The sequence below is a fragment of the Salvia miltiorrhiza genome, chromosome 8 (assembly GCF_028751815.1).
Source record: "Salvia miltiorrhiza cultivar Shanhuang (shh) chromosome 8, IMPLAD_Smil_shh, whole genome shotgun sequence".
NCBI lineage: Eukaryota > Viridiplantae > Streptophyta > Magnoliopsida > Lamiales > Lamiaceae > Salvia > Salvia miltiorrhiza.
In genome coordinates, this window is record NC_080394.1 from 46,563,610 (window position 1) to 46,707,788 (window position 144,179).

Consider the following 144,179-nt stretch of genomic DNA (forward strand, 5'->3'; position numbering starts at 1 on the left):
AATGAAACTGGGAAATTACCAGCTGATAGCAACGGCTGCTCCATTTTTGGTGATTTGAGAAATTCAATTGATGATGAAGGGGATTGAGCGCATTAACAATTTGAAGGTTTTAGCTTAATCAAGAAGGTATAGAAGCCAGAGTTTTTACGCGGCCTGGTCAGCGCTTGGCAGTTTTTGGCTGCTTGGTAACATTCATCGTCATACTTTGAGTTTAAGGTAAATTTTAATTTTAATACTATTAAATTTTACAGCAGTTGATAATTAATATTCCCTCCAATGATTCTATTTCTTTTGGGCAGGAGCCTATTATGATATATGTGTAGGGTGAGGATCCTCTACTGTGCACAGCATCGTGCTGTGCCCCAAAATTAATAAAACATACATTCTTCAATATTCATTAAATATCAAAACAGCCCTTCTAAGTTTAATAGACACTAGAATTCCCCATACAAGTTTTAACAAACATACCAGAAATTTTTCTATAATTATAAAATCACATAATCAACAGATATGGCTCAACATGCTTCCGTAACACTTCAAAATAAATCTAGACATAAATCAACATTATACCTTTTGTCGATTGGTCTTCTTCAGGAGTCAGTTCTCGTCGCATTTTACGGACCGTCCGCCCTCCAGGCTTCGTCCAACCACGCACTCGCAAGAGATGGTTGCAACCTTCCTCCTTCACTAAGTGCCAACGTTGAATACTTTGTTGATGAATGAAAGAAATATTTTTACTAAATCGGAAAATTGGGCAAAAACAAAGCGTTTATAGAGGAATTATAAAATATTTAATTTATTTCATAATATCTCCCTAAGGGAGGAGACAAACTTGTTTAGCTACTCATTGGTAGCTGATACTGTATACATAAAATAAAAGAAACTAAAACTAGAATTGAAAAAACTTTAAAAATGAAATTTTAAAAATTACAAATATAAATTCTAGAGAGAGTGTGTGTTGTGTGAAAGTGTTGAGAATTTTCGATGTCTCTTCCTCTCCAGAGCTTGGGGTTTTATAGAGGTCGGCTGCCCTCTATCATTGCTTGGTAGTTGGCCTTGGATTCCTTCTTCGTGGCCAGCTAACTTGGATGGTGACAGCCACTTTCTTTTGTCGGCCATGATTGCCGACACTAGTTAGTGCCTTCACATGGAGCTGAACCTTCCTTTTATCGTGGACCAGCTCTTCTTGATAGTGAAAGCCATATTCTTTTGTCGACCATTATTGCCGACACCCTTTAGTGCTTTCACATTTATTCGTGGTCCCTCACTTAATTATTCGGCTGATAATGCTGTGGAGGGGCCTGCAATTTTTCAACCATCCTTTGTCTTCTTTTGATGAGTGGAGCTCCTGTAAACTTACCCACTTCTGCCAGTGGGTAGTTGGCCTGTATCATTTTCCACCCACTTTCGTCGTTTCTCTTTTAGTGGGTAGTCCTCCTGTTTTGAGTCACATGACTCCCTTTTCCTTGTCGGGCATCTTACTTTTTTGGTGCCCGAGGTGCTCTTCCACGTGGAGTCCTTTGCTCCTCATACTCGTCGGACCGGAATTTTTTTTGTTAGGCTTGGGTAGGAAGCCTTTTCTGAACTCCGGTTCCTTCTGTGTAGGACATTCTGCACAGATCAGTCCAATGGCCCAGATGAGCCATATTGCAAAACTTGCGACGAGTCTCTTTGCTCCCCGCCATCTTGTTGCGCCAGAGTGTCTGCCTTTTTTCTTCAAAGGCTTTCTCGGCAAAACTTGTGGTTGTTCCTGTCATGGTATTCAACAAGAACGATCCAAGTCCTAAATTATGAGAGAACTTGAACTTGTACTTTACTTTGTCCATCTCCGTGAGACAGACCCAAAATCCCCATGCACGCCTTATGGAGATTTGGTCCTCCGAAAAGGTGGTAACGATGGAGACTTGGTGATCTGGTGCCTTAATTCGGTTTAAGGCCTCCGTATCGGGTCTCCGAAGCTTAATGAAATGAAAAGCTTCGTGATTCCCCTTTCCTGCTGGTTCTGGTGCCGCACTGAGAAAATACAGTTCCAGAACATCTCCCATGTTGAGGGATGGGTTGTTTGACCAAGCATCATAAACAGTCTCTTGGATCCATCTTGGTAGACCCTTGATCTCGCTGAATGCTGGCGATATGGTATAAACTGAGGCTAGTGCCCCGAATTCATACCACTCCTTGACCTCCTGAGGATTGGCTCCGATGGTCATCCAAACACGAGGATATTTTCCTCCAATATCAACCCGGCTGTATCCCGGATTGACACCCTTCCTTGTATTGAGTTTCTCCCATCTGGACTGGTACATCTGCCAAACAGGAGATATTTCAAAAATATTAGTATCAATCTCAGATTTGCCTGTCAGTGGCCTAAGATTGATCTCTTCCTCTTTTACCCCAGAGGTGGAGGGTTGACATGTTGGTTCGAGCGGTGAGGCCTTAGCAACATCTTTTTCTTGAGGATCCGGTTTTGACACCTTAGCCTCAGAACTTGTGCTAGGGGTACTTGAATCCCCTGCTATCGATAATTCGTCCGGTACGGTAATGCCTGCTTCGATCAAGGGAGCCCTGATCCCGCGCAGGAGCGGCTTGTGGATTGCCTCATGAAGATTTATCATCTTCTTAAGACATTCTTGTATTCAGTCAGATATTTTGGCTTCATCGGCCGACTGCATCCTTCCCGCTTGTTTGGCATGGAGTACACACTCTTGCCATTCTTGTTGCAGCATTTCCATGTTCTCTTGGAGCTGCCTCTGGTTTATGATGATGGCGTCAACCTCAGTTGGCTCCATCCCTTGTTAAGAAATCTGCAAGAATATTATCATCAGATTTCAAAACGACAATATTAAAATCATAATATTGGCATTCAGCTTGCCATCTAAGCAATCTAGCATTTTCAGGTTTAGATTCGATTTTCTTGGTTAAGAAAGCCTTAACATTAGTGTTATCGACTTTCAAAATGAATTTTTTAGCAAGTAGAAATAACGGCCATTTTTTGAACGCCTTTCTAACTGCGTAGAATTCTTTCTCGTTGATGTGCCATCGCACAGCGTCACTGTCAGAGAAGAGACCGCTACAGTATCTGCATGGTTCCTCTCCATAAGGAGTAATTTTTGTGAGTACAGCTGCCCACCAAGAATCACTCGCGTCGGTGTATAGGACTAACTCGTCCTCGTCTTGTGGTATAGAAAGCTTTGAATCTCCCGCAAGTTGACGTTGTCGGAAGAGTTTGGCTCAATCTTTTGGTAGCTTGGATAAGCTACTCCTGCTTTGTCCTTCTGCTCCATCAAATGTGTTGTTGATGGAGGTTGGCTCTGGTTTGTTCATTTGCCGATTTGGCCTCGGCAATTTCCAGTAGGGCATCAAGATATCCTTGTATGTATGTGATGATTTCACGAACAGTATCCTCGTCTTCGGTGATGTGAACCACTAAGGTTCGACAATACACTCGTAATTCGCTTAGTAAGCGACTGTTTTCTCTCTCCAAATGTTGGAGAGAAATCCTGTATACAAGACATCTCGGACATTCGTCCGGATCCATAAATTTCAATGGAGTCTCCTCCCACATTGGTTAATCATAAAATAAATTAAATATAATATAATTCCTCAATAAAAACCCGCTTTGATACCATTTTTGGCGAGGCGGGCAGATCTACAAATTATAGAAAATTTTCTGTTTTCTTTTGAAAAATAGGTGGGTTTCTATTGTGAATAAAACAAATTAAGGGGTCGCAGAATAAATATTGGTGGACACAACAAGGAGTAATGTGCAAAAGAAGCACAGCAAGGGATCCCTTTCCTATATGTGTAAGTGTTAATTGGTAAATATGGGTGAGCATTGAATTCAATTCGAATAGATCTGGACAGAGAGATCAAGTAAGTATTGGAAAATATTATTAGGGCAGGTTTGTTTGCCATAAAACAATATTAATTGAGAATATAATTCTTAAGAAAATGATTGATGATGAGGCGCAGTCTGTTGGTAAGACGTTTCTCCTCCAATCAATATAGGTCGGGGGTTCAAGTCACCCTAAGAGCTAGAGACAATTTTTTTAAAAAATTCATAAGAAAATGATCATGTGAAAATGAAACTTAATAGATTCTTTTTCTTGTGTTTGTAAATACCAAAAATAATTATTAGGGTTTCGAATTTGTATCATTAAATATACATAATAATCAAAGAATTAAATTATACTAATTTAATATGTATAAAATTTTTCTCTAATCAATTTTTTTAGTAACAAAATGTACATTATTAATGTTAACTAGTACGCCCTCCCGTGCGATGCACGGATAATGACATATACTTTCTCCGTTCACAAAAAATAATCATAAATTGAGAAATACGTATTTTAATGAAAATGGTTTAGTTTATTGTGAGTGGATAAATGGTCTCATTTAAAATATGGTGTTAATAATGATAATTAATTATATTGTGAGTGGAGAAAATAGCTCATTATGTGATATAAAATTTTCAAACGTGGAAATAAACTAATTTTTGTGGAAGTCCCAAAATAGTAAAAATGGACTATTTTTTGTGGACCGGGAGAATATTTTTAATTTTAATTTTTCAAGTATGTAAGAATATTATAATATCATCACTTGTGAATTAGATTAAGACTGGGACACGGAGATACACGGTAAATTATGGGACAATGGATTCCATCAGTAAAACGGAAAAATCACAAATATGTTTTTTTTTTAAATCCATTTCCTAAATTACTATTAGTCCATACCTTTTCTTGCACTTGCTGTTTCCTAAATAAATTTCACAGCAGGCAGTTTTATGCAAATATTAATGAAGCACATTCATTTCTCAAAATCCAAACGTAAATATATTTACATGAGAATGTAAAAATCCTAACATCTAGTATTTGTTTTTGAGAAGGGAGAAGAGCTCATATATTGATCAATACAACCAGTGAGTCCAGCTAACAAACTCTGAACTTAATCTCGCATGCTGGGCGAGTCTATGTGCTGCCACATTTGCCTCTCCATACACATGGTTGATGCTCAGTAAAATATTTTGTCTTGCCATTTGTAAAATGTCTCTAAGATCATCGGGTAGACACCGCGCTTTCTCTTCCTCATCCTCTCATCCACCATGGTTCTGGCCGCAAGCACCGAGCAGGTGAACATCTCAACCGGTGCAAGCTCGTGCTCCACACACAGCAGAATGCCCTGCATGATCATCATGATCTCCGCCATCATAGCACTCGATACTGGGTTCATCTTCTTCGCCGCTGCCACAATCACTTTTCCTTCATGGTTGCGACCGATAATTCCCACCCCATGCTCGCCTTATCCGGATCAAACATTGCATCAACATCAACGCGAATAGAAACATGAGTATGAATTATAAAACCACCCATTTGGATGCGTTTCACCATTGTTTTTGAAACTATTATATAAAAGAGATTTCAAAATAGAATAGGAACCTTTTCAATGTTAATCACTCTTCGACAATATGGTCGTAGCCTACCACTATGATCATTTATGATAATTTTAATTTTAGAAAAATATCCACTAAATCATATATTTATGGTGTAGATTAAAGAATTTAAAATTATCCCGTAGCATGACTTACAATGAAAACACAAACTAAAAACCTATCATTTACTGAAACATATACACACATCTATACATGTAAACTTTTTATAAATAACAAATACCTTAGAGGATGGAATCCTCATGGTATAGCACTACACCTTAATATTATTCAACTAAGATAGGAAAAAGAAGAGAAAAATTATAAGAGGATGCAGATTGCACCAGGCAGATAACTGTTGTAGATGTCGTTGTTGCTGCTTGCACTGAAACAAATATAAAAGCTGCAAGTCATAGTTTAAATTTCATGAATAAGGTGAAAAATAAAAATTGCAAAATATTAGAAAAAGAAAAATAGATTGAGATACACCTTATCAACAACTGTCTGGCTACCTAGATATGTGTCTTTCTTCCCAACTTCTATTACTTTCTCCATATTAAGGATACCAGTAGAGCCATTAGCTCCTTCTCCAACCTGCAAAACACATTGAAACCGATGCCCATGACAAACTATATATCACTCATCTCGATTTTGATAAAGTTTTCTACAAAAGCACAACAATCCTGAAATTCCCTTAAAAAATTTCCAAAACTGAAAAAATATTCACGCACCGACATTGACATATATAAAGAATCAAGAGTGAACCTTTGGTAACAAAATTGGTATCGACATGATTCGGAGAAGAGTTTAGTTTACTTTGACTCAGTACCTAGCAGATCGATCCTATTACCTTCTTGTGATGTGGAAGTTCAGAGTCATCTTTGGGCCGTGCCCCTCAATCACCTGACAAGAAGACTTCTTCCCCGTCTTCGTGCGGAATCCATTGCGGTAACGATTTCTGAAAGCGAATGCGGTGAAATTCTTTGCTAAATCCAGAACGTTGCTGTAGTAATTGTGAGAGAACGTGTGGGAGATGAAGATGGAGAAAGAGAACGTGTGGGAGAGGGAGAATTTGGGTAAAAACTGAATCGTTGTTGAATCCACGTTTCTGTAATTTATTTTTTTCATATGTGCTTGAAAACTTTGGGGAAAACTGAATTGCTGCTCAATCACGTTTTTTTAAATGCACCTAAAATTTTGGAAAAGAAACTGTCAAAATTTTGCCGGGAATTTTTTACCGTTAGAACTGGTGTTTTATATAATATATAGATTATATGCTTCATAATTCTAAAATAAAATCATTTATATAATAATAATAATAATAATAATAATAATAATAATAATAATAATAATAATAATAATGTACAACATAAAGTATAATTTATAGTTTTAAAAAATTAAATTAAGATTTTCCTAAAGTAAATTATTAATTAAGTAATAATAATAATAATAATAATAATAATAATAATAATAATAATAATAATAATAATAATAATAATAATAATAATAATAATAATAATACACAACATAAATTATTATTCATATCTAAGAATTAAATTAAGATTTGCTTAAAAAAAGTTGTACGTTAATAATAACAATAATAATTCACAATGCAAAATAGAAGAATCATAAGAATGAGGAAAAAGAATACCTAAGAAAAGTTAGGGAATAACAACATGGAAAGTTGCACTATTTTCCTTGTTTTCAGAATTCTTTTTACTTTTTTCCTGTTTGACAAAAATTTAACCAAACACATGAATTTAATATTTTGGAACGAGATTACTTTCTCATAGTAGAATCCATGTCAAACAAATGGCCCCTAATGGCAGCCACAAAGATTGAGCAATTCTCTTGGATGATGCAGTTTGGGCGTATCGCACGGCTTACAAAACTTCTTTAGGAATGTCTCCATATCAATTGGTGTTTGAGAAGTCATGTCATTTACATGTTGAGGTTGCCCACAATTTTTTTTGGGCTATTAAGAAGCTAAATTTGAATTTTCAATTAACGGGGAGAAAGAGAGGATCCTACATTTGAATGCATTGGATCAATTTCGGGTACAAGCTTTTGAAAATTCAAGCATCTATAAGGAAATGACGAAACGATTTCGTGATATGATGATCCTCAAGAGAGAGTTCCAAGTGAGGGATGGAGTTCTTTTGTTCAATTCACATCTTCGTTTGTTTCCGAGAAAATTGAAGTCAAAGTGGTCGAGTCCATTCTCCATATCTCAAGTTTTCCCTAATGGTACTATTGAGTTGTCCAAGGCAGGTGGTGAGCCGTTTAGAGTGTATCACTCACTGCTTGGATCACATCCAAAAGGTGGAAGTCATTGTTCTCCGAGATGCATGATTCATGAAGCGTCGAGTTGTCGACGTTAATAGCGCTTGTTGGGAGGTAGCCTAACGTCATGAGTTTTTCTTGCACCTTTTTTTCTTTCTAATTTCGTTTTTCTCTTACCTTTGCTTGGTGTTGCTTGGTTCTCTTTTATTTTACAGTTTTATAAAATAATAAAAATAAATAAATAATATCGCATGTGCACGCGACACCCGAGATGCCCCAAGCGAGGAGAAACACGGCATCGGATCAGCAACACTCGGTCGGGCGCGTCTCTGGCCCGCTTGAGTCACACAGGCGGGATAGGCGCCCGCGTGTTTAAACCGCGTCATCAGTCCAAGAGATTCTGCCATATCGCGCATTTGTACCGCGCGACCCAAATTTTGCCTAGCCCACTTATTGACCCGCGTGTTGAACCACGTTTGACCCGGTTTTTGCCCTTATTTTTCCCCTCCCACACATTTTTTTCTCACTCTACACACATTATTTCACTTATTTTACACACACATATATGCACACAATTCTCTCAAATCTCTCAACTTTCTTCCTCCCCATCAGCCCAAGGTATGTCATTCTTGCTCTAATTCCTCATGTTTTTTAATTCTTGGCATGATTTACTAGCTTTTGATCGATTGTTTTGGCCTATTTCATTTCCTATCTTATGTTTTCAAAATTAGGGCTCACATTGAAATTTTTGATTTTTTTTTATTGAATCTTCTTGAACGATTGCTTCTAGCTTGGACTACTCATGTTTAAGATCAATTATTACTATATTGTTAGCCTTAATTTTCGATTATTTTGCTTCTGGTGTTGATTTTGGGATTATTTGCTATTGTTTGGGGGATATTATCACATCTTTGCCTAGCTACTCTTCTCTATGTTGTTTATGCTCAAGTTTATACTTGCTTGCTTACAATTGATTTATGCTTGAGCTATATTTTGTCTTGGCACTAGATTGTGAACAAGTGTAATTTTTTTGGCGGCAAAATTTTGCCTTGAGAGATTATTCATCGAGTCATTTTGGTGCTTGCAGCTTATATTCACCATGTCGCCCAAGAAGGCACCTACTAGTAAAGGCAAGGGCAAGGCCAAAGCCACATGCTTAACTTCTCGAGGCTTACAAGTCATGATTCTCGATTCCAACTTTGCTTAGAAACCTTTTGGTGTAAATCTCCCAAATGACAAAGCATTGACATTGGTCAACCTCCCTCTCTGACCCACCAAATGTATCTGTGTCGAGACTATGCATGAATTGGGCATCGTCGAGGACGTATGGACGGTGGTTGAGCGAGTCGGTGTTCGGCAATTGGAGTTTCTCTCGACGCTTGACATCACCTACTCCAATGGTTGCCCCACCGCTATCTCCTTCCAGCTACTCAATCATTAGTACTAGATCACCACGGACAACCTGATATGAACTTCGCCGGTAACCTCTTGAACTTCACCGGAATGAACAAATAACTATGCGCGGAAGACTTGAAATGATAAATAAAGTAAAGATAAAGGGTGGAAGTTTGTCCCAAAACCCCTGAGTCTAATCTACGCCGTTTCTAGAGAGCGGATCCCTAACCCCAACGTATGATCGATGCAGCAACTCGGAGACGCTGAATGGAAAACAAACGGAAGCATGGAATGGTGTCCCAAAACCCCTGACCTAAATCTACGAAGTTTCCTAGAGAACGGATCTCTAGACCCCAACGATATGATTGGTACAGCAACTCGGAGACGTTGAATGACACACGACGAGGGATGATGAACTCGCCGATACGCCGATAAGTTGAATTTGCTTGGGCAAAATTCAGGAAGAACTCGAAGTTCTCAAGAGAGAATAATCTCACAAATTTGATTGATATATGATAAAAGTTGTTCTTTCGTTCCATACAGCCGCCATATATATAGGCAAAATAAAACCCTAATTTAAATAAGGAATAACGTAAAAACAAGGAAACAAAATAAACTTGATCAGCAAGCTAAAATAACCCTAGCGAGAAATCCAGCTCTGTACGCTCTGTTCTGCACGTCCGCTCTGCTTTGTTCTGGAAGTTTGCTCTGTCGGAACGATTCCTCTGCTCTGGCAAAGCCGAGGTTCCTCTGTCGGGACAATTCCTCTGGCGGGAGGATTCCTCTGCTCGGGACGATTCCTCTGGCGGAACGATTCCTCTGGCGGGAGGATTCCTCTGCTCGGGATGATTCCTCTGGCGGGACGATTCCTCTGCTCGGGAAAGTTTGCTCTGGAAAGTCTCGGCTTCTCTGCGCTGGCACTCGACTTCGCTGCGCTGGCCTTCGACTCCGCTGCACTGGCCATCTACTTCGCTGCGCTGGCCTTCGACTCTGCTGCGCTGGCCTTCGACTCCGCTGTGCTGGCCTTTTGATTTCTCTGGCGGGTGCATGACTTCGCTGCTTTGGCGTCCTTGGCTCTGGTCTGGCGCGGGATTCAGCTCTGTTCTGGCGCGAGCTTGGCTCTGTTCGGGCTGCATCATTCCCCTCTTCTTGAAGAGGATTTGACCTCAAATCCAATTCGTGAATGCCAATACCTGGATCAAAAACAAAATCTTCATTGGCTGCTAGAAACAATTGATGGACCCTAGCTTTTCTCTCTTGTCCATCATTCATCTTGCCGGGATCAAAAACCAAATGCTTTGGCTCTAACTCTGAGTTTGCTTGAAACGTGAACATGACGAATTTGTTGTTGAAAATACTGCCAGGCTTCACTTTTCTTCCTAACAGCCATGTAGCATGCATCGGCGCTTCATCACAAAAGAATTCACTTGTATACGTGATCAGCAAAACCTTTGCTGCCAAAGGAATTGGAACATATTCCTCAAGCACTTTCTCACGTGAATCCTGCAATTTCAGCAACGTAAGATTGGGCTCCTCTTCTTCAACAGCAACAACCTCTCGATCGATGTCCACCACAACTGCCTTTGCTTCGTCGGTCTCCTCCAATTGTGGCCTATCGGGATCGGTGTCCTCATCTTGGAGAGCAACAACCTCTCTATCAATCTCCACTTCAACCTTCATCTATGTTTGCTCGACCGACTGCTCCGTAGAATGCACCTTATCCGCCTCCTTGATAAACACTCATTTTGCATTATTTTTAGGAGTGTAAGTGTTCAAAGTGCTAGAATTATGCATGGTTGTGATATCATTTGGTTTAAGTTTCATATTCTTTTGTGATATTACTTTTGGGTATGGTTTTGGTTATTTTGCTTTAGGTTTGAGTGTTTTGAAAGCTACATATGGATGTTGAAGATCCAAATATCAAGTTACAAGTGTTCCGGATGCGAAAATCGACGAAACGAGCTTGAAGAGCTCGAGAAAAGGAAGGAACGGAGCTGTCGGTGATCAACCGGCGACCCAGCCGGCGACCGCCGGCTGATGAAGGAATTTAAGGCAGCATCCGGCGACCCAGCCGGCGCCCGCCGCTCAGCCCGTCGAGAAATCGGCGTGGCTGGCGATCGAGCGGCGCCCGCCGCGTGAAGAGCAATTTTTGTGAAGAAACCGGCGATCGCCGCCTGCCCGCTGTGCGACCGCCGCAAGTCCGGGTTTTTGAGTTTTCATGCGTTTTACAAAGTCTTTTCGAGCTCAAACTCTGTAGTTTTACCCTGGTACTATATATAGGTCTTCCTTGCACCTATTCAGGGTTCACCAGATTTTATTTTTTTCAGTTTTCTAGCTTTCAGAATTTCATTGCTTTCTAGTTTTCAAGGCTTGGATCAAGACTGAAGATTCAAGTCGCTACAATCATTTTTCATTCGGTTTTTTTTATACAATTTAGTTTTTTTTTAATTGCATTCTATTTAATTATGTTTATGTTTTATTTTAGCATGTCTGGCTAGTTTCCTTTAGCTGATTCTAGGGTTTGTAAATAGTTGATTGAATTTATGTGATTTATTGGTTAATACCTTTATGCATTCCAGTTTATGATTCATAATTCCTGGTGCTTAATTTCTTGTGAATTATCTGATCAATAGTTTGCATGTTTAGCTATTCGGTTTGAGACCCAGCGGAGATAACTGTTTAGCGGATTCAGGAATGTATGATATGATTTTAACCTTGAGACCTAGCGGAGATAGGTGGATCATAGGGAGCTATTCTTAGGAGCTTTTGGGAGTTAGTAGATTTTCTTGAGACCTAACGGAGATAGATAATTTACCAATCTACGATCGTTGCTGCTCTAGCGAGAGTAATTGATTAATTAAGTGATCTCTCATCATAACTGGATTAAACTGGTACATAGGATTAATAGATTTATTATGTGGATTTAGTTAATGAATTTACTACCCTAGGATCAGTTGTCTTTTAATATTTGAATTTTCCTACGTGTTTTTAATTATTGTTATTTGCGTTTTAGTTTAAGTTAATTAAACCTTCCAGCTTTCGTTTACCTGCATACTGTGAGGGTCTATTTAGGAGATAGATAAAGTAATTTCGTTTTACAGTCTCTATGGATACGATACTCTGCTTGCTATTTCTGTGCTACGATTACACCGTATTAGTTGCGGTATTTTTGTTGCTAATAAAATAGTGATCAACTTTTTGGCGCCGTTGCCGGAGACTGTTAAGAATTCGCTTTAATATTTTTGATAGGACTTTATAGTACTGTAGGTTTTATTTGTTTTTATTTTTCTTTTCTAACTTTTAAAAGTTGTGTTTCTGTAGGTTGCATATGAACACACGATCTCACGGAAATCCTCTCTTTGAGTTTGACCCTGAAATCAATAAGACCTTGCGCAATCTAAAAAAGCAGAACGATCAAGTTGAGACAGAAACGATGGCTACTCCAGAGCAAATCCAAATTCGAGCTCTGCAAGAGCAGTTGAAGAAGCTGCTTGATGCACAGGAGACGAGAGAGGCTCAGAAACAACCAGCCATCAATGAAGCGTTCATACCACAGTATGTGTACCAGGAGCCCCCACGAGTGAACGTTAACAACTTTGAGCTGAAAACGGGTTTGATCACGATGGTCCAACAGAGCCAATATGGTGGACAAGCGATTGAAGACCCTAATGCGCACCTAGCGCATTTCCTGGAGCTGTGTAGCACGGTGAAGATGAATGGTGTCCCTGATGACATTATCCGTCTTCGTCTTTTTCCCTTCTCACTGCGGGATAAGGCGAAGTCGTGGTATCATACGCTGCAGCTGGGAGAGAATATCGTGTGGGGGGATTTGGCTCATGCATTCCTACGCAAGTTTCATCCGCCTGGCCTTACGTTGAAGTTGAAGATGGACATCGTGCAGTTTCAACAGTACGATGGAGAAAAGCTAGCGGAGACTTGGGAGCGGTATCAGGAGAAGCTCAGAAAGTGCCCAAGCCATGGATTTGATGAAGGCACGCTCGTGACCATGTTCTACAATACCTGCGGGGAGCGTACAAGGATGCACATGGATACAGCTGCAGGTGGCTCTCTATTGCAGAAAAGCAGTTCTGAAGCATGGAGCATTATTGATAGCATGGCTTCTACAAGCTACCAATGGCCATCTGAGCGAGTACAATTGAAGAAGGTTGCAGCTGCGTCAAGTTCTAATCTTATGGCAGCAATGGTTACTCAACAGGCAGCGATGGCTACACAGCTGGTAGAGCTGACTACAAAAATTGGTGAGTTGAATGTTGGACGTCATGAGCAAGCTGTGATAGACCCGTCAAGCATGGAAGATGTCAATTATGTGAATGGCAGAAATTATGGGAATTACCAGCGAGGACAGCCAGGAATGTATGGCAGAGGTCAACAATTTCAGTAGGGTCAGCAGCAGTTTCAGCCAGGAGCACGACCACATCCTAACCTTTCTTACGGTAATCCAAACAATGCTTTGCAGCCTCCACCTGGATTTTCTGTGTCTAGCGGAGGAGTTATAAATGAGCCGAAGAAGGTATCAATGGAGGATATGATGCAGCAGATGTTAATGAAGATGACTGGAATGGAGACAACTGTTAGTTCAAGGATGACTAATTTGGAGTCTTAAGTGGGTCAAATTGGAAATAATTTTTCAGCACTGTCCAAGCAAGTGCAGATGTTGGAGACTCAAGTTGGTCAGATGGCCAACCAAGCAGCTGCGCAGAACAAGCTAGGCCAATTTCCTAGCAACACTCAGTTCAATCCGAAGAGCCAATATCAACAACCTCAGCAAAATCAGCAATGTCATTCCATCCGGGTGGTTGATAATTCAGTTGAGGATGAAGAGCAGCGGAATCATCCAAAGCAGCGGGATCATCCAGAGCTGCAGAATGACAAGGGAAAAGGCAAAGTAGTGGAGGACGACGATGATGATTTGGAAGAGCTTGCAACGAAACAGACGCCTCCCCCTAAGAAGGATTCGAGCTCTTCTGCTGTTAAGGAGCCTGTTCCTACCCCTTCGTTCCCTAGACCAGAGTACAAGCCTGTAGCTCCGTTTCCAAGGCGTCTGCTAAAGCCGAAGTTGGATGAGAAGATGGGCAAGTTTATGGAGATATTTTCAAAGTTACAAATCAATATTCCATTACTTGATGCGCTGAGAGATATGCCGGGGTATGCTAAGTTCCTCAAGGATGTAGTTTCCAACAAGAAAAAGTTGGGGAAATATGAGATGATCAATTTATCAGAGGAGTGCAGTGCGGTACTACAGAAAAAGCTGCCGTTGAAGCAGAAAGATCCCGGTAGCTTTACCATCGCTTGTGTGATTGGAGGACAGAATTTCTCCCGTGCTCTTTGTGATTTAGGGGCTAGCATCAATTTGATGCCCCTATCTATTTTCAAACGATTGGAGATTGGAGAGATCAGGCCTGCATCGATTGCTTTGCAGATGGCAGATCGTTCCCTTACTTATCCAAAGGGAATTGTGGAGGATGTTCTTGTGCAGGTGGAGCAGTTTATTTTTCCTGCGGATTTTGTGGTCTTGGACATGCCGGAGGACAAAAATACTCTATTGATCTTGGGGCGACCGTTTCTAGCTACGGGCCGTGCATTGATAGACGTGCAAGAGGGAGATCTGACTTTCTGCGTCAACGATGAAAAGATGACATTGAGAGCCTATGGGGAAACTGTGATTTTCAAGAAACCTCCACCAAAGGAAGTTCCCCAGAATGAAGTGATTAATTTGGCTGACAGTTTCTAGCAATTTCGGAGGATGAAGAGGTTGAGAAGAATGAGCTCCCTAAGTATGAAGCCAAGAAAAAAACTCCAAAACCAAAAGAAGTTCTGACTTTTGAGAAGTGTTTGTTTTTGGAGCATGATGGGGGGTCTTTGAAAACCCATACCCCCAAGAAGAAGAAAGTGAAATTCCGGATTTTTCGGAACAAGAATGAGAAGGGGGCAATGCTTGTGGAGGATGTTCGAGCCAAGAGAAGTGTTTTGGTGGAGAGAGCACCCAAGAGTAGAAAAGCTTTCCAATGGTTAGGGTGTTGTTTCCGACCTCCATGAGTTTTTGAGGTATCGTCGAGCTCTAGACGTTAAATTAAGCACTTGTTGGGAGGTAACCCAACCATTTTCTTTGTTTTGTTTTCCTTTCGTTTAGTTTCTTTTTGTTTCTTTGTTTTCTTTGTTTTCTTTGTTTTGGGGTTTTTAGTGCAGCGTTGAGCTTGGAAGATGCGGGAACTCGCGCTTGGTTCATACCACCACCATGGAGCATGTTTTTTCTGTGAGTAGTGACACACATATCATCATCCCTCCAAACTTATTTTCGAACTTATGTTCTGTAATAAGTTTGGGGGAGGGGGGTGAGAGTAGATATGTGTATCACTTTTATCTTTTTGTTAGCTTTATTGTTTTATCCTACTTGGTTGGTGGTGTGTGAATGCTTTTGAGTTGGTTATTACTCCATTAGATTTTTGGTGAGGGGCTTATGATGATTTCTTTGATAAAATTTTGTAGAATTCAAGATTCTTTGACAAGTTGAGCATAATTTGAACTAATTTGCATAATTTAGGGTGATTTTGACCTTGATTTTGGGACGTTGAATAAACCTGTGAGATTTTGAGCTATAACTGTTTATAATGCACAGTTTATTCTTTGTTGTGAGTTTTGTCATTGCATGTGGTGATCTTTTAGAACTTGCCATGGTTTCTGTGTCTAGGTTGCTGTTGTGCCCAGGATTAGGAGATGATTTTAGGCCATCTTTTGTTAGCCACATTTTTTCCCAAACACTGTCCTTAACGAAAAATTATTCTTTGTTATCCACTTTGAGCCTATTTAGCTTTTATTCTTTAGCTGGATGATAGGGGGTGATGTAGTATATGAGGATCTTTATGTGGTGAATATATTATAGTGGGTTGTGAAAAAGAAGGGATGATTTTGTGTTACTATTTACTCTTATGAGCTCTAGAAAAGTTATGTTATAAAAAAAAAAGAAAGAAAGAAAAAAAAAAGAGGGAAAAAAAGAGTGAAGTCGAGAGTTTATTGAGATATTTGTTTGAAAGTTGACTTTGTGTGTTGGAAAGAAGTTAAGAGCATAAAAGAGTGTTTAGTTCTGTTTTGTGATGATTAAATCCCTTGAGTTCTTTTGATTATGGTGACATAGTTGGGTGGAAGATGGAATTTATTCCATGCTTGATTTCTGAAGCTATAAGGTTGGTGTTCTTGATCTATTTGAGTCACTTAGCCTATATTTCCCTACCTTAACCAATGTCCCTACATTATAACCCAAAAATAAAGACCTATTTGATCTTAGTCTTGGCACACTTTTAGCGATGGAGATTGTAGACGATTGGCAAGCCTATGGTAAGTGATCTGCATTGCATTGAATTCGATGAGAGTATACACGTCCCATCATACACATACATAGTGAGATTCAATTGTTTGAAATTCAAGGGTGATTTTGCTTTAAGTTGTGTTTAATTGGTGAACTTTGTGTTTACTTGTTGGAGATTTGAGATTTCTAACTTTCTACGTTTTTCTGAGGCCTCTGTGATCCAAATTTCTGCCCATTCGTGTTTATTGAGTTTATTATTTCCATTATTCGAGGACGAACAATGATGTAAGCTTGGGGGAGTTGATAAACACTCATTTTGCATTATTTTTAGGAGTGTAAGTGTTCAAAGTGCTAGAATTATGCTTGGTTGTGATATCATTTGGTTTAAGTTTCATATTCTTTTGTGATATTACTTTTGGGTATGGTTTTGGTTATTTTGCTTTAGGTTTGAATATTTTGAAAGCTACATATGGATGTTGAAGATCCAAATATCAAGTTACAAGTGTTCCGGATGCGAAAATCGACGAAACGAGCTTGAAGAGCTCGAAAAAAGGAAGGAACGGAGCTGCCGGCGATCAACCGGCGACCCAGCCGGTGACTGCCGGCTGATGAAGGAATTTAAGGCAGCATCCGGCGACCCAGCCGGCGCCCGCCGCTCAGCCCGCCGAGAAATCGGCGTGGCTGGCGATCGAGCGGCGTTCAGAATTTCATTGCTTTCTAGTTTTCAAGGCTTGGATCAAGACTGAAGATTCAAGTCGCTACAATCGTTTTTCATTCTGTTTTTTTATACAATTTAGTTTTTTTTAATTGCATTCTATTTAATTATGTTTATGTTTTATTTTAGCATGTCTGGCTAGTTTCCTTTAGCTGATTCTAGGGTTTGTAAAATAGTTGATTGAATTTATGTGATTTATTGGTTAATACCTTTATGCCTTCCAGTTTATGATTCATAATTCCTGGTGCTTAATTTCTTGTGAATTATCTGATCAATAGTTTGCATGTTTAGCTATTCGGTTTGAGACCTAGCGGAGATAACTGTTTAGCGGATTCAGGAATGTATGATATGATTTTAACCTTGAGACCTAGCAGAGATAGGTGGATCATAGGGAGCTATTCTTAGGAGCTTTTGGGAGTTAGTAGATTTTCTTGAGACCTAACGGAGATAGATAATTTACCAATCTACGATCGTTGCTACTCTAGCGAGAGTAATTGATTAATTAAGTGATCTCTCATCATAACTGGATTAAACTGGTACATAGGATTAATAGATTTATTATGTGGATTTAGTTAATGAATTTACTACCCTAGGATCAGTTGTCTTTTAATATTTGAATTTTCCTACGTGTTTTTAATTATTGTTATTTGCATTTTAGTTTAAGTTAATTAAACCTTCCTGCTTTCGTTTACCTGCATACTGTGAGGGTCTGTTTAGGAGATAGATAAAGTAATTTAGTTTTACAGTCTCTGTGGATACGATACTCTGCTTGCTATTTCTGTGCTACGATTACACCGTGTTAGTTGCGGTATTTTTGTTGCTAATAAAATAGTGATCACTCCTTGTGTCGTTGCTGCAGTTGCACGTGATCCTCATAAATTTGTTGAGGACTAAGGGAAACAATTGCCAACTTCTTTTGCTGATACGCGAAGGAGTACTTATTGGTGACTTCATCATGAATAGCTCGTCTATCGACCTGCCACGGTCTACCCAACAAAATGTGGGTCGCCTGCATGGGAATAACATCGCACAAAACCTCATCTTCATACTTCCCAATGCGAAAAGGCACTTTCACTTGCGTGGTAACCTCGACGACGCCGGTCTCATTCAGCCATTGCAAACGATACGGCTTGAGGTGTTGTACCTCGGTCAGCCCCGATTTCTCCACCATATATCTACTCGCCACATTCGTGCAACTTTCTCCATCAATGATCACACTGCACAACTTGTCGTGGACAAGAACTCTCGTGTGAAAGAAATTTGCCCACTGCTCACTCTCATGGGATCTGAACCCTTGACACGAACGACACGTCTTATCTCTATTGCATCCATCAAAAATTGTCGGATGGCCGTGATTTGCTGAACTGACACTCATACTCTCTCAAGAATGTAAAGACCCAAACAAAAAAGACAAAACACTGGATAATTTTGACCCGTACGAAACCTGGAAAACTGATACCAAATGATATGATAAAAAGATATGATAACGAGATCTGTAGATCTCTGATACCAAATGATATGATAATTATGAGATCTGTAGATCTCTAGACTTGAAACGAGAAATAAAGTAAAGATAAAGGGTGGAAGTTTGTCCCAAAACCCCTGAATCTAATCTACGCCGTTTCTAGAGAGCGGATCCCTAACCCCAATATGAACTTCGCCGGTAACCTCTTGAACTTCACCGGAATGAACAAATAACTATGCGCGGAAGACTTGAAATGATAAATAAAGTAAAGATAAAGGGTGGAAGTTTGTCCCAAAACCCCTGAATCTAATCTACGCCGTTTCTAGAGAGCGGATCCCTAACCCCAACGTATGATCGATGCAGCAACTCGGAGACGCTGAATGGAAAACAAACGGAAGCATGGAGTGGTGTCCCAAAACCCCTGACCTAAATCTACGAAGTTTCCTAGAGAACGGATCTCTAGACCCCAACGATATGATCGGTACAGCAACTCGGAGACGTTGAATGACACACGACGAGGGATGATGAACTCGCCGATACGCCGATAAGTTGAATTTGCTTGGGCAAAATTCAGGAAGAACTCGAAGTTCTCAAGAGAGAATAATCTCACAAATTTGATTGATATATGATAAAAGTTGTTCTTTCGTTCCATACAGCCGCCATATATATAGGCAAAATAAAACCCTAATTTAAATAAGGAATAACGTAAAAACAAGGAAACTTAAAAACAAGGAAACAAAAGAAACTTGATCAGCAAGCTAAAATAACCCTAGCGAGAAATCCAGCTCTATACGCTCTGTTCTGCACGTCCGCTCTGCTTTGTTCTGGAAGTTTGCTCTGTCGGAACGATTCCTCTGCTCTGGCAAAGCCGAGGTTCCTCTGTCGGGACGATTTCTCTGCCGGGAGGATTCCTCTGCTCGGGACGATTCCTCTGGCGGAACTAGAGCTGGCAAAATCGACCCGGCCCGACGGGCCGACCCGGCCCACCCGTGTTTAGGGCTGGGCTGGGCTGTACAAAATATAGGCCCAAAAAAACCCGGGCCTAAAAAGCCCACCCAGTAAGCCCGTCGGGCCGACCGGGCTTTGGGGCTAAAAAGCTCGGGGTTTTCGGGCCAAAAAGCCCGCCCACCTCTTTTTTTTTTTTTTTATATTTTAGTTATAGTTTAATAACTTTAATTTATTACTTCTTTTTCAATTTTCCTTAATTCTATTTCGGTATTTCCTTAATTTATTACTTCTTTAATGGTTAGTCCTGAATTTAGGTGTTGTAATTCTTTAATTGAGTATTATTTGAATATTTTGTTGTTTGGACTTGGAGTTTTATTTTTTAGTTTTGATTTATTTGTCGGACTATTTGAATTGAAAATCTATACATGTTGAATTGTCGATTGTAGTAGACTAGTAGGATTTTATATTACTATTTTGTCTATAATTATTATTTGAATTTATTTTAATTTATTTAATTTTTTGTAAAAAAAATAGGATTTAGTGAAAAAAAATAATTGGGCGGGTTTGGCCCGACCGCCCGGTCGAGGCTGGGCTGGGCCTGAAAAATGAAAGCCCGATCAATTTCGGGCCAGCCCGGCCCGGCCCTGAAAATCTCGAAAGCCCGCTGGGTCAGGCCCGGCCCGGCCCGGCCCGCCCGATTTGCCAGCTCTAGGCGGAACGATTCCTCTGGCGGGAGGATTCCTCTGCTCGGGACGATTCCTCTGGCGGGACGATTCCTCTGCTCGGGAAAGTCTGCTCTGGAAAGTCTCGGCTTCTCTGCGCTGGCACTCGACTTCGCTGCGCTGGCCTTCGACTCCGCTGCGCTGGCCTTCTACTTCGCTGCGCTGGCCTTCGACTCCGCTGCGCTGGCCTTCGACTCCGCTGTGCTGGCCTTTTGATTTCTCTGGCGGGTGCATGACTTCGCTGCTCTGGCGTCCTTGGCTCTGGTCTGGCGCGGGATTCAACTCTGTTCTGGCGCGAGCTTGGCTCTGTTCGGGCTGCATCACAACCTCAATAATCTTTTGGGGTGTCTGAATGATGGATTTTATGGGGCCCTACGATTCCGACCCCAAGTTATATGTTCTGCAATGGCCAAAATGGAGCTTGAAGATGTGAAGCAATTTACCAATGGTTGTTCCAAGGCCAAGGTGAGGAATCCAATCTTCTGATACTTGCAATATGTCATGGCCTATAATTATCTTGCCCAGGACAATGTGGGCAACCTCAGGGCCGATGAGCTGCTGCACCTAAAGTGCATGATGACGGGTGACCATTTTGATCTGGGCTGCTATTTAATTAATTCTATGGCCAGACATGCACCCTGCTCGCCTCCATCTACATTAGAGGCCATCACCCATGTCGTCGAGCACTTAGGGATCACGATCAATGAATGGGCGATTTATGATGAGATCATGGTAGACGCCAAGGTACTTAAAGCTGCTGAACATTTAGTAGGCAGTGGTTGATGATGGTATTGGGTTTGCAAGCCCAAAGATTACTTTCTGCTACCTAACACGCCCCTCATTACTGTCCAGAACCTTCAGGATGAGCTTAACTTGTTGATGGACACTCCACAGCACCGAGCCCTGATAGTCCAAGATCCTCGAGCTGCTGTCCACCATCAAGAAGAGCTTGCCGAGGAAGAAACGACATATGAAGGTGGGGTGATATCCCTTATGGCAATTCTGATGGAGTCGTTTCTTCTGTTGCTCCCCGTCACTGCGCCGCTCCTATGCCACCACAAGGCTTCGATTTTCAGCCCATGGAGCAACGCCTATACGGGTGATCACTATATTTACTAGCAATAAAACCGCAACTCACATAGCGCAATTGTAGTAACAAATAGTAAGCCAAGTATCGTCTCCACAGGGACTGAAAACCGAAACAACCCTATCTATTCCCTAAACAAACTACTACAGTAGACACGCAAGCATAATATGATGAAGATTTAATTAAAACTAAATTCAAAAAGCAACAAATAAAATTCAAGTATAAAAATCAAATTATAAAAACAACTGATCCTAGGGTAGTAATTTCATTAACTAAATCCGCATAATAAATCTATTAATCCTATTAACCAATTTAATCCAGTTATGATGAGAGATCACTTAATTAATCAATTACTTCGCTAAAGCAGCAACGATCGTAGATTAATAAAATCTCTATCTCCGCTAGGTCTCAAGAAAATCTACAAACTCCCAAAAGCACATAAGAATAGCTCTCTATGATCCAGCTATCTCCGCTAGGTCTCAAGGTTAAGATCATATCATACATTCTTGAATCCATCTCCGCTAGGTCTCAAACCGAATAGTTACACATGCAAACTATCGATCAGATAATTCACACGAATTTAAGCACCAGAATAAACTGGAAGGTAAATAGGTATTAACAAATAAATCACATGAATCTAATTAACTATTTACAAACCCTACAATCAGAAAAAAAAACTTAGCCAGACATATTAAAATAAAACATAAATATAATTAAAAAGAACGCAATTGTAAAAACTGAATTGTATAAACCGGAAACAAAACGATTGCAATGACTTGAATCTTCAATCTTGTACGAATCCAATCCAAGCACTAAAAACTGGAAAGCAATAAAAATCTAAAGCTATGAAACTGAAAAACTAAAGTTGGGAACCCTAGATAGGTCAAAAGAAGACCTATATATAGTACCAGGGTAAAACACAGAGTTTAAAACCGAAAATAACTCTAAAAAATGGAAAAACGTAAAATATTAAAAAAATGCGGAAGAAACGGCGGCGGCGGTCGCCGAATTTCTTCATAAAACACACTAAATTCGGCGGTCACCGAATTTCCACCTTCATGCCTAAAAACCTTTCAGGGCTATCGGCGGCCAACTCGGCGACCGCTGTTGGGAACTTTATGAAATATTCTAATCCTAGTTTGATGATACCAAAATCCTTAGGTTCTCCTTGTAATAGAATAGAACTATTCGAACTCAAGTGTTAGAGTTCTTTTTCTAGTTTAGATGCTATTCTGAAGACTGAAGACCGGAGGACTGAAGACTGAAGATGCCGACTGATGTAACAAATTAAGGCAGAGTCAAATACTGATATTTGACTGATCAGTCCTAGAATCAGTTACGACTGATCACTTAATGCAGGCCACGTGGATTCAGCGAACTGATACTAAAGTCAAGTATCAGTTAACATTCTTCCTCAGACTGAACCTCCAAAGCTTAAAGGAAGCCACGCACTCCCAGAGTACAGCCGCATTAAATGCATATATTTCAATGATCGTCCTTTCTCTGCAGAGTCTTCCTTTTTGGTGATTACCTTTTTCAGAGACGTCGTATCTCCTTTACCAAGTAGCCGTTCTCACCAAATAAGGAACCTTCGAAGATTGAAGCCTCAACAAAGTTCAAATCTATCTCCAACGGATGAATTCTTGAAGACCTTCTCCGCTAACGGATCTATTAAAGACCTCTCCTATAAATAGAGCTCGAAGATCACTTCAATCTTCACCGATTCAAATACATAAGCTAAAACGCTGCCGAATTCGTTACTCAGCAATTCAAAGCCATCCAAAGTGATGCATGCCATGGAGGCCCAAGTTACGTTTCATATGTGGGCTGATTTAATCGAGTGTTTTATTTATTTTATTATTTTCGTGGGTTATATTAGGGTGGCTGAAATTGGGCCTTAGATGAGTCAGTTTTGAGTTTTATACTTTGTTTTGACTAAGGATTTGTTTCCTTATTAGATTAGGGTTTGTTTTAAATTGTTTCATTGTTAAACTAAGTTTAGTTTTTGCCTATATATATAGCTGATATGTAGCCCACGAAAATTGAACATTATTTTTATAAAAAACTGTGAGTTTTTATTCTCTCTTGAGAGTTTTCGAATTCCTCTTGAATATTCCAAGAGAATTCATCTATCGGCGTAACGATGAGTCAACCAACCCTTGTCGGGTGTCATTCATCGTCCCTGAGTTGCTGCATCAACGTCACGTTGGGGTTTAGGTAATTTAATTCGCCTAAATCATTCCGTGGGTTAGATTCAGAGGTTTTGAGATTCCATAATATATCGTTCGTTATCAAGTCTTCCCGCTAGCGGGTTTGTTCGATCGATCTGTCAACATGGATCGTATCATTTGGCACCAGAGCCGCGTTTTGTATCTAGGTTTAGATTTTTTTTAGGGTTTCTGTGCATTCGTATTTCTGTTCCATTGGGAATTGAGCGGGATACAATCCAGAAGATTAGAGCTGGAGTCAGATTTTCGAAGAACGACCATACCTTCCTCTATAGAGCTCGGATTAAGGCGAAACAGGTGGCCACAGAAAGCCCTCTCGAAGTCGAAGAAGTCGTATTTCAAAGAAAAATACGATTGGAGGACGTTTAAGGCTTCACACGAAGGGTTGAAATTGGCTGACCTGTTCAGCTACAAATTGATGAATTCTTAGGAATTCTTCAGGAATATGACTGGAGCCGATTTGACTACATATATGGTGGAAGAGATGCGGAGAATTGTAAAGAATGAGTTTAAGTCTTTCCATGAGAGGTTATATCGAAGGGGTCTTATGAAAGAAGAAAAATCTTGCGAGGAAGATTTCAAGAATGCTCATCGACAATTTTATGGCACCACCAACAACAGCAATCAGCGCCAGAATCAGGGCAATTGGAGGCGGTCTCAACCAGTTTCTAGTGGTTCCTCATCAAAAGGGAATCAATAGAAAAAGAAGGCGCTGCCAAGTGATGACAAGAAGCGGTTCTTTAGGTCCCGACCCGAGGGTTCAAATTCAGCAAATCCAGCAGTTTCCAATGGTCGAAATCGAGATAAGAAGTGCTTCAAGTGTCAAGGATTCGGGCATATTATGAGTGAGTGTCTGAATAGGAGACTTATGATCATGAGAGATGACGGCGAAGTTGTGACTGATGGTGAGGAGACCGATCCGGATATGCCAGTTTTGGAGAATGTCGACTATGAAGGGGAGGTAGAGGAGATTTTGCGACATATGGGAAAGCTTTTTGTAGCTACGAAAGTTCTGAGTACCCAAACTCAATCCGATGAGAGCGAGCAGCGGGAGAATCTCTTTCACACGAGATGTCTTATTCAAGACGAGGTGTGCAGCATTATCATTGATGGGGGAAGTTGGACGAATGTGGCTAGTAGAGCCATGGTTGAGGAATTGGGGTTGATCGGAAGAGAAGTGAAGCATGGCGATATTTTCAACAAGAACTTCTTCATGTTCAAGGTTTAAGAGACGTCAGAGTTAGAGTCGAATAAGAAGAATGATGGACAAAGGGAGCAAAGCTATGGTCCAACAGTCGTTTCTTGCAAGAAACGAAGATCTGATTTTTGATCCTGACATTTGAATTGACGACTTGGATTTGAGGACAAATCCCTTTCAAGAGGAGGGGAATGATGCATGCCATGGAGGCCCAAGTTACGTTGCATATGTGGGCTGATTTAATCGAGTGTTTTATTTATTTTTATTTTATTATTTTCGTGGGTTATATTAGGGTGGCTGAAATTGGGCCTTAGATGAGTCAGTTTTGAGTTTTATACTTTGTTTTGACTACGGATTTGTTTCCTTATTAGATTAGGGTTAGTTTTAAATTGTTTCCTTGTTAAACTAGGTTTAGTTTTTGCCTATATATATGGCTGATATGTAGCCCACGAAAATTGAACATTATTTTTATCAAAAACTGTGAGTTTTTATTCTCTCTTGAAAGTTTTCGAATTCCTCTTGAATATTCCAAGAGAATTCATCTATCGGCGTAACAACGAGTCAACCAACCCTCGTCGGGTGTCATTCATCGTCCTTGAGTTGCTGCGTCAACGTCACGTTGGGGTTTAGGGAATTCAATTCGCCTAAATCATTCCGTGGGTTAGATTAAGAGGTTTTGGGATTCCATAATCTATTGTTCGTTATCAAGTCTTCCGCTAGTGTGTTCATTTGAACGGTCCGACAAGGATCGTATCACAAAGTTTAAATCGAAGAAGAGAATCTCAAAGCTAAAAATCAGTCTCTACTGATTATACACATTCTCTTAGAACTTAGGCAACTATTGTATATCCAAAGCCTAGGTATAACTGATTATAGAGAGCCTGCTCTTTGTAATCTAGTTGGCAAGTTTTCGAACCTCCTTTCAACTGACTGAATCGAGAGTTTGAGCCGAGAGGAGTTCAGACCAGTGTTCTGACTCTGTGAGATCTTAGTCTTTGCAGAAATGCATAGTTTTGTCTCAGTGAAGCTAAGAGTGAGAAATCCAACCCAGTGTGTTGGTACCAAAGATTGGATCTTTGGCTGTTTAGGTTTGTTGTGCACCCGTAAGCACTAGCCCAGTGAAGTTTGTCAGTGTGATCAACTGACAGTGGATATAGGAATTGGATTCTGAACCACATAAAAATCCATTTGTTGTTTATCGCTTTCAGTATTTACTTTCTTATCTGTGCACAAGCCTTTCGTTAACTGAAACTTATTAACTGCAAAGTGAAATATAAATCTTGACAACGTGATTAATCACTAAGGCCATGTTTGTAGCTTAATTGGGATAAGCTAAGATAGATAAAACTTAAGACATGTATCCTAGATAAAGTGAGATTGATATCGTATTCAAGTGTTTGGTAGATCATATAAAAACTATAGATAGGGTATCAAATATGTTTGGTACCCAAGTTTATAATCAAGATTAAACAACAAATTTACTAAAATAACCTTTCAATAGTTTAAATTTAGGAAAAAGAAAAATAAATTTAAAAAATTGATCATCCATCCACGAGTCACACCAACTATTTTATTTTTCTTTAACCCCTTTCACCACCCCCCACCCACCGCTCACTCCTGTTCTTGAACCCCCAGCTCACCGCCACCCCATTATCCACCGCCTACTCCATTTTAATCTTCCTAAATCTCCCCTAATTTTGTTCATTCAGCGCCTACCCCACCATCTATTCTCTGCATAAAGTATTACACCATCCAATTGCAACTTCCAATCTTTTTTTTTTGTTGAGAACATCGCGCTTCTTCCAATTTGCAGAACACAACCCAATGGGGAAGCAAGTTTATGTGGAAACAAGGAATGCAAATACGAATCCAAAAAAAGAAGAAGAACAAGGATGTAGTTATTCAATCTCTGGAGTTCCATTATTGGTTCTTACCGTATTTGAATTCTGTGGAGAGATGATTCTTCGTCTGGTTTGAAAGGAGAGTCAGCAGAAATCTCAGATTCGTAAATGAAGAGGGGCAATTTCTATGTGGATGAATTTTTTAATGTCAAAAATCGATGGCAAATTCGGGAGATGAATTTCATTTTTCAAAGCTAGAAAACGTATCCGAAGGGGGGTGGGAGTTGTGTATTACACATTGAACAGTGATTTTAGGCCGGGCTTAGACATTTTTCCGGGCCATGTGTAATGCGTGCACAGAATACCAAACACACATGTAATGCTGTATACCTTTGCTAATACAGCTTAATCCAGGCCATCAAACGAGCCCTAAGGCTATTTCTAAAGAAAAAGTTTTTCGTTGCCAGTGTTATTAGTCTAACTGAGAAATCTTCGGATATTCAGTAAGACTCATAACACACCTCTGTTTTACAAACCCGACTGAAGCCTAACGTGTATCAGTTAAAGTCTTTGACTTAACTGATAACTCTTTACTGAAGAGATATTCAGTATCAGTCGACAACCTAAGGTTTGCTAAACTCTTTTAACTGAAAAGGTTGTGTTGGTTTGTTTTCCTTCGGTTTCGATTAAAATAGCCTATAGGTGTATTCCCCCCATACACCTATTCGAGACCTTCTGGGACCCAACAACCACCGAGTTGGTCCCCGAATTTCTTCTTCAAATACCCCAAATTCGGCGGTCAACGGCTTTGACCGCCGATTTCTTCTTCTTCTCGATTTTAGATCAATTTCTTCATCTCTTCTTGATTTTCGGGCTCGATTCTCTCACATATCTTCCCTTAGACACATTTCTTATTCAACATGCTCCAAGAAACACTCATTCCTGCATCTAATTAGCCAAAACTATACCCAAACGTGAAATCACAAAATAATAAGAAATAAACTCCAAAGAATTACACAATAGGTACAAGTTTCACATAAAACACAAGATATAAGCCATAAAAAACTATGCAAAATGAGTGTTTATCAACTCCCCCAAACTTAAGATGTTGTTCGTCCTCGTACAACGAAAAGAACAAAACAATAAACACGAATGGGCAAGAAGATTGGACCATCGATGCTTCAGAAAAATAAAACAAAAAGAATCCCCTCAAATACTCCACATATGAACACAATAATCACCAATAAATACAACCAATGGCAAAAATCAACCTTGATATTCCAACAATTGACTCTCAAGAAGAAGTGTTTTACTCAACTTTCAATAAATCTGAATAGGACGTGTACCTCTCATCGAAATTCAATGCATATGTAGATCACTTACCATAGGTTTGCCAATCGTCTAAGATCTCTATCGCTAACAATATGCCAGGACTAAGATCAAATAGGTCTTTTTCTTTGGGTTATAATATAGGAACAATGGTTAAAGTAGGGAAATTTAGGCTAAGTGACTTAAGAAAATTAAGAACACCAACCTTATGACTTCACCAATCAAGCATGGAATAAATTCCATCTTCCACCTAACTATGTCTCCATAAACAACACAAACCAAGGGATATAATCATCATAGATCAAAACTTGACACTCTTTCATGCTCTTTACTTTTATACTATAAAAAAATGTTGATTTTCTATGAAAAATTCAACAAACACTTGACTTTCACACTTCATTATTTCTCTCTTCTTTTTATTATTTTTTTTTATAGAGCTTATAAGAATGACTAGTACTCATTTTCTTCATCCCTTATTTTCAATCAACCTATTACAAATCACAACACAAGGATCCCCATATACTACATCACCCCCTATCATTCGGTTAACAAATAAAAGTTTATTAAGCTCAAAGTGGATAGCAAGGGATAAGTTCTTTTCAAGGATAGTGTTTGTGATATAATGCAGCTAACAAAGGATGGCCTAAAATCATCTTAAAGTCCTGAACACAACAGCAATCTCAACCAAGAACCATGGCAAGTTCTAGAAGTTTACTACACGCATGACAACACTCAAAACAAAGAACAAAGTGCAAAAATAATAGGCAGTTAAGGCTCAAATCCTCACAAGTTTGTTCAACGTCAAAAGGCAAGGCAAAAATTACTCATTGGTCATACAAATCAGCTCAAACCATATTCAAAATAGCAAGCACAATCGGGAAACACCCTTTTTCACAGAAATCATCACAAGCATCTCACCAATTATCTAACGAATTAATAAACATCAATCTTGTAAAGCAATATGAACTATGTCTGAGAATAATATCAATTTAAGTACAGGCCCGAATCTCTAGACTACGAATACATAATAAAAGCAGCAAAAAAAATCAATCAAACTAGGCAAAAATGAGAAAAAAATGAATGCAAACCATAATTAATCTCGATCCCCCTCCCCCAAACTTATTAAAAGGCGAATGCTCGAAAATAAGTTTGGAGGGAACAATAGATAAAGGTTATGGTGAGTATACTTACAGTGCAACTCAAGATGGCGGTCCTCCTTGTCGTCTCTGGAACTCCTGGAACTGCCGTAGGAGCTCATCCTACATCACCATCTGCCTAGCGTGCTCCTGCTGCTGTCTCTCCATCTCTGCTCGCTGCCATGCCTCAAAAGTTGCTTGCCTGCCGAACTCCTCTGTTGCATACATCTCAAAAGCGGCATAATGAGCAAACTGCTCACGCTGATAAGCATCCATAGCTTGCTGCTGCAGGCGAACCGCTATGACATCTATACACATAACAGTGAGTTGTGCCTCCTGTTGCTCGGCATAGGACTGCAACTGCTGCATCCTCTCGGTGAGCTCAATGACATCATATTGAGCTCCATGTCCTCTTTGTGCTCCTGTTGCTGCTGCCTCGGCCTCCTCTTGCTCTTGCTCCTCTTCCTCATTATTCACATGACGAGGATCCTGTTCGGCGGCCTGCTCACCTACTACAGCTTTCGCATGGGCGCGTGTGTTCATCAGCTAATTTTATGTCTCAAAACGCCCCTGCACACAGGTGAGGGTCGAGTTTGGCAAATGGAAGTAGTCGTTGTCGCTTTGCACCAACTTGAATGGTGGTTGGGCCCTCGAGAAAAATCTCATACGAACCATACGGTGACCATTTAGCAACATGTCACCCTCTAACGGCTTCCATGTAGAAACCGCAGGACATATACGTTGTACGAAGGGTGTAAGCAGTCCTCTAATCGTGATAACTCCTGACTGGGACTTCGACGCTCTGAACAACTGCTTGAGAAGGATTTGGGTTAAGTCCATAGGTGTGCGTGTCAACATCCCCCAAATAATAAACAGCTCGTGATGCGCACATGGTTGTTTTCCTTCCTAGGAAGTACTGTATGGGCAATAATGCGATGTGTCATCCTTGAGACTAGATTTTGAATGTCTGCTGCACTAGATGTCCCTGACACGAATGGACCAGCGTTAGGCAAATCTATCTCCCTCCAGAACGCTGCGGCATTGAACTCTGCTCCAATCGAATACATGGTGTGACCTCCATCTCTGCAGTTAAATGCTGTAGTGATTTCCATCACAGGGACATCGGTCTCCCAAATATTGTTGAGCTGGAAAGATATCCTTCTGGGATTGGCTTGAGTAAACACCGATTAATCCAACGTGCTTAAGGTCTCTAAGGTCAATCTTTCATAGGTGGGCCATCCACCATTGAAGATATAAACCCAACCGATGTGGTAGAATAACGACCACACATCATCATAAATTTCCATCTGTCGGAGAAGGTCGTGATCGGCATATCGGGTGATCTCTATTCCCTTCCTTGCAATCTTTTAAAATCTTGAGCGATCATCGTCTGAAATTAGTGACACCCCATGAAACTGGGGTCCACTCGAGTAAACTCCGCCGGCTGTCGGGAGCTTGAGGTGGCAGTAGCTCGATGTTTCTTAGGTGCCATAGTACCTGTGATTAATTTCTAGTTAGACTACATTCACTACATCACAAGTTTAAAAAAATTCACTCATGCATCACCCATCAACCTCCAATCACATTCTCAACTCACATCACCTAAAAAAAGTCCCCCTTCATCATGCTTAATCCTCAAAAGGAACAAAATATCATGAATTCTATCAATACCAACAATTAAAATCACAAGTAAACATCAACTAAGTACCAAGCAAAAGTATAGCAAGGATAGAACCCATTGAGACTCATCAATTCTAAACAAGCATGTCTTGCCAATTTACATAATTCTATCACCACAAAAATAACCATAGCAATAAGCACAAGCACCAACACTAAGATAGGTAATGCAATCTCCTCAAACAAATAAGCTCAATTCATGGTTCTAGCAAAAACCCTAGCTCTTCTAATTTAACAAAAATCAACCAATAAAACTCATAAACGTAGTAATAGCATAGGAATAAAGCTAGATTAAGAGTTAGAGACATATACCTTGAAGATTTAGAGGCAAAATTCAAAAATTAGAGAGAAATCCTTCAAAAACTCCAATTTCTTGAATCTCCCAAAAAAGTGGATGAAAACCCGAAATAATCAGATGGAATGGAAGCTAAAGATGTGGGTATGAAGTGTATGGAAGGAATTTAGAATATTCGAAGCCGTTTGAGAGTAATTGGAAGATGAAAAACAAATATAAATTCGCCACTTTAGGTGCCTAGTGTGTGTTCTTGGTGAAGTGTGTGAAAAAGGGGTGAAAAACGCTATTAAAAGCCTACCTGGACCAACTCGGCGACCGCGCCGAGTTGGTCGCCGAATTTCAGCGTTTTCACCATCAAATTCGACGGGCGCCGAATTCCGAGCTCCAAGAGTAAAATCCGTCTAGGGTTTTCGGCGGCCAACTCGGCGATCGCTGAGTTGGGCGCCGTTTTTCTCCGCCAAATCGCCAAATTCAATGATTTACTGGGTCAAGTCGCCGAATTTCAATTTTACCCCTATTTTTTTAAGGAAAACAGAAAAAACGTTAACGAGCAAAGGAAACACAAAAAAATGAAAACAAAAACGAACATAAAGAAATAAAATAGTAAAAATTGGGTTACCTCCCAAGAAGTGCTTAATTTAACGTCTAAAGCTCGACGATACCTCAATCTCATGGGTCGTTGAATTTCACAACTTCAAGACCACGATCAACATCCGACTTGAAGTAATGCTTGAGACGATGACCATTGACAGTGAAAGTAGTGCCATCAACAACAAACAACTCATACTTTCCATTCCAATTGCTCTTATGCACCACATACGGCCCCGTCCACCTTTGTTGGGAACCTTGTGGAATATCCTAATCCTGGTTTTGATGATACCAAAATTCATAGGTCGTAATTGTAATAGACTAGAACTGTTTTGAACTCAAGTGTTAGAGTTCGTTTCTAGTTTAGCTTGCTGTTCCGAAGACTGAAGAACGAAGGACTGAAGACTAAAGACTGAAGTTACCAACTGAAGTATCAGTTGAAGAATCAGTTTGGAACTGATTACTTAATGCGTGCCACGTGGACTCAGCGGACTGATACTAAAGTCAAGTATCAGTTAAACATTCTTCCTCGGACTGATCTTCCAACATTCAAAGGAAGCCACGTACTCACAAAAGTACAGCCGCATTAAATGCAGAGATCTCAGGATCTTATCTCTGCAGAGGTCATTCCTATTTGGTAGCTACTTTATCAGAGACGTCACATCTCCTGTCCCTTAAGAGAGCCGCTTCCACCAGACAAGGAACCTCGAAGATTGAAGCCTCAGCCCAAATTCAAATTGCTCTCCAACGGAACAAATATTGAGGACGTTCTACGCCAACGGATCTATTCAAGAGTTCTCCAACAAATAGCGCTCGAGGATCACTTCAATCTTCACCGATTCAACGACATAAGCTGAAGCTCTGCCAAAATCGCTACTCAGCCTAAAGCTTAACCACCCCAAAGTTTGAATCGAAGAAGAGAATTCCAAAGCCAAAATCAGTCACTGCTGATTACACACATTCTCTTAGTCCTTAGGCAAACCTCTGTTTACCTAGAAGCCAAGGTCAAACTTGCTCCAAAGAACTTGTTCTTTGCAGTATAGTTGGCACCCAGTTCAAACCTCCTTTCAGACAGAAAGATTTGAGTGTTTGAGTGATTCGGAGTTCAGGAAGGTACTCTGACTCTGAGAGTCTTAGCGCGGGTTGTGTTAAGCAAGAGAAATCCGACACGAGTGAAGTGTGGGTACTGAAGAAGGGTTTTCTTCAGTGGTACAGGTTGTGTGCACCCGGCAAGCACACGGTTTGGTTTGCAGTGCACCTGTTAAGCACTTGCGGAGTGGATTGTTGGTCTGATCAACCGACCTGTGGATATAGGAAAGGGTTTTTCCGAACCACGTAAAAGTCTCTGTGTTGTTTACAGCTTTCAGTTTTACTTTCCTGCTTGTGTTGTTTCATTTGATAAACTGAATACTGATTAACTGCAAAGAGAAACCTAAGACCAACAACGTGCTCAACCGAGGCTATTGCGAAACTAAGTTTAATTTTCGCTGCGTATGATATCAGTCTGACTGATCTATCTTCTGATAGTCAGGAAGAGTGTTATCATCTCTGTTTTAGCAAACTCGACTGAAGCCCTTATGTGCATCAGTTAAGTTCTAGTAACTTAACTGATAACTCCTTACTGGAGAGCTTTCAGTATCAGTCGTCAACCCTGTTTGGTCAAAACTGTTCTCAGTTAACAGGAGTCACCGTTTGCGTGTAAAGTTTCGTTTAGATCTCTATCTTGAGATCCCTCACTTTGAGGAAAAAGAAAAATAGCCCATAGGTGTATCCCCCCCATACACCTATTCGAGACCCTCAGGACCTAACAATTGGTATCAGAGCAGGTTGTTCGCAAGAACACTCTGTATCTGATTAGGTTCTAATTGAACTTGATCCTTTTTCTCAAATGTCTCGAAAAAGTTTTCTCTTTCTTTTTGTGCTTGCTGTTTGTTCTATCTGTTGTTATCTGTTCTCTCTTTTTTCATGGAGACTGACCACAGTAGATTATCTTCTCTACCTATGTTTAGTATTGAAAAATACGACATATGAAAGTTTCGTCTTGAAAGCTTCCTCACCGCCCAACATTGCCGAATGTGGGAAGTCATCACCAACGGACCAATCACCATCACCGAAACCATCAAAAGGGTCCTGTTGACCCACATCAGGATCCTTACGATGAGGTCCAACCTAAGCAAAAGGCAGACTTCTCCACAGAAGAAAGGAAGCAAGATGAGCTAGACAACCTCACCAAAAGCATCATCTCCGGCACCGTTCCTGACAAGCATGTCATAAAGATCATCAAGTGCGGAACTGCAAAAGAGATGTGGGACATTCTTGAAAGAATGTGCGTAGGATCCGAGGAAATCAAGGAGAATAAGCTATCCATAGCTTGCCAGAAGTTCGACTCCTTCCTCATGCTCAAGAATGAATCTGTCGAAGAGATGGAACTCAGATTCAATCAAATCCTGAATGAAGTTCAATCCATCTCTAAAGACAAGTACACTCAATGAGAAATCAACTTGAAGATTCTTCGAGCACTGCCACGAAGAGAATGGCAGATCTACTCAGTCGCTCATCAGCATAAGCCTGGATTCAGTCAGCTCCCGACAAACAAGCTTTTCTCTGATCTCATGGCAAATGAGTTCGACCTTCAGAGAAATCTTGGAATCAAGAAGGCTGGAGGATCAGACGAAGATGGTCCATCAACCTCAAGAGGAGCAGCACTGAAAGCTTCAGCAAGAGAAGGCAAGAAGCAAATCAAGGAACCAGCGGAACTCAACCCTGAGGACTTCTTCAGTCAATATGCTTTGTTGACTGAAAGATTCAACAAAATGGAGTCCAAGTTCCGGAAGTACAGAAGGTTCCACAAGCAGCATTACAAAGGAAAGGAAAGGAAAGAGAAAGCAACTCAAGACATTCCACTGATCGAAGTGGAGAAAGGAAGTCAGCCGCTTACGACATCAAAGACATGGAATGCTTTGGATGTAGAAAGAAAGGGCACTTTCGAAATGAATGCCCTGAACTGACTCAATCTGAGCGCAAAGAGCTGAAAGCTAAGAAAGATCGCAGCTTCTCAAAGAAGAAAGCGATGGTTGCTGACGATGCTGATTCTTCCAAAGACACATCAGAATCATCCGACTTCGATAGCACCAGCTCAGACGATGAGAGTCAAGCCCTGATGGCTAATGGATCTGAAAGCGTGGCTGACAACAGCTACGACAATGGAATGAATGGCTCAGAGGTAATCTCTCATTCAAAAACTCCTTATACTGATAACTTCCTGATGTTTTCAGGAGACCACTCAGAATCTGGAGAAAGCTCATCCGATGAAATTGACGAGTTTAATCAGCTCATGACTGATCACTGTCAGTTGAGAAAAATGTTCGAAGATCTCCTCAAGCAGAATCAGAAAATGGAAAAGAAGATCAATGATGAACGAGCTAGGAATCAGACAATCATCTACTTTCCAGATGAAACTTGTCTTGATCAGCTAATCATGGAGAACAGTCGACTGGAAGAAAAGCTCAGAATCTCCAACTCGGAATGTGATAGAGCATCTCATGAGATCAAGAGGCTCAATCACAAGCTGGAAGAAACAGTCAAGGACTGCATGATGAAGTCACCCATGATGAGCAACTTTCCATCAAAAGGTCTTGTTGAAAGCATTGGAGGAAAGGTTGCAGCTGACAAAGGAAAGAATGTCATGATCAGTTCAAAAGACGATGCTTCTGAAGTCACAACATCAGAAGAATCAAGAGATCATGATATGGATGAAGTTCGCAAACGCAAACTGATGGCAAGATCAAATGTTCCACCTCCACGGAGCTACAGACGAGCAAAGGAGGCCCCCAACCAGATCAATCTTCTGAGAAGACTGGAAAACATATTTCAGTCAAAGATCAGGGAAGGAACATCAGGAATCAAGAAGAATCTTCCTCACCGGCCCAGGGGGAAGAACGGCCACATTAGTCAGAAATTGAAATTAGTTCAGTTTCAGAAAGAACAACATCCATGGAGACAAAACAATGATGAGTCCAGACGAGCCAAGCGACATCCACGACGACAAGAAACTGGACATCAATCGACTTATGTTCCACGACATCAGTCAAGTCTCCATCAGTCAGGAATGACTCGAGTATCTTAAGGGAGATACTTCACTGAGCAAAGAAGACCTCAACCACTCATCAGACAGAACTCCTACAAGAGTGAGGCCTTTAAAAGAAAATCTCAGCAGAAGAATGCTCGTGTGCCAACTGAAGCGCCAACAACTTCAGTCAGACGATCAGCAAAGCGCAAGAGATGAACCAAACCAATTCTGAAGCAGATATGGGTTCCAAAGGGAACTCGAGCTAACATCGAAGGACCCAAATCTTGATTGGGTACCTGAAGTAACTCTTCCTTGCAGGTCAAAATCAGGAAACACAAAAATAAGGAAGAAGTTAAAGCTTCAATCAGAACATGGTATCTGGATAGCGGCTGCTCGAAGCACATAACAGGCTACAAAGAATATCATCTCAGTATGTTGAGAAAGCTGGATCCAAAGTTGCATTCGGAGATAACTCAATCGGAGAAACAAAAGGCTATGGTGTGCTCAACATGGGTAAGCCAGTATCAGTAATGTTAGCTTTGTTTCTGGTCTTAAATATAATCTGTTTTTTGTGAGTCAATTTTGTGACAGCGGTTTCACAGTGAAGATCAAGAAGGATGAATTCACTGTTAGAAACAATCAAAAGAAGGTGGTTCTGAAAGGTTTCAGACAAGGGAGTCTCTATGTCGTTTCATGGGAAGACAGCCCACTAGAAACATGCCTAATCTGCCAAAGCAGCTCGGAGCTCAACTGGCTGTGGCACAGGAGACTCAACCATCTCAACTTCAAGACGATCAACAAGCTTGCTAAACATCAACTGGTAGAAGGTCTACCTTCTATTGTGTTCCAGAAGAAGCTAGAATGTGAAGCATGTCAAAGAGGAAAGCAGACGCGAATGTCATTCAAGTCAAAGTCAGGACACTCCTCTGGAAGAATTCTTCAACTACTTCACATGAATCTCTCCAAGAAGCTACAACGGTAGGAAGTACACCTTAGTAGTTGTGGATGATTATTCACGATATACTTGGGTTATCTTTCTTTTCAAGAAGAAAGAGACACTGGAAGAACTGCCAAAGCTGCTGAGAAGACTGAGCGTGGAAAAGGAAGTCAACATCATCAGCATCAGATCAGATCATGGGACTGAGTTCCTCAATACTGTCATTCGTGAGTATTGTGATGAACAAGGAATCAGTCATCAAACTTCTGCAAGCAAGAACTCCCCAACAGAATGGAGTTGCAGAAAGAAGAAACAAGTCTTTGAAGGAAGCAGCAAGGACGATGCTAGCCGAATCAAAACTCCCCTTGAAGTTTTGGGCCGAAGCAGTCAACAACGCATGCTACACGCAGAATCGCTCCTTCCTCACTCAAAGACATGGAAAAACTCCATACGAGTTATGGAAGAACATGAAGCCTTGAATTGCATATTTTCATGCTTTCAGTTCTAGGTGTTTTATTCACAACAATGAAAAGAAGATGTTAAAAAAAATTGATAGCAAGGCTGATTCAGGAGTCTTTCTTGGATACTCTGGAACAGAACGTTCGAGCAAAGCCTATCGAGTGTTTAATTCTCAAACTCTTTGTGTTGAAGAAACACCTCATGTGGTCTTTGATGAGTCTACAGATGATTTCAGGGAACATGAAACTGAAAGGTGTGTCCAGAACACTGAAGGTTCCAAAGCTGAAATCCACAACACTGAGCCCTCTACTGTTTTGGTGTGGGGACCAGGAAAAGATGAAGATACTGAGAAGCTTCAGTATCAAAATATCAGCCAAAGGTCTGAAGTTCAGACTGGAGCCAATGCAAATGGCATCAGTCAAGGGGGAACTCCAGTTGCTGAAGTTCGAGTTGAACGTGCCGAAGCAAGCTCCAGCTCAACTCTCTCCTGCCCCAGAAGGTGCTCCACACTTCAGAACCATTCTGACTGAAGAAGCCCCACCATCTCCAGAAGAGATCAAGAAGTATCAAATATGGTTTGAACTCCACTCAAAGGAGAACATCATTGGAGAACCATCAAATGGCGTCAAGACTCGAAGATCAATGTGCAACCTCGTCTTTGACATCAATCAGAACTGCATCAACGAAGATAAGATTTTCAGCTATTTCTTATCATCTATAGAGCCCAAAGATGTTGAAGAAGCTTTGAAGTCCACTCAATGGGTCATCGCAATGCAAGAAGAACTCAATGAATTGAACCGGAATTCAGTTTGGGAGCTTGTGGATCGACCAGACGATGCAAAGGTGATTGGTTTGAAATGGATTTTCAAAAACAAGAAAGACGAAGAAGGAAACGTTGTGAGAAACAAAGCAAGGCTTGTAGCAAAAGGATACAGTCAAGAAGAAAGAATCGACTACGATGAAACGTTCGCTCCAGTTGCCAGAATTAGAAGCAGTCAGACTCTTCTTAGCCTTCGCAGCTCACAAAGGTTTCAAGGTACACCAAATGGATGTCAAGTGTGCATTTCTCAATGGAGTGCTCACCGATGAAGTCTACGTGGAACAACCTCCAGGCTTTGAGGTTGCTGGACCAGAAAAGGTGTACAAGCTGAAGAAAGCGCTCTATGGCTTGAAGCAAGCTCCAAGAGCGTGGTATGATACTCTCTCAGAGTATCTTGTTGAACAAGGTTTCAAGAAAGGATCTGTGGACAGAACTTTGTTCACTCTCAAAGAAGGAGAAGATCTCTTGCTTGTTCAAATTTATGTCGATGACATAATTTTCGAATCCAAATCCGAACGCATGTGCAAAAAGTTTGCTGACATCATGACCAACAAGTTCCAAATGTCCATGATGGGAGGAATGAATTTCTTTCTCGGATTGCAAGTCAAGCAGACCAGCGGAGGAATACTGATCAGTCAGTCCAAGTATGCCAAGGAACTGATAGCCAAGTTTGGTATTCAGCACATGAAATCAGTCAAGATCCCAATGAACACAAACTGGAAAGTTGATCCAAGTTCAGAAGGAAAATCTGTCTCTTCGACGAAGTACAGAGAAATCATTGGATCATTGTTGTATTTGACTGCGAGCAGACCAGACATCGCATTTGCAGTCGGGGTATGTGCAAGATATCAGTCAGATCCAAAGGAAGCTCATTTGGATGCAGCAAAGCGGATTCTACGATATCTCAAAGGCACACCCAACTTAGGATTGTGGTACCCAGCAGACGACGACTTTAAGCTCACTGGATATTCAGACTCAGATTTTGCTGGATGCAAAATTGATCGCAAATCAACCTCCGGAACATGTCAATTCCTAGGCAACAAGCTCATCTCTTGGTTTTCAAAGAAGCAGACTTCAGTCGCCACCTCCACAACTGAAGCTGAATATGTTGCTGCCGGAAGCTGCTGCTCACAACTCCTGTGGTTAGTCCAACAATTGAAGGACTATGAGATAGACGAAAAGGAAGTCCCAATCTATTGCGACAGCTCCAGTGCTATTGCAATCTCCCAGAATCCAGTTCATCACACCAGAGTCAAGCATATTGCTATTCGACATCACTTCATCCGTGATCACGACGAAAAGAAGAATATCTCTGTGGAATGGATTCCAACTACTGTTCAGAGAGCGGACTTGCTGACCAAAGCTCTTCCAGAGGAAAGGTTCAACGATCTGTGTGGAAGGATCAGCCTCATCAACCCTGAAGAGTGATGCTGTATTTGAAGACTTTCTCAAACAGTCACGCTGACTGGTGGTCAACCAACTGCTGCTCTACAACCGCTGACGTGGAAAGTAATGAAGTCAAGCGCTTATCTGAAGAGAAGCCATCCTGATGATTCAACCAGGATCAAGTGGTATCGACTGACTACAATGATCAGTCGATCAGTAAGTATTTTTAAAGCTTACTATTTAAAAATCAGTTATTTCAGTTAAGAGTTTTGAGTTTTTATTCAAAATCTTTCTCTAACTGATCAGTTTCTTTTAAAACCTTTAACTGATTGTTGGAAATTGGAATATTCGAGAAGGACAAGTATTTTAAAAGGGAAAATCTGTTTTGATTGAACTTGTCAAAATCTTCTCTAAAAATCTTTCCAACCTGTTGCCTCTGTGATAAAATTTCTTGAGAACCTCATTGACATGACATAATGCAATGATACCTCTCACCTTTTTGAAACTTCAGTCCCCTGCAGTGACGGCGAACGTGAATTTTTTTCTTCAAAAACACTTTAGGCACAGTTTTCGAAAAACGTTTCATCTTCTTACTTGGTACAAATTTTATCTATTTATACCATGCTGTCTTCACTTTTTTTCTGCATCAACTAACAACTCTCCACAGCCTTCACTATGAGAAAAACTTTCAATCTTTCCAAAGTTGCAGAGAAGATTTCGTTCCGACTAAAGGAGAAATCTATGACTGCAAATTCATGGAGTGGGAGAATGGCGCTCACATACTTGGTCTTCACCGGACCCTTCCACTGGATCTCAACGTCTCTCCGACGTCAAAGTTTGCTCTACCCTCACTTGTATCCAGCGAAGCGAGTGTCTTCCATCCTCATGCCTGGCGCCAAGAAGCTTCACAGTTTCTGGAGGAGATCTTCCTTCACATATATTGCACTCTTCCCTGGCTTGCAACAAACAACGAGACTTCTCTCGTTGTTGGCCGGCATCTTCAGCTGCACCAGGTCTATTCTTCAAAGACCCGGTGCTGGCGAATCGACGGTGTTAGTCTTCTCAGCTGCCACCGATTCGATTCTTCCTTCTCACACCCCCTCTTCACTGAAGGAATATTAAATTGAATTAATACTCGATTGCCCAATGATCGTTTCTTGGATTATTATTAATTCATCATACAACGATTAATTCCTAACATGCTCCTATGAATTTAACAGCTGCACACAGGTGTTAGGAAAACTTACTTGAGAATCGGATGCACAGATGGTTGATGATGGCGTCGAATGATTCAGACTCCAGCTCTGATCTTCTCGACTGTATCCCGCTCAATTCCCAACGTTGGATGGACAACGAGCTATGAGAACTCCCAAGACAGAATGGCACCTCACGTTTTTCTGCGCCTCCCTCTGCTCTCAAACCCTAATTTTTATCAGTGTATTTTCCTGAGAGCTGACAGCTGTATTTAAAATACAGAAAAGAGGGAGGAGGCGCCACATAAGTGAGAGGGCCGAAAATTACTGTCTTCTAGGGCTTGGAGACATTGGGCCAGCCCAGGGACCAGATACAAGGAATAAAGATGGGCCTCAAATAAATTAATTCATCCATGGTCAGCCCAGACCATAATTAATTTATAAATATCAGTTCATTCCACTAGAGAACCGATACTGACTTACCCCTTTATTGCCGGTGATGAGTCGGGGCTTGTATTTAGACTTATTAAATCTCCGTATTTAAAATATCCGACATCCATTAATTAATTAGAGCTCTGACAGCTTAAATTAATTAATCTCTTAATAATTCCTTAAGCAGTACCACTCAATCATTATTATTACGCCTGAACTTAATCAACCTGCAGGGTTTAGCGTAATAAACCTTATTGAGCTCCTTAAGGGGATGTCATTATCCTATACCGGATACGTGTACTAATACAGATAATCAAATATCATATATTAACCGCTATCACCCAAGATACAGAGTACTCGAGTTAGTATTTAACTCTCGCTCATAGTAAGTCAAAGTGATATACGAATTAACATATATATCTGAATACTTATTAGTATTAAGATTTATGAGTCACCGAGATCTTGATTCTTCACTTAAGTCAGATAGAAGAATACATCTCAACTGTTGGTCCTATCAATACGTAATGACGTACCAGTATAGACAAGTAGCCAAGACAAACTACTTCCATCTATACTGCAGCCTAAACCAATAACTTGTCCTAGAGTTATTTCGGCTGTGATCATATTATATCTCTTAAGGTTATTCCAATTATACGGTCTTCTGTGATCTACAACACACCATATAATCTACTTATACAGAGATAAAGAACATACATATGCAATCATGAACACAATCAGATAGGAGATAAGAATAGTGAATAACAGGAATCATTGTATACAAGCATAAAGTTCTTGCTTTCAGTATACAAATCCAACAATCTCCCACTTATACTAAAGCAAAACTTTTAGTATACAATGTGTCTAAATACTAGCTATTACAAGAACTTCACTTCATCTCTCCCACTTATACTGAAAGTTTTTCTCTAAGTGGGTGGCATCAACCGCAATCCCATCCCTCGAGCATGCTTCTCATAGGTCTTTTGCGGTAAGCTTTTCGTGAAAGGATCAGCTAGGTTCTCCGAAGTATCAATCTTTTCTACTAGCACATCTCCTCTGTTTACGATTTCTCGTATGATGTGGTACTTTCTCTCTATGTGTTTTGACGCCTTGTGGCTCCTGGGTTCCTTAGAATTTGCCACTGCACCCGAGTTATCACAATAAATTATGATACTCTTAGGCAAATTAGGGACCACTCCTAGATCCAAGAGGTAGTTCCGGAACCATACAGCCTCCTTAGCAGCTTCCGAAGCAGCTACATACTCGGCTTCCATGGTGGAGTCTGCAATGCACTTCTGCTTTGCACTCCGCCACGATACGGCTCCACCTCCCAAGGTAAACACATAACCAGAGGTAGATCTCTTCTCATCCCGGTCAGCCTGGAAATCCGAATCGGTGTAACCCAAAGGAAATAGACTGTCTGACTGGTAAACTAGCCTATAATCTCGAGTCCTCTTCAGGTACTTGAGAATATGCTTTACCGCAGTCCAGTGTCCTGGTCCAGGGTTCGACTGATATCTTGCAACCATGCCAACGACATAGCAAATATCAGGTCTCGTGCAGAGCATCGCATACATGAGGCTACCTACGGCGGAAGCATAGGGTATCTTCCTCATCTCCTCAACCTCACTAGGCGTCTTAGGACACATGTCCTTAGACAGAGGAATGCCATGTCTAAAAGGTAGCAAGCCTTTCTTGGCATTTTGCATGCTAAAACGAGCAATCACAGCATCAATGTAAGACGCTTGAGATAAGCTCAACATCCTTTTCTGGAGATCACGAACGACCTTGATCCCCAGGATGTACGCTGCATCTCCTAAGTCTTTCATTTGAAACTGTTCGGATAACCACTTCTTTATGTCCGATAATAGCTCAACATTGTTGCCAATGAGGAGGATATCATCTACATAAAGTGCAAGGAAAACCACGTCACCATTGGCATCTAAACGGTACACGCAACTTTCGTTCTCACAACGAGTAAATCCATAGGATTTAATGACCTCGTCAAAACGTTTGTTCCATGACCTCGAAGCTTGCTTAAGTCCATAAATGGACTTCTTAAGCTTCCACACAAGATGCTCTTCGCCCTTCTTCACAAACCCTTCAGGTTGCTGCATATAGATGTCCCTTCCTTCTTCAAGGAAGCCGTTTAAGAAAGCGGTCTTGACATCCATTTGCCAAATCTCAAGGTTCATGTGGGCTGCTATGGCAAGGAGTATTCGGATAGACTTAAGCATGGCAACCGGCGAAAAGGTCTCATCATAATCTATACCCTGTTCCTGGGTATAACCTTTCGCCACCAGTCTAGCTTTAAAAGCTGCGACTTCGCCATCCGAATCTCTCTTTCTCTTGTATACCCACCTACTACCTATGGCTAAAAAGCCATCTGGTAGTTCGGTCTTCTCGTATACATCCATAGCACCCATGGATTCTATCTCAGAAACCATGGCCTCGTACCAAGAATCTGCATCTTGATCTTTCATTGCTTGTCTATAGTTATCAGGGTCGACATCCTTTTGTTCATCAACAGGGAGTAGATCCGAAGATTCTCCCAAGAACATAAATCGATCGGGTTGAACTACAACCCTCCCACTACGACGAAGCGGTGGTGGTACAGTTGTGACAATGGTTTGTGCAGTGTCCTGTGGTGCATTCACTTGCACACTTGGCTGGGGTGATGGAATCGCCTGTCCATTGCCTTCGATTTCTTGAAGGACAATCTCGGACCTAGACTTGTGCTCATTTATATAATCATGCTCCAAGAATCGTGAGTTTGTGCTAACAACCACTTTCTGATCCTTAGGATTATAAAAATAAGCACCTTTCGTTTCCTTAGGATATCCTACAAACAACATTAATTCGCACCTGGGTTCCAATTTCTTCGCTTCCTTGTCTAGCACGTATGCAGGACAACCCCATACCTTTATATGGTTCAAGCTGGGCTGACGCCCTGACCATAACTCGATAGGAGTTTTAGGAACCGATTTGGACGGTACCCTATTCAGCAAATAAACCGCTGTTTCCAAGGCATATCCCCAAAACGAAATAGGCAAAGATGCATAACTCATCATTGATCGTACCATTTCCATAAGAGTTCTGTTTCTTCTCTCCGCTACACCATTCTGTTGGGGAGTACCTGGTGCAGTCAATTGGGATGTAATCCCACATTCCGACAAGTACTGTAAGAATTCGTTTCCGAGGTATTCGCCACCGCGATCAGACCGTAATGACTTGATAGATTTACCCCTCCTCTTCTCCACTTCTGCCTTGAATTCTTTGAATTTCTCAAAGCATTCAGACTTGCGTTGAAGTAGGTAAATATACCCATATCTTGAGTAATCGTCAATGAAAGTGACGAAGTACTCATACCCTCCACGAGCTCTAGTGGACATCGGTCCACACAAGTCAGAGTGAATCAATTCTAACACATGCGAGGCCCTATTCCCCTTGGCCTTGAAAGGCCTTGCCGTCATCTTTCCCTCTATACAGGATTCGCAGGTTCTAAATGGAACAGCTTGAAAGTCTTTCAAGACTCCATTTGAAACGAGCCTTTGGATCCTATTTAGATTGATGTGGCCTAACCTTAGGTGCCATGCATGTGTATATTGTTCATGAGAATAATACTTCCTCTTATTCGGATTTGGAAGGATTTGTGATGTAGATGCAACATGGACAGAGTTGTTAATTGGACATGTAATAGTATAGAGAGAATTGTTCAAAATTCCAGAACAAATAGTCTTGTTATCTCTCATGATAGAAACACCTCTATCAAAAACAACAGAATATCCATTCAAAAACAATTTTGAAACAGAAATTATGTTCCGCCGAAACTCCGGCACATATAAAATATCTCTCAAAACTAAAATGTCATCACCAAAACATAAAGATAAATCTCCAATAGCAACAGCTGCGACCTTCGACGCATTGCCCATGGAGATGGTGATCTCATCACTTGCCAGCTCCCTTGTTGGGTTGAACCCCTGCAAGGTGTAACAAACATGGTCAGTTGCCCCCGTATCCACTACCCATGAATGAGTAGAAAACGAAGCTAAACATGTTTCTGTTACTAAAACTTGTGACGTACCTTGTCCCTTTGCCTTGAGCACTGGACAATCTTTCTTCCAATGCCCAACCTTGCCGCACTTGAAGCACTTTCCCTTGGCTGTCGGCTTGTTCACGCCGCCGCTAGGGCCATCAACTTTGGCTTTACCGCTCCCACTAGCCTCATGGTCATGCTTGCCCTTTGGACCTTTCCACTTCTTTTTCCCGTCTTTCGACGAAGAAGTAGATCCCTTGGCAGCAACAAGGACCTCTTTCCCATTGCGCGTGCCCATGACCCCCTCTGCCGAAACTAGAGCATTCAACAACTCATTGAGAGTATAGTTGGCCTTGCTCATAACGACATTGAGACGGAAATGCTCAAAAGTTTTGGGGAGAGTATTGAGGATGATATCGACCTTGGCTTCGCCTTCGATACCCCCTCCTAGCAGATCAAGCCTGTCAAACAGATTTGTCATATGCATGACATGATCGTGCACCGAGCTGCCCTCGCTCATTTTACAAGATAAGATTTCTCTCATCAAGTTAAAACGAGCAGACCTCTCGGACTCCCCATAAACCTCACTGAGGTTTAACATGATGGTCGCTGCGTCATCCATGACCTGATGCTGGAGTTGCAAATTTTGCGACATAGTCATCATAATATAGCACTTGGCCATATTATTCGACTTGTGCCACCTTTTATGCGCCTCACGTTCCGCATCAGTTGACTCATCAGTTAAGGCCGCGGGACGTGGAGTGGTAAGCACAAAACTGTGCTCATCAGCGTCAAGAATATACATAATATGGCGTTTCCATTCAGTGTAATTTGGACCGGTGAGAGGATTGTTTGCTAGAATGTTAATAATCGGAGACATAGACATATCTGAAAGTAAACAAATAAACATGTAAGAACATGAAAAGCATATAATTCGTAACAATAATATTGTAACCTTTTGATAAAACAATATTAATGAAACCTCCAACGGCTCAAAGAATCCCATGTGTAAGCCACGTGGGGTGGACAGTTACACACGAACTCCTCAACCAGGACTATTCACCTAGTCATTTAATTTCCATCCATGTCAACTTAACCTTTTGACAAAGGAAATTAATAGTTGGCACCTTAACTAGACCATATCATCATCAAGAAGGGACTTCGTGGGGAAGTTGTACATTGTACTTGATATGATATCCAAGCAATAACCACATTTTAACCTTGAAAATTAAATTCTCGAAATTAACATACTCACGCGGACCATGTCGCTTTCAATTTAATTTTCTTGGTTATCTTATTTAATACCATTCTCCAAAGTACTTATGAAAATTATACAAGTAAGCCACGTGGGGTGGACCGTTACTGCATAACTCCCACTACTTCAATGGTTTAAATATTTTTATAGAAACCTCATCTGACAAACTTATGAGAAACAGATATGAAGTAAGCCACGTGGGGTGGACCGTTACTCATATTGCTAATCACTTTGTCTAGAGACCGCATGTGGAGGTCTAAAATAATTTTTAATTACTATAAAAATTATTAAACTGCTTAGTCTTTTTCTTTCAAAAGGTTTGTTCATGCTCAAGCACATAAACCTAAACATGCTTCTCTAGAACGCAACATGTAAATCATGCTCGCAGAATTCTAAAACATGCTTAAGAAAACGGCAAACCTACTATCATGCTCGTCTAAGCGCAATTAATAAACAAATATTAACAAGCAAAGACGTGCAAAAGCAGGTAAAGAGCATAAGGGATTAACAACCACGACATGCAAAGAACAAAAAAAAGAATTAAAATTCTTCGTGACCCATTCGTGGAAACCCAACATCTATTCTATTACAAAATAAAATAGAAAAACAAGCCCAAAAACTGAAAATAAAACTCGGCCCGAACACATGGGCCCGTCAAGCTAGGGTTTGGGCCCCCTAGGGTTTGAGACGCAGCCACCTAGGGTTTGGAACCCTAGGCGCCGCCACCTCCAGCCAGCAACAGCAGTCCACGGCGGCGGCTGCCCCACCGCCGGTCTCCTCATCGTTCTCGGCTCCGGCAGCACCAGCCTCGGCATCAGCCTCGGCAGCGTGCGCAGCAGCGGCCCGGGCAGACGGCCGAGCAGTGCGGCGCTGGGCGCGCGAGGACGCAGCCAGCAGGCACGCGCGCGCACGGCCCGAGCACCCCCAGCCCTCGCCCACGCCGACTCCAGCACGCCTCCAGCGCGCACAGCAGCATCACAGCAACAGGCCCTCGGCGATCTCGGTGGCAGCTGCTCCAGCGGACGTCAACAGCAGCGGCAGCAGCGGCAGCGCGCCGCCCGCCGGGCGCGCAGCGCGCAGACGCTGCCCCGGGCGCGCACCGCCCCTGCCCGCTACCTCCAGCCGTTCGCCCAGCCCTAGCCGAGCCCGCCCCGCCATCAGCCCGCGTCCAGACCAAGGAGCAGCAGCGGCCGCGCGGTCGCCTGCCTGGGCGCGCTGCGCGCGGTGTGCAAGCACCCGCGTGCGCGCTGCCCCTCGGCGCCCGCGGCCCCTCGCTCTCGGTCACACGCGCCTCGTCCTTACACCATCCTCCGTTGTTGATTCGTCGTCATCCTCGTTTCATTTTTCAGTTTTATAGATTTACAACGGAAAAACAAATACAATGGAAATCCTAATCTAACCACGGATTTTCTCGTGGTGAAAAACGATTACAACGTCAAACGACGTATCCCACGAATCAACGAATCACGAAGAACAACAGCAGTTAAAACAACGCATATTATTAATCGTACACAAATTAATAATAGAGCCAAGAAATTAATCCTGGGCTCTGATACCAATTGAAGGAATATTAAATTGAATTAATACTCGATTGCCCAATGATCGTTTCGTGGATTATTATTAATTCATCATACAACGATTAATTCCTAACATGCTCCTATGAATTTAACAGCTGCACACAGGTGTTAGGAAAACTTACTTGAGAATCGGATGCACAGATGGTTGATGATGGCGTCGAATGATTCAGACTCCAGCTCTGATCTTCTCGACTGTATCCCGCTCAATTCCCAACGTTGGATGGACAACGAGCTATGAGAACTCCCAAGACAGAATGGCACCTCACGTTTTTCTGCGCCTCCCTCTGCTCTCAAACCCTAATTTTTATCAGTGTATTTTCCTGAGAGCTGACAGCTGTATTTAAAATACAGAAAAGAGGGAGGAGGCGCCACATAAGTGAGAGGGCCGAAAATTACTGTCTTCTAGGGCTTGGAGACATTGGGCCAGCCCAGGGACCAGATACAAGGAATAAAGATGGGCCTCAAATAAATTAATTCATCCATGGTCAGCCCAGACCATAATTAATTTATAAATATCAGTTCATTCCACTAGAGAACCGATACTGACTTACCCCTTTATTGTCGGTGATGAGTCGGGGCTTGTATTTAGACTTATTAAATCTCCGTATTTAAAATATCCGACATCCATTAATTAATTAGAGCTCTGACAGCTTAAATTAATTAATCTCTTAATAATTCCTTAAGCAGTACCACTCAATCATTATTATTACGCCTGAACTTAATCAACCTGCAGGGTTTAGCGTAATAAACCTTATTGAGCTCCTTAAGGGGATGTCATTATCCTATACCGGATACGGGTACTAATACAGATAATCAAATATCATATATTAACCGCTATCACCCAAGATACAGAGTACTCGAGTTAGTATTTAACTCTCGCTCATAGTAAGTCAAAGTGATATACGAATTAACATATATATCTGAATACTTATTAGTATTAAGATTTATGAGTCACCGAGATCTTAATTCTTCACTTAAGTCAGATAGAAGAATACATCTCAACTGTTGGTCCTATCAATACGTAATGACGTACCAGTATAGACAAGTAGCCAAGACAAACTACTTCCATCTATACTGCAGCCTAAACCAATAACTTGTCCTAGAGTTATTTCGGCTGTGATCATATTATATCTCTTAAGGTTATTCCAATTATACGGTCTTCTGTGATCTACAACACACCATATAATCTACTTATACAGAGATAAAGAACATACATATGCAATCATGAACACAATCAGATAGGAGATAAGAATAGTGAATAACAGGAATCATTGTATACAAGCATAAAGTTCTTGCTTTCAGTATACAAATCCAACATTCACTTCTCTCCCTCTTTCTCCATCACCAGCTCTTCCTTCACCTCTTAAAGCAGCCTTCTCCTTCTTCCAAGGCAGCCTTCTTCTCTCTTCCATCTTCTTCGTTCTCTCGTCCTTCTCCACTTCTCCACTGCATCTCTGGACTCACCCTATTCTCGAATCTTCTCAAGAGCTTCTCAGACTAGGAGTTGGGTACTGTCTGATCATAGCCTCCATCATCAGCTCTCTTTTTGATGTTGTCAAAAAGGGGGAAAGTCAGAAGTCAGAGAGAAACCTTCCCTAAGGTTGCTCCTGTCCCTTCTTTCTTGACTGTAGATGAGACTGCAAAGGATCACCAGAAGTTGTAAGGATGACGTTCCAGTAAAGACCACAATTCAACGGAAAACAAGTGAGAGTGGAACAAGCTTAGGAACATGAAGACACGAAGACAGAAGATGAAGATCAAGAAGTTTAAGGCGCAGCCAAGCAGACTGTTGGAGTCCATGGGTTTCCCATGTTGTTTTTGTTTTTCTTTTTACTCCAATGTAAGTCTTGCTCTGTACCTCGACTGATGGCTTATCAGTCTTTCATTAATGAAAAGAACTTCTTTTTTATCTCAACCTGAAGACAATGACTCTTTGTCTAGGCTCTGATTATGTTTTTCTGTCTTCTCCTTGTTCTGTTTTGGAACTGTTTCGTTCTTAACTCTAAGTACAAGTTTTTAGGTTCTATTGTTAAGGGGGAACTGTTTTCACCCCAGTTTTAGAACTTGTGCTGTGAGTTCAGTCTTTTTGTTGTCTAGAACTGCTGTATGGTTTTGGCATCATCAAAAAGGGGGAAATTGTTGGGAACCTTGTGGTTCTAGCAATCTCCTCAAACAAATAAGCTCAATTCATGGTTCTAGCAAAAACCCTAGCTCTTCTAATTTAACAAAAATCAACCAATAAAACTCATAAACGTAGTAATAGCATAGGAATAAAGCTAGATTAAGAGTTAGAGACATATACCTTGAAGATTTAGAGGCAAAATTCAAAAATTAGAGAGAAATCCTTCAAAAACTCCAATTTCTTGAATCTCCCAAAAAATGGATGAAAACCCGAAGTATTATTAAAATAAGATTTTATTAAAAAAGGAGAACGAAAAAGAAAACCTATAACCCTTGAGAGCACAGAGAGCAAACTAAGGGCCGAGCCTCGTTAAAACCCTTTTAAGGCAAAACCTGGAAGGAAAAAACCTTAAAAGGGAAAAAGAGTACTCGTCTACGAGAAGAAGCTGTGGGGAACGGGAATGAGACAGCTTCAGAGATTCCGGCCGAACCATCACCCCTAAGCAGCTCGGTTCCCAGACACAGCAAAACAAACCCACAAAAGAAAACAAAGACGAAGAGGACACCAAACAAGCAAAAGAAAGCCCGACCGAAGACCCGGCAACAACGCGAACCACCACCAGACTGTCCCGGCCACAAGACGTTATTACATGCAAAACAGGAAGACGGAAAAATGAGATAACACTCCAAGAGGCGGCACAACGACGACGAAAGCAACCGCCCCTCCAACACGCTCGACGTGAAACGGCAGAAAAACGCCGATCACGGAGAACCAAGAGGTCCGACCAGCCGACTCCCAGTGTCGAGCTCACCCGAACACTGAAAAAAGACGCCGCTGACACCCCAACCCAAACGTCAGCAAACCAATCCCAACATCGACGATCCACGAAACGTCGAACAACAGTAAGGGTACCAAAACTCATGGCCAAACTACTGCTACTCCCCCGAAAACCACGGCGAATGATCAGAGCACCCCGGCTCCAAAAGAAAATGAGAGCCAACACCCCAAACAGGACCGAAGTCGAGTGACACCGTCGCCATCTGCCCCCAGAGAAAACCAGCAAAAAACGAGAGGCCGGCGAGAGGCCGGCGCCCATTGCCCCAAGACCTTCGTCCGAAAGCATCCTGACTAACTCGACCCTGTAGCCGGCCATCTTCAAACCCTGCGCATTACCCTGCGCATGTCCCACCCCCGCACAACAACTATGCCGCCTGCTATTGGTCGAATTCCAGAGAAGATCCTCTATGAAATTCCGCTTGGTGCTCAACCGAATCAAGGGCCCACATAGCGTCGACCCCGCTCGATTATAAGCCTCCGGCCGCAAAGGCTCAAGACAGCCAATCATCTGTTGGTTAAACTCAGCAAGACGCAAAAGAAAACCCCAGCTCCAAACCTCAACACACCCCCCTTCAGCGCAGCCGCACCGCCTACTCTCTCCCTCGCCATCAGCTCGAGCCCAAGCAGCAGCAGCAAACATCAGAAATGAAAACCCGAAGTAATCAGATGGAATGGAAAGCTAAAGATGTGGGTATGAAGTGTATGGAAGGAATTTAGAATATTCGAAGCCGTTTGAGAGTAATTGGAAGATGAAAAACAAATAAAAATTTGCCACTTTAGGTGCCTAGTGTGTGTTTTTGGTGAAGTGTGTGAAAAAGGGCTGAAAAACGCTATTAAAAGCCTACCTGCCGAGTTGGTCGCCGAATTTCAGCGTTTTCACCATCAAATTTGACGGACGCCGAATTCCGAGCTCCAAGAGTAAAATCTGTCCAGGGTTTTCGGCGGCCAACTCGGCGATCGCTGAGTTGGGCGCCGTTTTTCTCCGCCAAATCGCCAAATTCAATGATTTACTGGGTCAAGTCGCCGAATTTCAATTTTACCCCTATTTTTTTTAAGGAAAACAGAAAAAACGTTAACGAGCAAAGGAAACACAAAAAAATGAAAACAAAAACGAACATAAAGAAACAAAACAGTAAAAATTGGGTTACCTCCCAAGAAGTGCTTAATTTAACGTCTAAAGCTCGACGATACCTCAATCTCATGGGTCGTTGAATTTCACAACTTCAAGACCACGATCAACATCCGACTTGAAATAATGCTTGAGACGATGACCATTGACAGTGAAAGTAGTGCCATCAACAACAAACAACTCATACTTTCCATTCCAATTGCTCTTATGCACCACATACGGCCCCGTCCACCTTTGTTGGGAACCTTGTGGAATATCCTAATCCTGGTTTTGATGATACCAAAATTCATAGGTCGTAATTGTAATAGACTAGAACTGTTTTGAACTCAAGTGTTAGAGTTCGTTTCTAGTTTAGCTTGCGGTTCCGAAGACTGAAGAACGAAGGACTGAAGACTGAAGACTGAAGTTACCAACTGAAGTATCAGTTGAAGAATCAGTTTGGAACTGATTACTTAATGCGTGCCACGTGGACTCAGTGGACTGATACTAAAGTCAAGTATCAGTTAAACATTCGTCCTCGGACTGATCTTCCAACGTTCAAAGGAAGCCACGTACTCACAAAAGTACAGCCGCATTAAATGCAGAGATCTCAGGATCTTATCTCTGCAGAGGTCATTCCTATTTGGTAGCTACTTTATCAGAGACGTCACATCTCCTGTCCCTCAATAGAGCCGTTTCCACCAGACAAGGAACCTCGAAGATTGAAGCCTCAGCCCAAATTCGAATTGCTCTCCAACGGAAGAAATCTTGAGGACGTTCTACGCCAACGGATCTATTCAAGAGTTCTCCTACAAATAGCGCTCGAGGATCACTTCAATCTTCACCGATTCAACAACATAAGCTGAAGCTCTGCCAGAATCGCTACTCAGCCTAAAGCTTAACCACCCCAAAGTTTGAATCGAAGAAGAGAATTCCAAAGCCAAAATCAGTCACTACTGATTACACACATTCTCTTAGTCCTTAGACAAACCTCTGTTTACCCAGAAGCCAAGGTCAAACTTGCTCCAAAGAACTTGTTCTTTGCAGTATAGTTGGCACCCTTTCAAACCTCCTTTCAGACAGAAAGATTTGAGTGTTTGAGTGATTCGGAGTTTAGGAAGGTACTCTGACTCTGAGAGTCTTAGCGCGGGTTGTGCTAAGCAAGAGAAATTCGACACGTGTGAAGTGTGGGTACTGAAGAAGGATTTTCTTCAGTGGTACGGTTGTGTGCACCTGGCAAGCACACGGTTTGGTTTGCAGTGCACTTGTTAAGCACTTGCGGAGTGGATTGTTAGTCTGATCAACCGACCGTGGATGTAGGAAAGCGTTTTTCCGAACCACGTAAAAGTCTCTGTGTTGTTTACAGCTTTCAGTTTTACTTTCCTACTTGTGTTGTTTCATTTGATAAACTGAATACTGATTAACTGCAAAGAGAAACCTAAGACCAACAACGTGCTCAACCAAGGCTATTGCGAAATTAAGTTTAATTTCCGCTGCGTATGATATCAGTCTGACTGATCTATCTTCTGATAGTCAGGAAGAGTGTTATCATCTCTGTTTTAGCAAACTCGACTGAAGCCCTTATGTGCATCAGTTAAGTTCTAGTAACTTAACTGATAACTCCTTACTGAAGAACTTTCAGTATCAGTCGTCAACCCTGTTTGGTCAAAACTGTTCTCAGTTAACAGGTGTCACCGTTTGCGTGTAAAGTTTCGTTTAGATCTCGATCTTGAGATCCCTCACTTTGAGAAAAAAGAAAAATAGCTCATAGGTGTATTCCCCCCACCCCCATACACCTATTCGAGACCCTCAGGACCTAACAACCTTGATTACAGTTTGCCAGGAAATAAATGCATCTTGGAATTATATAAGAGAACCTCTTGTCCCGGTTTGAACTCCTTAGTGCGAATGCTCAAATCAAAGAATTTCTTGGCCCTTTTCTTGTAAATGCGAGAACTTTCATAGGCCTCATTCCTCCATTCATCCAACTCGGTTAAAAGATCACGCCGAGTAAATCCTGCCTCCTTGAACTCCATGTTGATTTGCAGTTAAAGCTTGATTAATTCCTTTGACTTCCAGAAGATCTTGTTCTGAAGTGGTGGATTCTGAAGATGAGCTTGAATCTTCAAATTCTTCTTCAACAATTGTTTTTCCTTTCTCAAGCTTCTTATCTTCATTCTCTCTGGAGTGTGGATGCGAGGAAGAACTGCAGGGGTTATAAGACATAGCAAGACAGAAGGAGAACATGGGAAGAACACTTAGCACAGAGAAGAGGAAAAAAGTTTTAAAACATAAAAACTTTTAACAACCCTTCCTTGAGGATCTAGTTCAGTAGAACTGGGTCAAAGCAAATCGTTCTTGCGAACAACCCGTTCTGATACTAATTGTTGGGTCCCGGAAGGTCTGGAATAGGTGTAAGGGGTGGAATACACCTATAGGCTATTTTTTAAACAACAAACACAACCTTTAGATTAAAGAAACAGTTATGGAAAGCTTTGATTTCAAAGGTTGAAGACTGATACAGAATCTCTCTTCAGTAAAGAGATATCAGTTAAGTCAAGGACTTTAACTGATATGCGTTAGGCTTTAGTCTAGTTTGAAAAATAGAGAAGTGTTAAGAATCCTCCTGACTATCAAAGATAAATCAGTCAGACAAATTACACTTGGCAGCGGAAAACTTTTCTTTTGAAATAGCCTTTGTGATTAACACATTGTCAGATTTATGTTTCACTTTGCAGTTAATCAGTTTTAGTTAACAAAAGGATTTCGCACAGATAAGAAAGTAAATACTGAAAGCGATAAACAACAAAGAGATTTTTACGTGGTTCGGAATCCAATTCCTACATCCACGGTCAGTAGATCACACTGACAAACACTCTGGGCTTATGCTTACGGGTGCACAGCAAACCTTGAACTGAAACCACACGTTTCAGCACCAACACACTGGGTTGGATTTCTCAAACAAACTTAGCGCGCACTGGGCACTAAGATCTCTTTGGAGTCAGAACACTGGTCTGAACTCCACACAACTTCAAACACTCTTTTCGCTCAGTTGAAAGGAGGTTCGAAAACTACCAACTAGATCACAGAGAACAAGCTCTCTGTAATCAGTTACTTAGACTTTGGATAAACAATATTTGCCTAAGGTTCTAAGAGAATGTATGTAATCAACAATGAACTGATTTTGGCTTTGTGATTATCTTCTTCGATTCAAACTTTGGAAGGCTTTGATTGGCTGAGTTGCGATTTCAGCAGCGTTTCAGCTTATGTATTTGAATCGGTGAAGATTGTGTTGGATTTGTATACTGAAAGCAAGAACGTTTTATGCTTGTATACAATGTTTCCTAAGGTCACTATCTAATCTCCTATCTGATTGTGTTCATGATTGCATATGTATGTTCTTTATCTCTATATAAGTAGATTATATGGTGTGTTGTAGATCACAGAAGACCATATAATTGGAATAACCTTAAGAGATATAATATATTCACAGCCGAAATAACTCTAGGACAAGTTATTGGTTTAGGCTGCAGTATTGATGGAAGTAGTTTGTCTTGGCTACTTGTCTATACTGGTACGTCATTACGTATTGATAGGACCACAGTTTGAGATGTATTCTTCTATCTGACTTAAGTGAAGAATCAAGATCTCGGTGACTTATAAGATCTTAATACTAATAAGTATTCAGATATATATGTTAATTCGTATATCACTTTGACTTACTATGGGTGAAAGTTATATACTAACTCGAGTACTCTGTATCTTGGGTGATAGCGGTTAATATATGATATTTGATTATCTGTATTAGTACCCGTATCCGGTATAGGATAATGACATCCCCTTAAGGAGCTCAATAAGGTTTATTGCGCTAAACCCTGCAGGTTGATTAAGTTCAGGCGCAATAATAAAGTTTGAGTGGTACTGCTTAAGGATTTATAAAGAGATTAATTAATTTAAGCTGTCAGAGCTCTAATTAATTAATGGATGTCGGATATTTTAAATACGGAGATTTAATAAGTCTAAATACAAGCCCCCGACTCATCACCGGCAATAAAGGGGTAAGTCAGTATCGGTTCTCTAGTGGAATGAACTGATATTTATAAATTAATTATGGTCTGGGCTGACCATAGATAAATTAATTTATTTGAGGCCCATCTTTATTCCTTGTATCTGGTCCCTGGACTGGCCCAATGTCTCCTAGCCCTAGAAGGAGAGAAAAACGCCTCCTACACTAATTCTGTGCCCACACGTATTTAATTTTAATTAAATACAGCTGTCAGCTCTCAGGAAAACACACTGATAAAATATTAGGGTTTTGAGAACTGTGGGGCGCAGGGAAGAAAAACGTGTGGGGCTTATTTCTCTCTTGGGACTTTCATAGATCGTTGTCCATCCAACGGTGAAAGCTGAGCGGGATACAGTCGAGAAGATCAGAGCTGGAGTCAGATTTTCGCAGGAAACCAAGTTCTGGCAGTCTCCGTAAAACGTCCATAACTTCCTCCACAGAACTCCGATTCAGACGAATCAGGCGGCCACGGAAAGCTCTCTCGAAGACGAAGAAGTCGTATTTCTGGGCGAAATACGATTTGAGGACGTTTGAGGCTTCAAACGAAGGCTTGAAGCTGACTGGTCTGTTCAGATGCGAATCTGCGAATTCTTCTGAATTCTTCAGGTATTTCTGAGCTCCAACGTGCAGCTGTTAAATTCATAGGAGCATGTTAGGATTTAATCGTTGTATGATGAATTAATAATAATCCAAGAAACGATCATCGGGCAATCGAGTATTAATTCAATTTAATATTCCTTCAATTGGTATCAGAGCCCAGGATTAATTTCTTGGCTCTATTATTAATTTATGTACGATTAATAATGTGCGTTGTTTTTACTGCTGTTGTTCTTCGTGGTCTGTTGATTCGTGGGATACGTCGTTTTGACGTTGTAATCGTTTTTCACCGCGAGAAAATCCGTGGTTAGATTAGGATTTCAATTTGTTTTTGTTTTTCCTTTGTAATCTGTAAAATTGTGGAAAACGAGACGAAGACGACGACGATCAGACCGGAATAATGAAGGACGAATGGAGTTAAGATCCACGGATGGTCAGTTTGCGCCGTGAGGCGGTTGTGCGCCGCAGGCGCACCGGGCGGCGCTGTCACGCGTGGCCCGTGCGCTGCTGCGCGCGCGGCCTACGGCTGCTGAGGACCTTACCAGATGCCGGGTGAGAGGCGAGACAGGACCGAGGGAGGCGGGGGTTGTGCACGCTGAGGGTCGCGCGCGAGCTGCTGTGCGCTGCGCACCCGGTCGGGCGATGCTTGGCCGCCGCTGCTGTGGCCCCTCTGTTGTGCGCCGTGTGCTGCCGAGGCTGGTCGAGCAAGGTTGGGCAGAGGAGGACAGGCGGCGAGCAGGGGCCTTTGCGCGGCCGCGGGCTGCGAGTGCGCTCTCTGCGCGCTGCGTGCCTAGCAGGCGTCGCGCGGCCGCTGCTGCCGAGGCTGCTGTCTTCACGCCGGTTCTGCCGAGGCTGCACGAGCTGCTGCTGGACGTGCGCTACTGTTGCTGGAGGCGCCGAGGGCTGCTACTGCTGGAGGAGCCGAGCGCTGCCGAATGCCGCTGCTGCTCGCCGAGGAGGCTGCTGCCAGCGCCGGGCTGCCTTGAGCGCCGGGGCGCTGCTGCAGCGCCGGGTGGCTACTGCGCGGTGGAGGGGCGGCTGCCAAGGGAGGCGGCGGCGCCTAGGGTTTCCAAACCCTAGGTGGCCGAGTTTTCCAAACCCTAGGGGGCCCAAACCCTAGTTTCAAAGACGGGCCTGTTTGAAGCTTTTCGGGCCGTGTTTACGTTTTTGAGTTTTATTTTTATTTCCTTTCTATTCTTTGTAATAGATTAGAAATATGGGGTTCCACGAATGGGTCACGAAGAACTTTTTTTTTTTTTTAATTCTGTTCTTTGCATGTCGTGGTGTTAATCCTTTATGCTCGTTGCATGCTGTTTTTGTCTTTGCTTGTTAATATGTATTTATTAACTGCGCTTAGACAAGCATGCTAGGTTTATCATTTTCTTAAGCATGTTTTAGAATTCTGCGAGCATGTTTTACATGTTGCGTTCTAGATGAGCATGTTTAGTATTATGTGTTGAGCATGATCAAACCTTTTGAAAGAAAAAGACTAAGCTGTATTAATAATTTTATAGATGATTAAAAATTGTTTAGATTGCCACAAGCGGCCTCTAGACAAAGTGATTGACGATGTGAGTAAACGTCCACACAGCGTGGCTTACTTCATGTTTGTTCTTTCATAAGTTTGTCAGATGAGGTTTCTATAAAAATATTTAAATCCATTAAAGTAGTGGGAGTTATGCAGTAAACGTCCACACAACGTGGCTTACTCGTATAATTTTTCACGAGTACTTTAGAGGATGGAGTTAAATAAGATAACTAAGAAATTAAATTGAATGCGACATGGTCCGAGTGAGTATGTCAAATTCAAGAATTTAATTTCAAAGTTAAATTGTGGTTATTTCTTATTAATTTTTATTCTTAAAATTATGTAGACCTCCACATGCGGTCTCTAGACAAAGTGATTAGCAATGTGAGTAAACGTCCACCCAACGTGGCTTACTTCATATTTGTTTCTCATAAGTTTGTCAGAAGAGGTTTCTATAAAAATATTTAAATCCATTAAAGTAGTGGGAGTTATGCAGTAAACGTCCACCCAACGTGGCTTACTTGTGTAATTTTCACAAGTACTTTGGAGAATGGAATTAAATAAGATAACCAAGAAAATTAAATTGAAAGCGGCATGGTCCGAGTGAGTATGCTAATTTCGAGAATTTAATTTTCAAGGTTAAAATGTGGTCATTGCTTAGATATCATATCAAGTACAATGTACAACTCCCAAAGGAGTCCCTTCTTGATGATGATATGGTCTAGTTAAGGTGCCAACTATTAATTTCCTTTGTCAAAAGGTTAAGTTGACATGGATGGAAATTAAATGACTAGGTAAATAGTCTGGTTAAGGAGTTCGTGTGTAAACGTCCACCCAACGTGGCTTGCACATGGGATTCTTTGAGCCGTTGGAGGTTTCATTAATATTGTTTTATCAAAAGGTTACAATATTATTGTTACGAATTATGTGCTTTATGTTCGTTACTTTCAGATTTGTCTATGTCTCCTGTTTCTTTATTCTTGCACAAAGTCTTTTAACCGGTCCACATATATAAAATGGAAACGCAGTTTTTGGATTTTTATCTTTATCACAAACTAACACAATTTTTTTTTTGTGTTGCTTACTACTCCACGTTCTATTGGTCCGAATAATGAGTCAACTGATGAGAAAAATGAATTACATAAAAGGTGACATAAGGCGAATAATGTGGCTATATGTATATTATGAGTATAATGTCACAAACCTTGTAGCTCCAACATCAGGGCATGGACGATGCTATTAGCATCATGCTGAATCTCAAGAAAGTGTTCGGAGAGTTGGACTGAGCTGCTCATTTAAATTTGATGAGAGAAATCTTGTTATTTTTATGAGTGAGCACAACTCAGTGCACGAGCATGTCATGCAAATTTTTTGACGGACTTGACTTGTTCAGTGGGAGTATCGACGGTGAGGCAAAAGTCGATATTATCCTGAACTTTCTTCCCAAGTCTTTTAATTAAGAACTTCCGCCTCAATGCTGTTATGAGCAAGAAAGATAATACTTCTTTTGAGTTGTTGAATGCTCTAGTTACGGCTAAGGAAGTTGTGGAAAAAGAGATGTGCAAGCACTTGTTATTGCCAAAGGAGAGCCATCTTCTTCGTCGAATGACGGGAGGAAGAAGGGTCCAAGGGGCAAGAAAGACAAGGGAAATAGTGGGAGTAGTGGTGTGATAAGATTGGGTATTGGAGATTTCTTCTTTCAATACTCAAGGCAAAGGGTTAAAGTACTTCACTTGCTATAGTAACTGAGACATGTCAGCTCGTTTTCTACTCAGTTGTGAGTAGTGGATAACGAGAGAAACTGATAATGATTGTTGCACCTTGCATGGCTTTAAGACTGACAAGGAAGCTGAGAAGTGATGAGATGATTGTCTTCATAGGCAACGTGACTAGAGTCGCAGTTGTTGCAATTGAAGACTTGTCTTTAAGTCCTAAAGACATAGTTTAGTTTTTGAGAGTTCCTTATCATGTTCCAAAATTTTGAATAGATGGATCTTATGTCATTTTTGATAGTGGTGTTTCTATCATAAGAAATGACAAAAGTTGTCTATTCTGGTATTTTTGAACATCTCTCTTCACACTATAACTTGTCTTCAAAATACCTTTATATTGCATTTACATCATCGAACAAAAGAAAGAGAAAAGTTAAGGCTAATCTCTCATGAGGATCTTACACATATATTGATACCCTAGATTAGGTCACATCTATCTTAACAGGATCCAAAGGCTCGTGTCTAAATAAGTACATTGGATTCAATCCAGGTTGTACTATTTCGAACCTGCGAATCTTGTATAGAGGAAAAGATGGAGACCAGGTCATTCATGACAAAGGGGATAAAGGACCAATAATGTGTTAGGAATGATCTTTTCTGATTCATTGTCAGTGTTTGGGATTCCAACCCAGTTTACTACACCATGTAATCCTTATATAAAATGGTGTGGTGGAGAGAAGAAATAGGTCACTCTTGGAAAAATATGTCCGATGATGAGTTATGCATCTTTGCAATTAGTCCTAAAGAATCAGAAGGTGGTTATTAGCAATGACACACGATTCTTAGAAGTGGACTATGGGAATAATTACTAATCCAAGTCAGATAGTGTGTTTCAAGAAATTGAAGACATTAGACAGGCGATTCCATCACCCAAGCCAAGTGTGCAAGAGTTTTGTACCACAAGACACTGCACGCACTGTTGACACACATGTGCCACCACAGATCCATTGTAGTGGGAGGGTTGTGGGATAACCCGATCGATTTATGTTCTTGGGAGAATCTTTGGATTCAGTCCCTGGTAGTGAATATAAGAGAATCGACCCAGATATCTACTTGGAATTAGTGGGAGACGAGAATGTAGATTCTTGGCACACCTCAATGGAGCAATCCATTAAGAATATGGGTGTATACTAGAAAATCTTGCTACCAGGAGGCAGTCATGCCTTAGGTTGTAAGTGAGTATACAAGGTAATGACAGGCCCGAATGAGCAAGGTCGTAGTTTCCGAAGCTAGACTGGCGGCGAAAGGTTATGCCCAGTGTAAGGGTATAGGTTATGATGATATTTTCGCCAGTGCCATGCTCAGAACATTCGGATCATTTTACCCATAGCAGCTCACTTAAACCATCGAGGTTACGTGAGAGAGGGAGAGAAGCATCTCGTGTCAATCGCTCTCGTGTCATCGGTGATGTGGTTTATCTTGCATTTTATGTAGATAATATCCTCCTAATTGGCGACAATATGGAGCTATTGTCAAGACATAAAGTAATGGTTATCCGAACAGTCTCATATGAAAGACTAAGGAGGTACAGTATACATCTTTGTGATCAAAGTTATAAGGGATCACTAGAAAAGGATGTTGGGCTTATCTCGAGTGTCTTACATTGATACTGAGAATACTCGTTGTAGTATGAATACCGCCAAGAAAGGATTGCTACCTTTTAGATATGGCGTTCCTTTATCTATAAAGACTATGTCTTAAGATGCCTTTTAAGGTTGAGGAAATGAAGGCAGTATTCTACGTTTCCGCAGTAGATAGCTTCATGTATGGATTACTATGTACGAGATCTTATATTTGCTATGCAGTTAGCATGATTGTAAGATATCTGTATATTCCTAGTTAAGGATACTGAACTGTGGTAAAATTATATTCTCAAGTCCATGACTAGAGAATAAGGATCGTTTACTAGTTAGACAGTTTAGTTCCTTTTTGGATTGTATGATTTCGGATTTCCAGGCTGACTGGAACAAAGAATAATTACCTCGAGCTATGTGTTTTCCTTGGGAGGTGAAACCTTTTGGTTTGACCACTACCTCCAGGGTCTAAGAGTGATTCCTAGTTTGCGTGAGAGCATCACCTTCGTGGTACCTCAAGTGCAGTTGCAAACTCTAAGGAATCCAAGAACCACAAGGGGTCAAACACATGGAGAGTAAGTACCAAGTTATACGATTATTCGTAAATCGAGGTTATGTGCTCAAAGAATAAATTCTCACATTTTGGAGAAACCTACTGATCTTTTCACAAAAGGCTTATCGCAAATGGTCATTGAAAGATGGGAATGCGATTGATGCCAGATTGATGCCACCCACTTAGGAAACTTTAAGTATAAGTGGGAGAAGTGTTAGGTGATTGGTAAATAGACGCATTGTATACTAAAAGTTTGCTTTAGTATAAGTGGGAGATTGTTGGATTTGTATACTGAAAGCAAGAACGTTTTATGCTTGTATACAATGTTTCCTAAGGTCACTATCTAATCTCCTATCTGATTGTGTTCATGATTGCATATGTATGTTCTTTATCTCTATATAAGTAGATTATATGGTGTGTTGTAGATCACAGAAGACCATATAATTGGAATAACCTTAAGAGATATAATATATTCACAGCCGAAATAACTCTAGGACAAGTTATTGGTTTAGGCTGCAGTATTGATGGAAGTAGTTTGTCTTGGCTACTTGTCTATACTGGTACGTCATTACGTATTGATAGGACCACAGTTTGAGATGTATTCTTCTATCTGACTTAAGTGAAGAATCAAGATCTCGGTGACTTATAAGATCTTAATACTAATAAGTATTCAGATATATATGTTAATTCGTATATCACTTTGACTTACTATGGGTGAAAGTTATATACTAACTCGAGTACTCTGTATCTTGGGTGATAGCGGTTAATATATGATATTTGATTATCTGTATTAGTACCCGTATCCGGTATAGGATAATGACATCCCCTTAAGGAGCTCAATAAGGTTTATTGCGCTAAACCCTGCAGGTTGATTAAGTTCAGGCGCAATAATAAAGTTTGAGTGGTACTGCTTAAGGATTTATAAAGAGATTAATTAATTTAAGCTGTCAGAGCTCTAATTAATTAATGGATGTCGGATATTTTAAATACGGAGATTTAATAAGTCTAAATACAAGCCCCCGACTCATCACCGGCAATAAAGGGGTAAGTCAGTATCGGTTCTCTAGTGGAATGAACTGATATTTATAAATTAATTATGGTCTGGGCTGACCATAGATAAATTAATTTATTTGAGGCCCATCTTTATTCCTTGTATCTGGTCCCTGGACTGGCCCAATGTCTCCTAGCCCTAGAAGGAGAGAAAAACGCCTCCTACACTAATTCTGTGCCCACACGTATTTAATTTTAATTAAATACAGCTGTCAGCTCTCAGGAAAACACACTGATAAAATATTAGGGTTTTGAGAACTGTGGGGCGCAGGGAAGAAAAACGTGTGGGGCTTATTTCTCTCTTGGGACTTTCATAGATCGTTGTCCATCCAACGGTGAAAGCTGAGCGGGATACAGTCGAGAAGATCAGAGCTGGAGTCAGATTTTCGCAGGAAACCAAGTTCTGGCAGTCTCCGTAAAACGTCCATAACTTCCTCCACAGAACTCCGATTCAGACGAATCAGGCGGCCACGGAAAGCTCTCTCGAAGACGAAGAAGTCGTATTTCTGGGCGAAATACGATTTGAGGACGTTTGAGGCTTCAAACGAAGGCTTGAAGCTGACTGGTCTGTTCAGATGCGAATCTGCGAATTCTTCTGAATTCTTCAGGTATTTCTGAGCTCCAACGTGTAGCTGTTAAATTCATAGGAGCATGTTAGGATTTAATCGTTGTATGATGAATTAATAATAATCCAAGAAACGATCATCGGGCAATCGAGTATTAATTCAATTTAATATTCCTTCAGATTGAAGTGATCCTCGAGCTCTATTTATAGGAGGGGTCTTGAATAGATCTCGTTGGCGGAGATGGTCTTCAAGAATTCATCCGTTGGAGAGTAATTCGAATTTTGCTGAGGCTTCAATCTTCGAGATTCCTTGTTTGGTGAGAAATGGCTACTCAGGTGCAGGAGGTAAGGCGCCTCTAAAAATGTAATCACAAAAAACGAATGCTCTCCAGAGAAAGGACGATCATTTGTATTTCTGTATTTAATGCGACTGTACTTTGATTGTGTGGCTTCCTTTTACCGTTGGAGGTTTAGTTCGAGGAAGAATGTCAACTGATACTTGACTTTAGTATCAGTCCACTGATTCCACGTAGCCAGCATTAGATGAATCAGTCATAACTGATTCTTCAGTTGAGAAACTCGTGCTAGTCAAATATGAATATTTGACTTCTGCCTTTAATTGCGAACATCGGTCGAGTTCTTCAGTTTTCAGTCTTCTGTTATTCGTTTCTTCATTCTTCATTCCTCCGGTCTTCTAGTCTTCAGTCTTTTAAACACTAGCTAAACTAGAAAATGAACTCTAACACTTGAGTTCACAAAGTTCTAGTCTATTACAAAGAAAACTTAAGGATTTTGGTATCATCAAAACTAGGGCTAGGATATTTCATTAAGTTCCCAACAATAATCATCTAAAAAACAGAACAATCACACACCACCAACCAAGCAGGATAAAATGATAAAGCCAACAAAAATAATAAAAGTGATACACATATCTACTCTCACCCCACTCCCCCAAACTTATTACAGAACATAAGTTCGAAAATAAGTTTGGAGGGATGGTGATCTGTGAGTCACTACTCACATAAGCACATGCTCCATGGTGCTGATATGGACAAGGCGCGAGTTCCCACATCTTCCAAGCTCAGCTGCACTAAACTCCCAAAAGAAAAAAAAAGAAAAAAAAATAAAGAAACAAAAAATAAACCAAAAGAAAGAAAAACAAAACAAGAAAACGGTTGGGTTACCTCCCAACAAGTGCTTAATTTAACGTCTAGAGCTCGACGATACCTAATGGCCTCAATGAACATCAAACGCAGCGGTCGTGACAGACCGCCCAACATGAACAGAGGTAGAGGACCCATGCGCTTCAGCTGCGTGAAAGATAACGCTTTCATTCGGCACATCTATCATAGCTAGCCCCGTGGCTAAGAATGATCAACCAAGAATCAACTGCGGATTTGTATCTTCAGGAATATCGAGGACCAATAAATCCGTAGGGAAGACGAGCTTGTCAACCTTCACAAAGATGTCTTCAAGCTTTCCTCTCGGCTTCACTCTTGATCGGTCTGCCATCTGAATCTCCATCGAGGTCGGCTTGAGATCTCCAATTTCCAACCGTTTGAAAATAGAGATGGGCATCACATTGACACTAGCCCTTAAATCACAAAGAGCCTCGGGAAAGAGCTCTCCTCCAATCTCGCACTCAATGGTGAAGCTACCCGGATCTTTCTTCTTCGAAAGTAGCTTCATTGGCAGCTCAATGCACATATCTTTTGCCTGCGGGATTTTCTCCTCCTCATCACCCGTCTTCTCATGGTGGAAAACTTCTTTAACAACCTTCTCCTTGAGATTCTGCAATTTTGGCCGCGGGCTGAACCGCGACCTCGCTCGATTTCCGTGCAATTTGATGATTTTTCACTTAAAATCTGATTTTTCAAGACTTCGAAATATGTCTTGAGACCTAAGGCATATAAATACCCCCAAGAAACATATTGAGTTGACCTTTGCCTATATTCATACTTGGAGAGCTTGAAGAGACGATACGACTGTAGATTTGAAGCAAGAGCTGAAGATTCATCATAGTCTGTATGATTTTATTGTTGGATGTTTGGCAAATTATCCCATGCGACGGTCGCATGCCATGCGACGGCGGGTCTATCTTTGACCCGGCCCGGATAGAAAACTATATATTAAACACTTGAAAATGGAAAACTAATAAAAAGCTGTGGTGCAGCGGTAGCTCTTGCGCTCTAAAGCATTGTGTGCCTCCGAGGTCACGGGTTCGAATCCATGTAGGGCCGAATTTTATGCAATTTTTTTTGTTTCTTTTTCTTTGCGTTTTTTGATGGTTTTTTTTTTTCATTTTTTTTTCAATCTTTTCTTTTCTTTTTCCTTTCTTTGCGTTTCTACTGTTTATTAAAAAAATAAAAATTTGGGTTTTTTTATATTTGTTTTTCATTTTTTTGTTCTTTTTTCTTTGCATTTTTTGATGCATTTTTTTTATCTTAATTTGCGTGTTTACTGTTTTTCTTATAAAAAAATTGGGTTTTTTTATGTTTGTTTTTCATTTTTTTTATTTCAGTTTTTTCTTTCTTTTCATTTTTTACTATTTCTTTTTAGGGTTAATTACGCCAAAAACCATGAACTTTGGGCCCATTTCCAAATTTTCCATGAACTTTGATTTTTATCAAATTTTCCCTGAACTTAAAGGCGTGAACAATTTTTCCATGACTTTCAAGAATCCCCAAATTGAATGCTGACATGGCGTCGCCGGCAGTGACATGGCATCGCCGGTAGTGAATCAAAACGACGTCGTTTAGTTGGGGGGTAAAACGACGTCGTTTTGAGCCCCAACCATGCTTCCTAGCCGGGAAACTCACTAGACGTCATCGTGACCGCTTGGCGGTGGCAGCCTCGGGTCTGCTGCTCGCCGGAGTCAGATTTTCGGGGTTGGGGGAGAGGACGAAGGGCGGTTCTGAACGCCGCAGCCGCCGCGATTCTAAAATTAAGATCTGTGGCGCGGCGGTGGGAGGAGGGAGGCGATCCTAGGGCTACATCTTCGCCACCAGGTCGTGCGCCGCCGCCGCGATTCTGAAATTAAGATCTGTAGCTGGGAGGAGGGAGGCGGTCCTAGGGCCACATCTTCGCCACCAGGTCGTGCACCGCCGCCGCGATTCTGAAATTAAGATCTGTGGCGCGGCGCCGGTGGTGGGAGGAGGGAGGCGGTCCTAGGGTTTCAATTTGGGGGTGGGAGGAGGGAGGGAGACGGCGGATCTAGCGTGGTGGTGGCGCGAGGGGGAAGATGAAGGCGGCGGATCTGGTGTGGTGGTGGGAGAAGGAGAGCCAAAGGCGGCAGATCTGCTGTCGCGCCGGGCTGGGAAAAGGAGAGCCAAAGGCGACGGTTCCGTGTGCTGCTGTTAGGTCGCAGGTTACGACTTTGGGGATTTCGGTCCAGCGAGGGAGAGGACGAAAGAGGGAAAAGGAGGAGGGATGGATGTTGTCGGCGACGGCTGTTGCCGCCGAGGAGGGAGGCGGCGGCTGATGTGAGGGGGAGGTGTCTGCGTGTGTATCAGTGTGTGTGCGTGTAAGAGCCATGTCAGCCCGTAATTGCCATCTCAGCTCGTAATTGCCATCTCAGCTCGGAGTTTTACCGGAGTATTACCGGAGCTGAAATTCATGGAAAAATTGTTCACGCCTTTAAGTTCAGGGAAAATTTGATAAAAATCAAAGTTCATGGAAAATTTGGAAATGGGCCCAAAGTTCATGATTTTTGGCGTAATTAACCCTTCTTTTTACAATATTTTTTTATTTTATTGATTATTGTTCGACTTATTTGATAAAGTAATCATTGATATGAACAAATTTAATATTTCTGAATTATTACATTTATTTAGTATAATATTTATTTGTATTTATAAGAACATTTATTTTTAGTTATTTTCTCAAGTAATTATTTTGGTAAACAAAAGTAATTATTGATATGAAGAAAAGTAAATATTTTTGTTAACAAAAGTAATTATTATTACAATGAAATGTAATATTTCTAAATTATTACATTTGTTCACGATAATTGTTACTTTTATTTTTGAGAATTTATTCTTTTAGTTATTTAACCAAATAATAATTATTGTAATAACTATTTTGAATAACCTAGAAATAAATACTAGAATAAAATAAAAAATAATCAAATAATTATTCAAGTAATCATTGTCGTAAGGAAAAGTAGTTATTGATATGATGAAAAGTAATGTTTTTAAATTATTACATTTGTTCGCGATAATTGTTATTTTTATTCATAAAAGCAAATGTATATCTTATGTTTATTAAAAGTAAATACTCTAATAAGGATTCAAGATTTAGTGTTTAGAGTTTAGTTTTCAAGGCTTAGGGTTTAGAAAAATATATAATACTTTGTATTGAATGAAGTTAAATATTTATATTACCATAAGTATACATTTTTGAGAACAAATGTATATCTTATGCTTATTAAAAGTAAATATTCCTACTAGAGTTCAAGATTAAGTGTTTAGGGTTTAGGGTTTAGTTTTCACGGTTTAGGGCTTAGAAAATATAATACTTTGTATTGACTGAAGGTAAATACTTATATTAACATAAGTATATATTTTTGTTAACAAATGAATATATTATGCTTATTAAAAGTAAATATTCCTATTAGGGTTAAGATTTAGTGTTCAGGATTTAATGTTTAATGTCAGGGTTTAAGAGTTAAAAAATTTACTACTTTATATCGAATGAATGTAAATACTTATATTAACATAAGTATACATTTGTGCTAACAAGTGTATATTTTATACTTATTAAAAGTAACTATTATCTTAATAAAAAATAATTATACATATGAAGAAATGTAACACTTTAAAATTATTACTTTTTTCACGGAAAATTGTTATTTTTACTCACGAAAATCTATAGTTTTAATTATTTTGTTAAGTCTTTATAGTCGTAAGAAAAAATAACCAAAAAAAACCTAAAATAAGAAACTGAAAAAAAAAAACGAAACATGCAAACAGCTGAAAAAAAAAAGCAAAAGAATTAACAAACAAAAAACCAAAAAAAAAAACGAAAAAGGAAGAAAAAAGAACCAAAAGAAAATAAACCACGAACATTGGGGCAAGGGGGATTCAAACACCTGCCGTTTAGGAGAAGAAAGAGGCGCAGCATTACCATTGCACCACAAGACATTTATGATTTTGTACACTGAAAGTTTTTATATAAACGTTGATGTGGGTCGGGTTGGATAAAACCCGTCGTATCCCATGCGACTGCCGCACAGGAGACCAGCTGTGCAATTTTGACCGCGGGCTGAACCGCGACCTCGCTCGATTTCCGTGCAATTTGATGATTTTTCACTTAAAATCTGATTTTTCAAGACTTCGAAATATGTCTTGAGACCTAAGGCATATAAATACCCCCAAGAAACATATTGAGTTTACCTTTGCCTATATTCATACTTGGAGAGCTTGAAGAGACGATACGATTGTAGATTTGAAGCAAGAGCTGAAGATTCATCATAGTCTGTACGATTTTATTGTTGGATGTTTTTATCTTTGATTATTATACTAGTTCACGTGTTTATGTGTGGCTAGTACACAAATCCTAGGGTTTTAGTAGTAAACAGATGATGGTTTTCTGACTTAATTTAATTAATCAATACTTGTTTTATTTTTCGTGTTCTTGTGCATATTATTGCTTAATTGATTGATCATCAATTTGGCATGATTATTGGCTCTAATTTGATATCGGGAGATTATTTTTATTGCCTAAACTAAAAACACAGAATATTCTTGTCAATGTTAGTCGGGGGAACTTGAGACTTATGTGAGGACTTTAACCCTAGGAACTTTTAAAAGTTATATGTTTAAGAGTGATCCGAGGACGGTAGCCTTGCATGTAATCCACAGTTTGTATGCCACGAGATGGGTAAAGACTAAATTTAAGATTTCTTAGGAAGAACTTCCTTGATTGATTGATTGAATTAAATTTATCTAATTTCCTGAATCTGTTGAAACCAAAGCCCTAAGATATTTATTGTTCATATTTGTCTTCCATCTTGCTCGTGTGGATTTTATTTCTTCTTTGATTTATTTTATTCGTTCAAACCAACCCATATTTTCTGTCATCCAGATGGAGCATAGTAGTTTAGGATAGTAATAATTAGGAATCAATCTCTGAGGATTTGACCTTGTTTGCCTAAATACACAATTGCACTCGTACACTTGCGGTGTGGTAAAAAAAAAGAGCAAACAAAATCTAAGTGTTCTTCGTAAATTTTTGAAAGATAAAGCTTTTGGTAGAATCATCAAATGTCCATGCAATGTATACGTAATTCATAGCAAATTCGAATATTATTTAATTTGAAACAAAAATTATGCTTTCTTAATCTAAAAAAAAAAGATAGAAAGAAATTTCTTGTATATTCTTTTGGGATTTTCTCTCTTAATTATAATCAAATAAGAATAATGTTTTATTGTATTTATTTTGGGGTTTTATCTCTTATAATCAAACAAAAACTAAGCTTTCTTAATCACAAACAACAAAAGGAAGAAGAAAGAACTATGATTTCTTGTATATTCTTTTGGCATTTTTTTCTTTCATAATAGGATATCTCTCAATATTGATCACATGAAACCTTGACTTTTAGCTATATTTTTCTTTCAATCATTAAGTTAAGAGTTCGAGTTATCACAAGAGAAAAATATGAAACTATTATTTATCTTTTTTTGAAAAAAACAATTAACAAAAAATAAATTCACATAAAATTTATTATGTTTTTGTTATTTTTTAGAGGAATATGATGTTTTTTCTTATTCAATTTCATTTCATTCCTATTTCTAACCAAATTGCTATAATATTTATAGTTCAAAAATCCCTCGTGCTAGTCAAGTTATTTAAGTTTGTGGATGAATAATACTACTCTCTCTCTCTCTTGCCTCACTTGGCTTGCCTTTATTTTTGAGCTGTCTCATTTGATTTGGTCTAGTCCATTTTTATCAAAAATAGGAGCCATCAATTTACACAAGTAAGAAGGCCCATAATACTTTATATACAATAAATTTACTCTTTCAATAATAGTGTTAAAATGAGTTGGTCTCATGTAAGGCCAAGTGTGTGAAAAAGACGGATCGTGTCGGGGCTGGGGCGGGTCGTGATCGTAAAAGTAATTATTGTTATAAGGAAAAGTAATAATTGATATAAAGAAATGTAATGTTTCAACATGTTGATTATTATTTTTCATCAAAATAATATTTACTTCGAATAATTCATAGTTTTCAACCAGTCCCGATTGGTAGAGCAGCGGAGGGTGCAGGCGAGGAGCGAAAGGCGCGACGACGGTGTACTTATTTTGATCAAATAATTATTATTGTAACACAAAGTAATTATTGTTATAAAGAAAGTTAATGTTTTCAAAAACATTACTTTTCTTTATGTTGATTAGTACTTTTCATCACAACAATAATTACTTTGAATTATTCGGCCCAAATCCGTCTCGATCTGCGCCCAGACCCGCTCCCTAGCCCCAATCTGATCCGTCTCACCTATACATGCGATCTGACATGAGAATTTGTAAAAAAGTTAGGCCTAAATAAAACGAGAAGGAATAATATATAAGAAGCCTAATTCTTCAATTATACACATAATATCCCATTGGCCATTACTATATCACGCGTCATTTCATTTGACTCATTTTAACACCAATATGATATAAGTCGCATTAAATCTATATAATATATGAAGCATAAGTTTTTTCCCGGTAAATTTTCTCTTTCCACCTATTATATATTATTTCATATTTTCTCACTCCTTGTATTTATCACACGTTTTTTCCACTTTACTTCTTTTATAAAATTTATCTCTTTTCTATTCTCTTTTTCAAATTTTTATAATGAGTCATCTTTTGAGATAGTCATATTGAGCAATGGAACTCAATTTTTGACCATCTATCTTAAAACCATAAATTTTGTCCATTTTTCGCATTTTCGGACTGTATTGCCCTTAATTTGGACAAATTGGATTGGGTTGGGCGCGCGAGTTGGGGTGGTACTTTTGGCACTAACTAGTATTTTGCCCGTGCGATGCACGGGTATTATATTTTTTTAGATATTATAATTTTTATTTTTTTCTTTAAAAAAATTATTATATTTTTTATTTTATATTAGTATTAATTAAATTATATATTATATAAAAAATAATGTAATTGTGATGAGTTAATATTTTTTTTAAGTGGTATAAATTTAGGAATATATCTTTGTAAGTGACATGAAATCACCAATCATATACTATATCAATAATTTGAAGTGAAGTTGTCTAAAAAATGTTTAAAGTGAAATTAACTAAACGATGAGTTGCGATCATATTTATTAAGCTTCACTATTATGTACACATCATTTATTTTATACACTTATTTTAAAATTTAATAATAATTATGCAAAAAATAATTTATTATTGAAATCCATAAAATTAAACATATTTTGTTGTTGATTTTATCATAGCCATTAAAAATAATGCATTTACAATTTTTTCAATGAACACATGATCTACTTTTATATATAAATGTAGCTTTCTGATTAGACGGTTGCACTCGCGTTCAAACTCTGACCCGCGCTCAAATACAAACCCGCTTCCTGATTCGAACTTTGTAAATGACACTATTCTATTATACAAATGACAGTGTCTGTAATTGACTCTATTCGGTTATACAAATGACACCGCGTATAATTGACATTATAATATTGTAAATGACATTGTGTATATTTGACACTATTCATAAATATAAACGACACTTCATGTCATTGACATCATAAAATTGTAAATGACACTATAATGTTTCAAAATGTTATAGTGTAATTTGTATAACTGAATAATGTTAATTATAGGCAGTGACATTTGTATAACTGAATAGTGTCATTTACATGATTTGAATCAAGATGCAGGTTAAAGTCTGAGTGCGGGTATAACCCGATTCTACAGTGCACCCAATAGCACCTAAGTTTTTGTGTTCTGATTAATTGTTTACCTATTTTTATAAACGACAAATTAGTGTTGCTGATTATTTTGTTTCAAAATCTAAACAATTTAACAATTATCATCTAATTTCATGAAGAAAATGCATATTACCTCAAAAAAATACTACATCTTAACTATTTTTTCCATGTCATCGTTTTCAACTTTAGGGTGAAATTGATTTTTTTATTTTTTTAAATCTTTTAACCTATATAAATAATTAAAAAATAATAATTTTATTTATGTCTCACTGAACATATTTTCAACTAACTTCCTATCCATACAATCATTTTACACAAAAACAATTTTTTTTTATATATTTTGACGATAATTATTAAGTTTAGAATAAATTAATGTGGTTTAAGAACCTAATGTTATTAATACACATTAGTGTATTATATGAGAGATTATTTTTTACCAAAAAAATATCATTATACTTTTGTAGTATTAATTCTTATGAAATCCAATATTTTAAGATAAATATAAATGCTAATTCAATTGAGCATTTATATTGACAATGAGAACAAATTATAGTCGTAATTTAATAGATCAGAAATAAAACTTGCTAGTATAAATAAAAATCAGCATTAATTATGTAAATAAATGTTGATATTAATATTGAATTGTGTAAATTAAGGTTAAAATTAATGCTACACTTTGGGCGGGAAAATAGTATAGGCATATTGGTTCCACTTTTATATAGATATAGATGTTGTACTTTGTGCCAAAAGTACTAACAGAAAGTAAAACAAAAAATTACTAAGTAATTTGGTACTTTTGGCACTAATGTTATAATTTGTGCCAAAAGTACCAAATTACTTAGAACAAATGAGAATATTAGTGTCAAAAGAACCAACACCAATTTAAAAAAAATTCAAGTAATTTGATACTTTTGGCATAAATGACAACTGTTAGGTCCTGAGGGTCTCGAATAGGTGTATGGGGGGGGGGGAATACACCTATGGGCTATTTTTACAATCCTCAATCAGAGGGATCTCAGTCAGAGATCAAAACGAAACTTTGCATGCAAACAAAGACGCCTGTTTTACTGAAAACAGTTTTGACCAACAGGGTTGACGACTGATACTGAAAGCTCTTCAGTAATGAGTTATCAGTTAAGTTGCTAGAACTTAACTAATGCAAGTAAGAGCTTCAGTCGTGTTTGCGAAAACAGAGATGATAGCACTCTTCCTGACTATCAGAAGATAGATCAGTCAGACTGATATCATACGCAGCGGAAATTAAACTTAGTTTCGTAATAGCCTCGGTGGAGCACGTTGTTGGTTATGGTTTCTCTTTGCTGTTAGTCAGTGTTCAGTTTATCAATTGAGATAGCACAAGTAAGAATGTAAAACTGAAAGCTGTAAACAACACAGAAACTTTTTACGTGGTTCGGAAAAACCCTTTCCTACATCCACGGTTGGTTGATCAGACCAACAATCCACTCCACAAGTGCTTAACAGGTGCACTGCAAACCAAACCGTGTGCTTGCCGGGTGCACACAACCGTACACTGAAGAAAACCCTTCTTCAGTACCCACGCTTCACTCGCGTCGGATTTCTCTGCTCAGCACAACCCGTGCTCAGACTTCTCACTCAGAGTTCAGAGTACCTTCCTGAACTCCGAACCACTCAAACACTCTTATGGGGGGGAGGTTTGGGGGGGAGGTTTGAACGAGTGCCAACTATACTTACAAAGAACAAGTTCTTTGAAGCAAGTTTGACCTTTTGGCTTCTGGGTAAACAGATATTTGCCTAAGGTCTAAGAGAATATGTGTAATCAGCAGTGACTGATTTTGGCTTTGGAATTCTCTTCTTCGATTCAAGCTTTGGGGAGGTTAAGCTTTAGGCTGAGTAGCAATTTCGGCAGAGCTTCAGCTTATGTCGTTGAATCGGTGAAGGTTGAAGTGATCCTCGAGTGCTATTTGTAGGAGAACTCTTGAATAGATCCGTTGGCGTAGATCGTCCTCAAGATTTCTTCCGTTGGAGAGCAATTCGAATTTGGGCTGAGGCTTCAATCTTCGAGGTTCCTTGTCTGGGTGGAAACGGCTCTCTTTGATGGACATGAGATGTGACGTCTCTGAAAAGTAACCACCAGATAGGAATGACCTCTGCAGAGATAAGGATATCCTGAGATCTCTGCATTTAATGCGGTTGTACTTGTGCGTACGTGGCTTCCTCTGAACGTTGGAAGATCAGTCCTAGGAGGAATGTTCAACTGATACTTGACTTTAGTATCAGTCTATTGCGCGCATTAAATAATCAGTCTTCAACTGGTATATGCAGTCTTCAGTCTTCAGTTCTTCGTTCTTCAGTCTTCAGTCTTCAGTCTTCAACACCGCAAGCTAAACTAGAAACGAACTCTAACACTTGAGTTCAAAAACGATTCTAGTCTAATACAGTTAAGTCCTATGAATTTTGGTATCATCAAAACAAGGATTAGGATATTCCACAAGGTTCCCAACAACAACATTAGTGCCCAAAGTACCAAATTACTTGGTATTTTTTTGTTCTAAGTAATTTGGTACTATTGGCACAAATGATAACATTAAGACCAAAAATGCCATCCAAAGCCGCGCCCAACCTGATTCAGAATTGGGGCAATACAACCCAAAATTGCAAAAAATGGCACAAATTTATGTTTTTAAGATGGATGACCAAATATGAGTTCCAATCCCTAATATGGCTATATGAGTGCATATTGTCTTTTATAATTTTCTAAAAATCTTAAAATTTGATTTATGTAATGATATTTGATATGCATTATATTAAAGATCATGACAAAATCTTTAATTTGGTATAAAAATATTCAAATATGAATTTAAAACAAAAATGTTATTGTAATTTAAAATTTTAAGGTAATTATTTTTCTCTCTCATCTTTTTTTATTCTTTATTCTTTTTTTTTCTCTCTCCTTATTTACGTCACAGTTATTATATTTTTATTCTCTCTGTTCTACAATATTTATCGCTCTCATTAATAAAAAATAAAAAATAAAACATTATATTTATGTATTGGAAACATAACATAAAAATGTCTATATTAAAACTTTTAATTAAAAAATATGATGCATCAATATCAACAAATTGTTAGATATCAATTTTTGTATTTTTTTTCTTTATATATACTAGTGTACCTTCCGCGCTATGCGCGACGAATGTGATTTTAGACTCTTGTAATATTGTGGTGGGTATTAGACTCAACGACAAGTTTATGAAAAAGTGAAGAAAATCGAGCTAAGAGCTAAGAACTAAAAAATGGGTGCAAAAAATATGGAAAAGAAGATAGCATTTGTTTATTTGATTTGCTCTTATGGAAGGACTTGTTTACATTTGATCTTAGGTGGTCTAGTTTATAGTCTATTATTGAGATACATTACTAAGGCCCATTTAGTTTGATTTCGAAGCTCAAATAAAAATATTTGAGAATTGCAAATCATTGATTGCCACGTATTTCAAATTTGTATCTCTGTAGTCAGAATATAAATATTTCGCTTTCCACTTTAATTCTGATTCTCCTTTAGCCTCAGATCTGCGACTTGATCTTAATGTTTCGTATTTTCGCTGAAGTTAGATTTGAATATATTTAAGCGCTCAATTTCATCCTCATCACATAACTTGTGCATATATATGCTTTATAATATCAATATCAACTAATAAAATTAAAATTTGATATAAGAACAATTAATTATAATTGAATTTTTAAAACTTTGTACCGTAGCTTATGCACAATCTTCTCCATTTGATTTTTAATTAACTTTATTAAGTTTCAACGCATTAAAAAAATTTAACTATATAATAATTAATGGGGTTATTGCCAGAAAATACATATACTTTGTCAATTTTCTGGTTTATATCATGACTTTATAATTTGGCCAGAAAATACATCAATTTTCAATTTAATTACAATTATAACATGTCTTTATAGTCTGGCCAGAAAATACATCAAGTTTCAATTTATTCTCAATTATAACATGACCTTATTTAGATTATTTTTCATCATAGATGTATTAATATTTATTGTATTTATATTAAATTGTTATGTACAAAATATTTATAATTGATTGATTAATTTTTATAAAAATTTAAGTTAGATGATTAATTATTTCATAATATATATACATATATATGTATATATATATATATATATATATATATACATGTATGTATTTTTAAGCCCTCAATATAATATCTTGTTATATATATATATCTACATTTTCAACACACAAATGCATATATATACATATATATATATATATATATATATATATATTTGATTTTAATGTTCTATTAATATATTATATATATAATAAGTATTTATTTATTTAAATTATGAAATTATAAAATATTAAGACCAATAAAAAATTACATACATATATAATAGAAACTATGTTAAAAAGTAAATAATATTATATATTATTTACATATAGATGTATATTTATCAAATATATATGTATTTATATATAGTATATTGTGAGATGAAAAGAAAATTAAAAATGTTTAATGTATTAAACTTGATATTATTATAATAAATTAATTACAAGGTCATGTTATAATTGAAAATAAATTGAAACTTGGTGTATTTTCTGGCCAGACTATAAAGTTATGTTATAATTGCAATTAAATTAAAAATTGATGTATTTTCTGGCCAAATTATAAGGTCATGATATAAACCAGAAAATTGACAAAGTATTTGTATTTTCTGGCAATAACCCCATAATTAATTATTAACCTTCTTTATTTTTGTTAGTTAACTCCACATAATTTATTTATGGGTAAAGTACCAAATACCCCTCAACGCTGGCGTCCCTATCGCGTACAGCCCCCCATAGTCAGGGTAAGCGCTGTTTACTACCCTAACGTGGCAAAATCGTAGCAATTAACCCCCCGCCACTTAACGGACATTAACACTGTTAGATTAAATAATTTTTTTATTTTTAATTAAGGTGAGCCAACTCTTTCTCTCTCTGAGTTGCCAATAATCGACAACTCCCCCGACATTCCGGCGAACGCCAAGCAAAACTTTCAGTCGCTGTCCACCGCTACCATGCTGTTCTGCGGCGGCAGCACCACCCTCTTCTCGCCACCAAACTCGAACGCCACCATGGGGATCCTCGCCTTCGACAGCGAGGACAAGTCGTAGCACGTGTCGAACATAGCATAATCGCCGGCTCACGGCAGTGCACTGGTCTTGTTCCTGAACGCATCCCACACCAAGCCGTACACATCCCTCCGCAGCCGCGTCACCGTCGTGCCGGAGTCCACGATCACGCCGCCACTCCCGTCGCTCCCCATCTCCAGCAGAAATGCCGCGAACTTCACTGCCTCGCCGCCCACGCTGATCCCGGTCATCGCCACATAGCGGTAGGCGTCGTTGGAGGGGTTGTCGACCAGCGGCGCTGCCACTGAGTCGGCGGGCGGGATCGAGTTGAAATCCAGAGTGGACGACGAGTTCGAGTCGCGGTCCACCAAGCAGTATGAGAACGACGTCGCTTTGATCTGAGCGGGAAGAGATGGGGCGCCGCCGCCCAGGCCCAGCAGGCCCGCGGCGCCGGTAAACAGGCCGCCGTTGTCGTGACCGCAACCGATGGCCACGTTGTCAACGGAGCCGGAGGAGCCGAAGGAGATGGTTTCGGTGGCAAAGTTTCCGATGGTGTAGGAGGCGTCACCGTACAAAACCTGTCACAAAAATAGTTTAATTAGGGAAGCTAAAATCTCGAGAAAACTCAATAAATATAGTTTGGTTTTTCTAAAAATTGGTTGGGGGTGGAAACCTGGTAAAGACAGGTCCCGACGAGGCAGATGGAGGATCGGAGGGCGGCGCACTGCGGGGAGAGGCAGGTGAGCGGCTTGTAGGTGGAGGAGTGAACTCAAGCAACTCAGAGAGAGAAAGAGTTGGCTCACCTTAATTAAAAATAAAAAAATTATTTAATCTAACAGTGTTAATGTCTGTTAAGTGGCGGGGGGTTAATTGCTATGATTTTGCCACGTTAGGGTAGTAAACAACGCTTACCCTGACTATGGGGGGCTGTACGCGATAGGGACGCCAACGTTGGGGGGGAGGTATTTGGTACTTTACCCTTTATTTATTGCTAGATTTTAATTTATAAATATTTTAATATTATTTAAATAAAATAAATAATTAATGAATTCAACAAAAATAGATACACTCTTATTATTATTTAAATAATGTCTACATATATGATATATCCTTTTGTAATAAGGCCATTTCATTATAACTTCCTTCATAGACTAAACTAGAATATATAATTTGATGTCTTTTAATAGTATTGTTATTTTTGTAAGCATAATTTTTTTACATAAAATAAAAAAATACATAATATAATAAATCAAAATATTAGAAATAAAAAAGAAAAATAAAAAGATAAAATAAGACAAAAACAATTAATGAAAAGTTTAAAACATGTCCAATTTTTTGAAAAAAAATGCTTTATAAATAAAAAAAAATAAAAAATATTTAATTGATTGAAGCAATTATATTAGTATTTATTTATTTCAAATTAAGTATATATCAAATTAAATATTTTTCCGTGATCTTTCTTTTAAGATGCATATATTATCCAAAATGAAACTACTCACAAACAATAAAATTGTGTTTTGTTTAAATAAAATAAAAAAAATAAAATATTGCACACTCCTCATCTTTTTTGAAAATACATCTGCCCATATTACATGATAATTGATTGTATATTTTTAAAAAACAATGGAGTATATATTAGTAGATATTTTAATTACTATATTATCCATATTCTAAAAACAAATTATCAACTTTTCTATTCGTATGTAGAGATTTAATAACCAATTACTTGGATGTGAGTATTGAAAAAGTAGTTGTCCACACTTATTTGTATATACTTTTAAGAAATATGTTATAATAATTATATAATTTTTAAAAATTAAAATATTAGAATTAAGAAAAAAGATAATTATAAATTTTAAATATGTTTCATCATTTAAGAAAAAATATAATTTCTTAAAATATAAATTTTTAATATGTTAAAAAATTATATTATTGTAATAATTTGCTCATTCTAAATTTATTTTGTTTACATATTATATATCAGATTAAATATAATTTCATTACCTTTCATTCAAAATGCATATTATATGTTTTATCCTAAATATAATTTCATGAAAATAATAAAAATATGTTTTATTACAAAATGAGAAGAAAAAAAGAATATCCAAAACAATAGTAATTATTAGTATTAAATAATGGGCACTTTATTGTTCAATTCACAATTTTCGGTGGTTGTTAATTAACTTGTTTTGGAGGCTTAGTTGTTAAATTATTTTCGGTGGTTTTTACAATTTTTGTCCTTAATTTCCAATTATATCCTTGTAATTGAATTACATTATATTTACTTTGCTTTTTATATATATAAAGATATTAGTTATTATAATAATGTTTAATGCAAGTAATAAGAGTAAGTTATATTCATTCATTTTATGACTCTTTAATTTTAAAAATATAATTTTAAAAGTTTGAATTTATATTAATTTTAATATAAATTATAGATGAATAGTTTAGTTATATATTTAAGAATTACTGGCAGAAACCCTAGCTGCGAAGCTCACACTAGCACACACCTTCACGCTGTAGTTCAGCTATCTCCACCGGCAACCATAGCGGACGTCGACCCCGAGGTAGCGGCTGGGCAGCCGAAGAAGAGAACATTCAAGAAGTTCAGCTTCCATGGCCTTGATCAAGAAGTTGCACAAGGCTAAGTGTGAAGCCCCAGCAAGTGAGAAGCCCGCCCTAGTTCGAACCCACTTGAGGAACATGATCATTGTCCCTGAGATGATAAGAAGTGTTCTCGGTGTGTATAGCGGGAAGACCTTCAACCTTGTTGAAATTAAGCCCGAGATGATTGGGCATTACCTTGCTGAGTTCTCTATCTCATGCAAACTAATCGAGCACGGTAGGCCTGTTATCGGTGCCACCCACTCCTCCCGGTTTATTCCTCTGAAGTAAGAAACATGGTGGAGGGGCAACCAAAGACTCGAGTGCTTGTGCATTGACTAGTTTAGCTACTTGGGTCCCTGTTAAAAGGTCTATGAGGGAAGTCGTCTTCATAGTGGAAAGGAAAAACATTTGCATTTCTGAAGTTTTGGTGGTGTTTCTTAGCTCTGTTACAAATTTAGTAAAAGAATCTTTATCTAATGGATCTTATGCAAATTTTTTCATACTAGATAATTATTTTGTTCAACTTTTGTTGAAAGAAGGTTACATTTCAAATCAGTTATATATCTAAGTAATATAATTTCTTATTTGGTTTAAATTTATTTCTTTGCAGTTATGTTTGTCTATAAAATATTTATTTATGTAAACTTATTTGTTTTTATCTTTTCTCAATTAAATTTGATTTTGGATTGACACTTGTATATATTAAAAATAAAACATGTTATCCTTTTTCTTTATAATTAACAATTACTATATGATATTCATTAAATTTAACTCCAGTATACTCACTGAGTTGATAATCTATATCTATATATAATATATAATAAACACATTTTTTCAATAATTTATTTTCCACCAAATTGATGGCAATTTTTTCAATTATAGATATTAATTTATGGCTTATATTGTAAAGAGATAAAGTAGATGAGAGAGAATAGAAGATTGCAGTTAAGATGCGAAAATATGAGATAAAACTTTTAATACACATATATTATTCGTTTCAAATTTGTTTTATATTATTTTTATATTAATTTTCTCCTTAATGACATGTTTATTCATTTTTTTCCACTATATTAATTTTATTTGTTTTTCTATTTATTGTGTTTTTAAAGGGAAAATAGTAAATATTGTAATTTATGTTATACATATATTTTTTAATTATAACAGTTTCGAAGTAATAGAGGTGAAGGAAAATATATTGGTCCATTTTATAACTCTTTTTTACAATAATTTTTTTATATTAATTTTAATATAACTTTGTTGATGAAAAAATAGTTACATATAATTTCTAATATGACTTTTTATTTATATTTGTGTATAAAAATATTTATTTATTTATTATGACATACTCTATAATAATAATAATAATGATGATGATGACGATGACGACGACGTGTAATGCTAATTTTTTCATTATCAAATATTTTTTAATTATTTAATAACTATAATTATCATTATATTTATACAAAGCTGAAAATTTAGTTTTCAAATTCAAGATTTTATTGAATAATTGATGTAGACTATTTTATTTTATTTTTAAAATATATATTTTATTTATTTATATTTTAATTATATTTAATATTTATATTTATTTATATAAATATATTATTTAATTTGCATATTGGCCGTGCGATAGAGGAATGTATTAGTTGGATAAATGCAACAGTGGAGCGATCCAGCCCAGGTCAAAAAAGCAAATTGGGCCTTGAAATTAGCCCAATCAGGTCACTAAATTCCCCTGTAAAATTAGGGTTTCTGCGCTTCTTGTGAGAGCATTTGGGAATTTGGAGAACAGCAATGGTGAAGGGGAGGCAAGGCGAGCGCGTGAGACTCTACGTCCGCGGTACAATCCTCGGATACAAAAGGTAAACAGAAAAATAAAAGCCATTTTTTCGTTCCCTCCGAATTCCGATCTCCAGCTAGGCCTTGTTTGGCATAATGAAAAACGGTAACCCGGTGACAGGTCGAAGTCGAACCAGTATCCAAACACGTCGTTGGTTCAGGTGGAAGGTGTGAACACGCAGGAGGAGGTGGCATGGTACCTCGGGAAGAAATTAGCCTACATTTACAAAGCCAAAGTTAAGAAGAACGGCTCTCACTACCGCTGCATCTGATGCATGGAATTTGAGCTTGTTTTGTGATTATAAATACTCATTATGGAATGTCAAACCAGTTCTACGACTTATAATTTTGTTCTTGTTTGAATCTGCTCCCAGTTGTGTTCTTATTAGCAATGGTTGTTAATGTAGCTTACTTGTTGCTGTTTGGTAAAGTTTTGATCTAATTTGGCATTTTGGCTGTATATCGCACATTCTCAATCTGAACATCCATGAGTTTCAACGTAAATGATCAAAAACTAAACTAGGAAAGTTAAATTTGAACAGAATCGAAGTTGGTTGATCTCTTTGTGTATGGTGATATCTCCTTTTATCATTTTCAAAATTATACAGGATACCTAAATGTCATTCTTGTCAAAGAGGGTGTTTGGCGAAGCTTATAAGCTCAATTTAAAACAGCTGATAAGTTGTTTAGCAGTTTATAAGCTTCTTGAAAGTGTCGGGCAAAATAAGTTTATAAAAAGCTTATAAGCGGTAAAATGAAGCTCTAAGAGCTTATAAGCTCTCAAAAAATAAGTTCATCTACTCAAACTTATTTTCTCATTTTCTTTTAAGCAAAACTCATTTTATAAAAATAACATTATGATTTTTTAATTTTATTATATATCATTTTAATTTCATATCGTTTCGATTTTTTCTGTCTAACTAAAACTTCTCTTTCTAGCTTATAAGCTCAATCATTCAAACACTTTGACAACTTATAATATCTTAAGAAACTATATCTTATAAGCTCTTGAAACATTGAGCTTATAAGCTCTTGAAACATTTTATAAGTTCCAAGAGCTTATAAGCTCTTTAAAATAAATTAGCCAAATATCTTCTAAGTCTTATAATGTAGTGCCCCAAAATATTTTTTTTAGTACAAAATTCCTCTTCTTTAATTTATTTCAATAATTAAATTTTAAGTCTTATAAATCGCGCCTAGATATTGCATGAGCACGAGCATTTAATTATAAGAAATTCAAAGCATTATTTATTTTACCTATTAGTATTATTTCTATAGTTATATTTTTAATTTCTCTTTTATATACTACATATTTTTTTATAAAGTCCAAATAGCTATTTATTGAGAAAATCCAAATTCTTTTAATTTATGAAGCCCATTTCTTGGGCCCGAAGAAAAATAGTATAAGGTTTTGCACACTTCCTTTATTTTATTTTATTTCCGTTCATAGTTACAGCTGCAAAATTTTACCCTAGTCAAGCTTTCCTTGTGAAGTCATGGGAAGAATAATTGATTGATACTATTTCTAAAAATAAACTCTCAACCTCTTGTATAAATAGCAGCTCCTTTCACCTCATTTCTCACACTTAAAAATAAAAATCACCGAACTCTTCTCCTGAGTGAGGTAAACTCTATATCTTGTGGCTTCTTTTCTAATATTTGTGTTGCGGTTCTTTCTCGTCAAAGAGAAGAACAATATCTCATTTTTCCACTCAGCCATTTCCGAATAGGGCACACCATTTTCTTTATTCCCTAGCTTTGTGTCAGATTTTTCGTACATATAGTCTTGCAATGTTTCTTTTTTTTATTTTTTTCTCCTAATCCTAACATGCTACTGCTGCATATGTATTAAGTATATATATATATATATATATATATATAATATGTAATGATTTCCTAGTTTATACTATAAACATGAGTGTCCTATATCTAACTTTTCATTTATTTTAAGCATAAATATTTATTAGGGAGTCTTCTACATGTGTATATATATATATATATATAAGTGGATACATATGTTTATTTATTTTAACATTTTTGTTGAAGTTTAACATATGTATTAATTATGTACCTTTCATTTTAGATACATATACATATATATATATATATATATATAGTAGTCATAAGTATATGTACATATATATTATTTAATGTTATCCTATTACAAGATGATGCATATGCAGTCCTTATTTATTTATTTATTTAAGTAATAATAACTATATATATATATAAGTCTTCCTCGTTATTTATGTTAGTGAGTGGTGATTTCATTCTACCAAATACATATTGTAATTGTTGTATATATTTGATTAGTAAATTATTAGTAATAATAGAAAAAGATTTTATTTACATTTATAGATCCATCTTCATGTGCATTCTTTGATTAAACATATCTTAATTATGATTTCATAATTCATTTTAGGAACGGCGCGCGAGACTTGATTATTTAATTGCGAGTTTTATCCAAGAAAGGTTAAAGTGGGGTTATAACGTTGCATTTAACGTTTATCCTTATTATACGTTTTACTCAATTTATATGTGTGAGAAGCAGGCAGAGCCTCCGGGCTATGAGACAGAAAGTTATAACCTACGGGTTATATGAGACAGAAAGTTATAGCCTACGGGTTATATGAGACAGAAAGTTATAACCTACGGGTTATATGAGACAGAAAGTTATAGCCTACGGGTTATATGAGACAAAAAGTTATAACCTACGGGTTATATGAGACAGAAAGTTATAGCCTACGGGCAATAAGAGACAGAAAGTTATAGCCTACGGGCTATATGAGACAGAAAGTTATATAGCCTTCGGGCTAAGAGACAGAAAGTTATTGCTTTCGGGCAATATGAAAGAGCAGACAATTTTCTTTGCACTTATATTTTGTTGTGATTCTTATAATATGGATAAATGCACCCCACTGAGTTTATTGTACTCACCCCAAAACAATATCTTTTTCAGGAGATGACTCGGGCGATGGGAGGCGGGGCGAATGATGGTCAAAGATGAAAGAAGAATAATATTTTATTTTCAATTAGAATAAAGACTCAATTTATGATGTTTAATCACATTTTCTCCGTTGGATTTGAATTTTAGTTATTTAAGTATTGAAATCTTATTATTTTTATTCAAAGTGCATTTTATTATTTTAAAGAAAATTGGGGCGTCACAGTATGGTATCAGAACAGGTCTACGTTTCTGTAGACTTGCAATAAAAATCTTTTTATGAAAAATGACCATCATCGCAACCGCCACATCGCTACCGAGTGAGGTAAAAGTCAAAAGTGTATTTATGATGCTTTAAGTTTTCTTGATGAAGTTAGATTTTATTTTTTTTAATTTTTATTTTTCTCTTCTCATGTCCTCGAGATTACTTATCTAGATGATTAGAACACGCAAAACCTGTAGAATAAGTACATCGGTGCCAACACGTGTACAAGAATTGGGACGACGAATCTCTTAGAATCAATGAGAATTAGTACCTATCGTTGTTTTTTTTTATCGCACAACTCTTACTATATACCGCATTATTTTAGTTTATGGCCAGAACAAGTGGTAACAGGAGACCTCCGGCAGACGAAAAATCTGATAGCGAAGCCACTCAATCGATGGGAAATAGGAATCAAAATCGAAATGATGTTAATACGCTGGCCTACGTGCTTGCACAAGCACTGAGAGGAGTATTGCCTCAGCAACCGCATCAACCTCAAGCAGAAGGTGGAAATGGAGTAGTAGCTCAATTTCGAAGCATGGCACCGCCAATTCTAAGAGGGAATGAAGGACCCTTAGGAACCGAGGAGTGGATGCGCCAGATGGAACGCATTTTCAACTACATGCGTTGCAGGGACGACTTGAAAGTGACATGTGCAGCCTTCCAACTAACAAACGATGCAGGACACTGGTGGGAGTCGGAAACTGCTGCCCTTACTGAAGAGCAGATGAGAGCCATCACCTGGAGAACGTTCAAGGAGAAAGTAATGGGAAAGTATTTCCCAAGGGCTTTTCGCAAACAAAAGGAGATAGAGCTCATGAACTTGGAACAAGGAAACATGACCATTTTGGAATACGAGCGGAAATTTACCCAACTAGGCCGTTTTGCTCCCCACCTGGTGGACACCGATGAAAAGAAGGCTTGGAGGTTTGAGAATGGGTTACGTCCTGAGATTGGAGGGCACTTAGCAGCTCTAAACATCACATCATACTCGGAAATCTTAGAACGAGCCCAAGCAGTCGCATCACGCCTGAAACTGGACAACTCTGTGGTTCGACCTCAACATACTGGAGAAAAGAGGCACTGGGATGATCGAGACAAAATGAGGAACTCCCAGTCAGAAAAGAAACCAAGGAGTAATGTGGGAGACGACCAAGATTTGGCGCCGCACAAACCTCTTTGTCCACGTTGTCAGTGTTACCATTTCGGAGAGTGCAAATCTGGCGAGAACGTATGCTTCCGATGTCACAAAGGAGGCACATGGCGATGAACTGCCCAGAAGCACGGAGTACGAATGTTTCGAACAACAACAACGTCCCGATTTGGCGGAATAAGGACAATAACTGGGGAAGAAATCACGGCAACAACAACAACAGGGGAAGTAACCAAAATTACAACAATAATGGTGCCCGCAAGGGAGAGGCACGAGTTTATGCCATGAACCAGGAAGAGTTAGATAGAGAGGCTCAAACTATGCCAGGTATCTTACCCGTTTCGAACAAGATTGCTCTAGTACTATTTCTTTCCAGTGCTTCGCATTCATTTATCGCAAGGAGATTTTTTTACGAAAAGCTGAGGGAACCCTTGAAGGTAAGAATTCCCTCAGGAAAGGTGGTGGGAATAGATCGTTTGACAAGGGAGAAAAACTAAGACCTCGTTACATCAGGCCCTTTGATAGTCTCGAAAGAGATAGTGAGGTAGTATATCGATTAGTGTCGCCGTCAAGCTTGACTTCGATACATAACGTCTTATATGTCTCGTCTTTGAGAAAATTCGTCCATGACCCGGGCAATATTGTGAATAACGTCGAGCTAGAACTTGATAGGGACCTAATTTATGATAAACACCCGATAGCCATTTTAGATAGAAAAGTTCGTGAGTTAAGAAGTAAAGAAATCCCTCTAGTTAAGTCCAATGGAGTAGGCATGACCATAATAGTGCTACATGGAAAAAGGAAGGTGACATTAGATCTAGATACCCTCTTTTGTTTGATTCAGGTAAGTAATTTCGAGGACGAAATTTTTTTTTAGTTGGTAAGGTTGTAGTGCCCCAAAATATTTTTTTTAGTACAAAATTCCTCTTCTTTAATTTATTTCAATAATTAAATTTTAAGTCTTATAAATCGCGCCTAGATATTGCATGAGCACGAGCATTTAATTATAAGAAATTCAAAGCATTATTTATTTTACCTATTAGTATTATTTCTATAGTTATATTTTTAATTTCTCTTTTATATACTACATATTTTTTTATAACGTCCAAATAGCTATTTATTGAGAAAATCCAAATTCTTTTAATTTATGAAGCCCATTTCTTGGGCCCGAAGAAAAATAGTATAAGGTTTTGCACACTTCCTTTATTTTATTTTATTTTCGTTCATAGTTACAGCTGCAAAATTTTACCCTAGTCAAGCTTTCCTTGTGAAGTCATGGGAAGAATAATTGATTGATACTATTTCTAAAAATAAACTCTCAACCTCTTGTATAAATAGCAGCTCCTTTCACCTCATTTCTCACACTTAAAAATAAAAATCACCGAACTCTTCTCCTGAGTGAGGTAAACTCTCTATCTTGTGGCTTCTTTTCTAATATTTGTGTTGCGGTTCTTTCTCGTCAAAGAGAAGAACAATATCTCATTTTTCCACTCAGCCATTTCCGAATAGGGCACACCATTTTCTTTATTCCCTAGCTTTGTGTCAGATTTTTCGTACATATAGTCTTGCAATGTTTCTTTTTTTATTTTGTTCTCCTAATCCTAACATGCTACTGCTGCATATGTATTAAGTATATATATATATATATATATATATATATAATATGTAATGATTTCCTAGTTTATACTATAAACATGAGTGTCCTATATCTAACTTTTCATTTATTTTAAGCATAAATATTTATTAGGGAGTCTTCTACGTGTATATATATATATATATATATATATATATATATATATATAAGTGGATACATATGTTTATTTATTTTAACATTTTTGTTGAAGTTTAACATATGTATTAATTATGTACCTTTCATTTTAGATACGTATACATATATATATATATAGTAGTCATAAGTATATGTACATATATATTATTTAATGTTATCCTATTACAAGATGATGCATATGCAGTCCTTATTTATTTATTTATTTAAGTAATAATAACTATATATATATATATAAGTCTTCCTCGTTATTTATGTTAGTGAGTGGTGATTTCATTCTACCAAATACATATTGTAATTGTTGTATATATTTGATTAGTAAATTATTAGTAATAATAGAAAAAGATTTTATTTACATTTGTAGATCCATCTTCATGTGCATTCTTTGATTAAACATATCTTAATTATGATTTCATAATTCATTTTAGGAACGGCGCGCGAGACTTGATTATTTAATTGCGAGTTTTATCCAAGAAAGGTTAAAGTGGGGTAATAACGTTGCATTTAACGTTTATCCTTATTATACGTTTTACTCAATTTATATGTGTGAGAAGCAGGCAGAGCCTCCGGGCTATGAGACAGAAAGTTATAACCTACGGGTTATATGAGACAGAAAGTTATAGCCTACGGGTTATATGAGACAGAAAGTTATAACCTACGGGTTATATGAGACAGAAAGTTATAGCCTACGGGTTATATGAGACAAAAAGTTATAACCTACGGGTTATATGAGATAGAAAGTTATAGCCTACGGGCAATAAGAGACAGAAAGTTATAGCCTACGGGCTATATGAGACAGAAAGTTATATAGCCTTCGGGCTAAGAGACAGAAAGTTATTGCTTTCGGGCAATATGAAAGAGCAGACAATTTTCTTTGCACTTATATTTTGTTGTGATTCTTATAATATGGATAAATGCACCCCACTGAGTTTATTGTACTCACCCCAAAACAATATCTTTTTCAGGAGATGACTCGGGCGATGGGAGGCGGGGCGAATGATGGTCAAAGATGAAAGAAGAATAATATTTTATTTTCAATTAGAATAAAGACTCAATTTATGATGTTTAATCACATTTTCTCCGTTGGATTTGAATTTTAGTTATTTAAGTATTGAAATCTTATTATTTTTATTCAAAGTGCATTTTATTATTTTAAAGAAAATTGGGGCGTCACAGTATGGTATCAGAGCAGGTCTACGTTTCTGTAGACTTGCAATAAAAATCTTTTTATGAAAAATGACCATCATCGCAACCGCCACATCGCTACCGAGTGAGGTAAAAGTCAAAAGTGTATTTATGATGCTTTAAGTTTTCTTGATGAAGTTAGATTTTATTTTTTTTAATTTTTATTTTTCTCTTCTCATGTCCTCGAGATTACTTATCTAGATGATTAGAACACGCAAAACCTGTAGAATAAGTACATCGGTGCCAACACGTGTACAAGAATTGGGACGACGAATCTCTTAGAATCAATGAGAATTAGTACCTATCGTTGTTTTTTTTTATCGCACAACTCTTACTATATACCGCATTATTTTAGTTTATGGCCAGAACAAGTGGTAACAGGAGACCTCCGGCAGACGAAAAATCTGATAGCGAAGCCACTCAATCGATGGGAAATAGGAATCGAAATCGAAATGATGTTAATACGCTGGCCTACGTGCTTGCACAAGCACTGAGAGGAGTATTGCCTCAGCAACCGCATCAACCTCAAGCAGAAGGTGGAAATGGAGTAGTAGCTCAATTTCGAAGCATGGCACCGCCAATTCTAAGAGGGAATGAAGGACCCTTAGGAACCGAGGAGTGGATGCGCCAGATGGAACGCATTTTCAACTACATGCGTTGCAGGGATGACTTGAAAGTGACATGTGCAGCCTTCCAACTAACAGACGACGCAGGACACTGGTGGGAGTCGGAAACTGCTGCCCTTACTGAAGAGCAGATGAGAGCCATCACCTGGAGAACGTTCAAGGAGAAAGTAATGGGAAAGTATTTCCCAAGGGCTTTTCGCAAACAAAAGGAGATAGAGCTCATGAACTTGGAACAAGGAAACATGACCATTTTGGAATACGAGCGGAAATTTACCCAACTAGGCCGTTTTGCTCCCCACTTGGTGGACACCGATGAAAAGAAGGCTTGGAGGTTTGAGAATGGGTTACGTCCTGAGATTGGAGGGCACTTAGCAGCTCTAAACATCACATCATACTCGGAAATCTTAGAACGAGCCCAAGCAGTCGCATCACGCCTGAAACTGGACAACTCTGTGGTTCGACCTCAACATACTGGAGAAAAGAGGCACTGGGATGATCGAGACAAAATGAGGAACTCCCAGTCAGAAAAGAAACCAAGGAGTAATGTGGGAGACGACCAAGATTTGGCGCCGCACAAACCTCTTTGTCCACGTTGTCAGTGTTACCATTTCGGAGAGTGCAAATCTGGCGAGAACGTATGCTTCCGATGTCACAAAGGAGGCACATGGCGATGAACTGCCCAGAAGCACGGAGTACGAATGTTTCGAACAACAACAACGTCCCGATTTGGCGGAATAAGGACAATAACTGGGGAAGAAATCACGGCAACAACAACAACAGGGGAAGTAACCAAAATTACAACAATAATGGTGCCCGCAAGGGAGAGGCACGAGTTTATGCCATGAACCAGGAAGAGTTAGATAGAGAGGCTCAAACTATGCCAGGTATCTTACCCGTTTCGAACAAGATTGCTCTAGTACTATTTCTTTCCAGTGCTTCGCATTCATTTATCGCAAGGAGATTTTTTTACGAAAAGCTGAGGGAACCCTTGAAGGTAAGAATTCCCTCAGGAAAGGTGGTGGGAATAGATCGTTTGACAAGGGAGAAAAACTAAGACCTCGTTACATCAGGCCCTTTGATAGTCTCGAAAGAGATAGTGAGGTAGTATATCGATTAGTGTCGCCGTCAAGCTTGACTTCGATACATAACGTCTTATATGTCTCGTCTTTGAGAAAATTCGTCCATGACCCGGGCAATATTGTGAATCACGTCGAGCTAGAACCTGATAGGGACCTAATTTATGATAAACACCCGATAGCCATTTTGGATAGAAAAGTTCGTGAGTTAAGAAGTAAAGAAATCCCTCTAGTTAAGTCCAATGGAGTAGGCATGACCATAATAGTGCTACATGGAAAAAGGAAGGTGACATTAGATCTAGATACCCTCTTTTGTTTGATTCAGGTAAGTAATTTCGAGGACGAAATTTTTTTTTAGTTGGTAAGGTTGTAGTGCCCCAAAATATTTTTTTTAGTACAAAATTTGTAATGACCCGACTTTTTATTAAGGATTATATACTTTTAATTACTGATTTAAGGATTTATTATGGTAATTAGAGTTCAGCATCCATTAATAAAATACGAACTTATATGAATTTGATAATTTATATATGTGATGATTTATTTTTTTTATTTTCAATAGATGATGCACTCAAAATATATTTTGAGTCCATTAATTTATTGTGGAGAATTTAACACTGAAGTGTTAAATATGAATCTTTTATCGATTGTTTACTTAAGCCCATGAGTAATTTAATTTATGTTAGAAGCAAGCTCAAATGGATTTTATGCTTCAATAAGAATTTGGCTTATATGTCTTAATGTATTTAAATGAATTTGGAACCATATAATTAATATATTAATCTCTTAGATATTTTAATTTAAATAATCCTAAGCATGCTGAATCCTAAGCATGCTGAAAAAAATTTACTACGCATGCTGAAGAAATTCTTCAGTCTTACATGCCAGCTGAAATGTTCATACCTGTAAGTTGAAAAAAATTCCACGATCCTCATCCATCCAAACCACCCCATTTTTCTTTAAAACCACAGCCACTTTCACCATTCTCACACCACCGTTTTCAACTACTGCAGCCCAATTTCACAGCCAATTTTAAGGTAATGCAACAAAGAAATTTCTGCATCTTTCCATTCTCTTCCCAAATTGATTTCTAATTTTTGTGATATACAATATCTGCAGAGACTATTATCCACCTACTCAAGGTATCATCACCCTCAGGGAACCACCAATTCATACCAATTCATACGGCTGTTCAGATATTTCACAACATGTTTACATATGCACATATGAACTGAAATTTACAGTATTTGATTTTTGCTCAAAATCCTATGCTATTTTGTGAACTGAATTGTGGTGTGTAAGGTTCAACTTCATACTCCTATTCTCAACTACATTTCCGTAATCTTCAGAAACAAAGAAGAATTTGTACAGAACCTTTGGAAACAAGAAAACCTAAGGACATAACATTTATACAATTTCAGATTTCTCCAAGAACCCATCTTTCTTTTCTTCAAATCTGAGTTGAATCCTTCTTGCTTACCTTCGGAGAGAGAGTGAGAGTCGAGAAAGTGGTGAGAGCTGGGAGGGGGTCTGTCGGAGCCTCACTCTGAGTTGACGAAGTCGCAGCTGCCGGTGCTGCAGGTGGCAGCAGCCCACTGACCGCTCGTAGCTAAAGCAGGCGGAGGCCCAAGACAGACGGCTGTTGGCTGGTAGGAGGCGAGGCGGCGTGACCCGAAGCGATGCGAGACGCCGTCGCACGGGGTGGCGCTGCCGAAGGCCAAGCGCCGCTAGCCACTGCGAGAACGGAGCAGCAGCAGCAAGCGCTCGTCCGCTGCCGGAAACGTGATGGAAGAGAGGGCAGATGGGAGGCGGCGAGCGTGTGAGGATGAGAGAGAGAGATAGAGGAGAAGAGAGGGGGGAAAAAAATCGAGGGAGAGGAGAAGAGGGAGCAGGCGGCGTGGTCGCACCTGCCTCACGCCGGCCTCGCTGGCGACCGGAACGGCCAGGACGCGGGGCGGCGACGGTTGGATCGAGCGAGAGAGAGAGATGATGAACAGTGTTCTTTTCTTGATAATTGAGAGAGAGAGAGAGAGAGTGTTCTTTTCTTGATAATTGAGAGAGAGAGAGAGTGCCTGCTTTAATAAAAAAAAAAGGAAAGGGAGAGAACCGATAATTTAGAGAGGGAGAGGAGAATTGTCGGTAGTGAGAGAACCGAGAGTGAAGACTTATGGGGAGAATTTTTGGACTCTTTTATTGGGCCTAGTTCATTTTATTTGTTGGGCCGGGGATTAATTCATTGGGCCATCTTTTTATTTCTATCTGGGGCGAATTTATTTAATGTTCTTGGGCTGGAATTTATTTAATTCTATTGGGCCTGTTTCAGATTTGTTTAGTTCAGCCCAGCTGTTAATTCGTCATTTGGGCCGATTAAAGTGTCTATTGGACTAAGATTAATTTTTTCCAGTCCACATTAATTATTACTTGGACTCCTATTATTTATTAATAATGGGTCTCGAATTTATATTACTTAGGCTCCTACGATTTAATTAATTAAGTCCAATGAAACTTATTTATTTAACCCAATAAGAATTATTATTTTAGGCTTCTTTATTAATCCTAATTATTTTAATTAGTGATTAATATTAAAATTTACTAATTATTTTAAGGGTGATGATGGGCTCACTTATTGGGCTTCATGATTTTATTATCTTGGGCCTCAATATGTGTGGGCCTTATTCAAAGAAAAACATGATAGACTTAATTTATCTAATTAATTTGGGCTTATATCTATTTAAATTATTTGAGCTCTTAATTATTAATTTAAATTGAGCTTGATTAATTTAATTATATATTGACCTTTAAATTAATTATTTAAATGGAGTTCTTTATTTCAAGTATTTATAAATGGATTATAAAATGAAATATTTTGAGTTAAACTCTCATTTATATTAATTCTTTTCAAATGACTTATTAATATGGATTATTTGAAAATGATTAAATGATTTTAAAAATAAGAAAGCATGATCTATGATGATATAATTTATCTATGTAATATTATAGGATTTGTTTTTAAATGACGGAATATTTGACTTGATGACATAAATAGAACGAGTTATTATTAATGCACTGGGCTTCGAATTTATTCTTTTGGGCTCGAATTAAATTCCTTTTGGGCCTTGATTATTTTATTTTAATTGGGTCTTCATAATTATTCTATTAAATTTAATTAGAGAAGATTTTAAGACTTACTAATTATTAATTAGTGAGTGAATTAGATTATTTTAAGATGAGTAGATTATTAAAGATTAATAATCCGACCTCATAAGACGAGCTTTAATTCCTTAAATAGGATTAGCATCTCATAATTTAATTAAAGGAATATGAGTCATGCATAATCATTTCACGCATCCTCATTTATTGAGATTTTTCGAGAATTAGAATCTTATTTTATTTTCTCGAATTAAAGGTCAAGCACCAGAGTTAGAGCTAAACCGTGAGTCTGCTATTCAGGTAGGCTTTCTACGTATAAACTAAAATTATATATTAGAATTGTTAAGACTTTATGCTTATGAATTTAAATGATATTGTCAATGCCTAAATGCTTTATGTTTTATTATTAATTGCCTATCTGATGTTAAACGAATTCGGATTCTGGATGGGACCGCAAATCCCTTCGGAATTAGTGTACACCTTGTGATCGTGAGTCATCTAGCGGGTTGGCCGATCATAGTGTCCGTAGAGGGAGGCCTCCCTCTCGGCACGAGTTACTGATATGGTGATTAATGATGTAAAATACCTGCGCGGGTTATTGATGAAAGAAATGATATTATGTTTGGTAAATACGAGTCTTTAAAGGAAAACCCTCGTATATTACTATTGTTGAAAGGCTTGACAATAAAATATTATGCATGTATGTAAATTTCGGCAAGTGTCCACTAAGTACTTTTGTACTTAGCCCTGTATGTATTTTTAAATGTGCAGGTTGAGCTGTGATCGAGGATGTAGTGTGCAAGCGGAGCTTTTGTCGATCTAGAATGAGTACCTCAGAGTAGAGTATATGTCTTCATACATATATTCCAATTGTTATAAAACCGCGAACACTGATTATGTTAAGATATTATGTCATTTGTCAAAACAATATGTATTATTTAATAATGTACTAAAACCATTGAGTACCCCGTTTTGGGATAATATTTCGTACGGTCCCCTTGTGGCCTTCATTGATATCTAGATATTTCGATTGATTTCTTTATACAAGTCGAGTCATCAAGAAGCTAAACATGCCCCTTTTCTAATCCCGCTCCTAAATCCCCTCCCCTAGTCGCGGTTTTCCCGAATTTGCTATCCTTAGCAAGTGCGGTCGTGACAGAATGGTATCAGAGCATTTCTTTTGCTCTGAGTACTACTCATTCCTTCTAAGTTGAGTCTAGATTAAGTAAGTTAATACACTTTTGAACTAGTTGACAAAAGCTTGGCACTACATCTCGTCACGCTCAACGGAAGTTATGGTAAGTACTTTCAAGTTTTAATTAAGTTAATTTCTTGAAATGTATGAAGCATGAATAAGTATGACTATTGTATGAATCACAAGAACTTAGAACTGTTAAGTTATATATGCTCACTCTCACGACGGAACATAGAAAAGAACTTAGGGAGATGCCTTAACTTTTTCTTCATGTTACGATGACATCGACAATGACGGTCGAAATAGAGAAAGAAGAATCACACGAAAGGTCGCATGATGAAACCACGAGCATGAAGATTGAGCAGCATAACGAACGCCAATAGTACGTTGATGGCATGGGCATAGCTTAAATATTCGAGTGTTTTTCTACGATGAGATCTCGAATTAGCTTGGCCTTTTGAACTTATTTTGTTGAAACTTTTAGTGCTCGTTGCTAGATTTAAGAAAATATCATCATCACATAACAAGCCCTAAGTTCGGTAAACAACGACACTAGAACTATATGATAGTCGAATTAGGTAATCTGTGATTAAGTATTAAGAACCTGTATGACTTGTGTAAATGCTAGATTTAGATGATGAAGTGTTTTTGCACGTTATGGTTATTGAACCGAACTTGTTTTCCGATTTTAGATATTTAGAACCTTATCGCCTTAAGTTACTTGTCGTGTGCTACTTTTGACGATAGAATTTCCTTTGTTAGATGGCGAGAACTGTTTTCACCCGACGACGACCACTGCCCCCATGGGCTAGTCCAGAGGAGGTCGAGCGGTCCTACCGCACCTATGCTCCATGTCACGGGGATAACCTCGGACAGTTCCTCGCAGGTTTTCACAGGCACTGGGTCGAGGCGAGTGCACATGGAGTATCAGGGTATGACGGTATCCAGAGGTTGATCTTACGGTTACCTTCCGAGTGGCAGGGATGGGCTAGGCAGATCTCTGCCCACTACATCTTTCGCCGAGATGATTACCACGACCTCATGGGAGACTTCCCTAGCTTTATTGCGGAACTTCAGATCTGTTTCACTTTGTGGGGCCGCGCCCCTCTAGGGCCCTACATCCTTCCGGGAGACTACGTACAAGTGGGGACGCCTTTGCCAGCGGAAGTACCCACTACTGCTCCCGAGCCCTCGATGGCCTTGCCCCGAGATCCTCCACCACGAGCCTCAGTTCTAGGGCGCCGTGGTAGGCACGATGACGAGGCAGACCCTTCTCGTCCACGGGCTCGCAGGGATTTCCCATCGCCTCCTGACTCATCAGCCCGGGCTGCTACTCCTCCACCACCAATGATACCTACGGCAGAAGCAAGGCTTTCGACTGCCATGGCCAACGCTGACAGGGTCATGTCCAACCTGAGGGAGTTCATAGATAGGGGCAAAGCCCCTATGCAGGAGGATGATGGTACAGTACCGTATGGTACGATGAGGAGTACTCATCCCGAGCCCGTGCCAACTCCAGCTCCGATCAAGCCTCGTGCCACGGCCAGGATCAGCACCAGAGACGATCCGATCCGTGAGATTGTGGACGATATCTTCCGCTCAGCCCAGATCATGCAGGAGACAGGCGAGGGCCAGGGAGAGACTCCGTTGCCCAGCTGGGAGCCGGGCAAGGATGAGGAGAAGGACCCCGAGGAGGATCCAGAAGAGGACCCCCTAACGTCACCAAGGAGCAGCCGTACCGCGACTCAGGGTTCGCGGATTTGATAATTTTTAAGCTTGTTGATGTTTTCCGAAAACGATAATTCATTCCGATATTTTTGTAACCTATGACTATGATTTTATTTATGTTGTCTCTAGCTAGCATTAGTACGAAAACGTTGGTCTCTAGGACGTTCCATGATTAAGTACCCTTGCGAGGTTGCTTAGCTAGTAAACCGGTACACCATAGGGAGTACTCGGATCGACTTTACTTACGTTTTGGTTGACGATGTAAAAGCCCTCGATGAGGCAATTTTTCCATGATATATCTATATATGACCCTAGCATGGGCTTTCTGCGACGATCTCGTGTATGTTTTATGTTTCTCTACGGGTTTTATTCTTCACAAGTCAGTTAAGAATGTAGTAACTTTGAATAATGTGACTTGTGTATGCAACGGTTCCTGTTAATATCTTAGTTTTGGAGTTATGATAAGTTAAATTTGACAAACAGTTCTTTATTAATTGCCTTAGAGATTCCTGTATAGAATGTATTAAAAAAAAGGTGTTTGTAATTTGCAGAATGCCGCCTAAACGAGGTCGCCCCCTAGGAGAAACGTTAACAATGATGGAAATCGCGATGAAATACCTGAAGGGCGGCGAAACGATAGGGAACCTACCCCACCCCCTCCACCCCCTGCTAGAAGGACTGAAGAACTATTTCTTCGACAGAATCCGCCCACATTCACTGGGACAGGCGACCCAGCCGAGGCCGAAGCTTGGATACGCGCCTTGGAGCGTATCTTCACCTTCCTACACTGCACAGAAGAAGAGCGACTCTCGTGTATGTCTTTCCAACTAGCCGGATCGGCTGACTTTTGGTGGGAAGCCCGCCGAAAGACTCTGACTCCCGAACAATGGGCAGCATACACTTGGGAAGACTTTAAGACGGGATTATATGATAAGTATATTCCCAAAAGCTACAGAAAGAAGAAGGAGGCTGAGTTCTATAGCCTGAAACAAGGGAAAAAGACGGTGACAGAGTATGACAGAGAGTTCTGCGATCTAACGCGTTATGCTCCGCAACAGGTGGATACTGATGAGAAAATGGCGGAGAAATTTTGTGCCGGTCTGAGGCACGAGATTCGGATGACTCTAGCTAGTCATGGTGGACTCTCATACACTGAGTCTTTGAACAGGGCACTGGACATCGAAGCTGCGATGCCAGTAGAAAGGTTGGCTCCGCCACAGACCTCAGCGCCAGCCAACCCACCTGCACGCCCTCAGAACTTTAAAGGGAAGCGCAACTGGAACGACCATGGAGGAAATGAAAACCAGACTAACAAGAGGCCATGGCAAGGAAATGCGCCGTTGAGACAATATCAGCAACAAGGACAAGGGAAGCAACAGGGTCCTGCCCCGGCTGGAGGCAGCCAAAGACAAAATGAAGTTCCCCTTTGTCCAAAATGCCACAAACCACATCGTGGTGTCTGTAAGGCTGGAACTGACAGTTGCTACACGTGTGGCCAGAAGGGCCACTACTCCTCACAATGCCCCAACAAACAGCAGGGCGCGGCAATCAGGGCCACTTATGCCCAGCCCCTGCAAGCAGTTCAAGGGCAACACCAGCCCCGCCAACAACAGCCATACCAGCAGCAATACCAATACCAGCCCCGCCAACAACAGCCATACCAGCAGCAATACCAACACAGGAACCAACAGCGCCAACAGCAACAGAGGCGGCAGCAACCATTGCCGCAGCAGGCGAGAGCCTTTGCTCTCACCCAAAACCAGCCCGAGAAGAACCAGGGAAACCTGGCAGGTATGGGCAAGCTTAAAGGTTTTTCCATAATGATTCTGTTCGATACTGGTACCTCGCATTCTTTTATATCTTCCCCTTGCGTAGATACCGTAGAAATCGAATCAGAACGAGCTAAGTGTGCCTTAAGAATCACTACACCCTCAGGAGAAAGATCTACCACCACACATGTTTGCTCGAACGTAGAATTTGAAATAGGAGAACTTAAGATGGTAGCAAACAATCTTAATATTCTGCTCATGTGGGACGTAGATATGATCTTAGGAATGGACTGGCTAGCTGAGAATCACGCCACCATCCTTTGTAGTGAACGAAAAATTTCTATTCGACCACCTGGAAAGGAACCGACGGAATTTCACGGCATAGGTATGAAGAAAAGAGTACCAGTGATATCCGCATTACAAGCCAGAAAAGAGATGATGAAGGAAGGAAGCACAGCTTATCTCGTCTACCTAAACGGGGAAGCTAGTGAAGACAAGAAGGTGGAAGATGTGGCAATAGTACGAGACTTTCCAGAAGTTTTTCCTGAAATATTGCCAGGACTACCTCCAGACAGGCAACTAGATTTCACCATTGATCTAGAACCTGGATCTGCCCCAGTATCAAAGGCACCGTACAGGATGGCCCCAAAGGAACTACAAGAATTAAAGGTGCAACTACAGGAACTCTTGGACTTGGGTTTCATCAGACCCAGTGTCTCACCTTGGGGAGCGCCTGTACTCTTTGTCAAGAAGAAAGATGGAACCATGAGAATGTGCATTGATTATCGAGAGTTGAACAAACTGACGCTTAAAAACAAATACCCTCTCCCAAGGATAGATGATTTGTTCGATCAACTCAAAGGAGCCAGTGTATTCTCAAAAATAGATTTAAGGTCTGGTTATCATCAACTGAAGATCAGACCAGAGGATATATCTAAGACCGCTTTCCGCACAAGATATGGTCACTATGAATTCATTGTCATGCCATTTGGTCTAACCAATGCACCGGCAGTATTCATGGACCTCATGAATCGAGTTTTCCATCCATACTTAGAAAAATTTGTCTTAGTATTTATAGATGATATCCTCATCTATTCTAAGAATGACCAAGAGCATGAAAATCATTTAAGAATCATCCTGGAGACATTAAAGACGGAGAAGTTGTTCGCCAAATTCAGCAAGTGCGAATTTTGGTTGAAAGAAGTAATGTTTCTAGGGCACATCGTATCAGCAGATGGAATCAAGGTGGACCCCGCCAAGGTGCAAGCAGTGCGCGAGTGGAAATCACCAACCACACCAAATGAAATCCGGAGTTTCTTAGGTTTGGCAGGATACTACCGGAGATTCATCGAAGGATTCTCTAAAATAGCGAGACCAATGACGCAATTACTTCGCAAAGGAATCAAGTATAAGTGGAACGAAGAGTGTGAAGCCAGCTTCCAAGAGCTGAAGAAGAAATTGACAACTGCACCAGTGCTAGCAGTTCCAGCAGCCGATAAAGAATACGTGATCTTCACGGACGCGTCCAAAAATAGGCTAGGTTGTGTGTTGATGCAAGAAGGAAAGGTCATTGCCTACGCCTCGCGACAACTAAGGCCACATGAATTGAACTATCCCACTCATGATCTGGAACTGGCAGCAATTGTGCATGCTTTGAAAATTTGGAGACACCATCTATACGGAGTTAGATGTGAAATCTTCACTGATCACAAAAGTCTTAAGTATTTTTTCGAACAGAAAGACTTGAACATGAGACAGAGAAGATGGCTCAAGCTCGTGAAGGATTACGATTGCGGTATCAACTACCACCCGGGAAAAGCTAATGTAGTAGCTGATGCTTTAAGTCGTAAAACTCAATCCGAGTTAGGACTTCTTCTCACTCAAGAGGACACGCTTGTAAGGGATTTTGACAAATTGAAGATAGAAGTGGTTCAGCCACCGGCAACGACAAGAGCAATTATTGCAACTCTAGTAGCCGTCCCAGACCTCAGAGAAAGGATCGTCAGTGCCCAGAGAACGGATGAGAGCTTGGAAAAAGTTCGTCTCAAGATCCGAACAGGCACGCCAGGAGGCTACCAAGAGGCAACGGATAACGCAGTTCTTTTTGAAGGAAGATTGTGTGTTCCCCATAACGAGGAACTGAGAAACGAGATCATGAGTGAAGCTCATGACACGCCCTATACCGCTCATCCCGGAAGTACCAAAATGTACCAAGATCTAAAACAGAAATTTTGGTGGGATGGGATGAAACGAGATATAGCCTCGTTTGTAGAGCGTTGCCTTGCATGCCAGCAAGTGAAAGCTTTACATCAACGACCATATGGGAAATTACAGCCATTGGAAATCCCAGAATGGAAGTGGGAGCACATAGCGATGGATTTCGTGACGGGTTTACCCAAGACAAATAGGGGCAACACAGCTATTTGGGTAATAGTAGACCGTCTCACAAAGAGCGCTCATTTTATACCGATTCCAATTACCCATGGATCGGAGAAACTAGCCCAACTGTACATTCGTGAGATTGTACGGCTACATGGAATACCAATATCCATTACTTCAGATAGAGATTCAAAATTTACTTCTAGATTTTGGATCAGTTTGCAGAAAGAGTTGGGAACGAGATTAAACTTTAGCACCGCCTTTCACCCTCAAACAGATGGACAATCAGAAAGGACAATTCAGACCCTTGAAGATATGTTGAGGACAGTGGTGCTAGACCGAGGAGGAAGTTGGGAATCAGTGCTGCCATTGATCGAATTCGCCTACAACAATAGTTACCAGGCAACCATTGATATGGCACCTTATGAGGCGTTGTATGGAAGGAAGTGTAGATCACCACTTTACTGGGATGAAGTGGGTGAAAGAAAAATTCTTGGGCCAGATGCAGTAAGCGAGATGATTGAGACCATCCGCCAGATTAGAGCAAGAATTAAAGAGGCTCAGGACAGACAGAAGTCTTATGCTGATACCCGACGAACTGAACTACAATTTCAGATTGGAGACAAGGTTTTCCTTAAAATATCACCCTCGAAAGGGATCGTTAGATTCGGTGTTAAGGGTAAGTTGAGACCTCGTTTTGTAGGACCTTATGAGATCCTTGAAAGAATAGGTCCCGTAGCGTATAGGTTGGCACTGCCACCTAGCTTTGGAAATGCCCACAATGTGTTCCACGTGTCACAGCTGAGACGGTACGTGTTTGACCCCAAACACGTGATTCACCAAGATGAAATGATTCTTAACCCAGACTTGACGTACGAGGAAAAACCTGAAGCCATTTTGGACCGAAAGGTGCAAGAGTTAAGGAATAAATCGATCGCGTCAGTCAAAATACTGTGGAGACACCATGGACCAGAAGAAGCAACGTGGGAACTTGAGGATCAGATGAAAGAAAAATACCCAGAACTTTTCACATAGGTATGCAAATTTCGGGACGAAATTTCTTTTAAGGGGGATAGTATGTAATGACCCGACTTTTTATTAAGGATTATATACTTTTAATTACTGATTTAAGGATTTATTATGGTAATTAGAGTTCAGCATCCATTAATAAAATACGAACTTATATGAATTTGATAATTTATATATGTGATGATTTATTTTTTTTATTTTCAATAGATGATGCACTCAAAATATATTTTGAGTCCATTAATTTATTGTGGAGAATTTAACACTGAAGTGTTAAATATGAATCTTTTATCGATTGTTTACTTAAGCCCATGAGTAATTTAATTTATGTTAGAAGCAAGCTCAAATGGATTTTATGCTTCAATAAGAATTTGGCTTATATGTCTTAATGTATTTAAATGAATTTGGAACCATATAATTAATATATTAATCTGTTAGATATTTTAATTTAAATAATCCTAAGCATGCTGAATCCTAAGCATGCTGAAAAAAATTTACTACGCATGCTGAAGAAATTCTTCAGTCTTACATGCCAGCTGAAGTGTTCATACCTGTAAGTTGAAAAAAATTCCACGATCCTCATCCATCCAAACCACCCCATTTTTCTTTAAAACCACAGCCACTTTCACCATTCTCACACCACCATTTTCAACTACTGCAGCCCAATTTCACAACCAATTTTAAGGTAATGCAACAAAGAAATTTCTGCATCTTTCCATTCTCTTCCCAAATTGATTTCTAATTTTTGTGATATACAATATCTGCAGAGACTATTATCCACCTACTCAAGGTATCATCACCCTCAGGGAACCACCAATTCATACCAATTCATACGGCTGTTCAGATATTTCACAACATGTTTACATATGCACATATGAACTGAAATTTACAGTATTTGATTTTTGCTCAAAATCCTATGCTATTTTGTGAACTGAATTGTGGTGTGTAAGGTTCAACTTCATACTCCTATTCTCAACTACATTTCCGTAATCTTCAGAAATAAAGAAGAATTTGTACAGAACCTTTGGAAACAAGAAAACCTAAGGACATAACATTTATACAATTTCAGATTTCTCCAAGAACCCATCTTTCTTTTCTTCAAATCTGAGTTGAATCCTTCTTGCTTACCTTCGGAGAGAGAGTGAGAGTCGAGAAAGTGGTGAGAGCTGGGAGGGGGTCTGTCGGAGCCTCACTCTGAGTTGACGAAGTCGCAGCTGCCGGTGCTGCAGGTGGCAGCAGCCCACTGACCGCTCGTAGCTAAAGCAGGCGGAGGCCCAAGACAGACGGCTGTTGGCTGGTAGGAGGCGAGGCGGCGTGACCCGAAGCGATGCGAGACGCCGTCGCACGGGGTGGCGCTGCCGAAGGCCAAGCGCCGCTAGCCACTGCGAGAACGGAGCAGCAGCAGCAAGCGCTCGTCCGCTGCCGGAAACGTGATGGAAGAGAGGGCAGATGGGAGGCGGCGAGCGTGTGAGGATGAGAGAGAGAGATAGAGGAGAAGAGAGGGGGGAAAAAAATCGAGGGAGAGGAGAAGAGGGAGCAGGCGGCGTGGTCGCACCTGCCTCACGCCGGCCTCGCTGGCGACCGGAACGGCCAGGACGCGGGGCGGCGACGGCTGGATCGAGCGAGAGAGAGAGATGATGAACAGTGTTCTTTTCTTGATAATTGAGAGAGAGAGAGAGAGAGTGTTCTTTTCTTGATAATTGAGAGAGAGAGAGAGTGCCTGCTTTAATAAAAAAAAAAAGGAAAGGGAGAGAACCGATAATTTAGAGAGGGGGAGGAGAATTGTCGGTAGTGAGAGAACCGAGAGTGAAGACTTATGGGGAGAATTTTTGGACTCTTTTATTGGGCCTAGTTCATTTTATTTGTTGGGCCGGGGATTAATTCATTGGGCCATCTTTTTATTTCTATCTGGGCCGAATTTATTTAATGTTCTTGGGCTGGAATTTATTTAATTCTATTGGGCCTGTTTCAGATTTGTTTAGTTCAGCCCAGCTGTTAATTCGTCATTTGGGCCGATTAAAGTGTCTATTGGACTAAGATTAATTTTTTCCAGTCCACATTAATTATTACTTGGACTCCTATTATTTATTAATAATGGGTCTCGAATTTATATTACTTAGGCTCCTACGATTTAATTGATTAAGTCCAATGAAATTTATTTATTTAACCCAATAAGAATTATTATTTTAGGCTTCTTTATTAATCCTAATTATTTTAATTAGTGATTAATATTAAAATTTACTAATTATTTTAAGGGTGATGATGGGCTCACTTATTGGGCTTCATGATTTTATTATCTTGGGCCTCAATATGTGTGGGCCTTATTCAAAGAAAAACATGATAGACTTAATTTATCTAATTAATTTGGGCTTATATCTATTTAAATTATTTGAGCTCTTAATTATTAATTTAAATTGAGCTTGATTAATTTAATTATATATTGACCTTTAAATTAATTATTTAAATGGAGTTCTTTATTTCAAGTATTTATAAATGGATTATAAAATGAAATATTTTGAGTTAAACTCTCATTTATATTAATTCTTTTCAAATGACTTATTAATATGGATTATTTGAAAATGATTAAATGATTTTAAAAATAAGAAAGCATGATCTAATGATATAATTTATCTATGTAATATTATAGGATTTGTTTTTAAATGACGGAATATTTGACTTGATGACATAAATAGAACGAGTTATTATTAATGCACTGGGCTTCGAATTTATTCTTTTGGGCTCGAATTAAATTCCTTTTGGGCCTTGATTATTTTATTTTAATTGGGTCTTCATAATTATTCTATTAAATTTAATTAGAGAAGATTTTAAGACTTACTAATTATTAATTAGTGAGTGAATTAGATTATTTTAAGATGAGTAGATTATTAAAGATTAATAATCCGACCTCATAAGACGAGCTTTAATTCCTTAAATAGGATTAGCATCTCATAATTTAATTAAAGGAATATGAGTCATGCATAATCATTTCACGCATCCTCATTTATTGAGATTTTTCGAGAATTAGAATCTTATTTTATTTTCTCGAATTAAAGGTCAAGCACCAGAGTTAGAGCTAAACCGTGAGTCTGCTATTCAGGTAGGCTTTCTACGTATAAACTAAAATTATATATTAGAATTGTTAAGACTTTATGCTTATGAATTTAAATGATATTGTCAATGCCTAAATGCTTTATGTTTTATTATTAATTGCCTATCTGATGTTAAACGAATTCAGATTCTGGATGGGACCGCAAATCCCTTCGGAATTAGTGTACACCTTGTGATCGTGAGTCATCTAGCGGGTTGACCGATCATAGTGTCCGTAGAGGGAGGCCTCCCTCTCGGCACGAGTTACTGATATGGTGATTAATGATGTAAAATACCTGCGCGGGTTATTGATGAAAGAAATGATATTATGTTTGGTAAATACGAGTCTTTAAAGGAAAACCCTCGTATATTACTATTGTTGAAAGGCTTGACAATAAAATATTATGCATGTATGTAAATTTCGGCAAGTGTCCACTAAGTACTTTTGTACTTAGCCCTGTATGTATTTTTAAATGTGCAGGTTGAGCTGTGATCGAGGATGTAGTGTGCAAGCGGAGCTTTTGTCGATCTAGAATGAGTACCTCAGAGTAGAGTATATGTCTTCATACATATATTCCAATTGTTATAAAACCGCGAACACTGATTATGTTAAGATATTATGTCATTTGTCAAAACAATATGTATTATTTAATAATGTACTAAAACCATTGAGTACCCCGTTTTGGGATAATATTTCGTACGGTCCCCTTGTGGCCTTCATTGATATCTAGATATTTCGATTGATTTCTTTATACAAGTCGAGTCATCAAGAAGCTAAACATGCCCCTTTTCTAATCCCGCTCCTAAATCCCCTCCCCTAGTCGCGGTTTTCCCGAATTTGCTATCCTTAGCAAGTGCGGTCGTGACAAAATTCCTCTTCTTTAATTTATTTCAATAATTAAATTTTAAGTCTTATAAATCGCGCCTAGATATTGCATGAGCACGAGCATTTAATTATAAGAAATTCAAAGCATTATTTATTTTACCTATTAGTATTATTTCTATAGTTATATTTTTAATTTCTCTTTTATATACTACATATTTTTTTATAACGTCCAAATAGCTATTTATTGAGAAAATCCAAATTCTTTTAATTTATGAAGCCCATTTCTTGGGCCCGAAGAAAAATAGTATAAGGTTTTGCACACTTCCTTTATTTTATTTTATTTTCGTTCATAGTTACAGCTGCAAAATTTTACCCTAGTCAAGCTTTCCTTGTGAAGTCATGGGAAGAATAATTGATTGATACTATTTCTAAAAATAAACTCTCAACCTCTTGTATAAATAGCAGCTCCTTTCACCTCATTTCTCACACTTAAAAATAAAAATCACCGAACTCTTCTCCTGAGTGAGGTAAACTCTCTATCTTGTGGCTTCTTTTCTAATATTTGTGTTGCGGTTCTTTCTCGTCAAAGAGAAGAACAATATCTCATTTTTCCACTCAGCCATTTCCGAATAGGGCACACCATTTTCTTTATTCCCTAGCTTTGTGTCAGATTTTTCGTACATATAGTCTTGCAATGTTTCTTTTTTTATTTTTTTCTCCTAATCCTAACATGCTACTGCTGCATATGTATTAAGTATATATATATATATATATATATATAATATGTAATGATTTCCTAGTTTATACTATAAACATGAGTGTCCTATATCTAACTTTTCATTTATTTTAAGCATAAATATTTATTAGGGAGTCTTCTACGTGTATATATATATATATATATATATATATATATATATATATATATATATATATAAGTGGATACATATGTTTATTTATTTTAACATTTTTGTTGAAGTTTAACATATGTATTAATTATGTACCTTTCATTTTAGATACGTATACATATATATATATATATAGTAGTCATAAGTATATGTACATATATATTATTTAATGTTATCCTATTACAAGATGATGCATATGCAGTCCTTATTTATTTATTTATTTAAGTAATAATAACTATATATATATATAAGTCTTCCTCGTTATTTATGTTAGTGAGTGGTGATTTCATTCTACCAAATACATATTGTAATTGTTGTATATATTTGATTAGTAAATTATTAGTAATAATAGAAAAAGATTTTATTTACATTTATAGATCCATCTTCATGTGCATTCTTTGATTAAACATATCTTAATTATGATTTCATAATTCATTTTAGGAACGGCGCACGAGACTTGATTATTTAATTGCGAGTTTTATCCAAGAAAGGTTAAAGTGGGGTTATAACGTTGCATTTAACGTTTATCCTTATTATACGTTTTACTCAATTTATATGTGTGAGAAGCAGGCAGAGCCTCCGGGCTATGAGACAGAAAGTTATAACCTACGGGTTATATGAGACAGAAAGTTATAGCCTACGGGTTATATGAGACAGAAAGTTATAACCTACGGGTTATATGAGACAGAAAGTTTGTCGCAGCCCGATATAGCCAGTGATAGCGTATACCAAGTATCGTACGACTAATAAAAATAATCGTGAAAGAAATAGAATTTGCGTCTTGTATTAGCGGAAGCATTTGCAATTGATACTCATTCTCAAGAAGGACTTTAAGACCAAATTAATTACTTGCTTGGTAAAACATAATTCGAGACTTAGCAAGGTTTGAGAAGTATTTTCCCTTATGGGATATTACAGGCAACAACAAATTAAATAAAGAGATTCATCAGAGTTGTGCAGCGATGCGTTACTATATGTGTGAAGACATATAGCAGGGAGTTTAATAACTTATAGAGTCATAGCAATAAGATAAGCATGAGACATAGAAAGACACGGTCAACTGACAATTCCAACAGCCTTCACCCATCCTCGCGCCAAGCCAGACCTGCACATTTAGAAATATATGCAGGGCTGAGTACCAAAAAGCACTCAGTGGACTCATGCCGGAAATAATTGAAATCTTGCTCTTAGAGCTATATGTCAATCTTGCCCTTTTCAATGCATCAACAGGATTTACATGAGATTTAAAATACCTGTTCACGTTTTTCTGTCATAAACTCATTTGCATCATCATAATAATATCATTAGTCTGCAGACATTATATTCACGGTATGTGCCAACTATGAGAACTCATATACATATATATACTAGGTGAAGAGAAGGAGGCCTCCTTCAAATCACCGTGACCGGCCGACTAGAGACGGCTCACGATCACCTCTGCGCACAAAACCTTTACTGTCATATAAATCAGTCAAAGGCCGATATCTTGCATCATGATCATAATCATGTCTTTCATAGAGGCAACATACCATATCTCATTCTCATCAATAATATATATGGCAAGATGACAATTTTCATAATATGCATCAATAATGCTTCAACATGCTTCATTTTCATAGTACTCATCAATAATGCTTCATCATGATTTATTTTCATAATACTTTGCATTTGAACTCATTATTATGGTAGCTTGCCATAATAGAGTTAGAATAAAGCCCACCTGTCTCAGGAGTCGATGACACAACGCTCGGGGTCATACTAACGCCGGCTGTCACTCGAACCTTTAGTGGCGCACGTGGTTTAGATTGCCATGTGACAAAATAAACTTTAGTTAGAATTCATCTAACTAATATCTCAATACTTATACTTGCATCAATGCTTAATCTCATCTTATAACTTCTCCACTATTTACCCAATTGGACCTCCCAATTTAATCGGATATCTTATCCAATTAAAAGACTCTCAATCCTAGGTAAATAGCATTCAAAAAAACACTTAATCATTCATGCTTCAAATAAACAAATATTTCACATAATAATATAAATGAATTATCTCAATAGTCAAATGACTTAAAAGTCATTCTATGAACTTGAAATCTTTTTCCTTGTAGGGAAATTCTCAAATATTCATGTAAGCCTTGAAAAATATTTATAAAACTTTCTAGTAGCATTTTCATGCCATATCATGGTGTATAATTCCACCAAAACCTTTAAAAATTCTTAACACAAAATCAAGGTAAAATTTTCGGACACTTCCAGTTTAACATTCTGTTCTGTCTCAACTTTAACGAATAAACTGCTTTAACTCAGGAACCTCCTGGATTCGAGACTTATACCGATGAAAACCTCTTTGAGTCTAGATTCGTTTAAAAAAAAGTGGAGTGAAAAACTCCAAGTGGTTTAAGAGATATGGGTGTTTTCCCACAGTCTACCAGATTCGGCAATTTTGCACGACTGGAAGCTAGGATTTTTGAAAAATAGCAAGCGTTGGCCAAATGGTTTGACAATTTACATGAATCTCTATAGCACATGTATCTTTCTACCATAAAAATTTGGGAGGCTGAATATTTTTGTAGGTCACTGAAAAGTGTGACTCAAGGGACTGCCCTTCTAGATTTCCTGCGGAAATGCGCAGTAAACGTTTTACATTTTAACAAGGTAGTAAACGAAGTCCAAATGACTTTAAATTTTACCAGTGTCCTCAAGACACATATATCAACACACTGTGAAATTTTGAAGATTTTTGAACGAGGTAAACCGCGTCGACTGATCAGTCCAGAACGTAAGAAAACTTCTCAAAATGGTTGAAATTATCACATATGCCCATATCACCTTAGATCTATACTTTCACACTACAAAATTCGCGCAAAATAGCTACGGAAATTTCCGTAGCTAAAAACACTAATTCCGTAGCTAAACAGTTTTACCTACGGATCGGGAACGGATGTCGTCCGTAGGTATATCGCTCGTCGCTAAATTTTTAGCTACGGAAATCCGATCCCTCGCTAATGTTAGCTACGGATTTAGCTACGGAAAATCCCTCGCCGGAGTGTGTCGCCATAATCGTCGTCTAGCGGTCACCAACGGACTTAGCTACGGAAAAATCCGTAGCTAAATGGCTACGGAAATATCCACGCATCTACCCAAATTGGACACATATCCATCCGGAAATCTAAGGTCCTTGATCCATTCACATAAGACCTTTTTCTCATTCTTGTCGAGTGTATAACAAGCTTTTGGATACTTGTTTGTCAACTCATTTCGCTGTAATTCTGGCCTTGCACAATATTGGTTCAGCTCTTCTCTAGACTTGATTGTATCCTTAGTCTTCCCTTGAACATTAAGCACGGTGTTAAATAAGTTATCAAACACATTCTTTTCAATGTGCATGACATCCAAATTATGCCGTATCAACAATGATTTCCAATAAGGAAGATCCCAAAATATGCTTTTCTTCTTCCACCCACTACTAGAACGACTAGAGGCATATTTGTTCGTCTCGTCATAGTCATCGGTGACTTTTACCAAACCTAATGCCTCTATCTGATTCAAAATTTCTTCTCCAGTTCTTGCTTTTGGTGGTTCGACTGTAACCACCGTATTCTTTCTGAAACTCTTTTTATTTCTACGAAATGGGTGAGAAGCTGGTAAAAATTTTCGATGGTTATCAAACCATGATTGTTTGCTGCTATGTGATAGAGTGAAAGCATCAGTTTTTTCCATACAATGTGGACATGCCAGTCTTCCAGCAGTACTCCAACCAGACAACATTGCATAAGCAGGAAAATCACTAATTGTCCACATTAAAACAGCTCGCATCTGAAAATTTTGTTTCAAGGACACATCATATGTAAGCTCACCATCTTCCCACAAATCTATCAACTCAGATATTAGTGGTTGTAAGAATACATCCAACTTTTCTTTCGGGTTACGTGGCCCTGGCACTAAGATGGTAAGAAACATGTATTGTTCCTTCATGCACATCCAAGGAGGCAGATTATATGGCGTAACAATAACCGGCCATGAGGAATATTGCTGCCCTGATTGTCCAAATGGCTGAAAACCGTCTGTAGAAAGACCCAACCTTACATTTCGAACCTCAGATGCAAACTCTGGAAAAGTTGCATTCAAATGCTTCCAGGCTGGTGAATCTGCGGGATGACGCATAATCCCATCATCTACTGAAGAGGCATGCCATCGCATATCATTAGCCGTAGCTTTAGATGCGTATAGCCTCTGCAATCGAGGAGTCAGTGGAAAGTAGTACATCTTCATGGCTGGTACTTGTTTCTGTTTACCACTTTCAGATTCTTCATTGTTCTCCTTGAAACGTGAAGTATTGCAAAATTTGCAACAAACCAATTCAGCATCAGCTCTCCAATATATCATACAGTTATTCGGACAACAGTCTATCTTCTCAACAGGCAACCCCATGCCACGAAGTAGTTTCTTTGTCTCGTAAAAGTTATCAGGAGCCAAATTATCTTCTGGCAAAATCTCTTGTATTAATTCTATCATCTGATCGAAGCACCTCTCTGACATGTGATTCTCTGATTTCAAGCTCATTAAACGAGCCACAAAAGACAATTGGGAATGGTTCTTGCAACCGGGCCATAACTCTTTATCAGCAGCAGCTAACATGTCATAAAATTGTTTTGCTTTGGAGTTTGGTGGTTCTTCAATGTCCTCAATGTCCTCAATATCAAACTGAGGACCTGCAACGTCCATAATCATCGCATGATAGGTATTGGGTGCTTGCTCGTCAACACCTATGTTTATATCTTCATTTGAAGGTATTGATGTTTCTCCGTGAAACCTCCATAATTCATAATCCCAAACGAACCCAGCCTTTGAAACATGGTATCGAACTTCATCCACATCCCTATACCATATATTGTCACATTTCTTGCACGGGCACTTAATTTTATCTCGACTCATAAAGTTTGGCTGACTAGTGGCAAACTCAAGGAAAGTTTCAAGTCCCGACAAAAATGTGGGATTCCAACTACCATCAGAAAGATATCGACTATACATCCATTCACGATTCTGAGTCATTCTTGCAATTCCTAATAAATAAATTCCACTAAATGAGGTAATCTGGAATATATATATATATACTATAATAAAGAATTTTCAAATAACCCTCTAAAAAAAAAAATTCAAATAAGATGAGTCATTCTTGCATTTCCTAATTAAAAAACTAGTGCCAGAATTGGGGATTTGATTTCTAGATTAGAAAGTGCATCAAATAAGGGCATCCTTGGGGATTTGATTTCTAGATTAGAAATTTATGTTTCTGTTCTTAAAACTGTGTGCATTACATAAATGAATATGAATGCGTGTGTGCTTCTTCAGCTAAGGCTTAGGATGTTTGCAGCTGACTGAAATGTGGTGTGCGAATGAAGATAACAAGTTGAATCAAGTGGATACCTAATGAGAATTCACCTGTAATTGACACACGATGCTGCTTCCTTGAAGTTAGGAATGGCGAAGTAACAGACACACGGCCCCGCTTTTTGATGGCTATAATATTAAAAAAAAGAGATTAATTATACAAAGCTCAAGCATTGATCATTGCGTATTTTAAGCTTCTGCAACCAATTGCAGCAAATATGTGTACACCACAGATTCCTGTAACTGTTGAACAGAATAAGAGAAGTAAAAGATGACTACCAAATAAAAGAAATTCCCTCAAAGCATCAAACTCAGTGTTTCCATCTGGTACCCCACCCCCCTCTTCCCTCCCCCACCAAAAAAAAAGGATATATTTATAAACCAAATGAAGAAGTCAGTCAGTCATCACATGGAAAGAGTCAAAGTTACACCACAGCTAAAAAAGACTTAAAAAAATCACATCATTTCCATTTTCCAAAGTACATTCTTCAGTAGTTCAGATAAAGCAACATAGAGAATCTTCCACTGCCAACACCAACAAGAAAAAAAAAAATAGTATTAGCAATTTAGCATGAGCATACTAGGTGGATGGAGAGAGGGGCAATTTGGTGAATGAGAGGGATGAAGTTGCAGACAAGGAATGTGAACAATTTGCCAATTATGCAAGTTGAACAATTCAACGAGGCACCATTGCAGTGTTTTTTGTTTGCACAAAAATATAAGTATTTTAAGAAGGTTGCTTAGAATCTCTGCAACAGAGACATCTCATTTCTTTAGCCACATTCAAATAAAACGGCCTCTTCATAAATATATAAGTCTACCCAAAGCAAATACTATAAAAGCTGTAGGCCCCCTCTTCATTTCAACTGAAGGATTTCACACGCTGCCTACCTATACCAACCAAGATGATGGGACTATTACTCATCACAGCTTCCCACAATCACAACCATATAATTGGATAATATCTTCAAACACCATATCCGGACCCAAACAACAAATAATAATAATATTACAATCATACCAGCATATACTAATCATAATCAACATCTCGCTATATTTTTCTGGCATAGAACTGGAAAAGATAGATGATTATCTGCAGCAGGACGGCTAAGGACCGCATAATTAGGTCAACATAAAGTACATTTTCCAAAGTACATTCCGCAGGAAGTTGATCTTAGTACCTGAACTGCAGCAATGCCAATAGTGCTTCCTATCAAAGGCCGTAATGCAGCAGCGAGATAATCTGGTGGATGATAACGAAGAAAGGTGTGTCTTCAGCAACAAATATATCAAAAACAACAAATCCATATCAAAAGTTTGCTGCATTGATAACGAAGCTTACCAATTGTTGCAGCTATGGAGTCGAGCGACGGGGTAGGGCTGGGCGAGGGCAGTGCAATCCCTAAATTGGGAGTATAATATCAAATAACAAAGCTTAGTTATTAACATCCCATAACCAGAAGAGAACCCCCTCAAATCGAAGAGAACTTACCAATCGACGGCGGCTGCGACGATGAGCGTCCGAGCAAGGACGGTGGCGACGCCGGTGAGAGGACGGCGGTGGGAGAAATGGAAGACCAGGCGCGGCTGGAATAGTGAGAAAAAAACTAGGTTTTAATTGGGGGAAAAAGCTTGAACGTTAAATTTGAAAATCCAATTTTGCTACGGAAATTCCGTAGCTAGTAAGTCACACTGATTTTGCTACGGATAGAATCCGTAGCTAAGGATAAAATTTCAGTTTAGCTACGGCTTTAGCTACGGTTATTCCGTAGCTAAGAATTTTTAATAAAATTACTATTTTTTTTAAACTTTAGTGAAGGATTATATCCGTAGCTAAAGAATTGCTACGGAAATCCGTTGTCAAATCCGTTGGGAAATTTAATAAAATATATCCGTCACGAATCCGTAGCGATTCCGTCACAGAATAGCTACAGAAATAAATCCGTAGCTAATTCCGTAGCTAAATTTAGCGTTTTTTTGTAGTGTCATCACCATTCTCATGCATCTTCGCACTAATAACTCATCATGCTTCACTTATCATAACATATAGCCCTTTCAAGGGTTCTCAAGAAATATATCTCTTCCTCTCATGCATCTAACATGTAGAGGTGTATGAACACATGAAGGTAGTGGAAAGTTGAAAGAATTCATCATGCTTTCTTTTATCAAAATTTTCGAGAATTACAAGAGTAGAGAGGGGACTTTCATGCTTCAATATACATCAATATACATGCTTATATATCAAGGAAAATATATATATAACATGAGAGGAGGATTGAGGTTGCTACCAACAAGATCAATGGAGGTGAAGTAGGGGATGGTGCGTAGGCCTCTTGGAGCTTGTGCTTAAAGATTGAAGTACACTTGATAACTTGGTGTGAGGGTAGCACTTTTGGCTTCCTTAATCCTTTCCAAAAATGGTGAAACAAGGAGAGAAGTGTGGTGGAGTGAGGAGGGGAGGGGGCTGCCGAAAATTTTAAGGAGAAAGGGGAGAGAGAGCTTGCTTGTCTTGATGAGCTTTGATGAGATGATGTGATGGAGTGATTGCCTTACTTAATGCATATCTTGAATTAAATGGGATGATAAATGTTGAGGATGTCATCCTATTAATGGTGTAGGAGAGTGAGAAGAGAGAAGGAGAGAAGAGAGAGGGGAGAGGGCCGAGCATGAGGGGGAGAGAGGGAGATTGGTGCATGTGCATGTGTGTGCTTAAAATGGGGGATCTTGTTTGCTAGAAAGGTTGGCTACTTAGGTTAGTGTTTAATGTGGCATGTGGCTTCATTGATGGGGGGAATGTAGTGACCCGCTCTTTTATATATTTTAAATCCAGTAATGAGTGTGTATTTTTGTTCATCAGTGAATGAAAACGGATATTATTCTGATATGAATTCAGCTTATGATCCTGAATTTATATTGTTAAAGCAGTCAATGATATTATTTCAGAGTTATAACTGACTTAGCAAAGTCACGTTATTTATTTAAGCGAGATGGAATATGATTTTATTTTTACTCAGGTCGTGAATTATTTCCGACTCAAGAAGTTAATTAAATCTGCGGATTTAATTTAAATATCAGAACAACGAACAAATTAAATCTACGGATTTAATTTAGATTCATTTTATAACTTATCGATTTTAGGGATATATCACATGTCGAAATCGAGATTTATGTAAATACAATATCAAGCAGAATCGAAGCCAGTATTTTATTACAGTTACAGAATCACGGAGACAGAGAAAATACATCAATAATTCTCCTCTACATTGTTTTTTTTTTATTTCTTTTTCTTCTCTTTTTCTTTCCACTACATCTTGTCAAACACTACATTTTGTCAAGCATTACAATTTGTCGACCCACTACAACAACTTCTCCAACACACTCAAGTGCCTAGCAACAGCTTCTCCTTTAACCTCACACTGCAGTCTCAATTCACCACTCTCCTCATTTTTACACTTAGAAGCTTTTGGAGAAGCAGGGACCTTCATCCGATACTCTGCCACTTCAAGGTAAACTTTGGCTACATTTCTTCCACCTTATTCCTTAGCATCACCTGCGCTTATTGAAGAGCAAAACTGTTAAATTATTTCAGAGCTATTCCAGTTCATCTAGTACCTCAACAACAGCCAACCAAACATTAAGGTATTCATCACCTCACTTACTTCAAGCTTATGTTACATGCTCAAAACCAACAACACATTTCAGTTAATTTCCATAAGAATGCAGAATACAGAGTAGAGTAACACAACCACATTATATCACCATATATCAATATTTCATCCTATGTTCAGATTAGAAAGAACATGAGTTCATATTCATGAGTTCATATTGCCACTACCATAAGAACCTCACCACACAGCACAGTCTATCGAATTTCACATTAGAGGTATAAGAACTTAGCTTTTAGAAATGAGGGGGCTACTGCCCTGTTTGTTTGGGCCGAAGGACGTCGAGTGGGCGGCAACTCGCGGGGACAGCGGCGTCGAGCGGTGAAAGGCAGACGACTCCCGACCTCGGCGATGGCTCTCGCCGATTCTGGATTTCAGCAGCGGCGGAGTACCCTTCGCCCGAATCCAGTAGCAGCGTGGCGTGGCTCAAACCTTCGACCCGGAGATAGCAGCAACGGCGGACCCTCCCCTGCTCGCCGGAAATCGCACAGCAGCAGCGGCGCCGCTCGCCGGTTCCGCGGCGGTGGCGGATCGAAGCAGTGGCGGCGATCCCCAATTTGTGAAGTTAGGGCTTCCTTTGTTCCGTCGATTTGGAGAGGGAGAAAGAAATTACGAGAGGAGCAGGTAGAGACCGTGGCGACGAGCAGACGGATTCCGACATGCAGCGGCGCGGCGAATCTTCCGGCCTTCCAGTTGCAGCGGCGGCGGCGCTCTCTGATTTGGGGAGGAAATCAGGGCTCCCTTTTCGTTTTGCCTTCGTCCGTGAATCGAGAGGGAGAATAGAGGTGTGACAAGGGAGAAGCGGCGAAGCGCCGCCTCGCCGGTTTGCGGAGCGGCGGCGGCGGGCGCCTCGGCTGAAGGCAGAGCGAGAGGGAGAGAGACGTGCTTGATTTGAGAGATGAGAGAGACCGAGTATTGAGGGTGAGAGGAAGGCATTTGGGCTTTCTTGATTATTATTGTAATTGGGCCTTTCTCTTTAATTGAGTTGGGCCGAAAAATTTGGGCCTCCTATTTATTTATTGGGCTTTGTTATTTATTTTCAGTGGGCTTGAGTTGGGCTGAGTTATTTATTAATTTTGGACCGATTTTAAATTAGGAATTGGGCTTCAGAATTTATTTATATGGACCGATTTTAATTACTGATTGGGCCTCTGATTTTATTTATATGGGCTTTGATTTAATTGTTGTTTTGATTTGTATGGGCTTTATTTAATTGAGTTGGACTCTATTTATTTTAATAATTGGGCCGAAAATTGGGCCTCCTATTTATTTTCTTTGGGCCTAGTTGTATTTATTTTCATATGGGCCTTTATTATTTCTCTTTGGCCCGAGTTTATTAATAAAAGCCCAACTGCAATCTATTTTAATTGGACTTTAGTTTAATTCATTGGGCCTTTGTTATATTATCTTCGTTGGGCCTCGTTTGATCTATTTAATTAAGCCCAGCTAATCAAATTATTTATTTATTAGGCCAAGATTTATTTAAATACTTGAGCCGATGAACTATTTCAATTGGGCCTCTCATGTTAATTATTCAAGCCACTTCTACTTAATTAATTATTAGGCTGCCTTATGTTGAGCCTTTTAATTATTTAATCTTATAACATTACTATTCCTATTTATTAAGCCGAGAGATTTTATGAGAGTATTCAGCGAATAAGCCGAATTAGTTATATCTTAGTAACGACCACGAAGGATGGATTTATTTAATTGGCGAATTAGAACACCCTAAGAGAACGGATTAATTTTTATTAATTATCCGGCTTCATGAGACGAGACTTAGCTTTTGTTTAAATCCAATAGCTTGGATTTATAATAGAATCTTCCAGATTATTATCTCAGAATAATAATTCATGCATAAGGATCATGCATCATTAATTCTGTATTCTCATTATTTGAGGATTTTACTCGAGCAGTATCTTATTTATATTCTCGTAATAAAGGTCAAGCACGAGATTAATAATCGGTCAAGGAGCTACTGTATCACAGAAAGTTTCTATCAGGTGGGCATTACTTTCATATATATCAAATGAGTTTAAATGTTACGTTCAAGCAAGTTATTTCATGACTAAATTAATTGAAGTTATTTCAAATATTGTCTTGCCATAAAATGTTTAAATTTCAGTATGATATCTATCTGATGTGGCTTTTATCATGTAATCGAATTCGGGTCTTGAGCAGTTGATAGCTATCCTGCCAGGGCTAGTGTACACCAGTGACCGTGAGTCATCTAGCGGGTTGGCCGGTCAAGTGACCGTGAGAGGTGGCCACCTCTCCGGCACAAAGTTCCAGATATGATAGATTACAAGAGAACTTAGACTGCAGTCGAACTTTAAGAATCACAAATGAATTTAGTAAGCTTGGGCCTCTTAGCGAAAAACTCCCTTGCTATACTGTTTATGATGGCATGACAATTTACAGTTTTAAAGCATGTATTTTTATACTTAGGCATACGTGCCCATTGAGTACTTTTGTACTCAAGCCCTGCATATATTTCTAAATGTGCAGGTTGAGCAGCTGCAGATGGTGATGAAGTGACGAGCGGGATTCTTTTGTCTTATTATGTATTAATGAACTCTAGGGTTACATGTCTTCATACATGTAATCAGAACCTTATTCCGCTGCGTACTCAGAAGTTTTATGTTTATTTGGCTAAGTCAGAGATATCTGAACTTACTAGTTATTTGAGTCTATACGACTAAACTTCTGTTATATTATAAATATTCCTTTTGTTAAATTATGAAATGTGATTCTTCTTTGTTTAATTATCCCCTTTCTACCCCGTTTCTAATCTCCCTCCATTAGTCACGGTTTCCCGGCTTAATTATCCTTAATTAGGACCGGTCGTGACAGAGTGGTATCAGAGCAGTTCATTTGCTCTGAACCCTAGAGTTAATAAATTTTTCTAGTATGATCACTAGTATGAAAGAGTCAGTCGGCAAAAACTCAGCACTTCATCACATCGCTATGCTCAACAGAAAGGAATGCAACAGAAAGTTTTGAATGTTGAAGTTTATATTTCGCCTTGATGCAGATGTTGATTTTACTTATGCCTTTTTATGGAGATGTTACTCAATGAACTTAGATGCGCTAAGGATGCATGATCACTGTTATGAGCACAACAATAGAAGGAATTTAGCAAGAACATTTTTGCTTTTCTCTGTAAATTGAGGCGATGAGTAAGTTACAAAGTTAGTGAACCAGACGAGAAATCAACAAACAAAATACAATGGGGAGTAAAGAAAAGTGTCACACACGAGATAGTGACGCGGGCATAGATCTTCGTTCGGATTATTCACGCGAGGCGGATACCGAATCAACTATTGCCTTAACTAGAGTATAGTGGGAACACTTTTCATAGTAATGAGAATGCCCTACATAGTTTGGAAACTGCGACATAACGGAGTTAATTCTTTTCAAAACCCTAATTAGTACTAGTTGTAGCATATTTAAGACTTCACGAGTTATATATTCGAGTCTAGTGTTAGGCTCTTATGATTATAATACCGTGGTTTGAATTTCGAGACCTCAAGTAGAATTATTACCTTACTGTTGTAGATATGTTTGAATCCTACTGTTTTTGCCACCTATTTTGATATTCGTGAGTTTGATTATGCGACCTTCATGTATAGATGGCAAGGATGCGCTTTACAAGACGACGGCCGTTGCGTCGAGATGCTAGTCCGGATGCTATCAGGAACTCATATTTTACTTATCGCCGATGCCACGGTGATGACTTAGGCCAATTCTTGGCCGGCTTCCATCGACACTGGGTCGCTGCAAGAGACCATGGGATATCGGACTATGACGGAATGGAGCGGCTAATGGATTTGCTGCCATCAGAATGGCAGGGATGGGCGAGGATGATTTCCGCTCACTACATCACTCGTTCTGGCAGGTCCTATGACTTGCATTATGACTTCTCTAGATTTACTGCTGAGATCCAGGCACAATTCACTCGTTGGGGAAATACTCCTCGAGGGCCGTATATACGTCCGGGAGACCTTGCTCGAGTCGGAGTACCTTCGCCCGACGAACTACTGGACCCACTTCCGGAGCCGACTCCACCAGCAGCCCCTATCTTAAGGCAACCCAGGAGGCACGACGCTGAGGCAGGCCCCTCTAGACCTCAAGCCTACAGAGATTTTCCACCTGGCACGGGTTCAGTGCCATTAGTCTGTGAGCCACCATTGTCATCGAGGCAGTTGAGCAAGGCAGAGATAGCAGCCGCTATGGCCGACGTGGACAGAGTCTTAGCCGATACCATGGATTTCCTCAAAAAGGGCAAAGCCCCGGCCATGGACGACCGCCCAACTCTTCGAGTCACCATGAAGATGATTCACTCAGCCATCATTGGCCAGGCAGCAGGTGAAGGAGGGGGTGAGTCGCACCCATCTGGCGGAGAAACAGATGAGGACCCAGAGGAAGATCCGGAAGAGGATCCAGAGGAAGATCCGGAAGAGGATCCAGAGGAAGACAGCCATGCCCCGACCCAGGGATCTTGTACCCGATCTTCTTAGACCGGTTTATATATATATATCTAATAGGATGATATTTAAATATTCCAGAAACATAGATTGTTCTGATGCTTTTGTATGCCATGTGTCGGCATAGACTTTTGACTAGTATTAGGACGGAGACGCGAAACCATGGGACGTTCCGTGACTGAGTAGTTTTTGTAATGGCTCACTAGGTAGCCAGTTCATCAGGTGTGGTACTTAGATAGATCTTTGAATCTAGATTTTATGATGATGTAAAGTCCTCATTGAGGCAATTTTCCCTATGTTATATATGGTGATCTTATTGGTTTTTCGCAGCAAGTCGTTCCGCTATGTTTTATTTATATATTCGCTTAAGTTTTAGCAAGAGCAGAACTCGATGAGTTAAAGAGTAACTATAGAAATGATAGTATGGCCTTATTGTTTTTTTAATGCGCTGACAACTTGTGTTTAACCCAATAGAATGCCGCCAAAACGAGGACGACCAAGAGGAGGGGGCAGGATTCCCCGAAATGAAAGAAGAGGCCCAGAAACAGGGCCAGAACCAGAACCCGAAATAGTTCAACCACCTGTTCAGCCAGAACGACGGATTGAAGAATTATTCTTGCGACAGAACCCACCTACCTTCAACGGGACAGGAGACCCGGCAGAAGCTGAAACTTGGGTTCGCGCTATTGAACGCATTTTCAACTTCCTGCGTTGCACCGACCAAGAACGTCTGACTTGTATGTCCTTTCAGTTGACTGGGTCAGCTGATTTCTGGTGGGAAGCACGGATGAAAACGATGACAGCAGAGCAGTTAGAAAATCTGACCTGGGAACAATTCAAAGCTGGTATATATGACAAGTATATACCCAAGAGCTACCGCAAGAAGAAGGAAGCTGAATTTTACAATCTAAAGCAAGAGAAGATGTCGGTAACTCAATATGACAGGATGTTCTGCGATATGTCTAGATATGCGCCGGAACAAGTGGACACAGATGAGAAGATGGCTGAAAAGTTTTGTGCTGGTCTGAGGCACGAGATTAGGATGGCCTTGGCAAGCCATGGAGGATTGTCTTACACTGAGTCGCTCAGCCGAGCGTTAGACATTGAGGCAGCCATGCCAGGAGAAAGACTTGCAACTGTACCTGCTCCAGCACCTCTACATGATCAAAATCATAATCAGAATTTCAAAGGGAAGAGGAGATGGGACAACAGTAACCCGAACCAAAGCGAGAAGAGGCCATGGCAGGGACGGGTCTTCCAGTCACAGGGCTATGGAGGTCAGAGTGCACCGAAACAGATGGGAAATAACCAACAGAGTGCCCCACATTGCCCCAAATGTAACAAAAATCATGTGGGAATCTGTAAGGCCGGCAGTGATAGTTGCTATATCTGTAACCAGAAGGGGCACTATGCAAACCGGTGCCCGAATAAGCAACATGGAACGAGTTCAAGGCTAAACCCACCTATCCAGGCTCCGCATCTGCGAGCAATTCAAGTTTTGCCCCAACCATACCTGTTTAGCCCTATTTTGTGATGATTTTGTGAGTTTTCCTGCTGTGCTTTCGAGCTCGTTTCGTACCTTTTTGCTCTATATTTCATGTGCTCGATGATCTTTTTGGATGTACTATTGTCGCGTGCAGGATTCGCGAATTGCCGAGCGTTTTGGTATTGTTTCGAGCATGTTTTGGAGTCAGGCTCACGGCCGCCGCCGCCAGGCGGCGGCCGCCGTGGAGACGGCGGCCGCGGCCCCACGGCGCAGGCCGTGCAACCTTGGGAGCAATCTGCGAAGACGGACCACGGCGCCGCCGTGTCACGGCGGCCGCCGTCCACGGCGCCGCCGTCTCACGGCGGCCGCCGTCCAGACGCCGGCCGCGGCCCCACGGCGCGGGCCGTACAATTTTTGGAGGAAACCGCGAAGGGGCATCACGGCGGCGCCGTCCCACGGCGGCCGCCGTCCACGGCGCCGCCGTCTCACGGCGGCCGCCGCCCCTGTGCAGATCTGGCAGTTACGGAAATTGCTATAAAATCCGATTTTGAGGGTTTTATTTCACACTTCCGACTCCAGCAGCCTCCACCTGCGATTTTATGCTTTTTCCCATAGTTTAGATAGATAGAAACATTCTAGATACTTGTGGATTCCGCTAGATCGTTGATTTCATTGGATCGATTGTAAGTTCTTCATTTTGATTAGTTAATCTTTACAAGCTTTCTAGTTATTGCATTGCTTAGATAATCGTTATTCCATGTTCAATTGATGAATCGTTGTTCTTTAATCTCGCCTAGATAATCGTTGTTTATGATTGATTGATTTATCTAATGCTTTCTAGATTGCTAGTTAAAACCCTAGGTTTCTTAGTTTCCTGCGTTCTTAATCTGCTTCCTTCTCATTCCGCCTAGATAGATTTATATGCTTTCTGTTGATTCTGCATTAGATAATTACAAGCTTATTTAATTACGCGCTAGTTAATCGGAGAGAGTGCCAGACCCAATTACCCGATTAGAGTGTTTAGATTTCTTTTAAGTTTCTTGTGAGCAATACGGTTAGAGCCCTGCTAAGTCTTCCTTGTGAGACGACTTGAGTCACCTTACCACCCTAGGACGACCTCGTATAAATTCGAGTCCATCCGTTAGGTGTTTTTGGATGAGTCAAATTTTGGCGCCGTTGCCGGGGAAGGCTTTAGGCATTTGATTGTGTTGCATTGTTTTCCGTGTTTATTTTTGTTTATTTCCTTTTGACTCGGTTATTTTCTCCCTCCGGTGCGTTTGATTTGTTTGTTCGTGTTGTGTATGCAAGGACGTAGAAGCTTGAAGAGAAAGCTTGCACCTTACTACGACAACATTCATCGACCTCGGGAGGTTCTTTCAAGCCTGGAGAAGGAGTCCGAGTCCAGTTCGAGAAGTTTTGTGGAATCACAGTTTCAAGAGAAAAACTGTGAAGAGAGAATTGCTTCCGATCCCATCCTGGAAGCCGTGGAGGAGACGCCTTCAGTGCATTCTGAAGAAGAAAAAGAAGAAGCTCGGCCTAATCCTGACCAAGAAGCAATGGCGGAGCAGAATGTCCAGTACATGGGAGATTTTTCCAGGCCAGTTATTGGGACCACTAGCACTTCTGCGATAGTGCTTCCCACGGCGGTCCGGAATTATAATCTGAAGCCCAATGATTCAAACCTGTTGCCGCTCTTTTATGGGATGCCCAGTGAGGACGCCTTGCAGTTCATCCGTGATTTTTGCACCCAAGTGCAGACCTTCCCACTGCTGGAACTCACCGAGGATCAGTTGAGACTCAAGTGCTTACCCTACGCACTCAAAGACCGGGCGAGAACGTGGTTGCTGTCCCTACCGCCGAACTCCATCACTACATGGGGAGAGGCGTGTGAGAAGTTCATGCTCAAGTACTACCCTAATCACAAGACTCAAGAGATTAGGAGCCAAATAATGAACTTCATGCAAGGAGCTGACGAGCCTCTCCACGAGGCTTGGGAGAGATTCCAAGAGCTCCTCCGCCAGTGCCCACAGCACCAGTTATCACCTGTCATGTTGATGCAGTTCTTCTATGACGGATTGATTCAGACGGCACAGTTTATGGTGGACAGTACAGCAGGGGGCAACATTGCCCGGAAGACAGCTGATGAGCTCAAGGAGATTTTCAACACACTTGCAGCGAGTTCTCAACAGAAATCAGCTAGAGGAAGGAGGGTTGAAGCCAATGCAGTAGCTCCCAACAATGAGCTTCAGAAGCAAGTAGCAGAATTGATGAGGCAAGTTCAGCACCTCAAGATGAACCAGGCAGAAGCCCCACCAGTTCACGCGCCACCAGCAGAAGGATGTGGAATTTGTGGCGATTTTGGTCATGGAACCAACGCGTGCCATCGCATGGGGGGATTCACACCTGAAGGAGAAGCAGAGGTCTTTGCTGCTCAGAGCTATCCGGGGAGGCCTCAATTTGAACAGAGGCCTATCTTTAATCAAGGGCAACAAAGCTCCAATTCGGGTTGGAGAGCTCAGCAGCAGAACTACACTCAAGCTTATCAGCAGCAGCAGCCCCCGCAGTATCAGCAGTATCAACAGTTCCCTATGCAACAAGGGAATTTTCAGCAGCAGCAGCAATACCAGAATGCCTCCCCAACAGTGTCAGAAACAAGCTCAACCGCAGAAGCCGTCTCTCGAGGACACCATGCAGTCCTTCATGGAGATGACCAAACAGAACATGGAGTCTCAGAGTGCTACCATCAAGCGCCTCGAGACTACAGTTGGGCAACTTACAGGAGCCCTAAATCAGCTGCAGCAAGAACAGCCATCTGGGAAGTTCCTAAACCAGGACAAACAGCCGCGTCAAGCTCATGCCGTGGCGGTAATCAAGGAAACTACCCCAATAACCACGGGGAAATGGAGAAGCAGAACCGTGCAAGCAATCAAGGCAACCCAATGCCCTAGTGAGCCACTGCCACCTGTCACTGTTGCACCAGACCAACCACCACCCAAGCAAGGAGATCCAGGTAGCTTTATCGTTGATATTAGCTTAGGAGGGGTTGAAAAGGTCTTGGGAATGCTTGATTTGGGCGCGGCAGTCAATTTGATGCCGCTTGATATTTTTGAGAGGTTGGGAAATAAAGAGCTGAAATGCACGAACATTAAGATAGAACTAGCTGACGGCTCCATTAGCAGCCCACGAGGCCTTGTCGAGGATGTTGAGGTAGTCGTGAGGGGGATTAGTGTTTTAGCTGACTTTGTTGTACTTGATGTGGGAAAAGGGATTAGAGGCGAGAATGGGCATCTCGTGCTACTTGGCCGGACCCTTTATGGCTACCACCCATACTCGCATCGATGTGGGTACGGGGACTGTAAGTATGGTAGGGGTAGGTAGAGCGGTAACATTTTCTGTTTTTGATAAAAAACCTGCTACCCCCACCCCCTTAATTCAAATATGCTCGTATGTTGAAACATTTGACGCCTTGGATGAGGATTGTATTGTGCAGGAATCCCTTAATAAGTTGCAGGAGGAGGACGAGATTGTAGAGGAATTCCTTGCTAACTTGCAGGATGAGGCTGACTTTGAGCAGGAATTTCGGGATAAGCTGCAAGAGGAAGATGATATAGAGCAAGGATTTCTGTGTGCTTTGCTATTGGAAGAGAAGTTGAATGAGGTTGGGTTACCCAATCTCGTTGGATGCGTGGATAGAGGGCCATTCAAGGATATGAGTATGGAGGACTCATTTGGAGGACCCGCAGCTGCAATTCAAGAAGATGTGCTTACAAGGGCGCTAAGGCAGCTGAAGCTCCAATCGGATTTTGGTTAAGGGGTTCTCTTAGTCGGGCTGGCGACTTAAAATCTAGCGCTGCATGGGAGGCAACCCATGTTTGCTTGCTTTTCCTTGTGTCGTTTTTCTTTCGTTTTGTTTATGTTGTGTTTTGTTGTTTCTGTTGTTTGGTGCAGGTTGTTGCGTTGGAGACTGCTTGCTCTATGGATGAGAGAGAGGCAGACATTGTGGGACACTACAGACTCACCACTTGATCGGTATTTAGGGAAGTTTCCTCTTTCACCCCTCTTTTTGTTTGCACTGAGGACAGTGCCGGATTTTAAGTGTGGGGGGGACGCTTGTTGGTATTTGTAAATCCTGTGGGTGTTTTCCTGTTGTGTTCTTGGGCTTTCTTGTGTTGGGGCGAATGGTCCCCTTACCTTGTGATCTTCTTGCTTGTTTTTAAGTGCATCGCATGTTGATAGTGATTCAATGGCGATTCTGGATTGTGTTTGTGTTGTTTGTTGTCCTTGTCTGTCATGATTGATTTGTTCCCAACATGGTGTAATTAGCTTAAGGTTTTGGTGCAACACCCTGTTGAGCAACTCTTGACGTGATTTGTCCGGTAGATGCTAGGGGGAGTGTTTTCAGTGCAATTTCCTAATATCTTTCTCTGTGCTGAATTGTTTGGTTGGTTGTTGAGTTCTGATAGCTTTGGGTCTCTGCTCCTCTAATGGTTTCATTATGAGCATGGGAAACCACACGAGAATATTTTGGATCACCTCCAAAAGTTCAATCTTGTGAATTATGGCCCATCTATTAAGAGCGAAAATAACTTGACCCCAAAAAAAAAAAAAAAAAAAAAAGAGAAGTGAAATGTGAAAAATGAACGAATGTGAAAAATGAATGAGATATGATTGTAAAGGAAATTGCATTAGGAAATTCACCCCTAGCGGAGAATCGGGTCTGATCGGATTGAGTTGTATCACCTTCTTGTTGCATTTTTAAACCTTAACTTTGAGCATCTGATTGGGGACATTGATATCTTGAAGGACTTGGATTGGTTTGTGTTTGCTTGGTGAGAAGAATCGCTTATGGATTTTCTGTCGATGTTGTGACTGTTGCTTGAGGACAAGCAAGGATTTAAGTGTGGGGGGGTTGTTTAGCCCTATTTTGTGATGATTTTGTGAGTTTTCCTGCTGTGCTTTCGAGCTCGTTTCGTACCTTTTTGCTCTATATTTCATGTGCTCGATGATCTTTTTGGATGTACTATTGTCGCGTGCAGGATTCGCGAATTGCCGAGCGTTTTGGTATTGTTTCGAGCATGTTTTGGAGTCAGGCTCACGGCCGCCGCCGCCAGGCGGCGGCCGCCGTGGAGACGGCGGCCGCGGCCCCACGGCGCAGGCCGTGCAACCTTGGGAGCAATCTGCGAAGACGGACCACGGCGCCGCCGTGTCACGGCGGCCGCCGTCCACGGCGCCGCCGTCTCACGGCGGCCGCCGTCCAGACGCCGGCCGCGGCCCCACGGCGCGGGCCGTACAATTTTTGGAGGAAACCGCGAAGGGGCATCACGGCGGCGCCGTCCCACGGCGCCGCCGTCTCACGGCGGCCGCCGCCCCTGTGCAGATCTGGCAGTTACGGAAATTGCTATAAAATCCGATTTTGAGGGTTTTATTTCACACTTCCGACTCCAGCAGCCTCCACCTGCGATTTTATGCTTTTTCCCATAGTTTAGATAGATAGAAACATTCTAGATACTTGTGGATTCCGCTAGATCGTTGATTTCATTGGATCGATTGTAAGTTCTTCATTTTGATTAGTTAATCTTTACAAGCTTTCTAGTTATTGCATTGCTTAGATAATCGTTATTCCATGTTCAATTGATGAATCGTTGTTCTTTAATCTCGCCTAGATAATCGTTGTTTATGATTGATTGATTTATCTAATGCTTTCTAGATTGCTAGTTAAAACCCTAGGTTTCTTAGTTTCCTGCGTTCTTAATCTGCTTCCTTCTCATTCCGCCTAGATAGATTTATATGCTTTCTGTTGATTCTGCATTAGATAATTACAAGCTTATTTAATTACGCGCTAGTTAATCGGAGAGAGTGCCAGACCCAATTACCCGATTAGAGTGTTTAGATTTCTTTTAAGTTTCTTGTGAGCAATACGGTTAGAGCCCTGCTAAGTCTTCCTTGTGAGACGACTTGAGTCACCTTACCACCCTAGGACGACCTCGTATAAATTCGAGTCCATCCGTTAGGTGTTTTTGGATGAGTCAATACCCAAGGCAGCAACCACAGTATTAGCAGCCACAGCAGCACCAACAGCTACAGTACCAACCACAACCTCAACAACAGTATCAGCAACAGGCCCGCCAACAACAGCAGCGACAACAGAAACAACATGAAAAACCTCGTCATGCTAGAGCCTATGCTATGAGGCAGAAGCAGCCCGAGAACAACCAGGGAAACCTGGCAGGTATGGGCATGCTACTCAATACTCCTGTTGTACTTCTATTTGATACGGGCGCATCGCATACTTTCATTTCAAGTACATGTGTTGATACATTAAAACTTAAAATGGAAAGAGCTGACCAGGAGTTGAGTATATCATCACCTATAGGAGGGATGACGACAGTAGATCATGTGTGCTTGAACCTAGAACTGAACATAGGGTCACACAAGATTGTAGTGAACAACTCTTATGTTATACCGATGGGAGATGTGGACATAATCCTAGGAATGGACTGGCTAGCCGAGAACTATGCCACCATCCTTTGTAACGAAAGACAGATATTGTTTCGACCCCCAGGAAGGGAGCCGTCACATTTCCACGGAATTAGTATGGGAAGAAGAAAGATGATCATCTCCGCCCTACAAGCAACGAAAATGATGAAGAAGGGATACCCAGCTTACCTCGTATACTTGCACGGAGAACTGGGTACTGAAAAGAGTATAGAAGATGTAGCAATTGTACGGGACTTTTCAGATGTATTTCCAGAGATTCTGCCAGGGCCACCACCGGACAGACCAATTGAGTTTACCATTGATTTGGAGCCCGGGGCAGCTCCCATTTCGAAGGCACCATACCGGATGGCTCCTAAAGAGTTGGAAGAACTCAAGATACAACTGCAAGAACTTTTGGAACTTGGATTCATTAGGCCAAGTGTATCACCTTGGGGTGCACCTGTACTTTTTGTGAAGAAAAAGGATGGCACATTGAGAATGTGCATAGACTATAGGGAACTGAACAAAGTGACACTGAAGAACAAATATCCTTTACCAAGGATAGATGACCTCTTCGACCAGCTCAAGGGAGCAAGCGTGTTCTCGAAGATTGATTTGCGGTCTGGTTATCACCAGCTGAAGATTCGACCAGAAGACGTACCTAAGACGGCATTTCGAACTAGGTATGGCCACTACGAATTTGTAGTTGTGCCATTCGGGTTAACTAATGCGCCAGCCGTGTTCATGGACCTCATGAATCGAGTGTTCCATCCGTATTTAGACAAATTTGTCTTGGTATTCATAGATGACATCCTGATCTACTCGAAGAACGATAAAGACCATGAGGAACATCTGAGAATTGTTCTAGAAACGTTGAGGACAGAGCGCCTTTATGCCAAATTCAGCAAGTGTGAGTTTTGGCTCAGCGAAGTCACGTTTTTAGGACATATTGTATCATCAGAAGGGATTAAAGTGGACCCTGAAAAAGTGCAAGCAGTGCGCGAATGGAAATCGCCTACTAACCCTAATGAGATAAGAAGTTTCTTAGGATTGGCAGGTTACTATAGGAGGTTTATGGAAGGATTTTCCAAAATTGCAAGGCCAATGACGCAACTACTCAGGAAGGGAATAAAATTTTCTTGGACAGAGGAGTGCGAGAAGAGCTTCCAAGAACTTAAGGAGAAGTTAACTACGGCACCAGTGTTAGCCGTCCCAACAGCTGATAAGGAATACATGATCTACACAGACGCGTCCAAAAATGGACTTGGTTGCGTGCTGATGCAAGAAGGAAGAGTGATAGCATATGCGTCACGACAGCTTAGGCCACATGAACTGAATTACCCGACTCATGATCTAGAGTTAGCTGCAGTGGTGCATGCGCTGAAGATTTGGAGGCACCACCTATATGGAGTTAGGTGTGAAATATTCACAGATCATAAAAGCCTGAAATACTTTTTCGAGCAAAAGGACCTCAACATGAGACAGAGGAGATGGCTCGAACTAGTGAAAGACTATGACTGCGGTATTAACTACCACCCAGGCAAGGCCAACGTAGTGGCTGATGCATTGAGTCGTAAGATCCAATCTAAATTGGGAGCTCTCATCACTCGAGAGACGGTGCTCATAAGGGAATTTAGTAAAATGAGCATAGAAGTGGTTAAACCACCAGGGACGATAGCAAGCGTTGTGGCAACAGTACCTAACTTGAGGAAGATGATCGTAGAAGCACAAAGAAAAGAAGGGAAGATGGAAAAACTACGGGAAGCAGTAAGAAAAGGAGGCGTCAAGAATTATCAAGAAGCATCAGATAATGTTATCCTCTTTGAAGGAAGAATATGCATCCCCCACGATGATGAGCTTAAGGATAAAATCATGAGTGAGGCTCACGATACCCCTTATACTGCCCACCCAGGCAGTACTAAGATGTATCAGGACCTAAAGAAACACTTTTGGTGGGAAGGAATGAACAGAGACATAGCGTCATTTGTGGAGAAATGCCTAGCATGCCAACAGGTGAAGGCCTTACATCAAAGGCCATATGGAAAACTACAACCGTTGGAAATCCCAGAATGGAAGTGGGAGCACATAGCAATGGATTTTGTGACCAGTTTGCCCAAAACAAAGAAAGGAAACACTGCCATTTGGGTAATAGTGGATCGACTCACAAAATGTGCTCATTTTATACCAATACCGATCACACATGGATCAGACAAGCTAGCTCAGTTGTATGTTCGAGAGATTGTACGCTTACACGGTGTACCAGTGTCGATCACTTCAGACCGAGACTCAAAATTTACTTCTAGATTTTGGATGAGCTTACAGAAGGAGTTAGGCACGAGGTTAAATTTCAGCACCGCCTTCCACCCGCAGACAGATGGGCAGTCTGAAAGGACAATTCAGACCCTCGAAGATATGTTGAGAACAGTGGTGTTAGATAGAGGTGGAAGTTGGGAAGTAGTACTGCCGTTGATTGAATTTGCCTATAATAACAGTTACCAGGCGACTATCGATATGGCACCATATGAGGCATTGTATGGAAGAAAATGTAGATCACCACTTTATTGGGATGAAGTGGGTGAGAGAAAAGTTTTAGGACCAGACATGGTAAATGAGATGGTTGAGATAGTCCGCCAAATCAGAGGGCGAATAAAGGAGGCGCAAGATAGACAGAAATCTTACGCTGATGCACGCCGAACCGAATTACAGTTTGAAATAGGAGACAAGGTCTTCCTAAAGGTATCTCCTACCAAGGGGATAACTAGGTTTGGTGTCAAGGGAAAACTTAGGCCCCGATTCGTAGGACCTTATGAGATTTTGGAAAGAATAGGCCCAGTAGCCTATAGGTTGGCATTACCGCCAAGTTTTGGAAATGTTCACAATGTTTTCCACGTATCACAACTCAGAAAATACGTTTTCGATCCAAAGCACATAATCCACCAAGAAGAGATGATCCTTTGCCCAGACTTGAGTTATGAAGAGAGACCAGAGGCCATTCTAGATCGAAAAGTACAACAACTCAGGAATAAGGCAATCACATCAGTGAAAGTCTTATGGAGACACCACGGACAAGAGGAAGCCACGTGGGAGCTTGAAGACAAAATGAAGGATAAATACCCCGAACTGTTTTAGAAGAAATATGCAAATTTCGGGACGAAATTTTTGTTAAGAGGGGTAGTATGTAGTGACCCGCTCTTTTATATATTTTAAATCCAGTAATGAGTGTGTATTTTTGTTCATCAGTGAATGAAAACGGATATTATTCTGATATGAATTCAGCTTATGATCCTGAATTTATATTGTTAAAGCAGTCAATGATATTATTTCAGAGTTATAACTGACTTAGCAAAGTCACGTTATTTATTTAAGCGAGATGGAATATGATTTTATTTTTACTCAGGTCGTGAATTATTTCCGACTCAAGAAGTTAATTAAATCTGCGGATTTAATTTAAATATCAGAACAACGAACAAATTAAATCTACGGATTTAATTTAGATTCATTTTATAACTTATCGATTTTAGGGATATATCACATGTCGAAATCGAGATTTATGTAAATACAATATCAAGCAGAATCGAAGCCAGTATTTTATTACAGTTACAGAATCACGGAGACAGAGAAAATACATCAATAATTCTCCTCTACATTGTTTTTTTTTTTTTATTTCTTTTTCTTCTCTTTTTCTTTCCACTACATCTTGTCAAACACTACATTTTGTCAAGCATTACAATTTGTCGACCCACTACAACAACTTCTCCAACACACTCAAGTGCCTAGCAACAGCTTCTCCTTTAACCTCACACTGCAGTCTCAATTCACCACTCTCCTCATTTTTACACTTAGAAGCTTTTGGAGAAGCAGGGACCTTCATCCGATACTCTGCCACTTCAAGGTAAACTTTGGCTACATTTCTTCCACCTTATTCCTTAGCATCACCTGCGCTTATTGAAGAGCAAAACTGTTAAATTATTTCAGAGCTATTCCAGTTCATCTAGTACCTCAACAACAGCCAACCAAACATTAAGGTATTCATCACCTCACTTACTTCAAGCTTATGTTACATGCTCAAAACCAACAACACATTTCAGTTAATTTCCATAAGAATGCAGAATACAGAGTAGAGTAACACAACCACATTATATCACCATATATCAATATTTCATCCTATGTTCAGATTAGAAAGAACATGAGTTCATATTCATGAGTTCATATTGCCACTACCATAAGAACCTCACCACACAGCACAGTCTATCGAATTTCACATTAGAGGTATAAGAACTTAGCTTTTAGAAATGAGGGGGCTACTGCCCTGTTTGTTTGGGCCGAAGGACGTCGAGTGGGCGGCAACTCGCGGGGACAGCGGCGTCGAGCGGTGAAAGGCAGATGACTCCCGACCTCGGCGATGGCTCTCGCCGATTCTGGATTTCAGCAGCGGCGGAGTACCCTTCGCCCGAATCCAGCAGCAGCGTGGCGTGGCTCAAACCTTCGACCCGGAGATAGCAGCAACGGCGGACCCTCCCCTGCTCGCCGGAAATCGCACAGCAGCAGCGGCGCCGCTCGCCGGTTCCGCGGCGGTGGCGGATCGAAGCAGTGGCGGCGATCCCCAATTTGTGAAGTTAGGGCTTCCTTTGTTCCGTCGATTTGGAGAGGGAGAAAGAAATTACGAGAGGAGCAGGTAGAGACCGTGGCGACGAGCAGACGGATTCCGACATGCAGCGGCGCGGCGAATCTTCCGGCCTTCCAGTTGCAGCGGCGGCGGCGCTCTCTGATTTGGGGAGGAAATCAGGGCTCCCTTTTCGTTTTGCCTTCGTCCGTGAATCGAGAGGGAGAATAGAGGTGTGACAAGGGAGAAGCGGCGAAGCGCCGCCTCGCCGGTTTGCGGAGCGGCGGCGGCGGGCGCCTCGGCTGAAGGCAGAGCGAGAGGGAGAGAGGCGTGCTTGATTTGAGAGATGAGAGAGACCGAGTATTGAGGGTGAGAGGAAGGCATTTGGGCTTTCTTGATTATTATTGTAATTGGGCCTTTCTCTTTAATTGAGTTGGGCCGAAAAATTTGGGCCTCCTATTTATTTATTGGGCTTTGTTATTTATTTTCAGTGGGCTTGAGTTGGGCTGAGTTATTTATTAATTTTGGACCGATTTTAAATTAGGAATTGGGCTTCAGAATTTATTTATATGGACCGATTTTAATTACTGATTGGGCCTCTGATTTTATTTATATGGGCTTTGATTTAATTGTTGTTTTGATTTGTATGGGCTTTATTTAATTGAGTTGGACTCTATTTATTTTAATAATTGGGCCGAAAATTGGGCCTCCTATTTATTTTCTTTGGGCCTAGTTGTATTTATTTTCATATGGGCCTTTATTATTTCTCTTTGGCCCGAGTTTATTAATAAAAGCCCAACTGCAATCTATTTTAATTGGACTTTAGTTTAATTCATTGGGCCTTTGTTATATTATCTTCGTTGGGCCTCGTTTGATTTATTTAATTAAGCCCAGCTAATCAAATTATTTATTTATTAGGCCAAGATTTATTTAAATACTTGAGCCGATGAACTATTTCAATTGGGCCTCTCATGTTAATTATTCAAGCCACTTCTACTTAATTAATTATTAGGCTGCCTTATGTTGAGCCTTTTAATTATTTAATCTTATAACATTACTATTCCTATTTATTAAGCCGAGAGATTTTATGAGAGTATTCAGCGAATAAGCCGAATTAGTTATATCTTAGTAACGACCACGAAGGATGGATTTATTTAATTGGCGAATTAGAACACCCTAAGAGAACGGATTAATTTTTATTAATTATCCGGCTTCATGAGACGAGACTTAGCTTTTGTTTAAATCCAATAGCTTGGATTTATAATAGAATCTTCCAGATTATTATCTCAGAATAATAATTCATGCATAAGGATCATGCATCATTAATTCTGTATTCTCATTATTTGAGGATTTTACTCGAGCAGTATCTTATTTATATTCTCGTAATAAAGGTCAAGCACGAGATTAATAATCGGTCAAGGAGCTACTGTATCACAGAAAGTTTCTATCAGGTGGGCATTACTTTCATATATATCAAATGAGTTTAAATGTTACGTTCAAGCAAGTTATTTCATGACTAAATTAATTGAAGTTATTTCAAATATTGTCTTGCCATAAAATGTTTAAATTTCAGTATGATATCTATCTGATGTGGCTTTTATCATGTAATCGAATTCGGGTCTTGAGCAGTTGATAGCTATCCTGCCAGGGCTAGTGTACACCAGTGACCGTGAGTCATCTAGCGGGTTGGCCGGTCAAGTGACCGTGAGAGGTGGCCACCTCTCCGGCACAAAGTTCCAGATATGATAGATTACAAGAGAACTTAGACTGCAGTCGAACTTTAAGAATCACAAATGAATTTAGTAAGCTTGGGCCTCTTAGCGAAAAACTCCCTTGCTATACTGTTTATGATGGCATGACAATTTACAGTTTTAAAGCATGTATTTTTATACTTAGGCATACGTGCCCATTGAGTACTTTTGTACTCAAGCCCTGCATATATTTCTAAATGTGCAGGTTGAGCAGCTGCAGATGGTGATGAAGTGACGAGCGGGATTCTTTTGTCTTATTATGTATTAATGAACTCTAGGGTTACATGTCTTCATACATGTAATCAGAACCTTATTCCGCTGCGTACTCAGAAGTTTTATGTTTATTTGGCTAAGTCAGAGATATCTGAACTTACTAGTTATTTGAGTCTATACGACTAAACTTCTGTTATATTATAAATATTCCTTTTGTTAAATTATGAAATGTGATTCTTCTTTGTTTAATTATCCCCTTTCTACCCCGTTTCTAATCTCCCTCCATTAGTCACGGTTTCCCGGCTTAATTATCCTTAATTAGGACCGGTCGTGACAGGGAAAGAATGAAGTAATGAGGGAGAGAAGAGAGAAGAGAGAGGGCTGCGTGAGGGAGAGAAACCGAGAGGGAAAGAGAGAGATCGAGAGATTGAGAGAGTGAGAGAGAGTGAGAGAGATCGAGAGATAGAGAGAGTGAGAGAGAGTGAGAGAGATCGAGAGATAGAGAGAGTGAGAGAGAGTGAGAGAGAGTGAGAGAGATCGAGAGATAGAGAGAGTGAGAGAGAGTGAGAGAGATCGAGAGAGAGAGTGAGAGAGAGTGAGAGAGATCGAGAGATAGAGAGAGTGAGAGAGATATAGATAAATATATACATATATGCTTGAATGACTTACATCACTAATTTAGTGTGTGGGAAAATATATCTCATGAAAAATATACCTCAATTATGATATAACTAATATCATAATTACAATGCTTCAAATAAATCATATGTGAATATTCTACCACGTAAAATATTTAAATCACATAGATATCTCAATAAACATATAGGGCGAAGATAGGCTTCTCCATAATAGGATTTATAAGGCCCGAGAAAATAATATCGCCGCCTATAAACTCAAAAAAAATCTTATCTCATTTATTCGCCCACGTGCATAATTCCTCTAGCTACTATTTAAACTCAATTTAAATACGAGCTAGGGCACAAATAGCTTCTCAAAATACGGGGTGTTACAAAGTTATAGCCTACGGGTTATATGAGACAAAAAGTTATAACCTACGGGTTATATGAGACAGAAAGTTATAGCCTACGGGCAATAAGAGCAGAAAGTTATAGCCTACGGGCTATATGAGACAGAAAGTTATATAGCCTTCGGGCTAAGAGACAGAAAGTTATTGCTTTCGGGCAATATGAAAGAGCAGACAATTTTCTTTGCACTTATATTTTGTTGTGATTCTTATAATATGGATAAATGCACCCCACTGAGTTTATTGTACTCACCCCAAAACAATATCTTTTTCAGGAGATGACTCGGGCGATGGGAGGCGGGGCGAATGATGGTCAAAGATGAAAGAAGAATAATATTTTATTTTCAATTAGAATAAAGACTCAATTTATGATGTTTAATCACATTTTCTCCGTTGGATTTGAATTTTAGTTATTTAAGTATTGAAATCTTATTATTTTTATTCAAAGTGCATTTTATTATTTTAAAGAAAATTGGGGCGTCACAGTATGGTATCAGAGCAGGTCTACGTTTCTGTAGACTTGCAATAAAAATCTTTTTATGAAAAATGACCATCATCGCAACCGCCACATCGCTACCGAGTGAGGTAAAAGTCAAAAGTGTATTTATGATGCTTTAAGTTTTCTTGATGAAGTTAGATTTTATTTTTTTTAATTTTTATTTTTCTCTTCTCATGTCCTCGAGATTACTTATCTAGATGATTAGAACACGCAAAACCTGTAGAATAAGTACATCGGTGCCAACACGTGTACAAGAATTGGGACGACGAATCTCTTAGAATCAATGAGAATTAGTACCTATCGTTGTTTTTTTTTATCGCACAACTCTTACTATATACCGCATTATTTTAGTTTATGGCCAGAACAAGTGGTAACAGGAGACCTCCGGCAGACGAAAAATCTGATAGCGAAGCCACTCAATCGATGGGAAATAGGAATCGAAATCGAAATGATGTTAATACGCTGGCCTACGTGCTTGCACAAGCACTGAGAGGAGTATTGCCTCAGCAACCGCATCAACCTCAAGCAGAAGGTGGAAATGGAGTAGTAGCTCAATTTCGAAGCATGGCACCGCCAATTCTAAGAGGGAATGAAGGACCCTTAGGAACCGAGGAGTGGATGCGCCAGATGGAACGCATTTTCAACTACATGCGTTGCAGGGACGACTTGAAAGTGACATGTGCAGCCTTCCAACTAACAGACGACGCAGGACACTGGTGGGAGTCGGAAACTGCTGCCCTTACTGAAGAGCAGATGAGAGCCATCACCTGGAGAACGTTCAAGGAGAAAGTAATGGGAAAGTATTTCCCAAGGGCTTTTCGCAAACAAAAGGAGATAGAGCTCATGAACTTGGAACAAGGAAACATGACCATTTTGGAATACGAGCGGAAATTTACCCAACTAGGCCGTTTTGCTCCCCACTTGGTGGACACCGATGAAAAGAAGGCTTGGAGGTTTGAGAATGGGTTACGTCCTGAGATTGGAGGGCACTTAGCAGCTCTAAACATCACATCATACTCGGAAATCTTAGAACGAGCCCAAGCAGTCGCATCACGCCTGAAACTGGACAACTCTGTGGTTCGACCTCAACATACTGGAGAAAAGAGGCACTGGGATGATCGAGACAAAATGAAGAACTCCCAGTCAGAAAAGAAACCAAGGAGTAATGTGGGAGACGACCAAGATTTGGCGCCGCACAAACCTCTTTGTCCACGTTGTCAGTGTTACCATTTCGGAGAGTGCAAATCTGGCGAGAACGTATGCTTCCGATGTCACAAAGGAGGCACATGGCGATGAACTGCCCAGAAGCACGGAGTACGAATGTTTCGAACAACAACAACGTCCCGATTTGGCGGAATAAGGACAATAACTGGGGAAGAAATCACGGCAACAACAACAACAGGGGAAGTAACCAAAATTACAACAATAATGGTGCCCGCAAGGGAGAGGCACGAGTTTATGCCATGAACCAGGAAGAGTTAGATAGAGAGGCTCAAACTATGCCAGGTATCTTACCCGTTTCGAACAAGATTGCTCTAGTACTATTTCTTTCCAGTGCTTCGCATTCATTTATCGCAAGGAGATTTTTTTACGAAAAGCTGAGGGAACCCTTGAAGGTAAGAATTCCCTCAGGAAAGGTGGTGGGAATAGATCGTTTGACAAGGGAGAAAAACTAAGACCTCGTTACATCAGGCCCTTTGATAGTCTCGAAAGAGATAGTGAGGTAGTATATCGATTAATGTCGCCGTCAAGTTTGACTTCGATACATAACGTCTTATATGTCTCGTCTTTGAGAAAATTCGTCCATGACCCGGGCAATATTGTGAATCACGTCGAGCTAGAACTTGATAGGGACCTAATTTATGATAAACACCCGATAGCCATTTTGGATAGAAAAGTTCGTGAGTTAAGAAGTAAAGAAATCCCTCTAGTTAAGTCCAATGGAGTAGGCATGACCATAATAGTGCTACATGGAAAAAGGAAGGTGACATTAGATCTAGATACCCTCTTTTGTTTGATTCAGGTAAGTAATTTCGAGGACGAAATTTTTTTTTAGTTGGTAAGGTTGTAGTGCCCCAAAATATTTTTTTTAGTACAAAATTCCTCTTCTTTAATTTATTTCAATAATTAAATTTTAAGTCTTATAAATCGCGCCTAGATATTGCATGAGCACGAGCATTTAATTATAAAAAATTCAAAGCATTATTTATTTTACCTATTAGTATTATTTCTATAGTTATATTTTTAATTTCTCTTTTATATACTAAATATTTTTTTTATAACGTCCAAATAGCTATTTATTGAGAAAATCCAAATTCTTTTAATTTATGAAGCCCATTTCTTGGGCCCGAAGAAAAATAGTATAAGGTTTTGCACACTTCCTTTATTTTATTTTATTTTCGTTCATAGTTACAACTGCAAAATTTTACCCTAGTCAAGCTTTCCTTGTGAAGTCATGGGAAGAATAATTGATTGATACTATTTCTAAAAATAAACTCTCAACCTCTTGTATAAATAGCAGCTCCTTTCACCTCATTTCTCACACTTAAAAATAAAAATCACCGAACTCTTCTCCTGAGTGAGGTAAACTCTCTATCTTGTGGCTTCTTTTCTAATATTTGTGTTGCGGTTCTTTCTCGTCAAAGAGAAGAACAATATCTCATTTTTCCACTCAGCCATTTCCGAATAGGGCACACCATTTTCTTTATTCCCTAGCTTTGTGTCAGATTTTTCGTACATATAGTCTTGCAATGTTTCTTTTTTTTATTTTTTCTCCTAATCCTAACATGCTACTGCTGCATATGTATTAAGTATATATATATATATATATATATATATATAATATGTAATGATTTCCTAGTTTATACTATAAACATGAGTGTCCTATATCTAACTTTTCATTGATTTTAAGCATAAATATTTATTAGGGAGTCTTCTACGTGTATATATATATATATATAAGTGGATACATATGTTTATTTATTTTAACATTTTTGTTGAAGTTTAACATATGTATTAATTATGTACCTTTCATTTTAGATACGTATATATATATATATATATATAGTAGTGACTCAACCCAAAACACCTAAGAGATTGACTCGCAATCGTACGAGGTCGTCCTAGTGTAATAAGCTCACCCAAGTCGTCTCTCAAGGAAGGCTAAGCAGGGCTTTAATTGTATTACTCACAAGAAACGGAAAGGAAACCTAAACACTCTAATCGGGTAGTTGGGTCTGGCTCTATCTCACACTCTATCACCAAGACATAAACGGAAGAAAGCAACAAACATTAACTAATGCAGTAGACATGTAACAACTAAGAACATAGAGATTAAACATTAAGCCTATCAACTAGGGTTTAAATCTAGTACTCTAAACAAAACGATCATAAACTCATAACAACGATTAATTGCTTCCTAGGCACGAAAACTAAGCAGGCATCAGATTCAAATTCAAAGATAGCTTTAATCACCATAAGAGAAATTCTAAGCATTCACAATTAAGAGAAATCTGTAGGCAAACGCAACGAACCAACGAAGCTCATAAATTATCAAGAGTCAACCACATCAATGAAAATAATCTAAGATCATCACATTCTTCAAAAGCATAAGCGAATAAAGAGACAACCAAAAGATTAAAATAAACTTAAGAGAATCAAGCGAGTTCTTACAAAACGTAGCGATCAAGTAAACTAATCTGATGGAAAGTTGATTGACATAAACGGTGATCCAATGAATCCCCAAAAGCATATGTTAATGTTTGAATCTCTAAAAACCAAGGAGAAAGTGTGGAAATCGCCCTAGAGGCTGCTGGAATCAGAATACTCGCCAAAAAACCCTAAAAATGGATTTTAAACCCATTGAAACGTAACTGCCGAAAAACGTGGGCGGCGGCCGCCTGGGAGGCGGCGGCCGCCGCAGGCGGCGGCCGCCGCCCTACGGCGCCGCCGCCTACCCCCTTCGCAGCTCTTCTCCAATCAGCAACAGGCGGGCGCCGCCAGGCGGCGGGCGGCGCCGAGGCGGCGGCCGCCGTGAGGCGGCGGTGGCTGCTCCAATGCTCTTCAAAACGGCCTCCAAAACTTCTAAAACTCGCCCGAGAACCAGATAACCTGCAAGTAACACCCAAGAGCACAAAAGATGAACGAGCAAGTAAAAGAAGATACTTTAAGGCACAGAGCATGCTCGAAAAAGTGCTGAAACATACAAAATGAACACTCAGAAATGAGGTAAACAACCCCCCCACACTTAATCATTTGCTTGTCCTCAAGCAACACCCAAATCATCAAACGAGAATCACTTGTGATCTTACTCACCAACAAATCTCAAACCAATCCATGTCCCTCAAGATTTCAACATTCCCACAAAGTGTCCAAGGTTAACGCTTAAACATGCAACAACAAGATAATACAATTTAATCCGATCAGACCCAGTTCTCCGCTAGGAGTGAGCTTCCTAATGTAATCACCTTTACAATCAAATCACATTCATTCTCTTCTCTTTTTTTTTTTTTTTTTTTTTTTTTTTTTTTTTTTTTTTTTGGAATTCGTTATTTTTGCTCTTGACAGATAAGCCATAAATCACGAGATTACAACATTTGGAGGTGATCCAAAGTGTTCTCGCGTGGTTCCCCTTGCTCATGACTAAACATCAGCGGAGCAGAGACCAAGAGCTATCAAGAACTCAATAACAAACCCGAATTCACCAAATTTCAAAAGAGATAAGATATTAGGCAATTACAATGAAAGCACTCCTCCTAGCATCTACCGGACAAATCACATCAAAAATTGCTCATCAAGGTGTTGCACCCAAAACGTTAATCCAACAAGACACTATGCATGAATAAATCAATCAAAGTGGACAAGGACAACAACCCAACAAACACAAAACCAAGATCACAAGGGACTCTTGCCAGAAACAAAGGTGCGCTCAAAAGCAAGTAAAAGAATCATAGTAGGGGGGGCCATTTGCTCAACAACAACAAGCAAAGTAACACATCGTGGGAACCAGTCGTCCCAAGCACCCAAAGAAGAGACACCTACATCCCCCCCCCCCACACGAAAATATGCGCTGTCCTCAGGGCAAAATATAGACAAGAATAGAAGAGAGCTTCCCTGAAAAGAAGTGCAACCACGGAGTCAGCGGTGGAGGAGAAAAGCGGACCAAAACGGCGAGCTGCAAAGACAAAACAAAGCAAACAAACCAAACAAGAAGAAGAGAACGAGAAACGACAAAGAAAATAAAAATATGTACAAAGGGGACGGAGGAAGGTCAGCTCACAGTGGCCCCGAAGGCGGGGGCGGAGGGTGGTGGAACTGGTCGCGATGCTGCAAAGAGAAGGCCGCCCACTGTGCTTGGATTGCCTGAAGACTGTCATCATTAGTGGCCAGGTGCTGGTTGTAAGAAACCATGCGGGTGTCGAAGGTGGACACCTGGGTGCGTAGATGCGACATCTCCCCAGATAAGGAGTTAAGTTGGCCATACATATGGCCCATCTGTGTCTGCATCGGGTGAACATGGCCCTCAAGGTTGTCCAGATGACCATAGAAGTCATCCATTCGGCCATATAACCCGGTCATTGTGTCCTGCACTTCATCAAAGCGCTGGAAAACGTCTTGACGGAACTGTCCCAATGATGAATCAAAGTGAGCCTGAAACTGGGCAAACGCGTCAGAAGGACCAGCAGGAGGGTCATAAGTATATGTAGGTGGCGGTATTGGATCATCCTCATAAGCTGCCTCCTCCTCTGCAGTGTCAGCATCGGGCACAGCACGCGACCTAGAAGAGGTCGCCCCCAAGGTCCGGGTTTGCAAGAAGGCACGGACCAGCGGACGCTGCGACTGGGGAATGATGGAAGAATCTGCGGCCACAAAAAGTTTCAGCTCGGCAAGATCAATAGGCCGGGGTGCAACGATTGTCTGAGAAGCCGGGGCAGCTGTCGCAGGAAAAAGGGAGAAGTGGAGAGCAATGGCTGTGACAACTGGACTAAGAGAAGGCATGAAACTCTCACGTCGAGCCATGAGGTCCAACTGATTCCACATGAAGGTGGTGGCGTCAATTTTTCTCTTATGCAACGCACACCACAATAAGTAGACTTCCGAGGAGTTGACCTTGTTCGCCTGCTCCTTCCCGAAAATGCAAAAAGCGAGGAACTTATGTAAAATGCCGAGCTCGGCATCCTTCAGAAAACCACTTCGAGCACCCTGAGCGGTCCAGTTATCAAACCCAGTAAGCTCTCGCCAAGCTTCGTGCGCCATCCAATTAGTTGGCTTATTTTTCAAGGGACAATGATGAAAGCCAAAAATCTCCTTCATTAACTGGTAAGAAAGGATGATGGGTCGACCGAGAAGGCGACAATGAAGTTGTGATCTATCGGCAGTGAAGTTCAAAGTGCAAAGGAACTCTAGAGTTAGCGGCTCGAGACCGGAATGAGACATTTTGGCATACTTGAGGAGGCCAAGCTGCTGAAGATATGTCTCAATTTGCTTATCCACCTTCAAAGTTCGCAACAAGGGCCACTGCAAGAAGCGGGGTTGGCTAATTGTCTTGTTCTTGAGTTCCTTATACCTCGTACCTTCCCATGCTTCAAAGATAGCGAAGGGGGCGCCATACAGATGCCGACTATCCTCCCGTGGTGTAGGAGGACGAGGAATGGGCGAAGAGTTGCCCCGCGCTTCGGTGTCGGGGTCAGAGGTGCCAATTGCCCGGCGCTTAGCACGGCGAGACATAACGTCGGCTGGCAGAGCCGCAGAATGCTACAGGCGGCGGTGGCAGGCAGGCGGCGGCGGCCGTAGCAGGGCGGCGGTGGCCGTTGGGCAGCGGTGGAGGGCTCAGCAGCGGCGGCTGCGGAGGTGCGAGGAGGATGGTGGCTGTTGACGCTAGAAGGCGGTCGGTGGTCGTGAATGACAGTGGGTGGGGTGGCGGTGGTGGGCTGCGGTGGTTGGCTCAGCAGCGGCGGCTGCGGAGGTGCGAGGAGGATGGTGGCTGGTGGTGGGCTGAGGTGGAGGGCTCAGCAGCGGCGGCTGCGGAGGTGCGAGGAGGATGGTGGCTGGCAGGCGGCGGCGGCCGTAGCAGGGCGGCGGTGGGCTGAAAGGTGGAGGGCTCAGCAGCGGCGGCTGCGGAGGTGCGAGGAGGATGGTGGCTGGTGGTGGGCTGAGGTGGGGAGTGAGGGTTGTAGTGATGGTGGCGGCGGTTGTGGCGGTGGCCGGAGTGGTGGTGACGGCGGTGGGCTGAAAGGTGGATGCGAGTGGGTATGGTGGGGAGTGAGGGGAGGTGCGGCTGGGGGGGTGGGGAGGGAAAAAGTGGGCTAGGGTTTAAAAGGGGCTGGGCTGACGGGCCGGGCCGAGTCGGGCTGATTGGGCTGGTTGGGCTGGGAGATGGCGGCGGCCGCC

The 144,179-nt window shown here is 39.9% G+C and overlaps 5 protein-coding genes, 3 long non-coding RNA genes and 1 pseudogene across 9 annotated transcripts in view; 5 read left to right on the forward strand and 4 right to left on the reverse strand.

Annotated features, from left to right (window-relative positions):
* The window catches only part of LOC130996834 (uncharacterized), a 3,248-nt gene extending 3,016 nt beyond the window's left edge, over window positions 1-232 (reverse strand). Inside the window, exon 1 of one of the 2 annotated variants that reach the window (XM_057922105.1) lies at window positions 20-232. In XM_057922105.1, the coding sequence (XP_057778088.1) occupies window positions 20-44 (25 nt within the window). In that variant the 5' untranslated portion in view covers window positions 45-232. The remainder of the gene's footprint in view (window positions 1-19) is intronic. The other variant, XM_057922104.1, reaches the window with a different exon arrangement.
* Window positions 233-4,776: 4,544 nt separating this feature from the next.
* On the reverse strand, window positions 4,777-6,665 carry LOC130996836 (uncharacterized). Its single transcript, XR_009092837.1, has 3 exons — window positions 6,273-6,665; window positions 5,912-6,016; window positions 4,777-5,825 (listed from the first exon to the last, which is right to left on the reverse strand). It is a non-coding gene; the product is annotated as an uncharacterized LOC130996836 (long non-coding RNA).
* Window positions 6,666-29,645: 22,980 nt separating this feature from the next.
* On the reverse strand, window positions 29,646-79,233 carry LOC130998556 (protein ASPARTIC PROTEASE IN GUARD CELL 1-like; annotated as a pseudogene).
* Window positions 79,234-80,135: 902 nt separating this feature from the next.
* On the forward strand, window positions 80,136-80,541 carry LOC130996837 (40S ribosomal protein S15-3-like). The gene has a single exon (XM_057922106.1). It carries the CDS (start codon window positions 80,263-80,265, stop codon window positions 80,539-80,541), a length of 279 nt encoding a protein of 92 aa, XP_057778089.1. The 5' UTR covers window positions 80,136-80,262.
* A 1,437-nt stretch (window positions 80,542-81,978) lies between these two features.
* LOC130996838 (uncharacterized) lies at window positions 81,979-82,541 on the forward strand. Its single transcript, XR_009092838.1, has 2 exons — window positions 81,979-82,115; window positions 82,214-82,541. It is a non-coding gene; the product is annotated as an uncharacterized LOC130996838 (long non-coding RNA).
* Window positions 82,542-85,629: 3,088 nt separating this feature from the next.
* On the forward strand, window positions 85,630-86,571 carry LOC130998557 (uncharacterized). Its single transcript, XM_057923973.1, has one exon. The coding sequence runs from the start codon at window positions 85,630-85,632 to the stop codon at window positions 86,569-86,571; it is 942 nt and encodes a 313-aa protein (XP_057779956.1).
* A 3,212-nt stretch (window positions 86,572-89,783) lies between these two features.
* LOC130998558 (uncharacterized) lies at window positions 89,784-90,725 on the forward strand. Its single transcript, XM_057923974.1, has one exon. The coding sequence runs from the start codon at window positions 89,784-89,786 to the stop codon at window positions 90,723-90,725; it is 942 nt and encodes a 313-aa protein (XP_057779957.1).
* Window positions 90,726-108,013: 17,288 nt separating this feature from the next.
* On the reverse strand, window positions 108,014-114,256 carry LOC130996839 (uncharacterized). The gene is made up of 5 exons (XR_009092839.1): window positions 114,078-114,256; window positions 113,928-113,987; window positions 113,767-113,828; window positions 112,637-112,714; window positions 108,014-108,297 (listed from the first exon to the last, which is right to left on the reverse strand). It is a non-coding gene; the product is annotated as an uncharacterized LOC130996839 (long non-coding RNA).
* Window positions 114,257-137,144: 22,888 nt separating this feature from the next.
* LOC130998559 (uncharacterized) lies at window positions 137,145-138,086 on the forward strand. The gene has a single exon (XM_057923975.1). The coding sequence runs from the start codon at window positions 137,145-137,147 to the stop codon at window positions 138,084-138,086; it is 942 nt and encodes a 313-aa protein (XP_057779958.1).
* Window positions 138,087-144,179: the final 6,093 nt, after the last annotated feature.

Coding starts and splice junctions, on each gene's coding strand:
- LOC130996837 (XM_057922106.1), top strand. CDS start 80,263: ATGGCCTTGATCAAGAAGTTGCACAAGGCTAAGTGTGAAGCCCCAGCA.
- LOC130998557 (XM_057923973.1), top strand. CDS start 85,630: ATGGCCAGAACAAGTGGTAACAGGAGACCTCCGGCAGACGAAAAATCT.
- LOC130998558 (XM_057923974.1), top strand. CDS start 89,784: ATGGCCAGAACAAGTGGTAACAGGAGACCTCCGGCAGACGAAAAATCT.
- LOC130998559 (XM_057923975.1), top strand. CDS start 137,145: ATGGCCAGAACAAGTGGTAACAGGAGACCTCCGGCAGACGAAAAATCT.